The sequence below is a fragment of the Dermacentor silvarum genome, chromosome 8 (genome assembly GCF_013339745.2).
Source record: "Dermacentor silvarum isolate Dsil-2018 chromosome 8, BIME_Dsil_1.4, whole genome shotgun sequence".
In the NCBI taxonomy this organism is placed as follows: Eukaryota; Metazoa; Arthropoda; class Arachnida; order Ixodida; family Ixodidae; genus Dermacentor; species Dermacentor silvarum.
This window is the reverse complement of record NC_051161.1, coordinates 121,527,120-121,649,015: the sequence shown is the minus strand read 5'-3', so window position 1 is coordinate 121,649,015 and position 121,896 is coordinate 121,527,120. Positions and strand designations below refer to the sequence as shown.

At 47.9% G+C, this 121,896-nt stretch overlaps 1 protein-coding gene and 1 non-coding gene across 2 annotated transcripts; both read right to left on the bottom strand.

The window, feature by feature from the left end:
* Nucleotides 1-1,510: 1,510 nt before the first annotated feature.
* On the bottom strand, nucleotides 1,511-80,926 carry LOC119461651 (microtubule-associated protein futsch). The gene is made up of 3 exons (XM_049671844.1): nucleotides 80,739-80,926; nucleotides 27,223-30,100; nucleotides 1,511-4,136 (listed from the first exon to the last, which is right to left on the bottom strand). The coding sequence occupies exons 2-3, from the start codon at nucleotides 29,716-29,718 to the stop codon at nucleotides 4,098-4,100; spliced, it is 2,535 nt and encodes an 844-aa protein (XP_049527801.1). The 5' UTR covers nucleotides 29,719-30,100; nucleotides 80,739-80,926; the 3' UTR covers nucleotides 1,511-4,097.
* Nucleotides 4,956-5,117, bottom strand: LOC119462954 (U1 spliceosomal RNA). The gene has a single exon (XR_005194311.2). It is a non-coding gene; the product is annotated as a U1 spliceosomal RNA (small nuclear RNA).
* Nucleotides 80,927-121,896: the final 40,970 nt, after the last annotated feature.

Sequence of the window (121,896 nt, the reverse complement as noted above, 5' to 3'; positions counted from 1 at the left end):
TCGATCGTTCCCGCGATATAATCAAAGTAAATTCTCATCCGTTACTACGGCATTGGAGGCAGATTTTACGTATCTGCTAGAAATAAAACTGACGACCACAGCAGCTGTAAGTGCTAATTTTATCTCGTGAAAATGGAAAGCGTTGTCGTCAGGGGTTGAAATGTATTGCAATGTGGTCTTTCTACGACGGGAGTCGAACGCACACACCGCTTTGGACTTCTAAACTCACCGGTTACTCGAAACGTACTAGAAGCCATGGTGTCACGGTCTCGTCTCTTCAGGCCTAGACCAAATCTCGCTTTCCTTAGACACTCGTATCTTGCTTGTACGCGCATATGTTTAGGGAGCCTTCCGTTTTTCAATCATGTTTCTATTTCCTCTTTCCTCTGTGTAGCACAGCAAGAACCGGACGCCCTTCTAGTGCCTGTCCGAACACAAGCCGTACACGGATAAGGTAGCATAAAGCTGCGTTTTGTGTTCACGAAGACTGACGCTTGTACGCAAAAAACAACGTAAAAAAGCAGGCCTTTGACGAATGTTAACAGATGTATAGCCTGCAGTAAGGCATGACACCGGGTTAATTGGCGTTCCATCTTGTTAAACAGCATGAAACGAGGGAAAGGTGCTTGTGATCAACCCACCCTTTTTGCTGACCTTTCTCTCGTCTCGCGCTGTTCAACAAGATGTATAGCCGCTGCGACCCAATCCCTCAAATAACACGGCATCTCTCAGATCTATACACACGATGACGATCGACTCGGAGCACGCGCACACAGCAACGTCAATGTAGACGTGGCATAGGTCAGAGGGTCATTGTTTGACGCAATGCCCACGCAAGGTCTCAAACGTGACGCGGATGGTAACGAGCAAAAGCATACAGCTGCCACGGAAGGCGGTAAAAAGCGGCCGAGCAACACATGTACTACGTGATAACTACACAAAGCTGGCTCGTTTCAAATCCTGAAGGTAAATCATGCTTCATAAAGCTCATTGCTTAGAACACGTGACTAGCTTGCTTTCGTAACACTCATTTTACCCCATACAGACGGGCTAGTGGAGAAATTATTTACCAGCAGTTCTTTCTTTCTTCCTTTCTTCTCGTAGGGCGGTCACAACAGCGCTTCAGTCCAGCCTCATAGACTGAATAGGCATGTCTTGGCAGACGTCGGCAGAAGACACTTGTAGCGATTGTGTTGTGCCGACGTCGCACTACACTGCGTCTATGGAAAATAGTTCCATTGCGCTTCAGATGATTCTTGCTGACATTGTCGTTTTAATAGTAATTGATTTACTCGTCAATATCATCAATTTTACTTGGAACGTATCAAGCGGTCAAACCACTTCTTGCATGCCAAGCTGTCGCGCTGAACACAGAAAGGCCGCTAGCACTTTTAACACTATTTTCCACATCAGCAGCTTTTCACCGTCGTGTGATTGTACTGAGCACATGACATCGCCGTTCCTGTAATGTATTTCTTTTTATTATTGGAATGTACAAGGCCCTTTTGCAAAAAAAAAAAAAAAAAATGTTGCTAGTGTTGAATGCAACGAAGTGCAGATTCCGTCGCAATGCCACAGGTGCTCTGAAATGACCCTGTTTCATTACGTGAGTACAAGCACAACCCACCAGAGAACGGCTATGCTGAGATACTTCAGAACTGCGAAAGTTTGAAGGGTCAATTATGCATACTTCTCCAAGCTTGCATGTCGATATGTTTCGCATATGAGCGCAGGAAAATACTGGTCACTTTATAGATTGATGTGTCATACCGTTGATCGGGCGAAAGAACTGCTATTAAAAATGTAGCCTATTGTAAAAATGTGTTCCGCGTATGACTGGTGTACTTCTGTGTGACTATATATACTATATATATAGCGATGCTTTTTGAAAAAAAATATTGTTGGAAGTTCAGCGCCCTTTTTTCTATTTGTCCCCTGTGCTGTTCTTCCACAGTTAATGAAAACTACAAGCAATGTTTCACCAAAGAGCCAAATCTTACACCATTCTATTGGAAAAATAATGGCTTCAAGGCGCGTCCTTGTGAATTGCACGTTGTAAGCGAAAGAGGATCTCCCATGCAGGAGCTGCTTACGACGATTACCTGTCTGATGTGGCTGAACATTCTACGTAAATTTGACACCGCATAAAGCCTTCGCCATTTATCTGGCCCAATAGGATGATGCACGATTAGCTGAGCCAGTGATTATCGCTTGAGACAGTTAGTCCAAATCTCCATAGCACTGTCCACAAGTCGCCATCGAAACAGACAATTTGGAGGCATACATCTATTGGAATCACATCTAAATGTTGGTTCAATTTTAAGTATCGTACAAATACAAGGCGTTCTTGAATATATAAGCCATGTGCTACACGTTATTCTAGCTTTATTTTTATTTATTGTTTCCTATACAGGCGACGTTCCTGCGTCGCTGCGCGAATTCCCTCCAAAACATGATACGCCGCGTAAATACTGGTGTATTGACAGTGTAGTTTTCCACCAATCACATTTAATGATCGCCTTGATCTGTCGTATGTAATATACAAGTACTAACCCTATCGCTCACGTACAACCAGTGAGCGCTTGAAAACGGCGCACCCAAGAGAATAAGGCGTCGTTTACGCTACAATAAATGGGGTCACATATCTGCATCATGGCCTTCAGCAACGTTGGTCTTGCCCTCGCACTGCTGCCATTCAGGTAAATAGCCGTAGAGACCTGTAAATATGACCCTTTTTTATAGAAAATACGCCACTTCGCCAACCTCAATAAGTTCGGCAGCCATGGTTTGTTAGTCAGGGCCACTTCGTGAATAACACGACGGCTCATTCGGTTCACACCGAGTAACCAATTCACCGAATACGCAAGTTAGTCCCAGCGTGAGATTGTGTACCTACCGTCGTAAGTCGCAAAAAAAAAATAATTCAGTGGTCATTTAGCGGTAAATGCGAGAGAAATGCGTTAGCATTGCGTCGCACCTTTTTGAGGTCCCGGATCCATGAATGAAACCGCGTTCACCACATTACAAAGTGTTGTTCAGGAGCTTACTCGACACACGTCCTACCTCTTGGAGGCGCGAAATGCAACTGACAGTGGTCCGGAGCAGACTAACATCAGTTGCAGTATATATATAAACCTCTACCACATGACGGGCTTCCCACACTTCAACCACATACATTTGTCCCCACTTTGACACCCGTAATGCTAACGCAATAAAAGAAAAGTGTTAGGCGGACGGACGTCAGGCTTAAACTGGAGGCAACACTGGTATCTGAACAAGCGCAACAAGCGCATCGACATCGCGTCTTAGCGCAAACTTGGCCCATATCAAACGCGCTTTCTACGTAAAAAAATGGGTGCTAACCTGGGCTCGATCTTGCAACGGTTCGGAAAGCGAACCGTTGGTTTGTCCACGAGTGATTGGTCAGAGTCACGCTCTCGCCAGCAGTCGCCCCTCGACCCTGCCAAATTCTACCAGACTGTCATCTTGTCCACTCTGATTGGTTAACAGGGGAGCTACGCCGTCTTTGATGGGCTGAAAACAACGTGGCGGAACCTGACAGTGTCCAGAATAGGACCACAGGCTCCTTCCGGAGCTGCGGTCTCGCTTGACTTTGCCTACACAACAATTGTACCACGTAGAAAAGGACGCACTTCTTTCCCATATACTCGCCCCGCATTCTGTCCGGAGCAGATATAATGCATTAGCAACAGGGGTTGCCAGTATTTGAGTAGCTCAGCGCAAGGATGAGCCATGACCCAAACCGGTATAGTGTAGCACTGTCAACAGTATCTGTCGTCGGCAGTTCCTCGCCTGCAAAACGTAGTCCACTGCATCACGTGACCGAGGCTCCTGGAGCTTGCGGACGACACTTATTCCCGGCCGTGTGCGGCTGCGCGCAATGCACGATTCTCGCGAATATGTACACAAGTTTCAGCATGGGCAACACAGCGGAGCGTTCCGTATCGCGTGAGGCGAGGGATGAGCACGAGTTTCTTTTTTTTCTTCTTCCGGATACGATGAGGTGCTGGAAGCCTTCATCGAGGTGAGCTCTGCAAGCGTATTGGCCACCGCTAGGAGAGTAGCCACTTGCTGCGTCAGCCGTCATCTTGCGAAGACAGCTCCGTGTCGCTCGCCTGCGCAGACAAAAAGTAAAAACTCTCATGTCACAGGCAATAAAAAGTTTTCACACACGCACAGGCAATCATAACAGAACCTTTCGACTGCTTAAGTAGCATAGCCAGAACACGCTGCCGAATGTGAACGCCCTGTCACGGTCTTCTAAGCGTGCGGCAACTGCGTAGAGCGTATTCTAGCGACGTATTTTCGGCGTGCTGGTCACTCGGCAAATAGGCGCCTTCATTTTACACCCCCCGGATACCAGGCCACTGTTGTGGCCATTATTCACTAAAGTTAGTACGGATGATGCCCTTTGTTCGGTCATACCTTAAAATGCATCATAGCCTAGATTACAGGACGTTAGTCGTGCTGTTTAAAACTGGACGCGCGAACGCCGATCAACGCCACGCCGATGTTTCGTCGGCTGCGGCATATGTCATCCGCATTAAGCTCATAGCACAATTACAACTGTTTCGCACGCACTAAGGTAGGTAAGGGCTCTTAGCACGCATATAAGCAGGGCGATGACCACAGTGGCATTGCTTTAAAATGTCAAACTACATGACAGGCAGAATTCTTCATCTCAAGCTTACAAAATGTTCAGTGAAGGATGAAGGCTGTACCAGTGATATTTAGTCCCCCCAAGCCGTGCATGAGCTGACTCCGTATCCATTCTGTCACTCTAAGATATCACTGGAGTTGTGCTTCACGGATTACACGGCGCTGCACCCATTTGCTCTTCAATGAATTTGGCTTCTTCGTGGTGTTTTAGAGTTGCAACACCATTTCTATTGCGATCAACAAGGCTTCTCTGATTTCTTTAGGTTCGAATATGGAAAAAGCTGGCGCTCATGCCTAGTTCCACTACCAAAAATTTTATGCACCATTTAACCCACTTAGAAGTAGTGACGCGCATCTGCCAACCAAAGTGCAATGAAGGCTGCCGCGAGGGGGCCGCGACCATCGTGACCAATACAAACCCAGCACCAGGTAAGTATACATGCGGTAGCGGTGGGAAGCCAGGCCATTAGAAGACAAACCGAAAGCGCAAGTGTAAGCCCTTGTTCTGACTCAATCAAGGAGCTACACCGCAAGTGGATGCCCTCCGAGTTAAATGAACCTCAGAAAGTCCCTGCGTTCACAGAAATGTAAATTTAAATCGAAGCGGTATTGTGTAAACACAATCGAAACTATGTGTAAACACGAGTCCCAATCTACGCTGTTTGTACACTTTCCGTTTATGAAACCAACCCTACGGAATGGCTACGTTGTTGGAAATCGCACTGTATCTTCGTTCGTGATTTCTAACCAACCACGGAGGTTATATAAAACTTCCTTGTACTGAATCTTCCTTGTGTCTAACCCGTTCTAAGCCGAGAAGTTAGATTTGACTAGTCAGCCTCGAAACTGTACCAGCGTAAATTCCGTGGTAGACCCTTTGTCAGAAAAATTCACCTCCATGGCAGCCCGACAAAATTGCATGGAAAGGTGACTCCAAGGTGGAAGCAGGCCTGAGCCGCAGAGCGACAATGGGCAGTTTTCATTAGCCAATATAAAATTAGATTTTAAAGGCAGATTTCTGGCAGGGTCTGTTTCTTCACCGTCACTACAACGTGAAAATCCGAAACAGACAACGATGACAGAGAAAGCCTGGGGCTAAATTAACTGCTATTGTTATTGAAATGCGGAATTTGCTATAAATTGGGGTGAAACTTGCGATAATCTTTGCATTCTTAATATTATAAAGGAGATTTATTGCGATTAGTAACGACAGCCGGATGCAGGATGCACCGAGCACAGTCCCATAGCTCAGTCTCTGCTGCGCGCTCGATGCTGCCGATGCTGCTGACTCTGCGCCGACGTTCGTTATCTTCCTTACAATGGCCCCACGGAAATAAAGAAGCCATCCTGGCGACTTAGTTTTCTGGAAGGACGGTAGAATGATGATATGGCTTGAGACGCTGAACGTGAACGACTTCGCGGTTACGACGTCGCATGTCAGACGGTGGCGTCAGCGGCTCAACCAGGTAATTAGCAGGTGATCTCTCGAGAACGCGGTATGGCCCGTCGTACTTCGGAAGGAGTTTTGAAGTGAGCCCAGGCGCGCAGTGTAGCACTAACAACCAGACGAGGGAACCCGGGAGAAAAGTGGGAGTCGAGTTCTGGGTGTCGTGAACGGCTTTTTGGCGTTTCTGGTCGTCCAAGGTGAAACGGCGGGCCAGCTGGCGACATTCTTCGGCGTGTCTGGCGGCTTCCGAGATCGGCAGGCATTCGGAGGGGTCCGGCCGGTAGGGCAGAATGGTGTCGATTGTGTGCGAAGTATGACGGCCGTAAAGAAGGTAAAAGGGTAAGAATCCGGTAGTGGCCTGAGTCGCGGTGTTGTAGGCGTAGGTGGCATTGTAGCAACCGTAGCACAAGTGACCGGTGTAGCCACGGCATCCTGCTGGTGGACAGCCGGCAGCGCTTCCGCGACCTCTTCATGGATCACGTTACGGAGAGGAGACGGCACAGTGCTGGCAGACTCCTGAGTGGTGGACACCAGAGATAGCTGTTGTGCGACTTCTTCGTGGACGAAGGCCTTGATTTGGGTTATCAGGGAGGCTTGTTCGGGGCCGGTGGTCATGCTGCAGAGTGACACCGCATTTGGTGTGGAATGTCGCCTTGTTAGAGCTCGCTGCTTACGTAATTCATCATAGCTCTGGCACAAGCTGATAACGTCACCAACAGTGCGCGGGTCCTTGGCCAGAAGCATCTGGAACGCGCCATCATCAATTCCCTTCATGACGTGCTTGATCTTTTCCGCTTCCATCATGGCAGCGTTCACGCGCCTGCACAAATCGAGAACGTCTTCTATATAGCTGGTGAACGTCTCACCCGTATCTTGTGCGCGTGTACGCAAACGCTGCTCGGCTCGGAGTTTCCTGACGGTGGGTCGGTCAAATACTTCTGTAATCGACGTCTTGAACGCCGACCACGTTCGGATATCCCTCTCATGATTTCTGAACCAGAGACTGGCCACGCCCGCGAGATAGAATGATACGTAAGCCAGCTTATCCGAGTCATTCCATTTGTTGTGAACGCTCACCCATTCGTAGGATGATAGCCACTCTTCAACGCCGTTGTCGTCGGTTCCGCTGAAGATGGGAGGCTCCCGCTGGCGAACGGTGCCAGCGCAAGGGACGGGTGACGATGGAAGAGTCTGCTGGTCGGCGTCCGGCATGGCAGAGGCCAGCGTCCGAGAACGGAGTTCCAGGATGGTAGAGTTGAACGTTACCCAGCACGACTCCACCACTTATAAAGGAGATCTACTGAGATTAGCAGCGACAGCCGGTTGTAGAATACACCGAGCACAGTTCCCTAGCTCAAGCCTCTGCTGCGCGCTTGATGCTGCCGATGCTGCTGACTCTGCGCCGACGTTCGTTGTCTTCCTTACAATATATATACACAAATAAATAAATGTTGAAGAAACGAGAACTTGAAGCCGACGGGAGCCGAACCCACAGCTTCTACAGGGTGCATATGCGGTGCTCCGTCATTTGATAGAGGAAGCACAATTCCCGCAAACACTCGACACGCTTAAAGGCGTCCACGCTGTAACACATTTCATTACTCGTCTGGCTGCTCGGAATACGGCGATTCAGCGCAGCCGCGTCCCAAAACCGGTCCCATTCACTTACCATGTCGCCTCGCATGCTTTCACGGTACGGATATTTTCCTTCCTGTATCTCCTTCAGATTCACATTTCGGCTCACAGGAACGTAACAAAATAATGCCCATAGCCAAGTGATTAAGGTTTCCACCGCGAGACCACCGAGGAAAAGAGCGACTTCCTCAATCATTTTTTTTCCTGGGCCGCTGCCGCGTGCTCTCCTGCTCAAGAGTCACACCCACGCCTGTAATAATAAGCGTTCCTCCATTACAGAGACACTTCAGCTCGACTCCAGAAAGGGAAGTGTCGCGCCTCCTGTCGGTGGGCGACGAATACAAGTACAAAGCCAGAGACACCACCAACGCTACTGGCAGTGCCACCACCGAAGCGTTTGTCGTCTACGTGGACGTGAAAGGAAAAACTGTCATCCAACTCAGTGTAGCACATAGCTATACAAGAAACCAATACGGGCTTCACAGAGAGACCGAGCGAGCGTAAAATTGCTTGCTGAAGTAAACTACGCAGTTGAAGAAAAATTCGTCCTGGCCCGGGGAACGAACCCGGGACCAAGCCCTTTCCGGGGCCGTCGCTCTACCACTGAGCTAACCAGGAATTTTACATATCGCAGAGCAAGGCCGAATTAATCGAAAACTCGAATCACTAGGACACTGAACATGGCAGATCAGTTCTGCGGAAGGCCGCAAGGTGAAGGAAAGTTCATGAAAGGGAAACGTTGTCATCCGCAATACTGCAGCACAAAGCTGCTATAGTCGGGTGGATGACAATATCCTCCTATCACGGATCTTCTTGCACATTGCGCGCTGCCGTACAACTGGTTTGTCATGAAGAAAGACGTCAGTTAAGCAACATTTCCCAGTCTTTAAAGACGCGGCAGCAACATACAAGCTCAATGGTGGCAACAAAACGTGTTTTGAATAAACCGATCGACTGAAGTAAATATTCATAATAATCATTAACGATTCCTGGGCTGAAATGTTGTCAACCCTGCGTTGTCAACTCGACTCATTGCTACACAACCAGAAACGAAGTCGTATTCGAAATTCGTGGACGTGGCAATTTGGTGCCACACACACACAAAAAAAGAGAGAAAATAATCAATATTATTTGTGAAGCATGTCATTAATGTTACTTCTCTATCATGAGAAAAACCATGCTGAAGTTTATTGGAGGAAATCAAGAAGCTTTAATACACATAAAAGAAGAAGAAGAAGAAGAAAAAACGGAACCAGGCAGAAAGCCAACAGTGATATATACATTGTCACGGGATGTGCATGAAATCCATCTCTTCTTTCAACAATGATACCGATGTCTGGCTTACACACTTGTCCCCTTTACAACGTATGTATTAGGCCTCGGCTATCTCCCTGGTGATCGTGGCATGATCTCTTTCAAACTGTGGTTGGCATCTGCACGTGGTGCAATGCTGAACCAGATAGGAACAAGGCGGGCATCTTAAGGAATAGCTGTGTTCCCGCAACCACACGTTGAGACAACGGCTCCTCTGCTGTGTGCTAAATCTTCTTGATTTCCTCCAATAAACTGCAGTTGAAAGTTGTAGCGCTTGGTTCGTGTCTTCCTTCTTCGTTCTTGTGTTTCGTGAAGTTAGCGCTACTTATGACCATGCTTGGACATTACCATCATTATCCCATACTTGGGCACTTTTCAAATTCCTTGTATTAGTGCATGCACGGCAGAACGCGATAGAGGAACTGGAAGTGCAAAATGGTTCTTTTTGTTGTTGAAAAGTAAGAACCCCTCGCTTTGTGCAGTTTGTACAACTGTTGTCGTCAACTGGGTGCGAACTTGCGCGAGTTTAGTCTGTATTTATTGTTTTGCCTCTGTTATGTTCGTAGCATGCTTTTTCGAATTTATTATGACGTCGTCAATGCTGATCACACAGCATGTGCTACCGTGTAGGTAGACAGCTATGCATGCAAAGGCTTTTAAAATACGTCTGTGCACTTGAGGAGCTTGAACCTTCCGGCACTCGGAACAGTGTGTTGCAAATGTTATTCACGGGGGCATGGTTTATGCGTAATGCACGGAATACTTGGGGCCATCACGAATGAACGGGACATATGCTGTATATATATGTGCGTCTACAGCGCTGGTGTGTGTCTCCCTTCTTGTCTTGTCGTGTTTTTTTTTTTTTGCGCTGTTTCTCTAGCGCGTGTCTTTTGAAATAAGTGCTTGTTGTTAGCCTACGTTCATGTTGAAACGTCTTGTCCTATTGTTCTTTGGCGCATTCCTCCGAGTGTTCAGTTAAATATGTGCCAAGAAACTGAGTTTACAAACCTACCGCATTCAATGTTTGCTTGTCGTAGCCGGAACGCAAGGATTACTTGGGTCATAAGAACTTGCAAAGAAAGCCGCACATTCAGCGTCGTCAACTTCACCGGGTTCTACAAGGCGAGGTCGTTGACACGAATAAGATGTGAATTGGGAGGCTAACATCTGCAATGAAAAAAAAATGTAATATTGACTAAATTTGACAATCGTGCTTCAAGCACACGTCGTGCTGAACTCGAGGCCATATAGACCTAGCATTACCTCGCCTACGAGATACCTCCCACTGAGGAATCGCGAAGATCCACATAACCACCTCCATCGATAGCTGCGAGTCCTCTTGCGGTTGAGAAAAAAACATCCCGTGAGGGCACGCTGTGCTAGCTCGGACCTTTTGGTTAAATGTTTTGAGGTGTAAGTGGAATAGTTTCCGCGTGACATGTCGTAGTTTATGAAATGAGGCTGCTTATGCTCTTGCGAGCGAGCACACAGAATATCGCTGCAAGCTTACATCCTTAGACCCTTTTACGGCGGAAGAAGGACTGAGACCTTTTACGCCTAACACTTTTGAGCTGAAAGCCGTACTTCCACATGACGACTGGCGCAGGCTACAACCTTGCAGGATATTTTAACTTGCACCTTTACCGAAAGGCTTACCTATATAAGAGTATAATGTTTTCAAAGGCCAGCACTGGAGTCGCAACAACTCATGATGTTCTTGCAAAGTGGAGTTCTTACATATCAAACGGAGTACGGCCACATAACGTACAAAAAGGTGATGGCGACAAAACTAAAAAAAAAAACAACAACAACACAGCAACTGTTTTGCAGAACATGCACTGCTAATGTCAGCCGACCATGCAACATCTCCTACGGGACTGCACTGGCCTGCACGATAAAACGACCCAGCACTTCAACTAACGCATGAAGTCTGTCAAAGTCTGTACCACACCCAGGAACGATGCACGTTAAAAAAACACGCTCATCTCCTCGGGGGAGCTTGCGCGTTCAATTGCACTGGAGCGCCGGATGGGAAGTGTGTGTGTGTGTGGTTCCTACTCCTTGCCCTCCAACCCCCCCCCTGCCAAAGTGAGGCCGTGGTGTCATCACCTTATCTAATAAATGGAATCAACCAATCAATCAAACATGACGCTTTCGGGACCACTCCCGAGTGGTTAAGTGACGGATGGTGGCGAAGTGCAGCTTTACAAAAGATCACGACAGTAGGGTAAGAGGGTTTACCTTGGGCTAGGAAGCCTGTATTTCAGATATGGTTGACACAAGGGGATGATCAAAAAGGGATGCGTGGGCTTGGGTTGGGCGCCAGCCGTGGAGGCATACAAAGGGGCGGTTGCTCTTATAGAGTGAGTGACGTTGTTTGCCGTGCTCTGTACGCTCCATGGCTCCATTAGCAGCCTGTATTGAGGGTTGGTCCAGCAATAGATATCTACCAATTCTTGTTTCCTCCCGCCTTTTTTGCACATAGAACGAAACTAGATGTTTCTTTTTTAAATATTATTTCCTACGCTATCGCATCCCTGCGGGCGTGGCACTTCACCAGCGCACTGACGTACAGGCTCTCCGTGCAAAACTCATCGAGAGTTTCTTTAAGAGGACATCGTTTTCGCTTTGGCAGCGCGCTGGAAGTGAGACCGCCTGGAAACTAGGTCATCCTCCAGCCTACCGAGTGCGCAGTACGGGCTGATACTTCATAGCAGGGTCGACGGATGAAAGTCGTGGCACGGAAGGTAAAAATGCGGCTGGCGAACGTTTTATCCGCCATGCGTTTAAAATAGGCGGAAAGCTGGCAACCTTTGCCTGCCGCTTACTTCTTCGTAGCTGCTCGGCCACATTGGAATCATTCAAGGCAACAAGCCGTGACTGGAGTTCTACTGCAGCGTTTGAGAAAAATGAGCGCTTCTTCCATCCGTGAAATTTCTCTTGAACTCCAAAGTGAACCTTGAAATGAAACAGGGCCAGCCATTTAATCGACTTTTGCTATCTGCCTTTTAGTATTTCTTTTCTTCCCGATATACCTGTAGCTAGCGGAAGTTTTAAAAAGAAGTTACACTTTTTAGCCCAGATATAACTTCTCCGTGGGGATCACACGGGCCTAAATCTCTCTGCGTGTCCGTTTCCTTCCCCGTAATCTTTCTCAGGTGGTGAAAGTCTTTTGTTCCCAAGAATACGGGCTGGGGCGGCCCTTACACTTTCCATCACCTGGGCCTGGGGGCCAACAGCTGAAAACATAGTGCATTGTCGTAAGTATGATGCTCCAACTTCTACAGCGGACATTCACCGCCTGTTGTGGCTCTGCCCAGGAACGAGTGCTACTTGTAAGAGGATCCTGATAGCTGCGAAGCTACGAACGGATTAGACAGACCATTTACAGGCGTTGGCTCATGGACGACAACTTTGTCAAGTCACTACTGCAATTTCTGCACCATGAGGGCCTCCGCGCTTTCATGTATTATTGGTAATAAAAGCATTATTATTATTTACGCAAACTACTATGCCGCAGAGCCAGGTGCAAGGTAAAAAAAACTAAAAAAAGAACGACAACCGATGGTCTTTAGGATGGATAGTTGGGCGTGTTGGTTAAGCATGATCTGAAGTGAAGGCGCGAAAACGACGACGGACGAAGAGAGAGCACACACACACAGGCGCCCTGTGTGTGTGTGCTCTCTCTTCATCCGTCGTCGTTTTCGCGCCTTCACTTCAGATCAACCGATGGTCTATCGGAGTAACAGAATCAGTGCTAAGAAGCGTGAAACACAGTCGAGGAAGGCGGAAATTAAGCGGTGTGATAATACTAGGAAGTTTATAGGCATAGAATGGAGTCTTCTGATGCAAGACAGAGACAATTTGAGATCGATCGGACGAGCCCCCTTCCTGTAGCGGGAAAAAAACAGGCTGGAGATGACTACAGCTTTTTTTCGTAAGCGGATATTCGGTTGATTCGAAGGCACTCTCACGATGCCTGACAGTCAAGCACGATTGCCGTGTCATTGTACGTTCTTCCTATCGCTTCCATCGAGGAACTCGCCTTCGCAACATCGCTCTGTCAGTTTAATGAGTTCCTTGTTGAGAATTTATAGTAACGTGCCACTTTATTGCGACCTTGATTTGGGAACGAAGCTATGTACACTTAAAGCAACCATTTCTCGATAAAGCTTTTCTCACCAATCACATCTACCATAAAGAACAGGCACGACTTTCGGAGAGTAACAGTGAATTCAAGTGTAATTTATTCCTCCTAAATGACCCGCTCTCAATGACGTTGAAAGAAGCGGATAATGGAAGCGAACTGCTTACCTAGAAAGCGCCTTTGAAAAGTTACGCGAAAAAAGTTGCAGTTTCGCCAAAAAGACTAAGCATTGATTGCGATAGCAAATTAACACACAGCTATACAAATTAAGGATACTTGTTTCATCGACTGTAAAAACTTGCAAACATTTTCTTACTAACTAAATTAACAAGCATGGTGTCAGCGCGGACAGGTTAACATGAAAGCACATTCGATGAGCGCAGACACTCGCTGTCACAACGCTGGCGGGAGGGAGCGTGGCAGCAGCAGCGAACGAAGTGGCCTTCGTGCTGTCTATCGCTTTAACGCAAGCTGAGCGGTGAGAACGCAGCACGCACAAAAGGTATGAGCCGTCGAAGAGCCTAGACTCTGCCCTCAACGCAGATCGCTTTCAAGATATGGCGCGCGCGGCTGCGGAATACGCAGTTGCTGCGGGAGTACAACGCCGTCCCCCCTTCCCATCACCCAGGAACCTAGTGCGCGGCGGAAGACTGAGCGCTTCCTTCCCACTTTCCTCCCTTGCGCGCGCGAGATTGAGCCGCTATCGTCTGCTCCCCTCGCGCGCATTCACTCGCACATACAGCATACGGCGCGCAGCGACGGTGTTATCGCCCGTGGACTTTATACGGAACATCACGGCGACGGCGACGCCGACGACAAAAATGCGCCTGGAGTGTCCGCATAGCTGCTGTCGCAATAATACGACCAATAACCGCTGTCGCAATAATAAAGCCACACGGGTCTTGAGAGAGTAATGACAAGATCCGGCCATACACTCTAACAAGGTATGTTTTCTAAAGGAGCGGGTCCTAACATTCTGTATTTAAGTGACGCTCTTATATCGTTCTTCTTTCTTTCTTCTTCTTTCTGGGGTTTTACGTGCCAAAACCAGTTCTGATTGTGAGGCACGCCGTAGTGGAGGGCTCCGGATTAATTTTGACCACCTGGGGTTCTTTAACGTGCACTACAACGCAAGCACACGGGCGTTTTTGCATTTCGCCTCCATCGAAATGCGGCCGCCGCGGCCGGGATTCGATCCCGCGGTCTCGTGCTCAGCAGCGCAACGCCTTAGCTGACTGAGCCACCGCGGCGGGTGACGCTCTTTATCGTAAATAGCGGCAAGAGGTGAGGAGGCCTCGATATATTTATTATTTTGGTAGCTCTTGAAGGCAGCATCAATTTTATGAAAATTTCCCGGGGTGATATCGAATTAACTTCAGCTGAGGTGGTCATATTACGCTGCAATGAGATCGCTGGTACTGTAGTTAGACATTTTTGATTGCTGTATATTTCACCCAGTCTGATGTAAGCTTTAGGGCTGTCATTACTGTATGTATCATGCCAGCAATATTTAGGGCAAAGAGTGCCGTTAGCCTAAAAATACAAAAAGTTCACACGGAAACTCCTCTGGGAGTTGTCTAAGTTAGCGTAAGTATTGTGCCACTTGCTTATCTCCAGGCAGCCCTGTGTCATTATCAACGTTATGAAACTTTATCCGACCAGATATAAGCGACATCGCCGCGGCGACTCAAGCTTTTGCGGACGGCGGCGCAAGGTGAATTGATGAGGCAAGCAAACTACTGCAGGTGACGACGCCAGATGCACTGATGACGTTCCGATCATCATAAGCCATTATTGCTCTTTAGCGCCTTGTCCATCCGTGTCGAACCATTATGAACCGTGATCAACCGTAAGCCGGTGGCGGCTGCGTATGATGCGACCGCGCGAGTCCTATCGGTTCTGCGATGAGGACCCCGTGGATCCGCGCGGTTCTGCGATGGGGACAGAGTGCGCCGAGTGCTGATAGCTTTGTGTGCGCTGAGTTCTCGCCGCTTAGTTCGTGTTGAAGCGAGAGGCACCAGGAGGATTGATTCGCTCGCTGCTGCGGGCCTGATTTTGAAAGCAATCGTCCTACGTGGCGGACGGATAGACGGGATTTCTCGTTGGGTAGGCATAGAAATGCTTACGATTTGTAACGTGTAGGCATAAATGTAACCATGCTTAATGTGTATACCTCGATGTGACGATCAGGCGTGACTGATGTCACAAGAGGGAAACAAATAAAGAAACGGATAAATGAAAGGCAGGAAGTTAACCAAACTGAGCTTGGTTATAGCTACCCTGAACTGGGGTAAATGGAAATGGGAGGGAAAGATTAAGAGAAGGAATGGTCGACGTCATGAAAATTCTTAGCCCTGCGTCCCAGATAGTCCTACGGCCCGGTTGCCTTCAGGAACTGCATCAACATTTTTGTGGCCTTCCGCAGCTGTGACGTGCGAGGCCACGGTCCCGAGATCTCGACCAACGAGAAAGGTCTTCCGTGTTGCTGACTTAGATCGCCGAGAAAGGTAAGACTCCGCACTCTGTGCGAAACGGAATGCGCATGGGTGCATGGTGGACACGCGCGACAGTTAGTGAGCGTTGACCTTGGGTGTAATCACAACATTCTTCCTCTGAGGGCACCTGGCTCGCATACACAAGATGAAGCAACTTTGTATACACCCAAGAACGAGTAGCAGTCATCAGAAGACAGCGGATGCCACTCTATCGAGTGCACAGCCTTCTACCCGCCACTCTGTAAACCTATTTGCCCCCTTAAGACTCCCTAAGGCTGCAAATCGGTCTATAACAAACACTCTTGCACCCGTAATGGTGTAAGGGTGGGAGGTATAGACATAAAACACCCTTAGGGGTGTAAAAAGGTTTACAGTGCATGTTGTACGTACATACATATAGGGTAAACATAGCCAAACAAAACCGAATACTCCTCTACTTATTTTCGTCTTAATTACAATAATAAAAAGAAAAACTTTGCCACTAGTAAGAACGTACACGCCCGTCCCCTATGCTGAGCGAAGTTTATTCAGCAAGTGGGGTTGGGTCGGTAGCTCAGGTCACCATAATCTTCAGCGTGAGAGAGACAGTGGCGAGATGCGAGGGTTGAACACAGGGCTCGATTTCTCACTACTCTTCCACCTGGTTGAGTGGTGCAGCCGAAGCAGGACAAAGGGGCACAGAAAAAAAAAAATGTCGCAGTTTCGTCCGAAAGGCGAAGCATCAATTGCGATAGCAAATTAGCAGAGAGTTATTCGTAGTAGGGATAGTAGTTTTATCGGCTGCATAAACTTGGACACTGAATTGACAAGCGTGGTGTCATCGCGCACAAGCAAACATGAATAGATCACACTGAATGACCGCAGACAACGACTGTCAAAACGCTGGCAGCAAGCGCAGCCGCCGCAGCGGGCGAAGAATCGTGCGGTCTATCGCTTCAACGGAAACTGAGCGGCGAATGCACAGCGCATACAAAGGTCAGAGCCGTGTGGCGATAAGAGACGGTGCGGGCGACCGCCACCATAGCCAGTGCAAGCGTATTTGTTTGCAGAGTAGAAGCTGCCCCCCCCTCCCTCCCTCCCGCGCTGCCTTCTCGCTTTTTCGCTTTCGCGTGGGAGATTGCGTTGCCAGTTCCCTTTGCGCACGGTTGCAAGATACGCATTTGGTGCCGTAGCACAGCGTCACCCCGCCTCCCTCCCCCCATACCCCCACGGCCTTTCGAACGACGGTCACGTTTGCTTTCCGCCGTGCGTTCGCTCTCCGTGATAGCGCGCGTCCCCCGCCCGCTTTCACTCGCGCATACGGCGCGCGGCGACGATTTTATCGCCCTTGGAATCTATACTGAACCTCGCGGCGATGGCGACGACAACGGCGACAACGACGGCGACGCCGATGGCAGAAATCCGGTTGAAGTGTCCATATAATTGCTATCGCAATAAAACGAGGGCGAGCGCTTTCTGCCAACTGAAGTTTTATTGTCTCATACGAAGATTTTATGGAAAAACAGAAGTAAAACATTTCAGAGCACTCTCACTACTGTGAAGATGGAAGCCAGCGAAGCTGGGACTATGGTGGGTCTGCTGTAGTGAATATTGCCCCCACGATGAGGATGGGCGTATCGTCATTGGGCATCACCCAACTGAACATGCCTATCATGAACGTTCCGGTTACACTCGCGTTGAAACATGGCCATCGCGCCGGGGAAGTTGGCACTAGCTTTGCCGAGGCGTGCACCACCGTTGCCGGGTTCCTGGAGGGCAAGACGGCGCTGACGTTTGGCCTTAACATCGCGCTCCCTAAACTCGGGGACCGCGACTCCTCGCTGACGTTTTGTCTGGGCTTCGGAAGCCCTCACGCTAGAATCGTCACGTCGACGACGAGCCCTTTCCCGAGCGCGATCGCATCGGCGTTGCTCAAACGTGTTAGGACATGTCGTCAGTTGCTCATGAATGACTCATACCCCCTTAAGCAATGGCTCATACCCCCCTAAATGCGGCCTACCCACTACGACGACAGAAGAGAAGTGAAATTCTACGCTGGAATAATTAGCGACAACGCAGCCAGCTGTGGAAGCAGACGACGACGACGAACGCGGGAGTAGTGGCACGAGCGCGTGCCGAGCACGCGCTGGTGCTCGGCATGGCATCCAACGGCACGAGCGCAAACCGATGGGCACCAACGAGCCAGCTGCGGAAGAAGACGATGACACTCGAGTTAATGCTGATGATGATAGTTTTTTTCTACAGGCGGACACGATCCTGGCGGAACTAGCCCTTAACAGCTTCGCTGTAAAAGACGACAGAAAACAGAGATACCATCATCGCCGACTGTTCGCGCCGACATTGCATGAAAATGTCACCTCCCTTTGTGATAAGGCCAGGGATGGCTTGCTTATGCATGGTCACCGTTCGCGTACCATGCTAGTTGATTCGACAATGATGCACGTGCGGTCGTCCAAGTGCATAAAAATTACTTTTGTTTGCTCGAACGCCAGGGTGCATCTGCATGCGCTGCAATGCAGGGCTACAAAACCTCCCATTCCTTTGTATAAGACAATATGAATATTTGTATCAGACAACACATTAAAGAAAAAAAATTGAGTTACCAGTTAGTGCTCGCGTCCTCGTTTTTTCCATGTCCCTTTGCCTTGCTTTGCGCTGCACCACTCAACTATATAGAAAACCAACTAGCTCAAACCATCACCTCTCTTCTACCCATCTTCATCAATTGCACTGAAAATCAAGCATATTCTACGATCACAAGCTCTTCTCAGTCGTCCCTAGTGGCTGCTTTCACCATAGGCGAAAAGATACATTGAGCTTGAGAAAGAATTTTTGTCTCCTATTCTGGGCCTTTGAATTTTACTGTAGCGGAAGCGATTAAAGCAATTAAAGGGAGGGATGAAGTGGTGTTAGTGTTTTTTAAAATTCATAAAAATATTTCTGCCTTTTTTTTCTGCAACCCCGAACATGCTATTAGAACATTCAATCTTTCATTGGTAGGATCGCGTCACTCGACTAGCTCTTACTTCCTATTACCTAGAAGTGCGTCAGTTTCACTATAGCCAGGGTGTAAAAAGCAACGTATGTTATAAAACCCGATTGACGATAATGCCGCATACAGTATAAGCACAGCCCAAAAAACAGGCTCAACTTCAGTTGACAGCTACGTCATGAGAAGCATTCACGGGGTGGCAGACATTTTTTTTTTTCATGTATCATATAATCGTTCTGCAGCGAAAGGCTTTTGCGACCCGTTGCGAACTGGTGAGGAGTACACGGCATGCCGGCGTTTCTTGTGATGTTCAGTCAACCGAGTTGGCGTCAAAGACATTCACTGAAGAGCCGCACATACCCAGCGGCGCATACTCTGTGCGCATACCCAGTGGCTTCAGGGGCCCATATTACCAAGTGCCCTTCGGCATCGGCCTTCATTTGTAGACAGCACTATCTTCCGGCTGCATATTCCCGAGAGCGACGAATGGTGCGTTGCGCTGACAGCAGTTCATCCCTCGGAGGAACTGCAACACGCGCCGCTTTCAAGCGACAATACGGGCCAGTCGTCGGTTTGAGCAGAGTGAGCCGCAAATGTGCCCGCCCTCTCTTTCCCGCTCTTTCCCAACCACCAGTAACACACACCTGTTTGCTGAGAGAGCTTCGAGGCGAGGGGGACTGCGCGTGAAGCGGCGGAACTTGCGTAAACTGGATTCACAGCCTAGTTGTGCCTCACTGGAAGTTGGTGTCAAAGAGGTTCATTGAAAAGCGGCACAGACCCAGTGGCACATTCGCTCGGGAACGGCACACATTACCCAGTGACCCAACTTGGCGTCAACGAGGTTCATCGAAGATAATGTTTGTCGTTGTTGATGTGATACCCAGGTGACCCAAGCTGACGTCAAAAATGTTGATTGAGGATAGGCACATACCAAGTGGCAGATAGGAAGCAACCCCAGGGCATATCTCAGGCTGCACTATCTCCGGGATCGGCTCCCGAAAACGGCCAGGTAGTCGCCAGATATTCGTTATAGAAAATTGGGCTGAACTTGCCAAGAATGCTCCGCATTGAAATAAAGATGAACTGTGACGTAGAACCGGTTATGACGAACCGGACATGCTTTTCCAGCATTTACGCTTTCTGTAAAGTTGACAAATCCAATCGCGGCAGATGGACGCTTACTCTCGTTACGGAAGCAGGCAACCCCAGCTACACGAGACGAAGATAGCACACCGGGAAGCAAAACAGCGGCACGAGCTTACGCGGTCCCTCGTATTGCTCAAGAGCTGCTGTGGGCCTTGCCTCATAAGCGCACCGCTGCGTGGCGTTTGTGTGTGCAAAGCGTGGAGCAGTAAAGAGTCGCACGCAAAAAAAAAAAAAAAAAAAAAAAAAGCGGGTCGCGTGCGACCTCTTTCAGCGAAAGCGTAAAGAGGGGGCGGGCGCCGTAACAACTCTCCCTCCTCTGGCACCGCTGGAGGCTTAAATGCAGCGCCCATAACGCGGAACAAAACAGCGGCACAACGTGGGAGCAGTACGCGACGATCGAACCGAAGCCGCTCCTTGCGAAGTGATAATATCGCCCAGACTGAATAGGAGAGGATAAGCGCAAACAGTGGAAGTGCAGAGGGACTCGCTGTTACGGAACAAGCCGGGTTAATGCGGAGAAGCATGCACGCATCCGATAGTATAGACGCGAGATTGCCCGGAAACGATTATGCCATGCGAAGTGTTCTTCCCCGAGGCAGGCATACGGCGTCGACGTAAAGAGCGCGCCCCGTTCCTTTGGGTGCTGTGGCGCCAGGCGACTTGGCGAAGCATGCAGCGAACAGTGATGGAGGGGCTTCTGAACCAGCTACTGCGGGCGAATGCCCTTGGAACTTGCGTAACTAGGAAAGCAAGACAGCGATAGACAAATCGGTAAGGCCGAGTCGACTTGATGGATGCGTAGCTCACGGCGGCGCGCTGGCTTCGAAAATTAGCGCGAGTGAGTGGAGTTTGAAGAGCGTCCGCTTGAGCGTTACATATTTCAATGGAAGAGTAGTCATTAGGCAGTTGCTCTTTCAATACACTTTGAAGCATTTGAATGACAAAGATCAATACTTCTAGGGACTTTGTCAATAGCATTAGAGAAAAGCAGCATTGCAAAAGAGACTCAACACGCTCGCTACACGAGGAAAGACACTCTATACAACACGTAAGCAAGAGAATGTATCAATCAGCCACGACAACGTCGAGCCAGATGTACCCATAAAGGCATGAGACACGTGACAGATTATTGAATGCCGACGTAACGGCCAATCCTGCAGGGAGAGTTCCGGACCGATCGACGAAGGCGGCAGATCAGTATACTCATAAGCAAAAATATAACATTCATTTTGCCGATTCATAAGTAGTCGTTGAGGGACTCGAAGTATTATGCGCAACATGCCTATCACCCAGGGTAAACACCCTGCAGGGACCCCTGCACAATGCCATGTTCATGCTGGGGACTTAGGTGGATGTCTGTCCACCCCGGAATCGGCAGAAATGAGAGAAAACATCGAGAGAACACCCCACTAAGATCTCGAACCAGCAGAGAGAGACAGAGAGGAAGCGAAGAGAGGAAAGGCAGGGAGGTCAACCAGACGAACGTCCGGTTTGCTACCCTACACATGGGGTGTGTAGGAAGAGAGCGGTGTGGATCAGAGAACAAACGGGGGTAGACGATATTCTAGTTGACATTAAGCGGAAGAAATGGAGCTGGGCAGGCCATGTAATGCGTAGGATGGATAACCGGTGGACCATTAGGGTTACAGAATGGATACCAAGAGAAGGGAAACGCAGTCGAGGGCGGCAGAAAGTCAGGTGGGATGATGAAGTTAGGAAATTCGCAGGCGCAAGTTGAAATACGCTAGCACAAGACAGGAGTAATTGGAGATCGCAGGGAGAGGCCTTCGTCCTGCAGTGGACATAAATATAGGCTGATGATGATGATGATGATGATGACATGGGGTAAAGGAAAGGGGGAATAAAAAGAGGAAAAGAGGAGGAGAGTGAGCATTGTGTGTGCAGCGAAGCACCATAACACCAAAGTCAAGTCCCATAGCTGGTGATGTGCGTTGTAGACATCTGACATGAACCAAGGGCCAGTGGTCGTTGCGAGAATAGGAGGCTGCGGGTGAGCCATGGGGCTTACTCGAGACTTGCAAGCACTGGATTGAGGGCATCCAGTACTTGCACTGCACTTCGCGCTGACGGAGTATGCAGCTTGCTTAAGAGTATACGTAGGGTATTTACAAGGAACCGAAGCATCACAACCACTTGCTGGTCTTCTTCGGGCAATTTATCGGGAGTCGGCATTGTGGCTTCTACTGCGGTGCATTGTATTCTTTGATGTGACTGTGGTGCCGGCTGTGGCATCGGTTGTGACTCCGGCTGTGGCCTCGGATGTGGCTTGAACTGTGGCGTCAGCTGTGGCATCGGCTGTGGCCATGGCTGTGGCTTCGGCTGTGGCTATGGATTCGGCTGTGGCTTCAGCTGGGGTATTTGCTGTGGCTTCGGTTGTGGCTTCTGCTGTGGCGGCGGCTGCAGCTTTGGTAGCGCGGGCCAGGCTTCAGTATTGGTGTTCTCCGGCACGACCTTGTCAGAGTTAGACTCGACTCCGCCAGGCCTAGGGGGCAGAGGAGGAGTTATCGGTTGTGCCGCGCTCTTCATAGAGGAATATTCGTTCTTTGAAGTCCGACGGCGTCAGGAGCGTCGCTTTCTAATGGCCGCATCAGCTTCCCCACGAGACGAACGGTCTCTTGCCATCTGCTTCAAGACCGCCCTTTCTTTCCTCAATTTAGGGCAGTCCTTTGAGGTAGCATCATGGGAGCCAATGCAATTGGGGCATTTGAGCACCGTGGCTACACAGGAGTCTGCAGCGTGGGGCTGTGCGCAGCGCGAGCAAACTCTCGTGTTCTCGCACACAGCGCTCACGTGTCCCAGCCTCAGGCAGTTGCGGCATCGGAGTGGTTTTTGGATAAATGGACGCAAGGTGTATCTAAAGTGGCTTACCTTGACGTGTGAGGGAAGAGATTCGCCCGTGAAAACCACCTTCACACAGCGGGACGTGCCGAGTCGAGACACATGAGTGATCGCGCAGCCATCAACGGCTGGCTTAATTAAAATCGGCAAGTCGGCGCTGGAGATGGAGACGTCCACGTCGCTGATGACACCAGTAGCGGTATCACTGTCCAGAGGAATGCACGAGCGGACCTTCACGCCACCAAGTTCCGTAAGTTTGCTCAAAGTGATCCGTGCCGTCTCATGTACGATGTCAATAGCTAAGACATCTTTTCGTGAGTTGACTCTGACATCCGTGACTTGATTTGGCACCACCGCTTCGAGAAGCACCGAGACAGACTGTCTGTTGAGTCACCTCAGGTTGTCGGTAGCAAGTTCTGGTATAAATAGAATTGTACTGACCGCGCTATTCCGAGTCGGTCCTGCAGTCGACGTGCTTGAAGACAGGTAAGCCCTGGTGTTTCTTCGTTTCGCCTTGCGGCTCCTCACAAGCTGAAAGTCGTCATCGGAGAAGTCCTCACTGCTGAGCGAGTAGGCACTGGTATCGTCGCTGTCGGTGTCGCTCTGGAGGCCGGTCCGCTTCCTAGACGCAGCCACAGCAGCCTCTCCTCAAAACTAGGGGCGTGCGAATAATGCTTTTTTTTATACCGACTCGAATACGAATCGAATTGTGCCAAAAGCGAATCGAATCGAATATAGAATAGTTTTCTAATATTGAACAGTCGTTATCACAATTAACATAATACGATGATCGCATGCTAGTATTCTTGAAGTTAGAACGTTTCTGTCATTACATAGTTCGTTATAAAGCGGTGTTTATTGCAAACAAGTAGTTCATTCGCATGCACAGAACTCTTTGTGCGAATGATCGCTGTATAGCCTGTAAAGTATGGCGACCTAATCGACGTGGCCTGCTCCACTACGCAAGTTCTCATGTTTTATGTCTATACTATGGCCGCTGGGGTGTAAATGTACCGTACTTTTGGTCCAATTTTATGTTTAATAGGACACAGTTGACGTATTGAAATATTCGAAAAGTATTCAGAAAATATTCGCATTTACGAATAGTGACTATTGGATTCATTATTCGAATGTTTCTAATATTCGCACACCGCTACTAAATACGCACACCTATTAACAATGAAACATTCAGAAACTCCCTCGCTTTGCTGTCGTATCACCAATAACCAAAAACACAAATAATAATTTGTAAAGTCATACGTAAAGCAAATATTCCATCATGTTCTACACCCTTGCCATGCGGACAATAACGAGGTGGTACCATCACCTTAGTCAATGACTGGGATTTTGAATTACAAAGCCTACGCGATTGGGAGTGTAATATAAATGCTATTGCAAGAAACCTGCCGCTGAGTGATGCCTGAATTGTCAAAAAGAAAAGAGGACAGGTGTTAAGCATGTACAAAAAGAATGTCACAGTTTCTCCCGAAAGGCGAAGCATCAATTGCGATAGCAAATTAGTAGAGAGCTATTCGGAGCAGGGATAGTAGTTTTATCGGCTGCATAAACTTGGACACATTCGCTTACTAACTGAATTAACAAGCGTGGTGTCAGCGCGCACAAGCAAACATGAATAGATCACACTCGATGACCGCAGACAACCGCTGTATAAACGCTGGCAGCAAGCGCAGCCGCCGCAGCGAGCGAAGGTTCACGCGGTCTATCGCTTCAGCCATAGAGTTTCTCACTATAACACCTAGAGGGTAAACTGGCGGCACCGTCTACGCGAGCCAGCTGATACTTTTTACGTTTCATAGAATTGTTCATCTAATAGTATGTCCTAAGAATTAAACAAAACATGTTTTTGTGTAATAATAAAGCTAAAGCAGTTTTTTACGTCCTGTTTTAGCAGGAAATTAATCATTGTGACAGACGGAACGGTGCTAGCCAGGCGCGTCTTCAAGGCGTTCGGGCTCACCAAGAATGATGCCAATCCGAATCCACAATACACCGGCATTCCCTTGCATACCACGGCGCAGCAGAGCCACATTTCCCTCTAGGTTTTATAGTGTGAAACTCTATGGCTTCAGCGGAAGCAGAGCGGCGAATGCACTGCGTATACAAAAATCAGAGCCGTGTGGAGATCGCTTTCGAGATACTGTGCGCGTGACAGCCCGCACCGGCGCAAAGTACAAGCACAGTTGTTGGCAGAGTAGAAGCTGCCCTCCTCCCTTCCCTCCCGCGCTGCCTTCCCGCTTTCCTGCTTAAGCGTGGGAGATTGAGTGGCCAGTTCCCCTCGCGCCTGGTTGCAAGATACGCATTTTGTGCCGCAGCACAGCATCGCCCCCCCCCCTCCCTCTCTCACATACTCCCACGGCCTTTCGCGCGACGGAAGTCGCGTTTGCTCTCCGTGATAGCGCGCGTCCCCCGCGCGCTTTCACTTGCGCATACGGCACGCGGCGACGGTTTTATCGCCCTTGGACTTTAACGGAATCTCACGGCGACGGCGACGATGACGGCAGAAATCCGCTTGAAGTGTCCATATAAGTGCTATCGCAATAAAACCATATCTTCTTAAGGAGCCACTTAAGAAATAAGAGTACACACTGAACGCCTATTAACAAGAGGCGTACACTATACAGAGTTGATAAAGTTGCGAATTGCGAAGTGAGTTTGCTGCCTTTCCTCTTTCAGACTACCTGTTTCAGCTCAGATCTTTCTGAATGACGCACTACATAACTCGGGTTCCATGCATGTACGTATATCCCGAAGCCACGTTGTGCCATCGTTCTTTCCTCCTTGATTGGTATAATAAAAACGAGTTCAGCTTCAAAGGAAAAAGCTAATCCTTGTTTCCACATTACTCTTCGACTCCGACGGCGGGGAGAAAGACCCGACGGCTAATGAAATTGAGGGGGTCTTCATACACGTTACTGTTTGTACATATAAAGAGCAGCACGCCGACCCTGACATGCATAACTGAATGTTGTGCTCTCGGTTGCGTTTATGCGCTTTTTACTATTTTCCGGCTTAATTTATTCATCAGCACGTGTATCCGCCTTGGTTCTGTAGAGTGGCTTTGGCGTTGCGGTTCTAAGCTTGAGGGCGTGGGATCAAATCCAGCATTTCGATGGGGGCGAAATGCAAAAACGCCTGTGTACCGTGCATTGGGTGCACCTCAAGGAAACCCAGGTGGTCAAAATTAATCAGGAGTCCCACACTACGGCGTACCATGGTTTTGAGACGTAAAACCACGGAATATTTTTAGAAAAATATGAACGAGTACTTTATACGCCCATCAGTGACCCAGGAAGGGATCCAGTAGTCTAGTATTACCATGTCTTCTTTTTGTTAAAAATTAATGAGGAGAAATTGCGCAGTTGCGAAATAGATGCGCGACATAATAGTAAACACACACACACACACACACACACACACACACACACACACACACACACACACACACACACACACACACACACACACACACACACACACACACACACACACACACACACACACACACACACACACACACACACACACACACGTGCGCGCGCGCTAGAACAGATTAAGTCTGTGGTACGTGTTTGCGCTTGCTTACTATGCCAAGTATGTACCAATTAGGTTCTTAGCAAATAGCTTTAACTGCATAGGCGTTCGGTTGTTTTCGATAGGAGGAAATTTCCAGAGAAAATGCCGCTTCATAAGTGCTACGAAGCCGACCGACACGTTTGCTGCGAGACTGGCGAGCCTTCCGTGAAAACTGCTGGTCTGTATATTATTTAATTGGCCCCATTCGACGTGGAGCTTATTCTCAAGGCTGAATGTATAGTTCTATTGCCAAGGAGATAACTTCAACTCAAACGCTGGTTTATACGGTTCCATAGGTATTATTTCGAAGTGTTTTTTTTTCTCGTTCCTGCCCGTACTAGGTACGAAATAGGACTTTCAGTTGCAAGAGCTTCAGCTGTACCAGAGGAAAAGGTCGTTCTGACCCGACACTAGAATGCGCTGCAGCTGTTTTCCTGGTGTGGCAGCTTTATGTTTTCTGCACTTGTGTTCATCATGAAACTCCAGGGGCAACGGGCGTGTGGAATACACTTACGAAAGTCCATTAGCAACCGCACCCGCGTTTGTGTATCCTTCGACCGCCCCGTTGTTACTGATCGAATTATTGCGCTCCATTAACTGCGCAAAGCCTGTCGTATAAAGGCGTGGCCGAGGAAATTAGCCACAGGAGAACGAAAGAAATATAGCGTTCACAATATTAATCGTGCGCAGAAGTCGCCATAATTTTTCATGGCGTGCACAGGGAAGCAGTGAAAGTTTCCATGTGGAGTTTAGCACGTTCAAAACTGAAGCGCCGCCTTGCGACATGTATTATATGCTCTCTGAGGATTTGCTGCGACCGATTCCAATGATTGTACACACACTCACTATGCGCGACAAACTGCAGGAAAAAAACTGTCGGTAGAGCAGGAGGGGCGAACAGAAAGGCGCTCACCTTCGGGTACCGGCTGAACTTGATCTCCCGGCTGTTCTTGCTGGTGAGGATATTGAGAGCGTTGCCGTCCACGGTTCCGGGGCCGAGGCGCGGTACGTGGGTACGACAGTAGACGTCGGCGTCGCGTGTGTCCCGCTGGTTTGTGAAGAAGGTCTGCAGCGTCAGCTTGACGTTGCACTCGCGGCACTTGAAGCAGCCGCTGTGCAGGAGCACGCCCGGCTTGGGCGTCACCATCTCCTTGGGATAGACGCGGTCGCCACAACGGGTGCAGCCCAGCGGCCGCACGCCGTTGTCGGTGGCCTGCACCTGTTGCTGTTGCTGCTGCTGGTGATGAAGAGGGCTTCTGGGCTCCGGGTCAGCGCGGCCGTCCCTGCGTTGAAGCTGCTGCAGCGACTGCTGCTGTTGGCGGCCGTCCCTGTCGCTCCACTCGTCGTGGTCCTTGTTCCTTTCGAGGGCGTCCTCTTTGAACATGTGCGACTGCCTGTCAGCCCTGTTTGACACGCGCTGCTCCCTGTCGGTCTGCTGCCGGTTTTTGTAAGCCGTCGAGTCGAGGCGGCCGTTGGGGCGCCTCTCCATCGGACTGTAATCGCGAAGTCGAGCCTGCGATTCGTCTCGCCTGGTGCGCGCTTCCGCGTACTCTTGCAGCCTCGACCGGCGGTCGTTGAAGTCGTCCGCCTCCTGCCTGTACGGCGACAGCTCCCTACGGTGCGTGGGATCGACGCGGTCGACCTCTCGCGGCGGGCGGTGTGGCTCGGTCTCGAAAGTGGGCCTCGTTAGCGAAGGACCCCTCGGAGGTGGCCCGTGCTGTTCTCGGCGGTGACTAGTGCGGTCGGCTTCCCTCGACGGACGATGTGGTTCGGAGTCGCCGACCCCGCCCTGCCTCGTGACCGAGCGACCCAAGCGCGTTTCTGTGTCCTCACGGTGGTAGCCAGCTTTATCGGCCTCCCTAGATGGTCTTTGAGGCTCGGTTTCGTTCCGCGTTAACGAATGTCCTCTCGCAACGTCTCTGTCATCGCGACGGTAACTGGTCCGTTCGGCCTCTCTAGACGGAAGATGCGGCTCAACGTCCGAATTGGGCCTCGTCATGGAGTGTCTCGCTCGTTCGGCCTCTCTAGACGGAAGATGCGGCTCAACGTCCGAATTGGGTCTCGTCATCGAGTGTCTCACCCGTTCGGCCTCTCTAGACGGAAGATGCGGCTCAACGTCCGAATTGGGCCTCGTCATGGAGTGTCTCGCCCGTTCGGCCTCTCTAGACGGAAGATGCGGCTCAACGTCCGAATTGGGCCTCGTCATGGAGTGTCTCGTCCGTTCAGCCTCTCTAGACGGACGACGGGGTTCGACGTCGGACGTTGGCCTCGTCAAGGAGTGGCCTCTCCGAGGTTCGCCTTCTTCCCGTCGGTAGCTGGGTCTATCGGCCTCTCTAGACGAACGATGTGGCTCCATATCGACAGCAGGTTTTGTATGAGACTGTCCTCTGGACTGCTCAACCACTTCGCGTCTATAGATCACACGGTCAGCTTCTCTCGACGGGCGAATAGGCTCCGGTTCGTCGGCAGACCTGTTCAATGACTGCTCCGCGAGAGGCTCACCGTTGTCGATTTGGTAAGGAGGGTCACTCAAGGTGTATTGTTGCCTCGATGATCGCTGTCTGTGTACGGGATCATTCGGGCGACGCTGGGGCTCTCGGTGGTTAAAATTTTCGTCGTGCCCATCCTCGCCGTAAAAATCTTCTCTGAAGGACTGCTGACGGGGCCTTCTGTAGACGACCTCGTCTCTCTCGCGATCGGGACTGTTCCGCCTATGTCCCCTGGGAATTTTTGCAGGCGCTCGTGCGCTCTTTCGCAGGCTGGGGTCATCGTCGGCAGCGATCTTGGGTTCCCAGGACTCTCTTTCGGACGGTGAGTCCTGTCGTCTTTTGCCGTTGACCAGAAACTCATCGCCGGGACTACCCGCGTCACCATTGTTACGAAAGTCCTCCGTCGACAGCCTCTCGTCGGAGTCAAAGTTTTCGGACATGCGCGAGAAGGACTTCGGGCTTTGGGACTTCTCCCTAGGCGCGTCAGGAACATCCGCTTCTTTCTCAGATGACTGTGTCCGAACAAACAAGTTAGGCGTTTCCTTACGCGCGGGCCTCTTAAGAGACGAGGCTTCCATCAGAGATTCAGGCTTTGTCGAAGCGTCGTCTTCGGACAAATGTTCCTTAGCTTTCCTTTCCGGGGACTTGGACGATCTCTTGTCTTTTTTCTTGCCATCTTTCTTCCTGGTGATGAGCCCGATCAGTCCGGCCCTGGACTTGCCCTTGGACGAAGTCTTCTCTTCACTGCCGTCATCCGATCGTGCAGGTGGACTCGGCTGCGGCAGCTCCTCCTGCCTCACGGGTCCGTACATCTGCTGCTGCACCCGCAGAGCTTCCTGGAGCCGCGTCCAGCTGGAGCCGTAGTCCCTGAGACCCAGTCCGAACATGGCGACGTCACGCTGCTGGGGCACCGCCGACATCGTACACACTCGCGCAATCACACCGCACACCAGGCACAAAACACGTCCCGCTTCCCAAGCGGAGAATACTGCACTATATCGCGGACACAGCAAGTCGATACCTGGTTTGTCGAACAGAAGCCGGACGCGCTGGTCACTGGCGCGGCCGCACTGTCAACAACCGTGGCCGGGTTAACACCACCGCCGCGGCTTAGATTTCCCGCCGCGGCGTTGCCTGGCGGTGGACAGCCGCTCGCTGGCAGTGCGCGGAGCGTTCCCCCAGGGCCTCCAGCGGCGGCGTGTGTGTGCTCCAGATTCCTTATCGGCACTGGTGGCGGCGGTGGCGGCTGCGAGCCATCTTCTCTCACGGTCCCACCGTCGTCCGCCGGGTATGCGGCTGCTCCTGCGGCGAGAGCCAGAAAGGAAATGGAGACGGGGCAAAAGTGGCGCGCCGGGGGAAAATGTGCGACCAGCTGGAACGCGCGTTACATAACAATGAGTTCGGTCCCCGCGCCGCGCGCTGCATACCCCCAACCGTGGAAAAGCGCGCGCGCGCGCTGGCGCGGAAGTGACGACGCCGCTGCTGCTGCGGTCGACTAGAGGACGTGTTTGTTGGGGGTCGGAGTAGGCACCCGTCTTCGACGTCGCAGTCGAAAGGCTGTTTTCTTTCTTTCTTTTTTTTTTTTTGCTTTTGCAGCGCGTGTATTCGTATAGCGCTTTAGAGCAGGTGTGGAAGAGGGCGTGCGGGAAAGAGGTGCGCAAGGCCAGGAAAGAGCAACTCAACGGCCGTTTGCCGCACCCCGTGACCGCCTTTGCCCTGATCCTGCTAATGGTACGCTGTTTTCTCTTTCGCGAAATGAAAGTTATCCTTCGTAAACAACGCCGCCATGGGTGAGGGTTCCGCGCGACATTAGGAGTCCTCGCGCCGTGAATACAACACACGGCGAGTGTAAATTGCTTTATTGTTTCCTATCATACGTCGTGACCTGAATAACTATAAAAAAAAGACCCACAGGCGGCTTCAAATCAGATTTTTTTTATCCTGTTTCTATCCCGGGACTTGAGTCAATTTCAAGAGTAAGTCTGACGTCGTGGTTCAGTTCATAACAGGCTGCAACTTTTTTGACGCAAGCGATCTCACCTCAGCCCGGTCATGCTAGCTGCATAGCTGCATCTGTTACGGCCACCTGTCTTTCGTTTCCAGAGCGGTGTAGGTATATTGCGCGGCGCATGTTTATCTGGTTTCGTTTGAAAGAAGTGAGTCAAGCGTTCGCGCTGCGTCTCTCTCTGTATCTGCGCCATTCTCGCGTGCCGGTTTAAATTTACCAACTCGAACAAGATTTCTTTTTACAAGTGACACACACACACATACACAAGGAATTCCGAGCATCAAACTTTCTGAACCACTATAGGGAACTTTGTTCTTGTACGTCTCCGTTGTTTTTGGTCTGCCTACTTTTCCGCCACCAAACCTCCAATCTCCTTTTGTTACACTCTATTTCTGTTCACACTATTTCTGCAATGACTTGTTGACATTTTGAGCAACTAAACGATTAAAGTATTGCCTTCATTGTTTTTTTCGTAAAAAAGTTCCAGAGTAAAAACTTTTCATAATTTTTTGTCACAATTTAGAATAGCGTGGCAAGGAAGGAGTTTAAGCTTACTTACATTTGAAGTGCATCCTGCGCAGATGTTATGAACTGCTGCCACCAGTATTTAAGAATATAGAAGGTTAGTCCAATCATATTTCGTCAGTATTTCATCAGGGTCTACTTTTACCGCCTACATGGGGATCATCGATCTTTAATATACTATCTCGAAACGATTCGTCTCAGCCCCTGTTGAACATTGTTTTATGGGCCCATATCATCCGCATGTACTGCTGAACCTCTTCATAACGAGGTGCTACCAAGAAACCTGTGGTCGTGGCAACGTCTTTACCGAGCGCCAGCGTACGCAGAAAGGAATGTTGATTCTCGAGCCAAGTGCCGTTTTCCTTCGTCTGTTTAATAACAACACTGACGCTAAACATCGGTGCCAGCCACAGGAACGCAACACACAAGCCCAGCACCTTGATAGCTAAATTGTATCCGTACACACCTGGCAAATCAATCTGCGAACGATGACCTCGGCATTCTTCTCGCTTTCATCAACTGCGCCCAGGGACACTCCCCGCGTATTTAAGTCACGTGCAATCGTCGAGTGAAGAGAATTACGAGCAAGCCTTGCACCGACCTTCGCGAGTGGGGACAAACACCGCAGGACACGAACACAATAACTCTGCAGCCACAACACAGATTCCAGATGCCCAGCGTAACAACGTAACCTTGTAAACGTGAGCCGTGTTCATCCTAACGTAGGCATTATAATGGCATGGAATGATTACAATGGGTTGGCGTTTCTTATTTGACGAGGATGGTCAACCGACAGCGTGTCAGTGACGAAATTACGACTGTGCGAAGACGACGGCGTGACGACGACAGCATGACGAGAGTCGGATGACAAACTGCAACGACGGCGTGACGACTTGCGATGGCATCACGACATAGTGGCACAAACTGTTAGACAACTTAGGCCACTAGATCGGCGTAGTAGGCGTGACGACGCCACATGACAAGAGTCAAGACGACGAAGCAGGAATGAGGACGATGGAATGACTGAGACGGCATCACGACCATGATGACATGCCCAGACGGCCTATAGCTGTAAAACAACTTGTGCTGCTGTGTTGGCGTAAGAGGATAGATAGATCGATAGATAGGAAAGTGCCGGCCTGCGCGGCACACGCAGCACATGTCACAACGTAACCTGGAGGAGCGGTTCCATAGGAGCTCCATTTTCGGCACCACGCACTACAGGGTCTTCGCGGCGAAGTCTCTTCAGCGTCGTTTTCACGAGAACGATCTGAACTGTCCGCCCGGCGTCGACGGCGAGCTGCGGCTTGTGCTGCTCTCTGCACAGGGCTCTGCTGAGCCCTTTCTTGCCTGGTTACAGCCGCGCGCTGAGCTCTACGATTGGCTTCTTCAGTAGCGCTTCAAACTTTGCGAGGAGGCGCCATAACGTGTACCGAAGGGTAAACACAGGTATCCAGACTACGTGGCGTACATGTCACATCCCTTGACATGTAGCACGATACGTCGCTGTTGATGATGATGATAGTTTATTGGCATCCCCGTCGAAACGGGGTGGTGCTAATAGTCATTTAGCCTGTTTGAGTTAACCAGGTCCAGCTCAAGGAGGTTTTAAAAAATTGCCTTGAGCGGCGCATCGCGCGGCGACATTGCGTGTATTCGTGGGCTTCTTTCACGCTAGAAAAAAGCACTTTTATATAACACGTATTCAGCAACAGAAAGCTGTACCGGGAGTTTTTCATGTTGCTGTACAATCTCGTTGACACTTATCTAATTGTAATATCCGAGAAGTTCATTAATTAATTCAGACTAATTATGTAATTAGGCGGAATGCGAAAAAATAATGTCGGTATCTATTACCTTGGTTCTGTCCAGCTGCCTGGCATTTGCATATTTTTAAATCTTCGTGCATGATAGTTGGGACACCCTGTATATTTAACACTCCTGTAGTAGCCTGACCTGCAGTAACCGGCCATACTTTTTTTTTACAGTGAAGTTGTGTATGGCTAGGATTTGGTGGATCGCGTCCACTGACAAAGCGACACGTGGAACAATTTCGGCTCCATGTACGCTGGCGGTTTGGCTGCATGTGCGTGGTGGTTTCCCGCCAGTTGCGCCTTAGCGCAGGTGTCAAAATGAATGATAGACTGGCCAATTGTTATACCCCTGGCCACCGCCGATGCCTATTTCAGAAGTGTCGCGTTACTGGGCGGCGGCACGTCCCGCCAATCGCTGTGCCCCTTTGTCTCGTGACGTAGAGATCGCGCTAGCAGCTGATATCAGCAGTTGCGCTTTCGACTCGCTATGGGACGGACGCTCGTTTAACCACAGCTTCCAGGATCCTGACGTCAGGATCTCTGACGATGCTGTGCAGTGTGCCACGGCTGTGAACGCTGTGGCTCATACGCTATAGTCTATGACGATGGGGCGGACTTGGCGCAGAAGAAGCACTACTTCGCAATCGCGCCGGGCGAAAACAAGGACGCCGGTGTCCTTGCTCTTTCCCGAACATGCCGAAGACGCTCAATATAGTCAATAATCATAATATGTAAATTGACTATAGCAATGATCACTATAGCAGACCCACGATAGGCACAGATTCGATGGCTTCCATCTTCACAGTAGTGGAAGGGCTCTGAATTTTTTTCTCCGTCCCGACGTGGATGCGGCCCGCGGCTTCGTCGCCTCCCTGAGAGGGGGCAGCGGAGCTTCTCAGGGCCTTTATTAAGGTTCTTTTTCTGCCTGTCTGTTGCTCTGCTTTATGCTTTGTCATCTTGTTCTTTTTTTCCCTTCTTCCTCTCTTCCCTTTCTATGCTTCTGTCTCCTCCTCCTTTCTGAAGAGTATAGGCAAGCGTTGTGCCCCTTCCGGTATCAGTTGCCAGCCTGCCCCTCGCTTACCCTTTCCTCTCAAGTGTATATATTTTTTCAAAAAATAAAGATAATATCAAATTCACTTGGCACTGGTCGTATGTATAGTGAACTTGAAAACCCAGAAAACTGAGCTTTGCTTGTTTTGAATCTTTTTCGCACACCTAAAGAGAGATGGCTACCTCAAGGGGCTTTCCACAATACGTAATCGAGAAGTCGTGCGACAGCTTAATCGCTGCTCGCACATTTGGAAGGACAGCTGACAATGGTTCACAATTGAGAGAGGATCGAAATCTCTCGCGCACAGATGTCTGCGTATATTTATTTAGAGGCAGCGCACCTCGTTACTGGGCCACCGTCAGTCTGGTGAACTCACTTGGAGCATGGCCAAACGGCCAGCTTGCTTCAGTAGAGGGGGTCGATTAATGCCGTGATCAAGCTTTACGCAACCGAGCAGAGGCGCCCAGCGCATCCTCGTCTGTCCGGTAGGTAAGCGAGCACGTTTCTCCGGAATTTATATCCGTGTGAACGTCGCAACACGGTCCCGCATACTGAACATCTGTCTGGTCTCGGCGATCTGAGAGAACATTCATAATTCTTTTCTCTTTTTTCTTTTCTTTTGCCATGGCAAAGAAGAAAGCAACGAAAAGATTTTAGGAAAAGTACAGCTTAGTTGCTGCAAGAAAGGGGCAGAATTGGAACCGTGACTTTGACGATGCGTGGAATTCAGTGGCGCAAACAACAGAAGTGCGCAAAACAACAGCAAGACGTCAAGTTCGTTATATTTCACAGACTATATCGGTAAAATCTCTCGTGTGCAACTTTCCGCGTAGGCTTGATAGAACGTGGCGCGCGTATAAGAAGGTTTCTTCAGCTGGGGGACACGCACATAGTGCCAGGCATCACGAGGTCTTTCTGAGATGCCAAAATTGAAAACACTTATTCGTGACATGAGACTGGGGGATCTGACGAAGGCAGATCCCCCAGTGTTTTTTTTTTTTTTTTGTTTTTCAGTGGGAACAGTGTTTCGCTCATTTGTCGTTTCAGTGAAGGTTTCGCCTAGTCATGCTAAAGCAGATGCTTTATTATGCTGTTTACATCTCTTTGTCAGGTAACAAGATGCTGTATGATCAACGACATTAAGTGTATTGGTCATGACAAGAGGCCTCACGAACCAGCGCAAATACCAAGTATATGATTTACTATTAAGTCTCAGATGCGACTCCGTTACATCTACGATGACGTGAAGTCTTCATATTGACGTTTAATACATTTGATCTGATGTCTCACCGACACTTTCTTTATCGGGGTACAAGCGAGTGCTTGGCGAGCTAACGGAAGCGTCACTGTCGATCCTTGTTTTGCTCGTCTTTACGTTTTCGCATATCATGACAATTGCCAATTGGCGACCCTCGACCAGGCCCGGCGCGCCGCAATAGCCAGTGGGGCCCTGGAAGAGGGGCTACATCCACAGTGACCAAGCACGGTCTTAATTTAAATAAAGTTGTTTCTCTCTCTCTCTCTCTGAGATGATTTTGAGCTGATTCACCTAAGTGTGCTGGGGGATACTAAAAAAAAAATGTTTAATTTTGTTACAGCGAAATTCATCGAAGAAACATATGCATATGTATATATCACATTACGGTTCCGAATTTCTGGACCATAAATCCCTGTGCGGCACTGGGGCAGTTTACGTTAACATAAAAATCAGTTCAAATTATGGATGGGTTGTTTTTTTGCTTTCTTTTTTATAACGGAAAGAATTGTGCAAAGTGTATGTAGATATCTTGGCAGGATTCATTGAATGACGCTATATACGAGAAAAATACTTCAAACAGATAAAGATAACCTAGAACAACGTAGCTCAAAAAGACCCAAACATACGATGAGCCGTTGTACAAAAAAACTAAGTTAAGCTACGGATGCAGATTCGCAGAAATACTGGAATAGCATAGGTATAATAAATGCCACATTCAAAACTACGCATTCAGAAAATAAAGTTTGTTTACGCAGCGGTACCAGGTGACGCTTGACAGTGTGCTTCTTAGCGCAGAATATAATTTATTCTCGAATCATCTTATAAAGCCGACTGCCATTCTTTCGGTACTAGCTTACCGCGCACCGTTGGGGAGAGACAGACGAGAGCCGTGCGACGAACAGGTTGTTTCCCCGGCGGCTGCGGCTTCTTCTTCTTCTTCTTCTTCTTCTTCTCTCTTTTTTGTTTCTTTCTTGTCTTTCCTTGGGCGCCAAGTGGGCCAGCGGCCAGCCGCTTCCGCGTGGCCACAAGATATGCCGCCAACGGCTGCCCGCCGGGCGGACGAGCAAGTTTAGCAACGTCCACCACCGCCGCTGGATACGTGCCGCATTCCAGCCGACACGCGCACGCACGTTAGACAGCCGTTTTCTCTTTTCTCTATCTTTCCTCTCCCGTCGCTCTTCTGCTCACCCCGGGGGTCGCACGCTTTCTCTCGAAGGGGCCAGCAGCGTAACCCAATTGCCAAAGTGGGCGGCCTTGGCGGCGTGTATCGGCTCGATTCAAGGCGGCGAGCACACTTTTTGGCCGACGCCACCGTCGGAGTCGTTCCTTTTTTATCCTTAACTTTTTTTGTGAGAAGTGAGCGCGCCGCGTTTTTCACGCGAGCTGGAGTGCATCGAATTCGATCGATTCGTGGTTTAACGTTTCATCGAATGCCGGGGCCCCCAGCGCTGGTTAGAAGGTGCTGCGGCAGTTGGAGTGTGCGACTAAAATGTGCTGGCACCGTACGATATAGGAAGGCCACGAAGACAGCACGGCATTTTAGGCGATAACAGACGCGCACCTGTATACGTGAACGTCTGCCTGTAGCCCGATGCGTCCGACCAAGCTCTGTATATGGTCATGCATGTTGCGAGGAGAAAACGTGCGCCTATGTTGTTGTGCGCCGTTGCTATGTCAAGTCAGAAGCCACGTAGTGCGTCACGACGAGCGGTGGAATCGTTGACGCGAAATCGCAGCGTGTGCTACTCAAGACTGTCCCCTCCACTTTCTATAGGCTGTGTGTTACAACGCTGCCTTCGGCTCGTGAAGTTTCAACGGTGGTTGCCCGCGTAGGTTCTGGGATAGAGCGCTAAACGCGCTTGTGTAGAAATCATCCAGTTTGTCTTAGCACAGATCGTACCAGCAAAGCAGCCAACAGGATCTGCTTCATATTTTTGGCAAACTTTGAGCGGGATATACGAAAGAAACTCCGAGCAGCCTTCCCTGCTTAGAAAACGATCCGTACCGTCGTGCGACTGGTCGTACATGGAAAACGTGAAACCAGCTCCGCAACAAGTTGCCGTCAAACTTCTGACGAGTTCCGACAGTTCCAGGAGGCATCTTTCGCACTTCAGGAACTGTTCGATTCGTCGTATACGAGTGCTCGTATCGCATCGTCCTGCCGGTATCGTTCCGTTTTCGGGCTTCCCAAAAGTCAAATTGTCACTTGTTTAAATGAAAGTTGTCTAAAACAGAAAACCGCAGTCACTCAGCGTGCTGATTCCAGAAGAAGGATGACCAACACGTGAACACGGAGATGAAAAAGAAAAAGAGAGATTTCTTGTTTTGGAGAAAGTATAATTGGGCTGCTCTTGAGTTCCCATTGATTATCCTCGATTTGGTTGACACCGTACTGTGCAACATTTAACGCCTATAGATACTTTTCGTGGAACAGTTTCCTCAAGAGGAACGAGATGGCGCTTTCGGCGGCGCGCCGAACGTCGCCTCAGCGAAAGCGCACGAACTCGTAACCATCACCATATCTGCCCTTCTCGATCAGCTGTCGGAAATGCAACTGGGTGTTCGCTAACGCACTGTGCTCCATTCATGCTGCAAAATGTGGAACGGTAGAGGGAAAACGTGCGCAGAGGTTGGGGGCAAAAATAATGACTGTTATACTGTTGCGATGGAATAGAGGAATGGAATGAATATGTGTGACCGCGGACCGCTGCTGTATTAAGACTGCCTGTGTTGCCGGCCGCCCTTCGCGATGCTCGGCTTTCCTCGAGCATAAAAGCTCACTCATCCGTCAACGTTGTATCGCTATAACCTCCGAAGAGAGGACTTCAACTCCGGAACACAAACAAGAGTGAGTACGTTATCTACACACATCCACCCCAACACACAAACTCACGCCTACTATGTCTCTCACGTATCAAGAATAAGTGAATGGGCTCACGCTTAAATAAATGCGCTGAATCATGGGTGGCAGCGACTACACCGAATACGCACGAACGTTCTAAGCTGAACGATTTGTGACATTTCACAGAGTAAGTGAGTGACTAACGATAATACGTCCTTGCTACAATTTTTTACATAGTACAGATCATCTACGTTCCAAGCCTTGGGCGCAGCAACCACAAATCTATCGCAACTATAAGCACACCCGCGAGCGAATAGGCCGGAAACAAACAGTCAGATAGCGACCGCAGCGAGGAACTTTACTAGAGTCAGAAACATGACAAGCCGCTGATTCAAAGTGATTGTCAAATAAAGATCGAAGAGCAAAATACACTGATCCTGATTCAATTCATAAGCGGGACATTGGACAGCTTGGAATACATCTCTAGCCCTGCTTTTAGTACAAGCACCGTATACACTGCTCGCGCTGTTTTGACAAGGTGTACGTAGCGCCGAAAGAGCTTACATGTCCACTGAAGCTGCGACCAAAGCTTCGTGTCGTCCACCCATTTACCGTCTACGATATCCGCCGAAACAGAGGTTTGCTGAGACGCACCGGGCATCATGCACATCCATTGTAAACATGGAAGCTGCGCAGGGCAGGCAGCTGAGGCTTGCAATGGACGCGTCCTACGTGATCAAGCATGGCGGCGCCCGCGAGATCACCGAGAAAAGGGTGAGTGGTTCCAAGCCAATTTCGTGGCAACATCCTACTGGTAAGGACTATAGTCCGTTCAACCTCAAACTAAGCTAAAGAAAGCGGTACTGCTATGGGGGACAAGCGCTGGTCCCTCGGTGCATGTTTGCGTTCCTGTCTTTATTTAATAGTTTGACCCGCCGCCACGTAGGCTCAGTGGCTACGGCGCAGCGCTGGTGAGCACGAGGTTGTGGGTTCGATCTCCGCTGGGACTGCCGCATTCCGATGCAGTTGGAATGCAAAACACGCCCGTGTATCGCGCATTGGGCGCACGTTAAGGAAAATTAATTCCACTAAGTCCCCCACTACGGCTTGCCTCGTAATCAGATAGTGGTTTTAGCACATAAACCCCTTTGAGAGCGATGGAAAAACTAAAGTCATGGAAAAACGACACACTCTAAATACAAATAAACACTGTATACACTTATTTACAACAAATAACACTCCGTAACGCCAAATCAACACTATACAGGGTGTTTCAGCGAGCACTTTCAAAATTTTTTTAAGGTTTGCTGTGGCAGATAGCACAATTCTGGTTAATGAGCTGGTCTGCTTGAAGAGGCGGACATTACTTGCACAAGAAATTCAAATGCATAATCGCCTAATCAACAAAAATTCACTAATTAAGTTTTTAACTAATTACCTGATGACCCATATTTCAATTTACAAATTTTAGCCATAGAGTTCGCAAGGCGGATCCACTTGGACCGAATTCTCAGGATGACACCAGTTTCGAGATATTAATTCCCGAATTTGCGGAGAAATGCATTGGCGTTCCAGTTACTTTTGTGCTTCAATGCATAAAGCGAAGTTTAGTTAAGCAAGTAACTGGAACACCAATGCATTCCTGCGCAAAGTTCGGGAATTAATATCTCGAAACTGGTAGATAGATAGATAGATAAACTTTAATTCAAATAAAGTTTTGTCTTGCCCCAATGGGGCATCGCTAATGGTCGGGGCCCCTAGTCCAGGGCTCCGCTGGCTCTTGCCATCTTCTCGAAACTGGTGTCATCCCGAGAATTCGGTCCAAGTGGATCCGCTTAGCGAACTCCGTGGCTACAATTTGTAAATTGCAACATGGGCCATCAGGTAATTAGTTGAAAATTGAATTAGTAAATTTTGTTAATTAGTCGATTATGCATTTCAATTTCTTGTGCAAGTAATGTCCGCCTCATCGAGTAGACCAGCTCATGAACTAAAATTGTACTATCTGCCACAGGCAACATTTAAGAATTTTTGAAAGTGTTCGCCGAAACACCCGGCATATATTTACAGTACGTACAGCACGGTAGCGGAGGACTGCAGGAATTCGCGTAAAGGACGTTTACGTATTTAAATTTTAGTTCAATAATTTATTCGCCACGTTGTCAGTCAGGCTATTTGTATTGCTTCACTCGCGTGATCGATTACCTGCGCTGTCTTTGCAGTAGCTTCGATGACAGCGAATGGCGTTGCTGCTCTTGATCGACGCACTGGCGTCCTTGCCCCCACGTTAATGGACCGTCTTGTTTCGCCCGCCACGGGGCAGCTACGCGGACAGCCTCTTATCGTATACGCGACAGTCGAGCTGTCCACGACCTTGTGTGCTTGTTTTTCTTTCGTGGGGTTTGCCAGCCGATGACAGTTTCTTTTTTCTCTTTTTTTGAGTTTAAGCAGGACGACTTTCTGAGGGCAACGAAATCATTAAAATGCCGTGCTTTCCGGGTACTTTCTTCAGGCCCGTCGCATGCGATAGCTTGTTTTGCCTGTTGCTCTTATGCCTCCTATATCATCACCAACACTGCCAGAGTCTTTTGATAATTTTTTTTCGCTGTCGAACCGTAGCCCGTGAGAACTGCATTCACAAGATTTATAAAGTTGTACGTTTACACATAATTGGCGCCCCCATTAAATTGAATTTCCCTTGTTATCGCACTCTTAATCCTGTGGCATTTTTGTGTCTACGCCTTAAAAACGAGACGCTGCTAGTGAGAGCGAACGAGATATAACGGTGAAAGCAGAAGGGAATCCCGTGTTTTCTCTGATATATTTTTCAACTGCAGCGCGAAATAAATACAAGAGACAAGAACGAAGTGAACACACAGAGCGCTGTTAAGTTCGTTCTTCTCCGCGTCGTCTTTCTTTCACGCTGTAGCTAAGAATTAATCCACACCAACTCGCCCGTTTTTCGGTTTTTATGCCAGTAATTTCTTCTGATAGCTTTGTTTGCACACGCATTCGATAATGCGTTTAGGTCCTTTACGTTTACACCGCAGTGCCGTGTGCCATTGATGGCGCACAGGCAGGTAGGCAGGCAAATACGGAACAAACCGTGAACAGTTAATCGGGACAACTTGTTCCCTCGGAACCAAGATGCAGCTCAGCGGCGGCGACAGAGACAAGTGTGGTTGGCGGTCGTCGAATCGAACGACGGCCGCTTTAATGCCGTGCGTCGTCTAGTTTCCAAGAATGCGCTTCGCTAGTGACGAGGGACATTCCGAAACGTGCCGCAGTATTACGATGTGTAGAGACTTAATTCACTGACATTATTCGCTTAAACAAGGGTCTCACGTTTATTATTCATCACACGACGAATCTGGTTGCACAAATAAGTATGGCGTTTCACTCTCGCGCGTAGCCTTTTGATGCTTGAAAACCCAGACTCGGCTCTCCGTGGAACATGCCCAGGCTCGTCTGATTGCGTCACGCTGCATCACGTTCCCCACGTTCCACTATTTCGTCACTTGAACGAAACTGGCGCGCGCTGCAATGAAAAGAGCACCTCGCTCGCAAACGCAAGAAATCGTGACTTCGGATACTGCTCGAATAAAACAGATGTAAGGCGGTAGCATTCTACCGATCGTCACAGGCCTTCATCAGGTGGAATATGTCATCGAGTTTCACACCCGCGGGTGCCGCGCCAAATGAAGAAAGCAGGAGACAGTAGCAAAAATTTTTAAAAAATACGGGGGTGTTACGTGCCAGAACCACGATATGATATTGAGGCACGCTGTGGTGGGGGCGTCCGGAATAATTTTGACCGAATTGGCGGGGGGGGGGGGGGGTACTTTCTTAACAAGACGTCGTTTTATGCATTGAAGCACAGAAGTAACAGCAATGCCAATGTAGTTCTCCGCAAAGTTCGGGAATTACTATATCGAAGCTGGTGTCCTCCTGAGAATTCATTCCAAGTGGATCCGCCATGCAAACTCTACGGTTACAATTTGTGACTTGCAATATGGGCCATAAGGTATAATTAGTTAAAAACTTAATTAGTGATTTTTTTATTAATTAGTCTATTATGCATTTAAATGCTTTGTGCAAGTAATGTCAGCCTATTCCAGTAGACCAGCTCATGAACTAGAATTGTGCTATCTGCCATAGGCCACTTTTAAAAAATTTGAAAGTTTGCCGAAACACACTGTATATATCGCCCATATATCCTGCCAATTCGCTAAATGCCGAGTCACTCTTTCCTTCATACCATGCACTCTGAGGCAAATGGGTGACTCTTAGTTTTCGATGGTGGAGTCGAACCTCGGTCCTCCAGCACGACCGCGCGATGCCACGACAGACCAATAGGCCACGTAGACGAGTGGCGCTTGAGTCGCGCCGATTAACACGATGAGTACATGTGTGTGTGCGTGCGCGCGCCGGTTTCTATCAGACCAAGGTGCAGGACTGCAACGAGCGAATGATGATTAAATTTACCACTACCTTTCAGGGTGCGTCACGTTGCATCGCAACAAGTGGCTTAATTACGAAAGTGTGCATGCGCTAACCCTTTGAGAAGCTGTGTGAGAGAAAGACTTGCATGTAGGGTCCCTAGACGTTGACACTGCGTCGCCTTCGAGATGGGCCCGCCTTTCCTAGTTCTTTCCTCGTGCCAGATAGTGCTTTGACACGCTATGTGTCATTGTACCGCTTTCAGGATCGGTCCAAGTCGTAACGAAAGAGGTTGTCACTTTTCTTCGCCGGAGTACAAACAGTCCCTCGTCATGACATCGCCGTCGCCGTTCTACATTCGTCGTTTTGCTGCTGTTGTCACACACACACGTTCACCTCGCAGACACGACAGCTCGTCTTACATAAACACCTTGGTCCACCTAGTAACGCCTTGGAGAACCCCGAACAGTGATGGATGGAGGTGCCTGCAAAATGCTTCGCGTATCACCAATGCCCACATCGTGTGAGGTCTGCATTCACTTTCTTTTTTTTTTTTGAAATTTTTGTTCAGCCTCATGTCAGATGTCATAGAGCCATCTTCTGCAAGGACCACGTTTATGATCCTACGAATAAAACATTACAGGAGCGCGTGTTTGAGATTGAGATTGAGCGTGTGTCGCTTGAGATTTAGATGATTCCAGCTGCGCCTCCCTGGATGTCGCTATGACGCCGTGTCGGCTGTTGTGAGCACTTGCCCCCGCGTCAACACGCGCGCTTGATGCTTGCGTCCCTTCATACGCATGCCTGTTTTAGACGGCGCTTGAGCTTGTGTGCTCCATATGAAAAGGGGTCGTCCGGCTCTACCCTGCTGCAGCAGTAGCAATGATTTGGCAACTCTACGACGATGTAAGTTGACATAAATAAAGCCTTTCAACAATTTTGGAACTCCATAATAGCATATGTAGGCACAGAAGTCATAGACGGAAGGTGGAACGCCCTATTCTTTATCTGTATGACCCGTGCGCAACCATTATCGCAAGAAATAATTCAGCAGTATATAACCAAGGATAATCTTTAACCGGAGGCGGTTCGCAAAAAAAAAAACAAACAAAAAAAAAAACAATGGAAATGGCTATGGTCTTGGAAAGCAGCATACGGAAAAAAACTTAGCAATACTGCCATCATATGCGAATATCAACTTTTTCGAATATGGATCGAATATCGAATATTCAAGCACAGACCCGTATACGTATTTACAGAAGGAACACTTATTTCAGTATAATTATGTGTAATTCCTGAACTGACTATTGCGAAAAGACAGCTACATATTAGTGACACAGGATCAGCTTTACATAAGATCCCTAATTGTGAAAAAGAAAAATACTGCGCAAATAGCATCGCAACAACGTCAGAGCCTGTTTGCAAACAAGCTTTTCAAGAAGGAATGGCTGCCATATAGCTAGATTTTGAAAATAAACCTTAATAAGTGATTGCAGAAAAAAAAAAGGTGCTGAAGGATTTATGTGCCGTAGATGGGTCGGTTGCAAGGAAAACATTCCAGGTTGAAGGGTAAAAGATACATTTACTACAGGACTAGACTGATAAAAGCACTAAACGACACACAATGAGAAAAAGTTTTAAATTATTATGTAGAATAACGACATGAAACCAAAAACAAAGGTTTGAATTACTCATTTTGTTTCTGCATTCAGTGGCATTGCACTGTTTGTTTGCAGTGGCATTGCACTGTTGCACGCATCTGAAAAATTTGAGTTCCACCTCCGCCCCCGTAAATATTTCTGGAAACACCTTGAGAAAGCGCGGTCGTAAAATGAATAGGGTGAGCACACGTTGGAAGTAATTGCACGAAAAAACACGCAAAGCACTTCAGTTTGTCTTTGCGTGTTAGCGCCCGTTCCCTGCGTGCGATATTCCTCCAGACCACCATGAACTGCAGACACGGTCAGTTTGTCGCAATGGCGCCAGCAAGCCTCTCTTATTTCGCATATCGTCTGTTCACGGGGAAGGCAATACAGGGTTAAGTGTAGGCCTTGAATGCCCAACTTATAGTCGCAAAATATTGCCACTTAAGCATACAATTATCTGAATGAACACTCTAGACAAAGTGATGCTATTAGCATTGCTTAAAGAGGCACTAAAGAGAAAAACTCAGCTGAGAACTCAAATTATAACTCAGCTTTGGCATCCGACTGCAGTCTCTCTCTCTCTCTCCCCTTTCTTTAATAAACCTTGTTATCCCGGTAAAAGTGACTTTGGTATTTAGTTGTACGACAAAAGAGGATGGCTACCTTGTGATACTGACTTATCTGTTTTGTTACAAATTTGGCGCAGTCGACAGGTTAGGATCCTGTGTAGTGCATTTCATCCTTGTTTATTGCAACTTCTTCCTCTTCTCCTCTCTTCTCCTAACCTTTCCTCTTCTTCTTCTACCTTACATTAGTAATACGGCTAAACCTATTTGTCGCTTTAGTTTCCTTCTAAGAAGCCCCGTGTAACCAGGCAGGACCATAATTTCAGGGGTTTCCTTATCACTGCGCAGAAGTACATCAATCTTCACCTCTTAAGGTGCATATGCTGGGCAGTATGACGATATTTAATGTGTTCGTCGCTGCTACTCCCATTTCAAAGAAACTTTTTTTTCTTCTAGCTGCAGGGTACGAGCAAACAACCTCCGGCTCTGTTCATAAAATAGCGGTACTGAACGCAAGGCGAGCAGTGCTTTCCATATTCGGTCTCGGTCCCGAGCGCCAAAAGTAGAATCAGGCTGATGGTTTTTTCGTGTTTCTCCGAGATTCGCTCCGCTACTCCCCACGCGTGTCAGACGCGTCACACGACGGGGCTATCTTTCTATTTTCTTTATTTTTCCTTTATCGCTGTCTGGACGTCGCCCCAACACGTGTCTACATAGTTCAACCACTTTGCTCTCATTTTGATGCCCTCACGCACCCGTCTGCTTTTCCTCGACCCGAATTACCTCGACATACCCTTGAAGTGGCTCTTCGTGCAAATGCCACGACTGAGTCTGCTGAAAGGAAAAGTTAAATGAGGCGAGGCAAGAGTGGTGGACTATACTCTCCCTGAACTCTCTCTCTCTCTTCATTTTGTGAGGCTGAAAGAAAGATCGCCTGGTCGGCGGAGAACGTAGCATCGAAATTCCGTTTGCTGAAATTGCACTGCCTAATATTCACTGCGCGAATGAAGTCATTGTGACATCGAAATTTCGTGGAGTTCCTGCGCATTCGCTTAATTTTTCCGCCTGAGATGCCTCAGAATAAGGTTGCCAAGCTGATCTACGGCCTGCTTTGATGCCATCAGAAGCCTTGCGAGAAATTTGGCGTCGAGTCAAGCAACCTTTTAATGCGAATAGCATTCTTTTCCTACTTCAACCGTATTTATTCTATCTATCTATCTATCTATCTATCTATCTATCTATCTATCTATCTATCTATCTATCTATCTATCTATCTATCTATCTATCTATCTATCTATCTATCTATCTATCTATCTATCTATCTATCTATCTATCTATCTATCTATCTATCTATCTATCTATCTATCTATCTATCTATCTATCTATCTATCTATCTATCTATCTATCTATCTATCTATCTATCTATCTATCTATCTATCTATCTATCTATCTATCTATCTATCTATCTATCTATCTTACGCAAATCCAGTAGCCGAAGTTTTCAACCTGCTTGGGCCACTAGGTATGTGCTCCTGGTCATCGCCTTCATTCCAGCTTTGTCATCCGACACTTATCATGTCGTCGTCGTCACACTGTCAACGTCATACGTGCAATCCTCATGCATTCGATAGCAAATTAGTGAACAGCTATACGGAGTAAGGATAGTAGTTTTATCAGCCGCGTACGCATGGGCGTACTAACTAAGTACGCATGGGCATACTAACTAAATTAACAAGCATGGTGTCACGCGCGCACAAGCAAACATGAACACATCTCACTCGATGACCGCGGAAACTCGCTGTCAAACGCTGGAGTGACGAAGCGCGGGAGCAGCAGCGAGCGAATTGACCTTCGTGCTGCCACTCGCATCAACGCGAACTAAGCCTGGAAAACACAGCGAAGGGTGGACCCTATCCACGTCGCAGATAGCTTCCACGTCGCAGATAGCCGCCCGCAGTAGAATGCGCCTCCTCCTCCCACCCTTCCCCCGGAGCCTTGCGGCCAGGACGGGTGCGGGCGGCCGCTCAGGACGCCCAGAGTAGACGCGGTACCACCCTGGCCGTGGAGTTGTGCTGCTGAGCTCAAGGTTGTAGGTTCAATGCAGGCCGCGGCGGTCACATTTCAATGGGGGCGGTAAGAACGCGGCAAGAACGCTCGTATTCTCAGATTTAGATACACGTTAAGGAACCACGGGAGGTTAAAATTAATCCGGAGTCCTCTACTCTTTATAATGAGATCATAGTTCTATCACGTAAAACCCCAGAATTGATTTCTTTTCCGAGACACACACGAAAGTTCACTGGTAACTGCGTGTATCACAGCAGCAACGTTGATAAGGTATGACAGCATCGGCGAGACAGAAACTATACAAAAATATCCTGAACGCAACAAAATCTTAAGCACACCGAGATTACATTTCTTTTAGCTGGGGGATCGGGTGAAGAGTTTGGAAGCGTGGGCTTTGTGCTACTCAATTTCATTTTTATGTGGGCTAAGGGGACAAGAGTGATGAAAATTACTTTAAAAGTATGCTAACGGACACGAGAAAAAAATATGCACGTCCAACCCACATGTTGGAATCTGAGAAGCGAAGCTTCGTACAGTGGTTGAATAAATGGCATGAAACTAATTATATTCTCCACAGCGTCTTGCACCATAGCGATTACCTGCCTTGCAGGGAAGTCGGTAAAACGCGCAAAGCCCCACCACGTGACCCACGCGACCACGCATCATACTGTCTCCAGCATTGGTTCCCTTTGCCATGACGCTGAATCCAGGGTCGGCGCGCCGACTTGAGCGGGCCGATCCTGAGATAGAGCAACAGCAAACTGACCTTTACTCGGCGAAAGACCGACCAAACAGATGCGCCAAACCCTGAAACCCAAGGGAAGTAGGAATTCAAAAAGTTTCGCTTTATTAATGGAATTGCGCTCTTGATGCCGTATATTTGTTGCAATGAGGATACTTAGGCATAATTTGTTTCGTCAATTAGTAACTCCGCAGAAAACTGAAAGTAGCAATAGATTGTAGGGACTGTTCTGCGTACGAGCTATTCGACAAGCACCGTAGCAACTCCCAGCCGCCATGGTCAGGAAAGTCCTGGAGGGTTCGGAAAGAAATCATCGCTTTAGAAAGTAGATGAAGTAATGTCACACATTTAAGCTCGAGGCTGAAACAAAAATATTCAGACGCATGTACGTGGTCATTACTTTGAAGCTATAGGTCGCACGAAATTACGCTGTTCCGAGGAAGTGTAAGCATGTGCGAGGAAGTGTACACGATAAGACGCAGAGCAGCAACCATTATCGAAGCAATTTTGAATGTATGCAAAGACAATTGCTGGTTAAAACAATTGACATGGTTGGTTTCGTTGGGTGACCTTTATCGTTGTGATCTTTCCTCGTTCTGATCAGAATATTATGATCTGTATCGTTGAAAATCTTCATAGAATGCTTTCAGCAAATGCAAACGAGTTCTTCGCGGATTTCACCGTATTTCGAGTGTCCGTCTAGCGGAATCCTTGAAAGACAGAATGTTGAAACACTGTCCACAATACCCCCGGAGAGGTAGGCTTGGAAAATCTCCAGTGCTATGAGAAGGATTGCGCTCCGAGGGCTCTTGTTCGTTTTGTAAGGATGCGTCCTCACCACAGTAAGGGAGCACCCAACTGCCATGTATAGGGGGCTTCGCCGCCACCAAAACCACCTGTTCGATGCTTTTATCTATACACATTATACAGAGACTTTCTACAAGCAAACTAACAACGTTTATAAGGCGGGAAAGTGGCCTACAAGAAGCCACATGCACTTAACTTCATTTATGTGTATAAGGTTTTCCGATGGGTGGCCCCCGAACAACCGAGTGCGGGATCCAGGCATTCATATCCAGGTCACAAAGCTGCGCGCAATCCAAAATCCGGCAGTACGGAAGAAGGATGCAGTCGTCTGGTTTATTATTAGGCGTCTGGATAGAGTCGTCTGGTTAGTCGCTCGACAGAAGCGACTTATTTCTGTCGAACGACGTTCGGCGCTGCATAGCCTTTCAATGGCGTTCTTCAGCAGCCAGCCGGCTACAACGCTTCCCTGAAGAGGCAGACGAACTGATTAGAGTTGTCTATCGGCATGTAAGAACAAAATGAGTGATAAAACGTGTCTTTATGAACAGCTAAACATCCAAAGAGAAAACAAACAGAAAAGAAGAATAAGGAAACATTGTGTAGATCCCACTCACTGTGGCAATCGATCTTATTGCGAAGCATTTTGCAGGTAGGCTGGCTATGCAGCACCGTTTCTGTTTCCGCAATACGTTATCATGTGGACCAACGTTCTTATGCAAGGTGAACAGTTGTGCGTGTGATGGGAGTGTGCGCGTGACGACAGCAGGAAAACGACGTCGATGGCCACGGCGGCAGTGACAACGACCATATTTAGGCAACGGCATGATTTCTACGAAGAGCTGGTTAGTTTTGGGACGACAGAAGTATTCGTGCGATCATGGCCTCGTGGTTAGAGCACCGGTTTCTTGCGCTGGAAGCCAGAGGTTTAATTCAACCGTCGGCCACGCCTTTCTATTAATTGACAAGGTTCGAAACGAGGCGAGACAGGAACGTATACCCCCCTATCACAAATTGCTTGAAATGTGGCAAAGGATGTTTCACATTAATCTGTTTTCGCATATTCTTCATTGTCTGTAGGGGGCAAATGAATTCATAAAAATAATAACTCGATCCTTATGAAACCAAGCCTCGAGTTTAGACAGGCTTGCTGTTTGACGGACGTGCACCGTGCTTTACGGGCTTCATCGGGTGCGACACCCGAAGACACGTAGGACAGCATGACCTGGTGTTCCTGCTGCTTCTGGTTGGCCAGCACTCAGCATTTCCACAAAACGTGCGTCATACGTGGCGTGGTTCGGACACATAACCTGCTCAGACGCCATGCACACTTGCATTGCACGCTGCCTCGTCGCTGCCTTGACAATCCTTCTCATAATTTCGTAGGAGTCGATTACAAGGCACATTCACCCCATAAATGATGTGAGATGCATGCGGAACCATATGACAGTGGTTTAATCATATTAAGGGAGCAAAATTTAGAGGAATTTGGCATTAATTTTACGTATTCCGTTTCGTCGTTGCGACGAGGAAAAACAACCATGAAAATATATGCGTTTAGAATTCTGTGGAATGACAAAATTTCAGGATGTAGCGCCAACATAGCAACTCACCACGCACGCTTGCATTTTTATTTCTGTATTTACGTAAAAGAAAGCAATTTTACCATATAAACCACCATGAGATGCTTGGTTTTGTCTATGTACACGGGGATGCTGCTTCTGGCATTTAACAGTGACATATAATTAATAAAAAAACATTTTGGTAAGGGCTAGTTGGTTCATCTTTAGAACTATTTTCAAACAGCGCGATTGAAAGGAGCTTGTTTTCTGTGGTTTGTTTCTCTGTGTCCTTTTTTCAGTAGCGCTGTTTGAGCGTAGTTGTTTGGACGTTCGCTACATACCAGTCAGTAATAAGAGCTGACTTGAAAAGTAATTGTCCTTCATCTATCTTCAGGTCTTAGGAGAGTATAGGACACTTCAGCCGTTCTGACGGCGTTACCACTACTGTGCTGTCTATCTATATCCACCTGCCCTCTCTCTTTTCATCCCTAAATCCCCTTCCTGCAGTGCAGGGTAGCAAACTGGACGTGCGTCTGGTTAACCTCCTTGCCCTTTCCCTCTTCTGCTTCTCTCTCTCCCTGGCGGTGTTAGCCGTGTGTACATCTATGCATCTCTGTATCAGCTGCAGGTACATATCTGCACTTGCTGCCATCGATAGATCGCAGCTGATGCTGTTGCTGCCCCAGTTCTTAATCTTGTGAGTTGGACGGAGCCTCGTCATTTGAAGCCTGGAGGTATAGCGGGCTTGACAGGACGCCGTTTCTTTGAATGTCGGCGCCCTCCTTTCAATTCCTTTAGTTCCAGCCGGTAGATAAATTTAGTCGGTAATTGGCAGCGTAGCTGTAAAACGTTCTCGATCCACTGTCATGGCCAAGCTGTCTGTGGCACTCCAACTGCTGAGCGATTCTAGCGTGAAGATGGAATGCAAGGGCCGCGGTTTGCCGAAATGGCTAAGCGAAAGAAACGAACCCTATTTGTAGCAGTTAATCTGCAGATCCTTTCAAGGGTGGTTGTAATAACTGGCGCGGACTGTTGTGTAACAGAAATCAATCAATCAGTGAAAAGGTAGTTTGTTTACCGAAGCCTCGCCATTATTGAAGCTCCGCTGAAGATTGCTGCGTCCTAATAAAATAGCTCTTTAAACGTTAAGGCGTACGTGCTATCTTGCCGGAAAGTGATCATGGTGGACGGTACGCCAATCATCTGTGACATCAAATGAGTGGGTTAGTGCTGACCTGATGTACGGACGTGGACGAAGGTTTGAGTGTTCGGTCTACTGATACGTAAAAGCAGCTAATAAGTACCCCGCCGACTTTCGTGCCAGCTTTTCAAGGGCAAAGTTCGTTGGCCCGCATATATATCGTCGAATACTAAACTCACGCAAGCGGCACACGGCGTCACGAGCGCTTTCGGGCATCTCGCAACCCTATAGTGATCTTACCTTCTCTCCAGCTATGTTCAATACGCGTCGTGAATGACGAACGACATTAACGATCCGTGGCTGCGGAATCGGCGGCGAAGTCGTCAGGGCTCGACCCACGCTGTAGGTTAACGGGCCACTGGGACAGCCGATCGCAGAAGCAAGCGAGAACATCGTGTCGGACGCAATTCTTGGCTGTTCGACGCAGTCGGCAAACGGAATAGCTGACCTGACGAGCGAAAAAACGTTTGACCCTAATGCGACCGACAGAACGCGGCCCCCCAAATGCCGGTACGGGTTCGCGTTCTCATCAATGACGTCAGCGCTGTAGCGAACTCGACGCGTGATATATACCGGATTCAACACATAGCTCCTTAGCTCTGCCGAAGGCTGCACCTCGCTGTCACATCTGCCAGCCGTTCTGTTACTGATCGCGAGGTCAGGGCTTCGACCCCCGCCCACGAACGACCGCATTCTGCAGGGTGTATAGAGTGTGCACACGCTCGTGAGCAATTGATATGAAAAAAGACTCTAGGCCGACTTGAGTGACCTTCCAGGGCCAAACCCAAACTGCGGGGAAGCAGAGTCACCACACAGACACACACACACACACACACACACAAAAAGGACACTACGCTCGACGTGGATCCTTGTTATAACAACGTCCGGAGTGTTTTCCCGACGAAAACCCTCGTACGAAGTTTCTGTGCAACTTTTTTCGCAGCGCTCGAGAACTCTCATTGCGCAACCGCTTACATTTAACGCTCTAAACGTAATACTTTTGCTCGCAGAAACGTACTTTCAACATTTCGGTATCAGAGCAGGGAGTGTCCGGCATATGCGTGGAAAGTATAAAGCAGAAACGATTAGCTGTTTGCTTAGGACGGCAATTCTACATTTTATTACATTGCTCGAATGAAAGTTCAACGTTTTTCGACGACAATGTGGAAAATTTGGACTCCGCTCTCCTTCCCTCCAAATATGCAAAAACTTCAAACATTTCTCAGTGTATTCTTGCGAACGCGCGCGTTATTTTTCCAAACATCATCCTAATGCGCTTAGTAATTGAAAAAAAACGACAAACGTTGTAGTCCTCCGAGAAGCGTTCAGAGCTGGAATTACCACAAATTTCACAATTTACTGTAGCATCTCCAACGTACCTAGAGAAATAAAAAAAAAAAATGCTGCAAGTTTCTACAAAAACACACTTCACTCCTACGAAGCTTGATCTCGACATACCCTGTAATTCTGTAACGAAGCATCGATTATCTCGAGAAATTTACACAATCCACGTTCTTTTCCTCAACTTCGCTAATCGACAAACCGAACAGCACAGACAACGGGACAAGTGAACGAACAGAGCAGATTCGCTGCCTGTCACTCTGCTGACAGGCAGCGGCTGTCCGGCTGTCCGCGCAGTTCATGATGTTGAACAAAAACAAAACAGTCCAGTTTAGAAGCGTTTACTAATTATTGAAGGCACTACTAACTTTTTCTTTGCACTCCTAACTTTATATTCACTGCATGCTATGTGTGCCCAGCATCCCCTCAAAATTTCATTGTGTTACCTCCGATGAATTTCTTAATTAATTTTTGTCGACGTGCTTGGGAACCTAATTTTGTCGGCGAGTTTGGAATATGTTAGGATAGTTCTAGTGCAATTTTGGTGGCCAGAATAAACTTTACGCTTCATTCCGATTTCAGCAGGAGAGTGCTTTCCACATCTACAATTGTTAAATAGTTATACTATCAATAATTAAATAGACATGCCATAAGTTATAAATAAATAGATATACTATTGTTACTTCATAGTTCATATTATCGTGCATAGATTTCCTATTAAGCAATGAAATCAGAGTGTCCTGATATACTTATGGTAGTTAAATGCGCGTGCCTGGTAATTATGTGAAGCGAAGCAGCTAGCTGATAACTTCTATAAGTTAGCTTGCCAGAAAGACATTCATGACAGTGCGGAGTGGTGGCGCCAGAGACAACAGAACTCTAAATGTTGTGAGATTCAGTATTGCGCCAGGTTAGCTCGCTATTCTTGTGAGTTTATTAATTTTGTGCGTACAGTATAAACGGCGCCCATTTAACGCTGGAAAATAGGCAACACACTTAACATATTTCCTGGCACATCTTGTTGCAGTCTTGATTTTTAAGGCGAAAGCAATTTTATTGCGATAGCAATTATATGGACACTCCAAAGCAGATTTTTGCCGTCGGCGTCGCCGTCGCCGTTGCCGTCGCCGTTGCCGTCGCCGTCGCCGTCGCCGTGAGGTTCCGTATGACGTCAATGGAGATGAAATCGTCGCCGCGCGCCGCCGAACGCTGTATGTGCGAGTGAAAAGGCGCGAGGGACGCGCGCTTTCACGGGGAGTGAACGCACGGCGGAGAACAAACGCGCGTTCTGTGCCGTGCTCCCTTAAGGGGTGCAGAAGTAGGCGTCTCTTTCCTCCTTTACAATCACCATATATGTAGAGCAAACGCGCCTTCTTCTGACGCACGAAAGGCCGTGGGGGGGGAGGGGGGGCAGGGAAGGGAGGCGACGTTTAGCTGCGGCACCAAGTGCCTATTTATATCAGAGGCTCCGGCAACAGTCACCAACGCCGCACGCATTTTGTGCGAACGCGAGCAGAACGCCGATGGCGTCGACAACAGTGCTGTGTGTTGCCGGTGCTGCTGCATGTCCAAGTTTGTACAGCGGATAAAACTACTATCCTTACTCCGTATAGCTCTCTACTAAGTTGCTATCGCAATTGATGCTTCGCCTTTCGGGTGAAACTGCGACAACTTTTTTAGCAATGGCTCATACCCAAAAAACGCGTCGTCCGGTCCAATGGTACAAAAACTATGGCTCATACCCGTGTCATCCCCTATAATGGTACAAATACTATCATTATAAGCAATGGCTCATACGCCCCCCCCCCCCCCCCCCCCCCTAAGCAAGCAAAAATGCAAGGCTCCTCCCTCTTGTAATGCAGAGGCTACAAGCCCTCAGCAAAGGGAAGCGTACAGTGCATACATTCGTAAGAATCACGCATACAACGTTACACGTCATCAGGAGGAGGAATGGCTCATACCCTCGTAAGCAAGCAAGCATGCAATGGCTGAATGTGAATGAAGAAACGAACGATAAAAGAAAGCAAGACGGAAATATCAAAGAACAAAACAACAAAGAAAGAACTTAATAAAGAAAGAAAGAAAGACGAAAGAAAGAGAGAACGAAATAACCTTTAGGTAGTGCATTAGGTGCTCGCATGTGTCGTTGAGGAGGTCGACCTACAGCGCCATTCGCTTACTTCCCAAAGCGGTTCGTTATGTCTTGCCAGAAGTCTGACCCCTCCATTCGTATAACGTAATGCATTAACACATGTGCAACAGGCTTTCGCCTTCACGTATTACAGCAGTGTAACAGGCTGCCGAAGTTCCATTCTGCACGAAGGTACCTGAGAGTTTAATGCATTCCTTCTATGCCATATGTTAAGAGCCGTAAGAGATCCTCAGGCGATATAATGTAATCATTAAAACTCAAAAATTTTAAATATAATACTTTGCAGGTCATATAGTAAACGAGAACACACTCTGCACAAAAATGATAAGCTCGGAACCTGGAAGTTCCTAGTAGAAAATTTAAATGTCAACGAACTTAAGGGGCAAAGGCCGGAGGATCATGAACCCAAACGTAGATTAGCCTGTCTGCTTCAAAACACTGGCTAACCCGCACTGTAGTGTGTTTGGACGTAACCATTGCGTACGTAAAATGTACGATAAGTGGACTGCAGAAATTGTCGATACGGTGAGCTTCCGATTGTCTCAAAACGATCAGTAACCAAACGGCGGGTTTGCATTGGAAGACGAAGTACTTGGCGGAAAGGGGTGGTGTGTTTAACCCTTTAATTGACAGGATAACAAAGACCTAACCTAGAATGTATTTATTGCTTTATTTCTTATTTATATTATTCAAATACATAGAAAATTTATTATGAAAGGGTTTCTCTGAAAACTAAGTGACATACAGCAGGTCAAAAATATTGTTGACCAGCTGGTTAAAGGCAAATGTATGGTCCAAAACTTGTGTTTGGTGCTTGCTTTGACGAGGTCAGTCTGTGTTCTTGAGATGCACCTCTATGGGGAAAAAAATATAAGAGCTTTTTCTTAAACAAAGGCAGAAAAGTCGCATTGGCGAGAATGTGACCACCACCTGTGATAAGAAGAGAACGACCAAGCCTTCGGGTTTTGTCATCAAAACAGTCTGCTGCTGCTCGCGGTCGACGTCTTTGTGAATACCACTGTTGAGAAGGCACATAAATTAAGGTAAATTGAAAGGCACAGACTAATATTTGGTTTTGTCTAGTGTTTGCAGATGTTTTTGTAAAGTCAAGAATAGTGTTCAGCTGCCAGTTAAAGGGTTAAGCTTCATTCAAATCATCGCATTTTGCGGAACCGTACATTCAATTACTAAAAAATCACTGGCCTGTCATAACTACTTCAGAAATACGCATTTAGGCACTTGCTAGAAAGGCTCAGTTTGCAACAAGAAGATAAAAGGGGGCGCAAACACGCAGACTGGCCCTCGATATGTAACGTCAATTGATTCGTGAACTCATGAGGATTTCACGTTGAAGAAAACAAAAGTGAGGCGGGTGCTAAGATCGACGCTGACTTTTTAAAATGCGGCTATTGGCTACTGCTTCACGCAGTTAATAAGATTCACATGACTCTAACGTCTGCTGCATCAACAGCGGGTGAATGTGGGCAAGCCTCAGCCCGCAGCCAACGTGTTCACAGGCTTTTTCAGTCTGACGAAGACAGTCTTGTGGGACGCCAGGACAGCGGTGACGGTGGCTGACGACGAGGCAACCGTTGCCTTGTCATCAGAGGGCCGAGATAACGTTTCGACACGAAGACTCGTCTTTCTCACTGGCGACAAGAAGACGTTGTTCTTGTCGCCCTGACGAAGACAATTAAGGCTTCACGTCGAAACGTTGGCTACAGGCTGATGCAGCCATTCTTCGCCCACTCACTGTCAGTTCCAGTCTTCATCGTTCTGTGAACCCTTTGTCCTGCTTGAATGGCTAATACTTACTGGACTGCTTTGGTAAAGTCAGTTGCCGAAGAGAGTGCTTTCTTGTCACTATAGTAGCCTTTCCTCGTCGAGAAAGTGGCTGATCCGGTAACGCCACTACATTCTGAGATTAAGAGTTGAGCAAGGCAGCAGGTTACCTTGAAAATAGCTCGCGAAGGACGAAATACGTATACACAATGCGAACATATACCGTATAAACGTCCGTTACCCTCTTGTACAGTCTTCACTTATGTGAGACACAGATGGATTTACAGCAACTTATACTTATGGGGAACGGAAGGCATGTGATTAGCGGGAGTGACGCCAGCTTTCAGATCACACTGAACTAGCTGGCTTCGCGGCCCACTGACAACGAACCCTGAAGAAGTTCGCCTGGCGGCATGCCTAGCATGCTACTTCAGATGAATATGATGAAAAACGAAATGACGTGCCCAGTTCACGACAAAGATTCGCAGCACACACAAAACGCAGCACTCAACCCTCGACTACAGTGTCCCATCGCGCACACATTATGGGGTATCAAAGGAAAAGTACGCCAACCGCAGCAGTTCCAGACACACAAGCCTTGTCCATCAGTTGATCTGTGACCACAAGACCAAGTAGAAGGGCAAAGTAAACGTTTTTGATGAACGGACGCGTAGTTCAGCCTAAATTCGTGAAACAGCGCCACATTTCGCCATGTCCAAAAGGAAGCCGATTAACCCGCAGACAACCGGAGGGGGTATACGGAAAGCAAGATTCTGCAGCACTGCGGCCCCGCTGCTCGCTCGTTGAGAAACACCGCGGGAGTCCTTTCTTTCCCGGTTCGTTCTGTCAAGTAGCACGACTGGCTCGTTTGTTTTTGTATGTATAGCGCTGCCTCCCAGCAGAACTCGGTACATAATTTTAGCCCATTTTTTTTTCTATTCAGGGCTTTGACCACTGCGATTGCAAAGCTCACTTGTTGGTTACTTCTATCGAGCTAAAAAAGAGCAAAGCCGAGCTCCGTTGAAATGTGAAAGCTGCGTGTAACGATTTCATTATTCGTTATACGTCCAGATGCTGCCCCTACGTAGCTTAAATATTTCCGGCAGTGTTCGTTGCCGTCGGGCCAACAATGGGCTCTAGTTTTGTTTTTAATACGTCGCTTTCTGAGATTCGTGCCCTTTATAACCCCTTCACCAATTGTAGGGCGACCAACCAGCCGTACCGTAGTTAACCAGCCCCATTTCACTCATCTTCTTTTACTATCTCTCTATCTCTTAGCCAGCGCTTGACTGCGTCGACAAAACGCTTCCTCCTGTAGGCACCGCAAGCGTGTGTGTACTTCCGGAGAAAAGGGAATCTATCTCTCTCTCTCACTTAGTGTTAAGTCTGGGGGTCTCACGCGAAAAAAGTAAAAAAAAAAAAAAAAAGGCACCGCGTTCGTTCTGCGGCTTCGGTCGCCCGGCAACATTCCTCGGGGGCCACCGAGTAACCGGACCAATCCACGCCTCCGAAGTAGGTCGTCCGTCGGCCTTCCCCGGAGAGGTGAACGCCGTGTACGTGCGGCGCAGCTTTGGAAAGTGTTTGCCCTCGCACACATACGAACACAAAGCCCGAGCAAGATCTCTCTCTCTTTTTTTTTACTTTTCTTTTGGCCTTTTTAATGACAGGAGCTCTCTCCGAACCAAACACGAGCGGTTGAATGGCGTAGCAAAGGCGCTATAGTGACGGGTTACCCGAAAGGGCATTCTCGGTCACGCGTTGCCGGACCCTCCGAACGCGGCGATTCTTTATGGTTCGCTCGTTGCGCCGATGCTGAGCTGACGAAGTTTCCGGGGCTCCGGGCAGTTTGTGGGGCTGTTTAAGAGCTCTTCAAACACTCGGGTGACGGCGAGTGGAGGTGAAAGTGTTTCCGCGTTTTGAGGTGGCCTTTTGAAAGTGACGAGAAAGAGAAACGCTGTGGGCGACGAAAGCGGCACCTTCAGCGACACGGACAGAAATAACGGGCACTCATGACACACAGTGAGGAGGGGGGGGGGGGGGGGGGGGGGCTCCGTGTCGAATGTTGAGGTGCGGACCGCATAGACAAAAAAGTATACGGCGCATTCACCCGTAATCTGTGTAGGGACGCTGAAACGAACGATGGATGTGGCACGGTCGAAGCCGCGTCGAATCGATTGCCTTTAGAAAGTATACGCGGGCGGTGATGATGTTTCGATAGGCGCACATATCTGGCTCATGCAGATTGCCTTGCCATTTTCAGCGTGATATGCATGCCTCTCTGCCTTATTCAAGGGACGCTCTCGGCTTGTCGATTGTCATTATCTTGTCTGTAGTGAGTGGACATGTATAATGGGCTCTGTTGAATCACTATAGACAACATGGATGTTTGGAAACGAAATATGCGCTATAACGCCCAATGGGCCTTTTCCCCTCATTTTTTTTTTGTGAAATCCAAAGTTTGACGGCAACCAGTCAGACCGGGGAAGTACATCTTGAAAAAACGCAGATTGATGCACCATTGGTACCACCCTTATAACTGCACTGACAAAAACCTTAAATTCATCGATATTGTATTTATCGGTCACATCAGTCTTTGTTGAGAGGGAGCAATACTGGTATAGAGGCAGCAACGTTGCAGCTGACAACGAACGATCAGTCTCGAAAACTGCCGTTGGAAGCGTTTGCTGTCGATCGCGCTTGAAATCGAGGGATAGGGCAGTTCATGCATTGTGCACACGCCAGTCAATAGGGCGAACAATGCAACATGTCGTAAAATCACTGACACGTGAAGTTCTGTGGATGACAGAAGAAATATAAAATGGATGACCTGGTTTCGCACTATGCGAAGAAAGTAGCAAACACTGCCACAGTTAAACGAAGCTGAATTACGCGGGACGATTAGAATCTAAAACTGAAACCTATTCGTCATGACAGGTCCCAGCACCTGCCGGGATCAACGATGAGAGCAAAGAGTTCGTCACCATAATCATCACCATCATTATCGTCATCCTCATCGTCATCGTCAAAATCGTCGTCGTCTTCCTTGCCGTCCTCCTCCTTATCACCATAATCTTATGTTATCTCTAACGCAGAACGAAAGCCTCTCCCAGTGATCTATCTACAGTTCCCGCGCTTCCTTATCCTTAGTCAAGTTTTGCTACTGCAACAGACAGCTGCTAATCTTCTCTATGCGCTACGGAACCTCGGCAAGTCGACTTTTTCCTCTTAACCTCAGTTATCGAAGCAGTTTGCCGCTCCTTAAATAACGATCGACAGAGCGGTCCACTCCGCGACCGACCGATCCTTCGCGAATCAGCCCACGCCCCGGGCACGCATCTCTCGGTTACGTAGCGCGCCGCAGGCGTCGTCGCGGAAGTAGCCATCTGCGTGCACCACCTCCTCTCCCTCTTTCGATGCTGCATGGGGCCCTGCTGCTCCGGAGCCCGCTGGAGATCGCACGCTACACTGCGCAGAACAAAACGACGCATCCGCTTGCGCGAACGCGCTGCTGCGCGGGCCGATTTTTTCCGGGTGCCCCGCGGGCGTCGCACTCGATGTCTGATGCGATCCTTTCGAGTGCATAGGTCCGGAAAAGACAAGAAAGCAGCGTTAAATTACGTATCACCCCATCAATTACAAAAGTACATTTCTGTTGGAAAGATAGAACAAAGGAGAGAGAAGAAAGAAAGAAAGAAAGAAGAAGAAAGAAAGAAAGAAAGAAAGAAGAAAGAAAGAAAGAAAGAGCCTCTTTTTAAAGGCAAGACTGTTCAACTCGGCGGAACTTGGGGTAACGCTAGTAAGTAACGCTAAATCAATTTGGGCGAACAAAATATTCTCTCAAAGATATATTTTGATTGCCCTGGGCAAAAAAAAAAAAAAAAGGTTCATTACATACTAGTGGATAAAATGAAGCTGGAACGTCTTCTTCGATTTCATGTCGAAACCTCACCGCCAATTCGTCTGCGTTTAATTTCACGGATTGCTCCCGGTCCCGTCGTGGGAGAAGCCCACTTCGTAGGGGTCGACGATCCCCTACAACTCGCAGGACCTTTCAAAAAAGTTGATTTCATTCATTCATTCAAACCGGCTTTTCGCATATTTTGCGCTGGGAAAGTAATAGAGACTATGTTCACTGTGGTTCCATTACGAATTGCGTAAAAGTGCATTCGAAGAAGTATAATGGATGCTCTGTTAAAAATATGTTACTAATCGGAAGTTCAGTGGCATAAAATATTGCTAGATTATGCGTTGCTGATGAAAAAATTATCTTAAACAAAGTTCACTAATATGCGCATTGAAGACGAATATACTCAGAAACATGTATACACAAATGGCATTCGCGGAAATCCGTAAAATAGAAGTGTCATGAAAAGATAATTCTGGGGTTGTCCGTGCCAAAACCACGATTTGATTATAAGGCACGCAGTAGTGGGGACTCCGCGTTGAGTTTGATCCGCTGAGGTTCTTTAACGTGCATCCGATGCGCAGTACACGGGCGTTTTTACGATAATATCAGACCCATCAAAATGCGGCCGCCGTGGCCGGGATTCGAACTCGCGCCCTCGGGCTTAGTAGCGCGACTCCATAGCTAATACGCCAACACGGCGGGTAAAGTAAAGAAAATAGTGATCCACACGAAAATAGCATGCGCATGGTACAGGGGAACCCATAGTCCCGTACGTCCTGGGCCATTGGAAGACGCAACCTTTGGAGTGAAAGTTAAAATAAAAATAGCGCACTATTTTTTTCCAATAACGCCTGGAATACAGTGCGCGCATCCACATAAAACCAACTAAAATATTCTTGACTTTATTGATTGGAGCACCATGTCCTACAACTAACACGTCGTGACTGTCACGCGTGCAAAAAAAATAATAATAAAGAAAGAAAGACTGCGTAGTTGGTATCACGTGTCAGAGATCATTTGAAGGGTTCTTGATCAGACTCCATCGGAAACATCGATTACAAACTAGAAATTTGTAAAGCGTCGCCGATGGAGCATTTTATCCCAAGAACGTTTAGAACACGTTTATTAGTAGACGAGTTTAGTAAATGAAGGGTTGCGAGGGCACGTTGACAAGTTTCCAGGTGAATCGGGACGATTTTTGTTAAATATTTGAAACTTTACCTTTTTTTTATCCTACGAGAATTTATTGTTAGTGTTTCTTTTTAGACTCGACCAACCGTCTAACTCATGCGATTCCACATTTAGTGGGTATGAGCCCTCATTCTTAAAGGCAAACCAACCAATCAACCAGCACAGTGTGTCCTCAGCCGAGACCCTCTCCTATTGCCTCGACTAGCGCAAGCAATCAACATTCCACTGTCGGTGAGGGCAACAGTGGCTTCCCTGTCATTCAGGAAAATGTACGGCCAGGAATGTGTGACTCTGGCCGAAAGAGAAGGCAGTGGCGCTCCGCTTACGCTGCTTCAACAACAACAACAACATTACTAATAACAACAACACGAAGAACAACAACAACAACATCCTTGAGGAAGGCGCCGGAATCGGATCCTTCTTGCCCACTGCCTGTACTCTGTCCCAGTTACCTTCATACAGGGCACCGGCACCTGCCACCATACTCTTTTCTCTCGCCTTTCTCTCTTCGTTGGCATTGACGAAGAGCTACTCAAAAAAAAAAAAAAAACGGTGCCGCTAATGTTTCAGTCGAAGGTAAACACGGTTTCCGTATCCGCGTTTTATCGGAGCTGCGCATCATGGTTCGTACACCAAGACGTGGCCTCGAACGAAAGGACGTTGGCATCGACAGGAGGAAATCGAACAGCGAGGTGCGCCTGCTTATTTTCCTTTTTTTTTCTTCTCCATGCTTGAGAAAACGCGGCTGTTATTTGGTGAGGCCGACCAAGGTGCCGACGCATACGCTTAATTACGGTTTCCAAAACTGCGTCACATTTAAACACGCGTCATTATCGAAAATACCAATACAAAAAAAAAGACATGTGGGAGAAGGTAGTTCCTTTAAATGGCTACGGTGCCTCGCGTATATTAAAAAGCACAAACATCCGTCCTGCAATGGATGGTTGCCCTCAAATCACGCGGAACGGCTCCTTGTATTCAGCGTGCTTACTTAAAGCGGAGAGAAATCAAGCCAGAGGAAACTGTGGCTTGCCGCTCGTGTTTGATATCGCGTGAAACTGTTGGAGTGATGCTGTATACAGTGAGTGATTCGCGAAGGACAGAATAGCGGTCTAGCGAGGCCAATGGTCACTAATCGGCTAACTTTATGTGGACTAAATTTTAGGTGGCACGTTTTATTCTGCATATAATACACCATGCAAGGGTGTACAAAAGGACATTAAGCATGTCCGTAGAAATAAATTAGCACAGTGGTGTGAGTGTGCAATCGATGCAACAATGCCACACATGCACCTCGTGTTTACCAAACTTAAGTAATCACGAGGCCAGGCGGTTCATTTTACTTTTTTTTTTTTTTTGAAGCAGTGCATTCTTTCTGCGCATGTTGTCTGCTAACGCTGCTACTTGGCTAACTGAAATAAGTTTCGCGCCATTTCGATTTCAATAATAACTTGGATATGCCTGTTGTGTAAATTTTTTCTTGCTTTGTGGTGTGCGGGTGCGTTGAGGAGGGTTAAAGGAAGATCCAACAAATCAGGAGATCCTACCTGCGGTTTCCACAGAAAAGAGCTCATGGACCTTTCAAGAGGACGTGCAAGAGGACGTGCTTCATTCAGTGTTAGCCGAATTTAAGTGAATGTTAAATGTTAACTGAATGGTAACTGAAGGTAAGTTGTCTTTGCCCCGTTCCATATACATGAAAACTTCGCTTACATATGGTGTTATCAATAACAGCAACATACAGTTCGCCTCTCAATATGGACTCAACAGTTCATCCATCTTTCAGCAATATTCACCCGTTCTGAGGTCTCCGTTCCGTTCTAAAATTGAAAAAAAAAAACGAAAAAAAGCATCAGTTTTACTGCTATATTTTGTTTAAATCCTAACTTCATTTGTTTCATTTCTCAACTTCTATGCCCAAAATGACTTTCAAACGCAGCACCATGTGCACCGATATCCATTGGTCCTGTAGTTTTGACATTCCTCCACTGCAGGTAAAGGCCCCGGCCGATCAGATATTATCTGATCTACTCGGTGTCTCTGACTGTCTCAGTGGATAACACATTGCCATGAAAGTTTATACTATCTGTGTGTCCCATTCGAAAACGAGAAATAAGCCCCCGTTAGGAGAACTGTTCGACATGCTTTCTGCAGCTAAAGCTTACGAAAACACCGAGAACGACGAAACACGTCGTGCTGCAGTTCCAAGGTGGATTTCCTTTCTTTTTTGTGATAATTTGAATATATGAACGTAGAAGCACGCATTGCTGTATGCGATCACAGTGAAGGAAGTGTTTCACCGACAAAAAATTTCAGACCCGCCAAAATCAAAACTTTCAGATGCCAAAATCAGCAAATTATAGTCTAACTGAAATTTTTTTTTACGAGAGTTTCAGTTTCAGTTAACTTCAGAACATATGGCCACGTTTTTCTCCGTTTCATTTTGAGATACTTTCAAAGCTCTTGGCCATCGTTAAATGTTTACACCACTTGCTGACAAATCACCGCTGTAGCGACGGAAGGTGCGTGATTCAGGTATAGCATTGTAAGAACAAGTGGGTCTCCTCGAACTTTCGCTCGCAGCGAGTTGCACGCTGTGGGCTTGCGCGCGCCCTAAATTTCTAGAAGTCCCGTCGACTATAGTGAAGCGCATTTTCTTTACCGCGACGCACCAGACGAGCAGCAGCATCACCAGCAGCTGCTTTCGTCAGGTGATTCTGGATCGGCGTTCACACTAACGCGACAAGCGTCGTATCGCATCGCGTTTCTAGCGCATCGCGTTCATCTAAACAGCGGCGACGCGCTATATAATGGCGAATCGCACTGTTGCGACAAGAGAGGTTATATAGTTTCGGACGGAGTTATAAGTCGTACCTCGCGCGGTGCGTGTAAACGCTGGCGGGTCGCATTGAGGGAGGGAGAGGCGGCGGCCACCTCGTGCTCTCGCCTCGACTCGCCGGCGGAATGTGAATTTCAGCCGAACCGCGGTTCCGGCTTGTTTTGGACGACGGCACAGATTACTCCGATGCGCCAAAGAGTGCGACACACGTACAACACCGTCGCATTCACGGCGACGCTCCACTGCGATCTGCTAGGCCGGCCGGCGTGCCCCCCCCCCCCCCCCCCCCTGGTTACCCCCTCGAACCTCCCTTCAGTACTCAGCTCCACAGCCTCTCCCTGTCGACGTCATGAGTAGGCAGCCTTGAGTAGGCCTTGTCGGCGGCTAACACGGGTTACTCCCCCTCCCACCAACCTGGTGTTGCGATCTCCTCCGCTCCGAAGTGTCCGCCGCTTCCTGGTTTGCCTTTTCTAGGCCGCACTCTCCGCGCGATTTCCGACGGCAGTGGCCGAAGTCTGTGTGCGTGCGCGCGCGCGCGCGCATTACGGCGCCTCTTTCCGCTACTGCCGTTTGAGACTTGCGTGTGTTCGTATCCGGCCGGCTCCAGTGGAGACCTGCATTCTTTTCTTTGTTAATTTTTATATTTGCCTACCGTGGCGTCGCTCATGTTATGAGAGAGTGAGAGAGAAAGAAAGAAAGTGAGGGAATGTAGTAAGGGAGGGACAACAACGTCGCCCCCAAATAGCACCCGCGCAACACGCGGAAAACGCCAAGCAGCTTTCGCCCGATACCGTCGCCCTGAGCTAAAAGAGAAAAAAAAAATTGAAAAAGAATGATGTCTTCTTGTTATTGTAAGTCGTCTTTCCTTCGTGGACGTCGCCTCGGGCGCCTGCGCCGTCCCAGTGCGCGCCGCGCGTGCCCGTTTAATGGCGGATACAACCGGGAACAACCGACCTCCCTTTGCCTCTGTGACGAGGTGGCATTTTTAGCCGCCATGAAGCAGCGCTGTTGCTTCTTAAGATGCCGCGGGCACCTGACGCTGCCCCTTCGAGGCATTACCGTCTGTGAACGGCAGGAATAAAAGAAAAAAAAGGAGAAGAACGTGCTGGAAGCGAAGGAAGAAATGGAAGAAATAAAAAGACGTTGTGCACAAATACCGCGCACAGAAAAGCATAATACGAAGCACTGGACTACGATCAAGGAGAAATGAAAAAGACAAAAACATAAAAGAAATACGAGAAGGCAGATCGAGGCTCGCCAATGAAACGCGCTGCCAGCTTACGCTCGCACTTTATGCGGCAGGTGACGAGATCCTGCTGGCATGCGCCGCTGTTTGCGCCGAGATAATTCCCCCTCCGCACGTGGAGGCTGCACGCTTCGCATCCCAAGTGCGTTCGATGTGGCCTCCGCTTGCGACTGCAGAGGCTCGAAATCACGCTGTCAACCTCCAAACTATGATGACAATGCGACTACAATATTCAAAGCCAGAAATGGACGACTCCGGAGAGCGTTGCATTACGATTGTGTTGGCGAGTTTGCGGAATCTCAACGAATGGCCAAAATGGCCTTCGGTCGCCCCTTTTTTTTTGTCGTTTGCGTTTTTATTGAAATCTTTAGAAACTAAACGTCGAAGGGTTAACGAACAAATATTGACACACCTTGTAACTATGGGGTGCCTGATCGATGGGGGCGAAATGCGAAAACACCCGCGTACTTAGATTTAGGTGCACGTTAAGGAATCCCAGGTGGTCTAAATTTTCCGGAGTCCCCCACTACGGCGTGCCTCATAATCAGATCGTGGTTATGGCACGTAAAACCCCATAATTAAATTTTTTATGGGGTGCCTGAATGGCATGGAAAAGGAGCGCCCTACCGTCATCAGTTTGTACGACCATACCCCGTTTGAACCGAGCGCCGTAACAAGGCGTACGCTGTATACTTTATCAGAGGAACCTTCAGAATTATGCGTGCATTCACATTTAAGTGTTTTACTGTCATATTAAAGAATAGTGCCTGTTGTATCGTATATAAGTAACTGTGAGTAACGGTGGCACTAGGGTTGTGCCATAACACGTTTAGAAAGCTTACCTATGAATAGTTGCGGTAAAATTTACATGGATCCATGCTGAACTTATACCCGGCCAAAGCTATCCAAACATCAAAACGACCGCGGGCGTTGACGGTACGTAGGCTAACAGCACGCGTATTACCTGAGAATGTGAAAATACACAGGTTAACACGGTACCCTCAAGAACGAGGCACGAAAAACGAATTGGGCCTTGTGCCTTCGACACATGTATCGAAGTGCAGTTCTTCCGAGAGAGCGACGCGCGCACCATGCACAATACCTTGCATCTACACCATTACGTCACTCACTGGGTGATAACCGCCCGCTGTGTGTTCCCGTATACTACAGAACTATCATGAACTTCCAGGTTGTCTCTATAAACGCGACCGTCTCCTACGTGATCACTATTGATTTCTTGCCCTGTCACATTTGCCCTGAGGTGTGCTCCACTCGAATGACAAGTGATGCAGTCCCAGCTGATGTAATGTCGAACGAATTCCGCTTTTCGGTGCCGTACTTTACGCAGACGCCACAGTGGAGCGCCGCTTGCTGTTTCAACAATACTTTTAAAGTGAGCGAGCCTGACAATAGGTTCCATCTAAAAAAAGTAATAATAATTCTGTGATTTTACGTGCCAAAACCACGCTCTCGCATGAGGCACGCGGTAGGGCGGATTAATTTTGACGCGACCTAGAGCTAAGCAGCGCTACACCGCAACCAACAAGCTATATACGGCGATGGGTATAGATTCCTTCTGCGGGGTTAATGACATGTCAGCACGGCAAACGTGATGACGTCAGTGAACGCAACCTGTAAAACAGCAGGAGGATAGTGAATGAACTTCACGTAATTCTGCTTCCTAAGCTCATCATGATATACAAAATATTCTAACTATAGTATTTCGCGTTCAATTCGCACTATTAGTAAGTTAAGACAACTACTGCCTCTCTGTTTAAAAAGACAACTTCACTACTCCATAATACATTGACGCATGCAGTACTGTTCGCTTGTATGGTGTACTACAACAAGAACCAATATCGATAGTGTCTATATGTTACAAAAGCCAATCTTGCGCATTACCACAAATGTACGTTACCGCATTCCTTCCGCACCCTTCTTTACAAAGAACAAAGTGTTAACCGTAGAAAATCTTGCCAATAAGGAAATAAAAAGTGGCAATGTTCTGACTCTGCCCTGACCTTCGCTGCCCAGCGAATCAGGTCAACCTGGGCCACAATGCCACCCGATAGCGAGTGCCATCCTTAATACCCGCTGCCTACCAAGCTGGTCAGGCTAAGCAGACGACCATGACTCTGGTGATGGTACCAACGGTTAAGCGAGGTTATATATTCACTAATCGTACTTTGTACTGGATCGTGGTCCTAGCCAAGTCCGTGTAGCGGCATTTTACCACGGCCCTCAGCATCCCGAATGGGGCAATAAAGTTTGATCTACAGTAATCTTGCATCGCTGTCTAAGGAAGAAAAAAGGTGGAAAATATCCTTGGCAGATGTGTGCCAACCCGAGCAACTGATGCGTCAAAAACAGCTGAGCTGTATGAGCGATTTCTCACAGCCTTGGTCTGATGTACTGAGGGGTCTATTTTTCTGGCAGTTCTCAGTGACAGCTCTCATATAGGCTGTTATTGTTATTGTTATTATTATTATTATTATTATTATTATTATTATTATTATTATTATTATTATTATTATTATTATTATTATTATTATTATTATCGTTGTTGTTGTTCTCTGAACTTCCGGATCACACCCACTTTAGGCAAAAACTCGGGTGGTAAACGCTAAATGAATGTAGAAATAAAGTTTCAAATTGACAGATGCAAGAAAATGAATGACGTCGTCTGAATTAAAATGCACAAAAAATAATGATGATAAAGGAAGCATGTTTAACTGGGCAATCGCTTGCAATCGATAAAAAATTCCGGCAGAGACCATCTCACGATAAACGTGGACGTTAATGCGATTCACATTGAAGGAATGTAGCCACAAACCGTATTGGCCACCGCAGAGACGCGTCATGGACGACGCGTGTACGCAGCCGGGTTCCTCTACGCGCTACGCCACCTAGCGGAAACGCCGCAAAGTCCGCGCGTGGCGCATGTGTATATAAACGGAGGGATCATTTCTAACTTGTTCTTTTTTTTCGGAATTTTTAAAAATCGCCTGTAGCACATAGCATAATTATTGCCCTTGAGCTGGATTATACGAAGAAACGGACATTACTAGCAAAAGAAACAGCAAAATAGCAAGAGAACACATATTGCACAAATGAAAAAAAATCACTAATTACCTTCCTGAATAATTGCTTTACTGGATATATTGGAATTTACGAATTGTAGCCGGTGAGTTTACGAGACGTATCCACTCGAATCTGCTGGGTGACACAAGTTTCGAGATATTTCCCAAAGTGTCGGACGAAATACACGGGCGTTCCAGTTACTTTTGTGTTTGAATGCGTAAAAGAGTGTCTTGTTAAAAAAAATTAAGTGGAACAACACCGCATTTTTACGGCGACTTTGATGGCGCGCATCTCCAAGACTGGTGTTATCCCGGGAATTCAGTCCAAGTGTATACGCCTTACAAACTCACCGGCTACAGTTCGTAAATTGCAGTACGTGCCGCAAAGTAATTAATTAGGAAGTTAATTAGTGAATTTTGTTCATTAGTTGAATACTTGTTTCGATTTCTCCTGCAAGTAATGTCCGCCTCTCTGAATAATCCAGCTCAAGGACTAGAATTACGTTATCTGCAGCAGACGATTTTAAAAAATTCCGTTAGAACTTAAAAGATAATCACCCCATATTTTCAGACAAGATTGTCTGAATATATGTTGTCATGGGTTTGATTCCGCTCAGAGCCGGAGACATTTCAAGTGGCTTTTCGTCAGTGAAAAGTGGCCCATAATGTCTTCTAAAAATGTTCTACTTCGTGAATCAACGCGCCTTCATTTATCAACCGTGAGCGCGTTTGCTTATATTCCCGACTTTCAAGGCCCACACGAAGCAGAGGTGGGCACAGCACGAATCCCCGTGTGGTTCGTATCCCGCCTATAGCGCAATCGTGTGTTGTTGCTCAATTCCAGACGTACTGCAGAAGGTCTGAAAGATAACGATCTCAGGTGGTGGCCACTGTGCCGGCAGCACGCCAGAGAAACCCAGCGGACCTTGATACGTCTTCCGGTTCGGAACGTGGCTTGGATGAACTTGGCAGACAAAGAGGCGAAGGGAGCTTAGAAGGCAGTGAACTCTTGCCAAACTTGAAACCAAAGTGAAAGCCCACGAATGGCAGAATGAACCAGGGGGGTTGTTGAATGACATAAGCTTATGAATGCAAGCAACGCAAGATGCGAACACTAAAGAGAAGAAGCGCCTTGGCTCCCTAAAAGATGTAAAACGTTTGCGAAGTCGTGCATCAAAGTCATGTATTCGGAGTCCTTGCCGGCGTCCTTGCTGGCGTTTCCGGCTTTGCATCGGAAGCGCAACAAGTGAGCTGTTGGCACGGACGACGCCATATAATTTTCAATTGTTAATTCATTATGATAAATTGTTACGATGACTGATTATGAACAGTTCGGAGCTAGGACTGTAGATAGATGAAGCAAGAGAGAGAGAGAGAGAGAGAAATGAAGAGGGGAAGATAGGGAGGTTAACCAAGGACGTGCTCGGTTGGCTACCCTTCACTAGGGGAAGGGAAGAGGGAAGAACAGATAAGGACAGAAAAGAAAAATAATAGAGTCAGTCATTCGCAGAGACAGTCAAAGAAGAATCGCCGCCGTCACAAGCGTTCTTAGAATCCAGTATTCTTCACGAACTGCAGAAAGGCTTCTGTGGCCTTTTGCATGCAAGAAAAGCATAGGCCATGGCCCAAGGATGTTTTCTTTCGAGAACGTTTTGTTACCTAACAGGTTGATTTTAGCTTGGAGAATACGTCGTTTAGTGTCAAAGCATGGACAGTGACAAAGAAGGTGCTCAGATTAGGGAGTAGGTATGAGCCCGAGACCGCGTGCTTTGCAACCGTGGTAGAATGAAAGTGATTAAAAGGGTTGAAGAAGGTAATGGGGTGACGAGTACGGTGACAGGGAGCGTTGACGCGGACGTGGCGGTGTCCCTGAGCAGTGAGCCACATTTCAAGTCTCAGGCCCAGCGTCGTGTTCTGCAAGTTAGCAGCCCGTGCCTTATAATACTTCTGATATGATCGGTGACTCCAGTGTCTGTCTAATCGGCCTCGCCGAAGACAAAAACGGAGCGCGGTCGCGATTCTGGAAATTGTCAAATTCCGCCGCATTGTCACATTCGACATCTTGTCATCACTGAGTGGCTCAGAGGGCTTCTACTGGCAATCTGGTTTAGCTCAGCATGCCTCCGTCACAGAATTCGACAATATGACGGACAATGACTATGTCCAGAACAGCACCCCGGGTATACGACTGCTGGTGAACCAGAATGACCGTGCCTGAACAAGCGCATTTTTGAATGATGAATTATGACTGTAGCGGGAGAAAAAGCAAGAATATATAGGTATGTGAGCGAGAGTTGTTGCAGAGCTCGTTGAATTAAGTCACTGCATCTGTTTCATCCGGCGACAAAATATTACGGACCATGAAATCTGAGAAAAACCTGAATATCTCCGCAGCCTCACAACTTTGCCTGGTATTTGCATTTCGGGCCTCGACTAGATAATGCTAGCAACATTGTCGTATGCAGTTTTATGGCTACTGCTTCAGGCTGCTCGGGAACTGAACGTTTTCTGAAATCCCGTGGTCCGTAAACTTTTGTCGCCGGGTGTACTTGAAAAGGGAACCTGTCAGTAAGACAAAGTAAAAAGATTAAGAAAAAAAAAAAACACGCTCGACTTTTCACATATTCACGCAGTGACCACGCTGCACTGGTACCACGCTGCGCTACTCCAGCTTGAACGCGCACTTCGAATGATTGAAACCAGCTCGAGGGCCGACCCGGTGGCCTCGCGGAAGTGCACAGGCGCGAGAAAGCGCCAGCGTCGTCGCGGTGGTCAGCACGCGTTAGCGCCGCGCGGCAAATGGTCTCGCGTGACGCCGCAAATCGAAATCGCGTGCGCGGTCATCGCTGATAGCTTGACTTCGTCTCGCGGACAGTTTATCGCTAGCGTGAACCATCGCACGCGCTTTCGATTTGCAGCGTCACGCGAGACCAGTGAGCCGCCACGAATCCACGGAGGCCACCGGCGGCGAAGGCTACCCGTCACTTAGTCGGGGCAATCAGTCTTAATCCAGTGACCTAGTGCGTTCTCAGTGTATGAGAGCGCATGCTGTTATACACCGTGAGAGCGGCCGGTCACATACGCGTAGCCTAGAGGAATATCTTCCCGCTTTATCTAAGAATGGAACGACATTCGAAACTGACGGGTTTAATATCTTTAGAAGTGCATAGGCCGCAATATACCGGGTATTTCGTGTAAGTTGAAGCAGACCTTTTAATTGGTGGCAACGGGAATCAAGTAATTGACCCCTAATTAATCCACAATCTTCAATTTAGGCCAAGCTCCCAATTTCATGCACACTTAATCGAGGTGCAACATTTCATTTTTGCAGAACACTGAGGCAAGATGCGCATAAAGCTTTCGACAGCGCTTCGAGTTGCACAAACAGCTTCGTTGTAAAACGCAAACAGAACATCAATAGCAGGGAGTTTTTAGGTTTTTCGCACCCAAAGTAAAGGGAGGCAAATCACCGGTCGCATAAAAAAAAAAAAAAAAAAAAAAAACGGAACAGAAATACGCAAAAACGCAAGCAGGCCGTGGCGTACGTTTACGGTACGCGAGGACGTCTGGGTGCGTTATTTCTAAAACATCCTACAGTCAAGAATGCGTTGGATGGCCATCCCTGTTCAAGAATAGCTACGTGCCTGACGGCGTCTAAATCGTGAAACACCTAAGATAACACAGATTTCAGCACCAGGTTTTTCAACATGGATACAGCAATCAGAGCAGCGAGAGGCAAAAGCGGAGCTAAAGAAATTGGCAGACTCAAGTGTACCTGATGTCTACGTAATGCGAAGCATTAGTGATTTGCAGAGAACGGTTGTACGAATAATGTAACTGTTGTGTAGAGAATGGTTATGTACGAGATTATATGCTGTAGTGCTTGTATTTACTATAGCTGAGACAGTATGTTTCCGTTGGCAAGATATACAACATTGAAAGCAAAGTAAACCAGAGGCCACAGCCCCAACTCGCCCCTGTGACCCATAATTTTAGACTGCACCATCACCGGGACTTGCCCACCAAAACGGCGAGATACCCCACCCCTCCCGCAAAAAAGTGACTGCACTCGGATAAAAATGCTTCGCATTAAACGTCATCGTAATAGTGAGCACGACTTGGCTAAGGTTCGCGTTAGCGCAACTAGCTCTGTAAGTAAGGTTGTAACATAATCGGTGGGCCGTACAGCTTCGCAAGATATGAAAATATTAAAACAACAACAACCCTCGCGGTGGTTTACAACTGCATAAGTAAAAACAGGTTAGCAGGCCTGTAACGCACGGGGCACGCTGAGGAAACACCTCCGAGCAATTTCGGGCAGCGGAAAACCGCGTTGCAGTGAACAGAATGAAAAACACCTGCACTTCCCGCATGTGCGCGTGTGATACGCGGTCGGTGCACCCTTGGAGAAAGAAAGTGGCTTTTGCTTCTCACGTCACTCGCTTAAGCCGCGGTGAAAGGCTTCTTCTTCTCATGATGCAGTTAGTTGCTGCGATTATTGCCATGCAGCTGAGTTCTTGGGTGGTCAACGACGGGGCTACTCTGAAGAGCCCGTGATGAACAGAGAGAGAAGGCGAAGCAAGAAGTCGCTAACCTAAGTGAAGAATCGAGGTGAACTTACCTGGTCAAGGCTCAAATCTTTCTTTTTTCTTTTTGTCCCATGCAGAGTACGGCACAAAAGAAACTTGCACTTAAAATGGGAGTGCGTTAGGACTAGCGAACAGTTCGATTGTCTTCCCTCGTTTGTATCTTTAGTAAAATCTTATCGCTAATCATATATATATATATATATATATATATATCTGAAAGAAATACAGGGAGGCTAACCAGAGGATATCACCGGTTGGCTACTGTGTAGAGGGGCAAGAAGAAAGGGGCGCGAGAGATGAGAGAAGAGAGAACAATTATCTGTGTGGGCGCTTGACGTAGTCTGTCATGGCGTCACATAGTAATCGGCGATAATTGTAGCGGAATCCTACATAGAAAATGAACTGGCCTTCCTGAAAAGCAAGCTTTGTTTGCATAAAAATTATCGTTTTTTATTTATTTTTAGCCATTCATCTATTATAATCCAGTCACTCCAACTTGCATCGTCGACAAAACGTGACCCGCGGCCTGATGAAACTCCCCGGTGGGTAAAAACTGTCTTGCGATCGCAACAAGGAACATTTGTTTGAAAAGTGCATGCACAACAGATCGTCTCGCGTCTTGACATGATTTAGGATATTAAGCTGCCAGTCTGAACTGCGCGTCACTGCCACTTGCTAACAAAATCCTATAAGCATGATACGAATGCATAAGTGAACGATCGGGAACAATTTCAGAATTTGAGTTTTGCAAATGATCTCGCTACATCTGAGTTATTCCTTGCTTGCGGGAGCTACAGAACATTTATGCACAATATTTCATATGAAAGAGGAGACTAGTAACCGGCGCCCTCAACGCTTCCATCCTTAAACATATCTTATAAAAAGAGAAGGAATTCTTCGCAACAAAGTGCTGTCGTTAACTCAAAAATGTTTCTTTGCAAACCTCGCAACCACGAAGATCAGCCGCTGGGGCGTGGATTTGGACGCCCTGTTACTCTGGAACGTACCGTGATACATGTATATAAATAACGGACAGACTCCACCATTCATTTCAGATTCCATGACCTACGACTGCGTTTTTTTCCCTCGTGAGAAGAATGCGACAATACGGCCACATGAATTAGCGAGTCAGTCGCGAGGACGACCGCCAAGTAGGAAGCGTTACCTTGGCTTTGACGGCAGACGCTATTCAACCAAAGGCGGAGAGGTGGGCAGGCATATTTATAGGCAGCGCAAAGGTTACGCAAACATTCGAGTGACGAAAAATTTGTATATAGCTCCGCACGAAGCACCAACGGCCATGAGCGACTCTACAAAAGCGCTGCACGTCTAAAAAAATAAAAAAGGCCTCGCGCGCAAGCACGCGGCGAGATGCCAGGAAGGTAAACGTGAACGTGAGGTCATCGCCACACGAATTCTCCAACGGAATAAAGTATCCTTCATAGGACGCGCCCTATAAAGTACCTCGGTGTTAAGTGTTTTTCTTCACAAGGACTTGTAAAGCCTTAGTTAAAGTTATTTGGGTTTTCAATGTCTAAGTTGTGAAACTACAGGTTACTGTGAGGGAAACAAGTCTTTTACGACCCCCCATTCCCCTGTTCCTGCACGGCCTGATCCGGTGACTTCACTGTTTAAAGAGTAAAAATAGTTATAGTTACCGGTGGACCGCACCTATAGCAAGAGTTTCCCAACGAACCTCGACTGAGAAATTATGTGATACCGTAGCCTCAAGACGCTTTATAACGAAAAATTTGCCTCTAGGTTGCCTAAGAATAGTCAGTGTCTACATTAAGGAGTGATTAAGCGCTTCACGTTACTTTCCCGACGGCACCCTGAATTTTCGAGAGATTTATTATATTTCTTTTCCAAACATTCGCCTTGTCGGTTGCCGATCCCAGCGATATCCGGGTTCAGCTTCATATAATGCGAATGACAAAGGTCCAAAGGAGTGGAAAATGAAATTGATCGTTAGGAGATAGGGCTTCAGTTTCGCATTACCAAAGACATATACAGTTATTTAGGCTTCGAATTCCCCTAGTTTAAGCGACACTAAAGCAAGAGCGTTCCTTGAGCTTTACTAGTAGATTATCCGTTTACAATACGATAAAAATCCGCCCAGATCACGAGGAAAGCCTTGATAAGCTGGAAATTAAAAAGGAACGCAGTTTAAATGATAGGTGGGTGGCAGCGCCGACGCTACTTCCAAGTTCCCACACAAGCTGGCCGTGGTGTCATGGGTTTTCGTAGGGTCTGCTCAGGCCTAATCAATTTTCCATCGGTAAACATGTACTACATTGTTTTCTAATGGAGCCAAAGACTGGACTCGGCAAGTTTCGAGAACGTTTACTCAGCCAGACGCGTCAAATACGAAATGTTGCATCAAGATGCTTGACGTCATGCTGACGTATCCGCGCTGTTAAAAAAAATTGAGCGTTGACGTTCCTTTTCTCTTCATGTAATTAACCTACTACTGCGAAGTTATCGAAAACACAACTCCTAAATAGAGAGAGAGAGAAAAAAAAACAGAGTGGGAAAGGCAGGGAGGTTAACCCGAAAAGATTTTGGTTTGCTACCCTGAACTGGGGAAAGGGTAAGGGTTAATGAAAGGCGGAAATAATAGGGCAGAGAAAAAGCAGTCACGGAATAAAAAGTATTAAAAACATACAGGAGGTTATACAGTCGTCACACAACAAGTCAATAGAGGTACTCTTGAAGTTTTTGCGTTCGAGTGGACTATCTGACAGACTATAGTTCTCACGGACGTTTCCAACAACTCTGAAATAACCCTTTATCAGTCTAAGCTAACTCCCTTTAATAAGCCATTGGCCGCGGTTGCACTGACTGTCAGTGGGGCGGCAGTTGAGGCTCGTGTTCGCGGAGGAGACGGGTGGAGTGTGTGCCACGGAATTCTATTTCGCCACCACTCCCACAGGATGACCCTACACACGCCTCTTAGGAAACCGCGAGCGACCCGGGCGAGGCGGCCAAACCTGATTCTTACGGAGGAGCAAGCCCGCCTTGCGGGGCTAATGTGACAGCAACGAAGAATGCTCGCCGAACGCAAACCGAGCGACGCCGCAATCGGAGCAGCGGGAGGAAATGAGGTGGAACCGGAGCGAGAAAAAGCAAACAACAGCAACATAAATCATACGAGGAAGGTTGAACACACGTCGAAATTAAATGTAAAACAAATATATGCTGATGTATTACGTGGCAAAAACACGATATTATTATAAGGCACGACGTTGTCAGGCACTCCGGATTAGTTTTCTCTGCCTGGGTTTCTTTAACGTGCACGGGGGTCTTTGCATTCCGGCCCCATCGAAATGCGCAGCCACCGCGGCCGGGATTATAATCCCGCGGGGCCTCGGGCTTACAAGCGCAATGCCAAAGCCGCTACGACATCACGGTGGGTAAACGAATGTCGAAATTGATATAGCTGAGGTATTGAGAACGAAACAAATTTCCCAGGCCTTTAGATCGAGAAATTACTGGAAAACGGCAGGAATGCGAAGAAAAATAACTGCTACAACCAACCAGCGATCAGGTTACGAGTTCTCAAAACCACGAATATTGAATTACAGTCGAACTCGGATATATCCAACCCACATATAACGAATTATCGTGTATAACGAACAGCAGTAAAATCCCCTTGAAATTTTTCGTATAACGTTTTCATTTTAAATCTCCAATTACCTATGTGTTGAACTTCTTTGTAGTAGCCTTCAGATTCGATATAGCCGGGTTCAACTGTATACAAGATTGATTCCACTGGGGTCAGCTGGTCAGCTGGGTCAGCTGTTTCGGGCACATGAGTTTACAAATAAGCCAGCGGTATGTCCTCACGGGCGCACTTTATTGCGTGGAACCACGCTATGGTGCTTAATCGTTCCTAACAGCCGTCCTAAGCATCTTGTATACCAACGAGTCTTTAATGAATGGCTGGGCGCCTCTGCTTTTATAATCCTCGACATCCCTATTGAATGGCAACTGTTCTTTCGAGCAGCTCTTACAATCTACCTTGTGAATACGAGCCCCAAATCAACGAGGAACGATTTGGCCCTTCCACATAAGAAGGCATCGAACAATGCACACGTTTGTTTGTTTCCTGGGGCACTTACGGTTAAATGGCGCGCCTGTCTTTGAAGCCCGTTTAACTACGCTATACATTCGCAGCTTGCTTTGGTTTAGATTTTCATTACCCCTCGTATTGTTTTGTTTCCTGGTTCATATATCAGAAACCGTATGTGAGCAGACGTAGCTGAAATGAAATGCACAGCACGCGTTCTTTGATGCAAATAACCAATCAAGTAACGAATCGTCATAGCAGAACGTACTAGCGAAAGTAACCGGACAGTGACAAACATTTCTTACAAAGGAATACTCTTGAGAATTGATCGGTCGTTTCGGGGTTTTAGAAAATGTTGCTAAACAATACAGTAAAGGCAACACGTCTAGTATCCGTGTCGATTCCAATCCGCAATACGCTTCGTTGTATAAGCGGTTTTACGCTGCCCGGTTGTTTTCGCTGAAGAAATGTGTTCCCTTGTAATATCGGCCAGCGATACTGATGAAACGGTCAATGATAATAATTTTTGTGAACACGGGCAAGAGAGGCGCATTATGTAAGAATTATTATTTTTCGATACCATTCATTTTTTTATAATTATTATCACCCGTCGCAGCAAGGGCTGATACTGGCGATAGCGCAGACCTGGCACCATGCCAGCCTATGGCAAATGACAAAGAAAGAATGTAAAACGAAAAGAATCGTTACATAATAATTGGTCAATCGGAGTTCGTGCGCACTGATAATACGCGAACGGCCCTTCCTGTCACGTGGCTTCTATCACGACCTATCTGTATACTATACGCTTCGGACTTTCCTCACGTTGCGTGACTCGCGGTGCTTCCGCGTTGACGTATACACGCACGAGCGTACAGCAATAAATTTAGCCGCACTCAGTGACGCGTCGTTCTTTCTTTGTTCGTCTCTCGCGCCATTTCGCGCCGCAATAATAATGGATCACCAACCAGCGCTATCCTCTCCACCCATAGCGTAGCTGGTTTTCCTCGAGCCGAACAGCCATGCACCGTCGAACCGGCGTCGCTTAAAAAAAAAAAAAAAAAAAAAAAAAAGTCCGCCTTAGCGACAAGCGGCTGGAAGCGTTCTCGCGGTGTATGTATACGTCGGTTCCCGCACAGGCAGCGCCGGATGGACGAGCAGTGCTCGCGGCTTTTTAGAATCCCGCCGCTTAGCGATAAAGGCATTTCACCTGCGACCCCGGCGCGGTATGAACGAAGCGGCTCTGAATACCGGTTACTTCGAAGCCGTAAGTCGTCGAGGCCGACGAGATCGCAGGTATAGTACCTCCGCGTGCTCGCGCTGTTTTTTTCGCGTAACCGCGTAACTCGCGTCGTCGAGTCGACCGACGCTAAAGCGAGACTCTTGCGTGGCGCGAGAGGCATAATCCCGCCGATAAGCTGCTCCCTGCCAGGCTGGGCCTTACATCCTCCAGCTCGCACGCACGCACGCACGCACGCACGCACACGCTTGACCGTAAACGAACCGGCGAAAGTGGAGCGGGTGAATTTCTCTCAGCGGTCGCGGCGACGCGGATAAGTGATTAATGACGTGACACGCCTTTGCTTGCTGCGTCGTCCACTGCATGTAACGCGTTACTTGCGCCCGCATTTTCGCCCTGCGCGTAATCGAATCGCGAGTGTTTTACCGTTATACATGAGCCAGCAACTGCGGTATTGATAGATACACGGCCCACTGCTCGGACACTGGAGATTAGTTGCGATCGGCGCCGGACCGCTACACGAAGTGTACCGAGGTGCGACCGCGGAGTGAGTGTTTTTCGATCTCCCTTTTTCACGTATAAGGTCGGAGGCGCGGCGGCCGGCACAGCGCGCGTCCTTGCGCTCAGCCTTCAAGAGCCTGTCACGCGTGCACGTAACGCGGCCTGCTAAACTGACAGGTTACAAGACGTCGGTCGCGCTATTACCTGTAGGCAAAGCTATTATGAATTGGTAACTAGTTAAGGGCACGGGCGCGTGTTACTGTGAAAATAGCATGCGCGCTTATGGACCGCGGCTGGAAAGCGCAGCGTTTTTTTCTTCTTTTTGTCAGGATTACTTGCCAAATATAGACGGCACACCGACGCTGTTTTGTGAGATAAAGTTGTTCTAGGTGGCGCAAAAATGGTGTCCGGTTTCTGGTACTTCGTCGTTGCGCGCTTGCGCTTTAGTTGTAACAGTATACAGCGCCAACGAACCCAAAATCGTCCATTTATGTGGTAAATCACAGATAGCTCTCAAGTGCTCTCTCCTAGAACCTACGAATGTATATTGTTAACGTAGTACTGTGCTGCTCCGTACTACAGGCAAAAATAAAAAGAAGTGTTTATTCAACAAGCGATGATAAAGTAAAACAAGGGTGATTGTCTCGTACATTTTACATGTGTAACACAAGCCCAATGTGTTTCGGTCCGCCCTATCCATACTCTACTAACCTTTAATAAGGGTATTATTATAACTAATAATGGGCTTCCGAGCAGTTCGGGTCTAGGAGCATGACATGTGCATTTCAGCACCAACCAAGTGCACCATACTACGAATGTAGGGCCAGTTGGTGCGATTGAGTGACGTAAAAGAAGCGTTAACCATCTTGCGGGTCCAAGCGTATAAGCGCAGTCCAGGCGGTTACTGTCAACACTTGCTATTCCCGGGAACACAAATATACGAACGTCGACTCGCGATACTTGCTGCGGACATCCGCAATTAAAGCATACCAAATCGGCGTGTCTTCCTAACCCAGCGGTCGCTGAGGACCGTCCTGGGACACCGTGCTTCTGGTATATGTTAGGCCAGCGCGGTATGTTCTCCCGCCATCCACGCTGCGCAATTGACGATGACAGGCACTTGTTAGTTTCTCACCAAAGTGCATCCTTCTTAATCGCTTGATCGATCAGTCACTCACTCGGCTTTTGAAATGCGACATGCGTCCTTTCTCTTACAACGTTTTTTTTTTTTTTTCAATATATTCAAGATGTTGTAGACGTCCGACGGGCACGTGTGAGTCCCTTGCAGCCTATGCTGCTTATTTTCTCAACCAGGGTGAGGCCAGACGAGCTGCCTTAACTCCGCTGCTGTTCCTACACCTCCCTCGTCACATCATGCACATGCAGCGACGAACTCAAACTGTCACATTAGAGCTGGTCGCATGAGAGCAAATGTTCCTTAAAGCACCGGCGTGCCCCAACGGATGCAGATGACACTCACCAGAGGCTTTTGACAACGTCGGTGTATGATGGAGGGGGGCCGAAACAAAAATAAAATCCCGGCGGCTTGCAGCGCTCGGCGACGTCCGCCACTCGTGGACACAAACACGCGCACCACACCACCGGTCCTCCCCGTAGTATGCTCGACAAACCGTGACGCTCGTCTTCGCAAGCGCAGCTGTCGGGCCGCTCGGCTCACCACTTCGCGAAGCTCACTGGCGGTGGACGCGAAGCGCCTTTCGCCACTCGCTCTGGGCAAGAGCTGGTGCGAGGCGAGGGGATTGCGGAGAGGGTTGCGGCCGGTTGGCCAGCTGGCCGAGATAACGGCGCCGCGGCGGTGGTGCTTGAGAGGAGAACACCAAAACGGCGCTTACGTCGAGGAGAAAGTGCGCACGAGAAACGCACGAAACCCGTTGGGCTGTCCTCCATAGGTGGACAGCTCCTCGCGCGCAACAGACTCTCTCGTGAAACGGCGAGAATGACTGTCGGAATGTTGCCGCCGCCGCGTTCCAGAGGCGAGTGAAAACACGCTGTGCCGACGAGGCCTCGCTGCTGCTTTTGCGGTTGACGGGAAGGATGTCGGCGGGGTGGGAAATCTGGCGGGGGAGTCGGTCGACCTTTGCTCTCCGCCCTTTCAATTGCTCTTTCGTAACTTCCCGGGCATTGTTTTTCGGCGTATCCTCGATCGTTTATATACATGTTTCCCGGCCTACGCTGTGAGCAACTGGTTCACGCTGCGGCGCAGTAGACCAGACAGTCTTTCGGGAAAGTCGTAGAGATCAGTAGCATGTACAGTAGGTCTAGTCGAGAATACCCCACCCTCGCCGTCGTGGTGCACGCAGCTGATTGGGAGCGCCGGAAACGCAGCGAAACATTCACGCGTCAAGACGGCTCCCAAGGTTGCGTCGAGGTAGTTTTCTCGTTACATCCCACAAATTACCTCTCGCGCGTGGTGGCGGGGTCGGCAGCTTTTCAAGTCCCTTCATTGGCTTGTTGGCAGCAGGCGCGGCGGTTTCTCTACGCAAATTCGACGGTGACAGTTTCTGACACGTGGTTGTCTGACGCATGGACGTAAAACCAACAGACCATGCCGGCTGACGTCGCTGACTCCCGCGGCTACGATGTCAGCGGGAATAACGTAAACATGTGAAGTGAATGCGAGTAAAAGATTTTCGACTCATTTACTTGACCTAAATGATGCGCAGGTGAACAGCCAGGCTAACAACTCCAGCATATCATAAAACTTGTATCTCTCATTCTAACCATATACCTGAGTGGTGCATGTACTCACAAAGAGCTGCGGGGATGATGATGATTATTATTATGTTTATGGAGAGAGAGAGAGAGAGAAAAGTCATAAGGGAAAGGCCGGGAGGTTAACCAGGCTGAACCCGGTAGGCTACCCTGCACTGGGGAAGGGGGGAAAGGGACTGAAAGAGGAGAAGGAAGAGAAAAGTTCACACCCTGCACATTTATACGCAGTCAAGCGTTCATCGCTGAGTTTCGTCACAGGCGGTCATACAGGCTTGTGCACCTCAAAAAACGCATAAGCGCCTTTGTAGCCCTGCGCATAGCAGACGCACGAGGCCACGGGCCCAAGATGTTCACCTCCATAAAAGGCCTGTTGTCTGAGTGCTCCAAAGCTGTCCGGAGGGCAATCCTCTCATCTTCGTATCTGGGGCGGTCACATAAGAGATGTCTGGTGGTTTCCTCAACACCACATATGCTGCAGTTGGCACTGTCCGCCATTACAATTAGCAATGAATAGGAAATTGTAAAAGAAACTCCTATTCTCAGGCGGCACAGTAATGTTTCTTCTTCTGGTTTAAAACCCGTAAACGTTGTAATTACATCTCTGGGTCCATGGCATATAGGCGCCGATTGGTAAACTCTGGTGTATTCCATTTTCTTAAAGTTATAATATGGGCAAGACTGCTGAGGTGCCGCGCTGCATCCGTTCTTGACAATGGTATTGAGATTCTTTCACATCCATCATGTGCCTCAGGGGCAGCTTTGTTCGCATATTCATTGCCAGTGATGTTGCAGTGCCCAGGTAGCCACTGAAATACAATGTCGTGGCTTGATGGTAGCGTAATCGTATCTCTGCAACGAATTGTTCATATGGGCTGCGGCGCAGACCTGATAAGAGCTACTGTAGGGCTGACTTTGAGTAACAGAATGTAGCCCATTGATTTGGGGATTGTTCGTGCACATAAAGCACTGCGCAACGGAGGGCGGTAAGTTCAGACCCTGTCGATGTTGTGACGTGGCTGATCTTGAACTCATTACAGAATGATGCCGACGGAATAACTACCGCACCAGTAGAGCTGGTCAGAGTCGAAGAGCCATCTGTATAAATGTGAGTTCTCTCAGAGTAGGAATCATGCAGCAGATGTAGAGCATCTTGATTCAGGGCACAAGTACGCAATCGGACTTCTTTGTAACTACTGGGATGGAGATCCGCGCATGTGGCTGCCGGAGACACCACAAAGGGCAAGGTGGTCTTGCTGCAGGCGTGAAGTATGATGGAAGAGAAGATCGATAGCAGTTTACAATGCCCGAAAGAGTTGCATCTGGTCTACTTTCCGAGAGAGAAGCAAGGCGTTGAGACTGTAGCGGGAAAAGTGTGCAAGATGATTTCGAAGGGTATCTGTGGCGTCATACGTTCTGAAGGGATGTTCCCTGGCGATGACAATTGTTGCGGCTGTTAAAGCACATCGCGGTAGGCCAAGACAAGTTTTAAGTGCTTGAGCTTGCATGCTCTCAAGCACTCTGAGGTTTCTCCTCCGGGCGCTTGACAACACCGGAGTGCTGTAACGCAAGAAACCCATGAAGAGCGCTTTGTATATTTACAACATAGAACGCACCGACGGTCCCCATGCTCTTCCGGCGATGGCTTTAAAAAGGTGACTGATCGAGAGCTGAGTCTCTTCCTTAGGTAGGATACATGGGGGCTCCAGGACAGGTCGCAGTCGACAGTGATCCCTAAAAATCTATGTTCTTTTTTGTACAAGATAGGCTGGCCATTAATAGACAGAGGGTATTCAGCCATCGATTTTCCCGTGAATGCGACTAATGCGCATTTTTCTGTTGAAACGTCGAGGCCTTGTCTCTGAAGATAAGTAGACGTCATCGTTGCAGCCTTTTGTAACCTTGGCGAACTTGCGGGCGAGTTAATCCGGAAGCCCAGATGCAGATGTCGTCTGCGTAAATTGATAGACTGACAGACTGCGGCAGGGATTCCGCCAGCCCAATCAGAGCCTGTTGAACAAAACTGGGCTTAAAACGGCACCTTGTGGAACCCCATGGCTGCTGTAGTGGTCGGTAGTTTGACCCTCCTCGGTGAATACAAAGAAGCTCCTTTGGGTCAGGTAGTTCCGAATAAAGCACTTCACGGGCCGATTTTTTCAGCGCGGGCCCGGCCCGGGCCCGTTTTTACGTTGGGCTGTCCGCCCGAGCCCGACCAAAACATTTATGGCGAGACCCGGGCCCGCCCCGGGCCTGGAAGTAATCTACGTTACCCGCCCAGCCCGGCCCGCCACCCCTTTACCTTAGGCCCGAGACCAGCCCGAGCCCGGCTTGAAACCGGCCCGAACCCGGCCCGAGACCGAAAAAAGACATGTTTTTCAGAGTTGAGTGGCGCGAGGTTAACTCGCTTCACGTTGCATACACACCACCAGAAAGTCCGAGCCCGGCCCGGGCCCGGGCCCGGGTCAAAAAGCACATGCCGTGCCCGAGCCCGACCCGAGCCCGTGAAAAAAACTTCCTTACCCGGCCCGGCCCGAGGGGCGGGCCGGGCCCGCGATTTCGGGTAAGCCCGAGCCCGTGTAGTGCTCTAGTTCCGAATACACCAAAAAGTGTGGCCTCGGATTTCAGCAGCCACGAGCGCGTCAAGAATTGCTTCATGGGAGCAATTCTTTACTCACGTCAATTCTCCCTCACCTCTAAAAATAGCGCTACAGCCTCCTTAGCCTGCTTGATTTAATCAAGCTTTTCAACATCTATCTCAATATAGCCTTATGTCATCTAATATCGATATTAAGTTTCGTGTTTACAACCTTTATCCCTATAATGTACCATTGCCTACGCTTGCAATGAATTTAGTTCTATTAAATTCTTCCCTGATTTTTTGCCACCAGTAATAAATAATCTAATAATAAATAATAAATAATCTAAATAATAAATAATCTAAATCTAAATAATAATCTAAATCTAAATAAATCTAAATAAATAATAAATAATCTAATAATCTAAATAATGATAATCTAAATGTCTCTTACTTATCTCGATCTTTACGCTACTTATATCGCGGTTACATGCTGCAATGCGCCGCCTCGTGGACGCCTCGCGCATACGACTCGCCGTCCTTATCTATGTCGTTGCATGCGTGCCGCTGGCGTGTGTACATAATGAGTAGGAGTCCTGCGTGGTTCCAACGGTTGTTTTAGCTGTGTAGCCGGCTGTGCGGCCGCTCCTGATATGTAAGTAAAGCGTATTAAGTTGTTCGTGTGTCTGGCAAGCCAAGCTGTGGCCACAATGCAAAAGCGAAACTTCATTCCACCGACGCTTGCAGTAATGGCGTTATCGTCAAATCACCTATGTACCCCAACCTCACATCGCACTTCTTATACCCTTCCGGCGGAGGACGAACAGTCCTGAGTGTAACTACCATTAAAAAAACATGATAATGACTTTTCCAAACAATCTCGAGACGTTGTAGAGCCAGCTAATTTGAGATATGCGACTAGCCAAGTAAGATTCAGTAATTCATAGTTTATGGCAAAGCCGGTACTAAGAGCATCTTATGCCATGTTGTGAGTTGCCCATGTGCAAATCAGAAACTGTCTGAGACGCTTGAAATGTTCCTTTAAGCATAAAATGCTTTTATCTCTCGCTGTCGGCGACATTCAAGAGACCTTCAACCAAAAGCCAGAACCGTTATCCGGTCACTCAAACGAGAACATCCAGTCATTGTTGCTGACAAGAAAATTTACTCGCCCGTAGGCACGCGTACAACTGTGGTATGAACGTAAAGTTCAATATAACGTATCGCACATGCAATACATCGTACTTGATAAAAAAAAAAAAAAAACAGATGAGCAAACAAAATAGTAAGTGGTGTCTGCTGGACACTATACGAGATCATCGGGGCAACCAGTCAAAAGTTAAGAAAAATGCGGTCTCTGGCCCTCAACTCTTTGTACAGGACCCGCATCACATACGCTAGTTACTGCCCAAACAAGTTACAAAAAATATTGGTTCTTATTTCTTCCTAATGTTTGTTCACAATATCACTGAAGCTGTAACTTCTAGTACACTGAAGCTTTGTCATTTCCGATAGCGTGTTAAAGAGGCAGATACAGGGCACCATACACTTGATTCCCATCTTTTGGCGCTGAGACAGGGTTGTCTGTGCTCTTTTCAACGCCAGCGGTCCGTGAGTTGGCCGCACATTTGCAGCCGCCCACTTCGACGCGACAAGAAGAAAAAGTAGCGACAGCCGCTGAGCGCGCTGCATTGTTGGAAGAAGAAAAACGGTTGAAGGCGGCGGCAGCACAGGCATCAAAAGACGCCATATGGTAGCCCATTTCATGCTTATACATATACTTTCGATTACGGGAGAACCAGCAATATTTTACTCATGGTAAACATCGCTAAATCGTTTTGCTAATTTGTATAAGAAATCTGAGGACACTGTCCACAACAGCAAATGACTTGTCATCAAGCCATGAAATCAGAGCAGATGACAGTGCACGCACAAAATGTTTTAGCCTCTTCTCTGCTAGTTCGTGACATGAATTTCGAAGACGTGAATCGCACTCAGTGCAACAGTGCTACAAAGAGGAGTATCTTCGCTGGAGGAACATCCGTGACCCGGGTGACAGTAAAAAAAGAATATCATATATGTTACAGGCGAAGTTCTAGGTGTTCCACTGCTGGGAAATAGTGCCAATATTTAAGCCAATAATCATAAAATTAAATACAGAACACTGCATGATTAGCGAAAGCATCAGACATAATGAAAGGACTTATTTCATGAGGTTCTCTTTTACGATATTGATAGATGGAGGCAGAAAAGGGAGGCGAGCCAAAAATATGAAAACTAAATAGCTCTCTCTTTGCGTATACCATCGTAAAGCAACACGGTGGCTGTGAAGGACACTGCAGTGGAGAGCTTTTGAATTTTAATGACCTCCTGGGGATGTTTAACGTGCACCTAGGCATGGTTTTTAGTAATTCCAAGTAGATGATTCTAAAGCAGCCTAGTGCATCCAAAGCACGATGCGCCACGGACCCGACGAACATCTGTCCTCGGAAATTCGACAGATCTATAATCGCAGTCATGACAAGGGACACAACACAATCTTTCAATGGCTTCCATGACATTGAGACATCAGCAGGAATTACCACACCGACGAAGCCGCCCGATCTGCACGTGAAAGTGGTCAATGTGTCTTTGTTCAGCTTTGCGAACATACGCTGTGGCTGGGCTGCGATTGATGTCCCGTGTAAGCCCCTGTAGGGACTCGAACGTTTTGACCATGTGTCGTTTGTGTTCGTTGTCTCCGCACATACATGCGCATCTACCGCCTAGGTTACCACAACGCGAACAGACCATGCTGTACCGTCTGTGGCTAGGCGTCGTATTTACAAACTCTTATGGCTTCCTTATTGGAATGGCCAATAGCCCCACGTGCGACACATGCAGCTCTGATGAGACGCTTTCACACATTATCTGTGTCTGCCCGCGCTTTGGTGCCAAGAGCCAAGTGATGTACACAGTGCTGGACTAATTGGACAATCGTCCGCTATCAGAAGTAAAACCTCTAGGCCAGTGTTCCCAAAGAACATCCTCGTAGAAGGCCTTATTCGCCATACTGATCCCTGTGGTCTATATACGAGGCTTTACGATAGACTTTAAGAACGCCTCCTCCTACCGCTTTATAGTGTACGCGGTTTGCTTGTGCTCGTCTCTCTTTCTCTCTTTCTCCCTGCCACTCTTTCTGTTTTTGTTCCCCTACTCCTTCCCCCCGTGCAGGGTAGCCAACCGGAACTACCTCTGGTTAACCTCCCTGCCGTTCTATAAATCCTATCCCCTCCTCTCTCTCTTTCTATGCATGTGAACCTCTAAGTGAAGCCGCCGTGGTCTCGAATTCAAACTTGCAACCCTCTGTTCAGAAACAGAACGTCCTAGCCACTTGGCCACCGTGGCGGTTAAGCAGTGTTTAGTTCTCTTGTACGAGGGGCCATAGCTTCATCGAATTCAAATGTTAATGCTCCATGAATATTTCATAAGCGATTGGCATATATTTTGAAATTTTCTTTCTTTCATATATTTCAGAATTCACGAGCCACTGGTAGTCAGATTGGTCAAAGTGTGATAAATGAACTGGATGCTCAAATAGTGCTATGCACTCTCTTCAGCCTTACTGCGACGTTGGGCACAAATGCATTGTTCCTGCGAAGGAATTTCGTTTTGTGTTTCGTCGTCTGTAGGAAATTAATTTATCCAAAGCTTAGGGTTACAAATATGTCTGAAAAGTGCTGAAAGCGGCAGCTTATATATTCTTGTGGTTATGAAAGCTTAATATTTAACGATACCTGTGTTTTCATTTCACTTTGTCAATTTAGGCAAACTTATCGAGAATGTTCCCGTCTTCTCTGCCGCTGTCTGTGTGCTTCTTGCACTTCTGTGAACATTCTCGAGAGAATTCGGAACAGTGGTGTCAACTCAACTGATTAAAACCAGGCAGTACATATTGCGAGTGCGAACGCCAATGCCAGATGACAGAGTTCATTACTAAGCTAGGCTATCAATTGCCTCGAAAGACCTCTCCTTGCACTTCAGTAAGCCACCGTGTTCAACACAAATACACTCACGTTCAATTACAAATATAACACAAATCAAAACACGTTGTTAATGATGCGAGCATTATTAATTTGATGCGCTATCCCACATAGGATGACCCTATTGTTGGGATAGCGCATCAAATTCTTAATGCTCGCATCATTAACAACGTGTTGTGATCCGTGTGGCATACGAAAACTAGGCACAGAAAGAAAAGCTGTTGAAAAGGCTGGATGATTTACTCATTTGTGTCGATGATGACCTTACAATGTGTCGGAGGGACTCCGAATAGCTGACGCTCGGAATGGTTGCGACGATACCTCGGCTGCAGGGCGCAACTACAATATGTTGACGGCTAGTGATATTCTAGCCTCAGCGTGGTTAACGCTCGGGCGTGTTAGTATGTAATCTGCGGACACCGTTATGTTACCTAGGTCACGTGTCCGTCCACTCGCCTCGTGTCCTTGTGCCGTCTCCATTCGGAAGCTGAGGCGATATCGCTGTCCCCCATTTCATCATTACTGGACTATTTTTCGGCCTCTTGTTTCTCTAGCCACTCAAGCATATACATCTTCCACGCGCAGCTTTTCAAACGTGCTCTTTCTTCATGAAGGAGGAACTCCCCACGGATTCTTCATTGCCACCGCGTGACCTTCCACACATTCGCCGATCGCAAAACACGGCGCAATGCGTTTTCAGTGCTTTACAAGGAAGCTGTCAGTGCGAGTAGTGGCACTCGACAAGGTTACATCCGTGCTCTCCTGGTGTCCCGGGCCAACTGAATTATGCAGCAAGTTTTAATTCGAAAGGAACGGGAGGCATATTGGTGACGCTTTGGTAAATATTGACGTGTTAAGTCTGCGCGAAATGCAAATTGCTAACGCTTGATTCCTGCCTGTTTAGAGGCGTCATGTCAAACGCGTAGAATGTTTTACCGCTGTTCTGCGTTTGACAGAGAAAGTTTTCAAGTGCGAAGATCAATTAGTGCTTTTTTGAATGATTACTAAGCAGTCCTTTCTTTCTCTTTCAACGAGCTTTACAAAGGGCGTGCTTTGCCCAATATCCTAGCAGAACTAAAGGCGACAATTTTAATGGTAAGGTGGAGCATGCCATTGGTAATGTAGGATTAACATCTAAATTGTGCGGTGAAATTAGACCTCTTTTCATAATGTTACCCACAGAAGCGTTTTAGAAGTCAGCTCGCAAGGTAATGTTAAAAAAAAAAGAAAACTTAGGACTATTTGTTTTCTGCAACAGAGTAGGTTACCGCTGAAGCTGCGGCCACCGAGTGCCGTTATGAACAGTGAAAGTAGTCGCGAAAATGTTTTCGAGAACGTTATCTTGAAATTTGTGTTAGCGCGTGGTAGCCGATCTGCATAGTTTGAGCCGCTAGCCCACTGCCTGCGTTCCTTGCTCGTTTGGCAGGTTCTACTGATTGTCAGCCATACGCTTGCTCTAGTGGTACCACATAGATCACTTCGTTAAATTCTTTGCCGTCCATGCAGCCAGTACTCCCGACGAAGGCATTCAATCGTGTCACACACATCAGTGAAACATGAGGTGAAGTTTAGCCAGGAGAACCTCACGCATCTAGGAGGCGTTAACGAGTCACGAAATATTTTTAAAACTAATTTGACGCGTCCGAGCGTCGATTCAGGAGCGAGGTGAGCACATATGCTGGCGTATGCAGGCTGAGGCAACGAAAATCCAAGGCAGTGGCAAGTGGCTGGCTCAAACTGGCTCAAACGTGGTTTCCGTTGCATCCGTTCAACATAAGTGTGCAGGAGACTTCAATAAAAACCGCTTCTGCGGTGGAAAGGTCCGTGCAAGCTCTGATAAATTGCAAATAACTACACCGTAAGCGGCATAGGTGTGTTCCTCGCTGTCCAAGCAATGTCAAATGCCCCGCGGTACCTTTAAAGGAGTGAGCAAAGCTACCTTTCATCTGTGCTTGCTAAGAGCTTGCTTCATTTGGTTGCAGAGCCAAAGGCAAATTAAATGCCGGGCGTACGCTATTCACTAATGACCGGTTTGAAGGATTGCTTCAAAGATAATGACCTAGCTGGAGAGAAACGAAGACAAAACGAAAACAAAGCGACGTTAAGATATGGACCACGTATTTATTACTATTTGTCCGAGGAAGATGCTGACAGTGTTGACAGCTTTCGTAGCCGTACAAAAAGGAACAACGAAAACAACAGTGATTAGCATTCATCCATTCATCCCCGCTGGCGTTACAAATCGAGCGGAACCGACGCAATCACGACCCAAATCGTCCTCGTCAGAGAGATTCAGGAAGTGGCGGCTGCCCCCCTCATCGAGAAGTACACAGCGTTAAGCTCCCGCACAGATCTCCAGCTGTCACGGGGAGCGCAGAACTGCCTGCGCAACCGGACCGCCCGGGGCGCAGTGCCCTCGATTAGCAAGGCTTCAAAACAGGGGCCCTCTATGCCTCGCCGGGCATGCCTCACTACTTCCATGCCACTTGAGCATGGCTTCTCCGACGAGCGCCTACTAAAGGCATCTATTATAGCTTGCGACGCATCGTGTACGCCCTCGAAAGCTTCATTTTTAGTACCATCCTTTTATTTGTGCGTTTGTCGGTGCCTTGGAAACGTCGACATAACCCTAGGGCCTGTGGAATTTCGAAAGTCTGGTCCGGAGAAGGGACGCTCGAGTCTACAGTTGATAGTTTGCTCTACTTCGCGTACACGCCCTCCAAAGTGCCATTTCTATGTCCCTGTCATACTATCTTTTTCTTTTTTTCAGTCTGCTTTCACATAACTACGCCCGGAGAAGGTTTGCGACTGCAGAAAGAAAGAAGGAAAAAAAAAAAAGAGAAGAAAGGGGTTGCTCCTGGAGTGCATAACACTCGGCTGGGTCATTTGGTGAATCATGCATAGGTGAAACAGCGCGGGCGCGGAGAGACGATGAAAAAGACGCGCGCTAGCTTTCTTGCGTCGCGCGCGTCCTTTTTGCCGCTCTCCTTTATCCACGAGACGACGACGACGGCGACTACGTCGTATGAGACGAGGGTAGCCGAGCCCCACACAGAAGAAAACGACGAGCACGGATGGGTGGGCGTTGATGCGCGGCGGCAGCTCGCACGACGGCCTCGCCCAGTCGCGTGGCCGCCCAAGCGCTCTCTGCTGGTCCGCGTGCTCAGCGGCGTCTCGCAGCGGGGTGGCGTCGCTTAGCGGGTCTTCGCGGCGGTCGGCGCGACGCGAGCGCGAGCGCGCCCTAATGCAGCAGCCACGCAATGGGGTCGCGAGGGGTCAGTGTCGCCTCGGCCGCCTTTACGGATCGCTCAGCAGCACCGCCCGGAAGGCTGCCTCCCGGCGCCGACGTTCGTTGCCACTTTCCTCCTCGACGATTCGCACTCACTTGTGTCGTCCGCGGTGGCAGCTAGTGGCAACAAGCGCAGGACGACGGCAGTCGCGTCACTTTTGCTGCGCGCGCGTTCGTGCGAGCGCACAGCGAGAGAGTGAGCCAAGTGTGTATGAGGTTGGCTGCGCAGTAGCGCACGCCTTGGCGTGTGCGGTGAAACCCGAGAGAAAGGTCACCTGCTGCACGCGGAAACCGCGCGACCGTGCGAGTATCACGTTTGCTGAGCCGTGGCGGCTGCAATATAGGAGCGGCTGCGCACCATAGCACGCTGTGTAATGAACTGAGAATTGCGCGATTAAGCTGGTTGGCTGGAATGACTGCTGGTGCCCAGTCGACCCGAAGTTTCCGAGTGGTCGTACACTGATCTACTGGTACCCTGGAAGTCGCCCGGAAAATTGGTCCGCTGTACTTGACCACGTGCTCGCTTCCCTCGGCTCACTCGCTGCCACCGCGCGGGCGTACCTCGCGAAAGCGAAGACGGCAGAAGGCATGGCACGGCTGGTCTGGAGTTTTCCATCCTCTTCGTGGAACGACCAGTCTGGGGCCCGTGTCCGGTGCACCAGACGCCAGACGCGTGCTCCAGACCAGCCGTGGTCGTGGTTCCTTGCAACGAGAGAATCTCCAGTATATGACTGCAGGCTTCTGAATGTGCAGTGTAAAGCCGGCATAAATGTCCCGCGTTACACTCGTGAAGTATGAAATTGTGGAAGAGACATGAACGCCTTAAGTTAAGTCTTCTTTAGACAAAGAACACACCCACACGCAGGAATTATGCGCAGCTGTCGCAATGAACTAAGGGTCGTTATTTGGCATTGTGATTGAAAGCTCGATGGCTCCATGACATGCTAAATGTGCGGCTGCATGGTACAGCCATACCTAATGTGAACAAGCTTTCCGGTTCAGGAAGCAGGATGGGATGGGAGCTGGGAGTAGGAAGAAGAGGAAAAAGAACACACGTTTAAATGTAAATTTATGTGCGGAAAGTTATTTGTAGTTTTATAAAGTGCCACGTTCTGGGTTTTATTTGTTTTTGATATACGATGTTTCCCGGACAGATTCAGTGCTATAAGAGTCGTGTTCGCGATTCGGAGAACATATTGAAACAGCTAGCTGTGTTCCTATAGGCGCGTACAAGTTTCTTCTCTCCTACGCCGTCTTTCATGCGTGTGCCCGAAGAATAAGAAATGCTACATGATTTTTTTAGTATCTTTCTTGTGCGCATGACATTTTTCTTGTCGCCTACTATGATGGCTCACTAGGTATTTGGTCCTGCTACTGAAGAAGGGGTGGCGAGTTCTATTGCGGCGGAGTACGAGGGTACTCTAGGTTTAGGTGCACGTCCAAAATTAATTCGGAGCCCTCCACTCAAGCGTGCCTCATCGCCCTAGTGAAGCCGATGCCAGGAATAAATTAATAATCAAATCTTTGATTTCATATTACAACGCTCCTTTTTGTGAGCTAGTTTAATCTCAGGCTTGAATTCATAATGTTTTAGTGTTAGTTATTTCTTGCGCTCCGGACAACTGTTTATTTTTGACAGAGATGCGAATGGGCGTTGTTTGTTTACGAGCAAGACAATTTCCTCTGTCACACGCATTCGGTGTAGGCCATGTATAGGCCTACACCGAATGCGTCCTCAAACTTTGATGCTTGTGGCCCGAACACAGCTTTAGTGTGCAGTGCTGACTCAAAATAAGCAGCTGTGTCAGATTTGTTTCGACAGGGTGGGACTACTGCGCTTCCGCTTCACCTCACAACTTTGATGCTGGAGTAGGCAGCTCAACACCGTTGCTTACTTTACCTTTGGTGTTAACATATTTTCCAGAAAGCTACAAACCAACTATGGGAATGCATCCGACAGCCTTCAGAGAACTTAGCACTAAGACTTCGCTTTTGTTTTTGTTTTCTTTTTTTTTTTCAGATCGCGTTGCTCCAAACCAACCTGCGCGGCGCGAAAGCTGTAGAACACGCCGCTTCGTTTCAATAGCGGCGCGCATCCTGCGTGACTCACTTTAATAATGCTCAGTATTTGATGCGAGAGCATATCTATTTTGATCGTTGGAGCAACTTTGACGAGCAGCGAAGGCTAGAGCTAGAAAATGAAAGCACGCGGCACAGGAAGTATTAAACCGAGTATGTTACACGATCAGCCCTAGAAAGGAATAATCCAGGTTTAGCCGCCTCCGTCTCTCCTCCATCGTCTTCTACAGCTACGCTTTTAAGAGGAGTTCCACGACGGTTTTCGTGCAGCTGCGATGAATGCCGGCGCGATGGACGGTATCAAATGTCCATCAAAGCACTGCCAGCGACGCAGCCTGCGTCGGCTTCGCGAAGCAGCTTTATGACCAGGACGTCGGCGAGAACGAGTGATGAAACATCCTTAACAGCAAGCAACGCAGAGCCAGGCACCGGCGCCGGCGTCGGTAGAGCCAGTGCAGTATACAGGAACACCCGTTGGATATCACGCAGACTATACAAGCTCTGAGCTCGGATGCAAGGAATCACTTGAAACGGCTCGGGTATAGGGATTGAATCGCACCAAATACAGTGGAGCGTTTGTAAAGTCTTGGGTAGATTTCGGGCTGTGGCCAAAGAGACGCCTATAGGACTTTCGAATAGCGTGAGAACTCCGTTATACAGCTTCGCTGTCGTTGATGTATCAGTTGCTCAAAGTGGCATCCGTTACAAAGGATTTTTAGGATGTATCTCTCGTGGCCCTAAAGCTTTTCTTCAGCTGGTGCAGTAGGCTACGGGCCCTTCTTCAGGCTGACCTCTCCGCCTTACTCGGTATAAGGCTAATCTCTCTGCCTCTCTTGTTACGGTTACTGGCATCGTTCGTATCAACATAAGCTAAGGTTGCGTCACAATTCAAGTATATGCGGAGGTTATGTTTAGAAGCGTACTTAGAAATACCATCTTCACAAGCAGAAGAGTAGAGGTGCTGAGGTAATAAATGCGCATAACGAGTGGACCCAGTGGCAAGCCTAGTCAGGCCCCGAAGCTCTTCTCGTAAAGTTAGGGAGCCTGTCATTGTTGAACGAGTTTCCAAGGAATTTTCGAATTGCGAGTGAGAAGTATTATTCCAAGAAGCAGGAGAAGAACCATATCCAGGCAAAACATCGCATATTGTGAGCTGATCGAGTGCAGGCACTGGTAGAAGTCTAGAAAGAGTGTCACCAAATGACAAATCTTGTGAATAAATAAGAAATTGACAGTGAATATCGGGAGATAGTTGAGCGCTATACACAGACATACCTTGTTAAATTTTTGACAGTCTTCATGTACACTTCGGTAGACTTGACGTCTTTGAATGATGTCTTTGAGCCGTCAGCGTCAGCTATGCGCTTAGAAATACTTATCTTCGTATGGGGGTTCCCTCTCACTAATCGGTGCCATTTTGGTGCATGCCCAAGAAGAGATTTCAGAGGCATTATTCAGGAACAAACGCTTACTCGACGGCTGCTTCAGTGGCAGTTTTGTAGGAGGTAGACGTGCGCACAAAACAGTGCATCTCGTAGGCAATACCTGATACGCGTATTGTGCCACTTTAATCAATTATCACTTGAAAGGGTCTGAAAGCGAGCTCGTTGGTATGCACTCATGGTGGAAAAAAAAAACAGCGCTAACAACACGGACAGAAGGAAGGTGCTATGTCCTTCCTTCTGTCCGTGTTTCTAGGGCTGTTTGTTTGCCATATTGGATCTATTATAACGCGCGCGCCATGCGATTGGACCAATTTGCGGAAAAATTCAGGGGTAATTTAGTAGTAAATGCAAATCGCCCCTCTTGGAGGATCCGGTGCATGAGTTAAACCGCGTTCCCCACATTGCGAAGTGTTGTTCAGGAGCCCACTCGACAGACGTCCCGCCTCTTCGAGAAGCCAAGTGCAACCGACGGCGCTACAGCGCCGGCTCCCTTGCCCTCTCTCGAGCGCCCATTCGCAGCGGCGCTGCTCTGTCCCTATCCTTCCCAGCTCCGACTGGCCTCTAGACCATCCATGCTCTTCCAAGCTCTCTCATCTCCGAGCAGCCGCCCGAGTCAGAGACGAAGCACCGCACGAGACAAAAGATGATGTTGAGTCGTATGTACAAATGACGACGACGATATGCACAAATAGCGCTCACACAAGATGATGAGTCGTATGTACAGATCACGACGACGATATGCCCGAAATGCGCTCACACTAACTCCCCCCCCCCCCCCCCCCCTTCAGGAAAGCGGTCAGCAAGACCGCAAGCTAGAAAGGGTAGGTACGGCGAATGTAGGGTTTCAGGCGAGATACGTGAACGATTTCCGTAGTGCGGCGGCGGCGGCGGCCAGTAGCTGAGCTGACAGGAATGACGCGGTAGTTAACGGCCGAAGTTCTTTGAAAAACGGTGTAGGGGCCAAGATATCTGTGGAGGAACTTTTCACAGAGGCCCGGTGCGTGAACAGGTGTCCACAAAAGAACTTCGTCGCCTGGGCGGTACGAAGCAACGCGACGCATCGATCGCATCATAGCGAATTTTCCTTTTGTCCTGAATGGTAGCGGTGTTGGCGCGGGCAATTTCACGGCAGCGGGCGATGCGAGTAGGAAATTCTTCAGGAAGAGACACGGATGGAGCAGCAGGTGCTGAAAGGAGTGTAGTGTCCAAGACGAAAGACGGCGCACGACCGCACACAAGGAAGAAAGGACTGTAATTGGTTCTGCGTTGGACGGCAGTATTGTAAGCAAACGTCACGAAAGGTAGGATGGTGTCCCAGTTGGTGTGATCGGGTCGAACATACATTGACATCATGTCGGACAAAGTTCGATGAAAACGCTCTGTAAGACCAGTTGTTTGCGGATGGTACGCTGATGTGGTCTTATGGGTGGTGTCAGGGGCCTGGAGGACTTCACGAAGGACATGCGATAGGAACGTCTTGCCACGGTCACTCAGGAGGACACGAGGTTCGCCGTGGCGCAAAACGATACCGTGCACAAAAAACTCGGCGACTTCTGAGGCAGTACCAGAACGAAGAGCAGCTGTCTCAGCGTACCGCGTTAGATGATCCACTGCGGTAACGATCCAGTGGTGACCAGCGGGCGTGAGTGGGAGGGGTCCGTACAAGTCTACGCCCACAATTTCGAAGGGGGTGGACGGGCATGGTAGAGGTTGCAGAGGACCGGTTGGAAGGAATGTCGAGCGTTTTCTGTGTTGGCATGACGCGCAGGAGCCAACGTATTTGGCGACAGAGGTGAAAAGACCCGGCCAGAAACAACGCGTTTTGATGCGGTCATAGGTCTTCTGAAAGCCCAAGTGGCCAGCCGTCGCGTCGTCGTGAAATGCTTCTAATACTTGGAGCCGAAGTGAGCGAGGTATGACTGGTACCCATCGGGTACCGGAAGGACGGTAGATTGATCGAAATAACGCTCCACCTTGAAGCTTAAAACGTGAAAGTTGTCGTCTTAAGCGACTGTTGGGGGGTCGTGCCAAGCCAGTAAGTCGGTCGATCAGCGTACGGCAGTATGGGTCAGTACGTTGTAGTGAGACGAGGTCAGTAGACGGAAGAAAGTCAACTGAGGCAACAGCCTGTCCCGGGCTACTGGACGTGTGCTGAGACGTGTGGCTAGATGGTGACGTGCAGACCGAAGGTGAAGCACGGGCGTTTGGAGACAGCGGGCAGCGTGACAAAGCGTCGGCATCTTGATGTTGTTTGCCGGACCTATACGTGACAGTAAAGTCATATTCCTGCAAGCGCAGTACCCAACGGCCGAGGCGTCCAGACAAGTTTTTCAGGGACGACAACCAACAGAGAGCATGATGGTCGGTCAGAACTGTGAAATGGCGGCCGTAGAGATAGGGTCGAAATTTTTGTATTGACCACACGATGGCGTGGCATTCCTGTTCTGTAATTGTGTAGTTGTGCTCAGCAGGAGAAAGAGCACGACTTGCACAAGCCACGACTTGCTCTTCAGACTTCTGATTCCGCTGCAGCAGGACAGCGCCAGTTCCATGCCCACTAGCATGAGTGTGTAGAATAGTAGAGGTGGTCGCATCGATATGACGGAGCACGGGCCCTGACGTGAGAAGTCATTTGAGGGTCTGGAAGGCGGCTTCACAGTCGTCCGACCACAAAAAGGACGCGCTCGAAGTCAGAAGTTTGTGTAGAGGAGCGGCGATGGTGGCGAAGTCACGGACAAAGCGGCGGAAGTAGGACGCCAGTCCTAGAAAGCTGCGGAGTTCTTTAAGTGCAGTTGGTGGCGGAAATTGCAGCACTGCAGCGATTTTATCGGGATCAGGCTGGATGCCATGCTTACTGACGACGTGGCCCAATACTTTAATGCCTCGGCTTGCAAAGCGGCACGTTTTAGTATTGAATTGGAGACCAGCGTTTCCTAGACACGCGAGAACTTGGTCTAGACGTTGTGGGTGCTGAGAGAAACTCGACGAAAAGATGACAATGTCGTCCAAGTAACAAAGGCAGGTCTTCCATTTTAAGCCACGGAGTACTCTATTTATCATATGTTCAAACATAGCTGGTGCATTGCACAGTCCAAAAGGCATCACTTAAACTCGAAAAGGCCATCAGATGTAGCAAACGCAGTCTTTTCTTTATTTGGCTCATGCATTGGAATCTGCCAATATCCGGAGCGCAAGTCGAGGCTCGAGAAATACTCGGCACCTTGTAAGGTATCCAAAGCATCGTCAATACGAGGCATTGGATAAACATCCTTATGGGTAATTTTGTTTAGCGCCCTATAATAGATTCAAAACTGCACAGAACCATACTTTTTTTTAAACAAGCACAACAGGAGAAGATCAAGGGCTTGCTAAAAGCCTTATAATGTTGCGTGTCAGAATGTAGTTCAGTTGTTCGACGAGTAGTTACCGTGGTCTGACTCACGGTAACTACTATATATATATATATATATATATATATATATATATATATATATATATTATGAGACGTCAGCCGATGCGATGCCTTTATTTCCGAGCAGTCGCCTGAGTCAGAGACGAAGCACCGCACGATACAAAAGATGATGAGTCGTGTGTACCAATGACGATGACGATATGCCCAAAATGCGCTCACAATATATATATATATATATATATATATATATATATATATATATATAGACCGTATGCTAAGTGCCCCATCCCCTCTCTGCCACGTGACCGGCTTTCGACACTTCACACACACACTTTTTCCACTTTGACAGTACGAAGGCTAACGCATTAAAACCTTACCAAGTATCCTTACCAACGTTGCTGTTTCAAGCCTCCTTGTTCTGCCTTTCTCATATGTAGGGTTACGTCGGAACCTCTAGAGTACACGTTTGTTTAGCCATGATGCAAGCGATAATGGGTTGGAGCGCTCAACAGGCCCGAACTAGCAAATTGCTAAGGGCCCAGATGCTTTTGTCACCCGTTTTTGTATGCATCTCTCGCAAAATAAATTGAATTGAATTGAACATGCCCGCATCACTGCGCATGCGCACCGGAGTACCACTGCTAAAAATGAATGGCGATTAGGATGCTTCGGCTAAAATCTCGGTGCTCCCAAGTGTCTGAATGTTCCTCATGGAAGCCCGCGAATGCCGAACATTACCGCGGCGATCAACTGCGACGCAAAGACGGTGCTAAATACGAGAACGTTGTAGTGAAGGCCGGTGTCTCTGTATTAGTTTGTTGGTTGCTAGCGCGGGCGAAGAACGATGAGGAGGAGGTGTAGAACGATGAGACAGTGAGCGACGAGTTCCATACAAAGAATCCTTTTTTTATTCTCTCACGAGACACGGGGAGGCGCGTGCGCCAACAGACTTGCCTTTCAGGTGCTTGACGTGGTGTTCAAGTGTGGCGCTATAAACTAGCCATTTAAACGCGGGCCATTTATAGCAGCGCGCGGATGGCATTCACTACATCACTCCCTCCCCAGTGAGCTGCCGAACGTTACAGGTCCAGTACAACGGAAGGAGTGGTTCGCGTCCCACTACGCGTGCGCTGCACTGCTGTTCGGGAGGAAGTCGCAGTTGTTTCTTTCGTTGCTCTAACAAGAGTCGCGACAGCCGCGGGACCTTCAGAGTTCTCCATGTGAGCTGGTTTCACGCGGTCAGTAGAGACTACTTCACGTCGACCGCGAATGTCCACAGTGAATTGCTTGTTTGCACGATTGAGGACTTTGAAAGGGCCGTCATACGGTGGTTGAAGAGGTCGCTGCACTGCGTCATGCCGCACAAACACATGGGAGCAGGACCACAACTCTGAGTGTACGGGACCTGTAACGTTCGGCAGCTCACTGGGGAGGGAGTGATGTAGTGAATGCCATCCGCGCGCCGTTATAAATGGACCGCGTTTAAATGGCTAGTTTAAATGGTCATTTATAGCGGCGCGCGGATGGCGTTCACTACAAGCGAAGGAGTGTGAATGAGCCGCGTTCTATCGTCTCCAGGGTTGCCACTGAAACTCAAGCGTATCTTTATCATTACCGCTTAATATGTGGCCCTACTATTGTTGCTTGAAGCACTCTACGTTAATTAACAGTAACGTCTTGCAGTCTTGTTAAACCACGAGCACAGAGTTTAAGGTTGGCCTGCCAGCGCCACTTTCCTTGAATTGCCCCGGGAATTTACCATGGAGCGTCGCTCGCTCGCTGTCGTCGTGCGACGCGGTTTCCCAGAGCACGAAAATGACAGTCACGGCACCTTGTACACAAAAACAACAAATTAAGAGTCCTCGCTGAAACGCACGACTCGGCGTGCGCAGTGAAACGCAGAAGAAAGGTCATGTGGCGCACGCGAATGCTATGAAACCTCACCGACACTTCTGCCAAGTATGTCGAAATCGGGGCTTTGGCGGTGGCGGGCAACACGCGAGTCGCAGATGTCGTTGCTAACGACGTGCTGGCATGGGCTAAAGCTCTTGCGAACACACCTCGGCTAGCGGTTTACTAGCGTAAGTACACATCGTGCTTCATCCTAGCCTCAAATGAATCTGAAACACGAACCTTCCGAGAGTAAATAAAAGCTCGCGTGTGAACGAAACACTTGCAGTGCACGCTCTGTATTATTTGCACGGTTCAGGATGTAGTTCATAAAGGTCATTCATGAGAACTCTCATCAAACCAGTGCACGAAGGTCAGCAATCTTAACTTGGGTGCTTGGCTATACTTGAGCTTTAACCTTTCACTCGCTCGCTCAGGACGCGTAACCACTGCCCAGCACCTACTTGCACCCCGCTCTGATTCAACACCACCGCACGCCGAAGACCACATAATGGCGCTTTGAACTACACGATGTCCCATATACGCCCCTCTTTGTCGCGCCAAGTTCCCCACTCGAACAGCTACCCTGCCGACGCATTTTGACGCACTCGCATGCCTCGCGCCGCGTACAAGCCAACTTCACGGAAGCCCTACCACGCTTCAGAATTCGTACTTCACAGTCTCACGTTGTCATCGCGCATGATTCCCCACGAAAAATCCAGAGTACATGACGCGAACGGGACAAATAGGAGAACGCACAAGAAGATGAGAATTCTGGCCCGTTCGTCTCAAGCGCCGACATATTTTAATAATGCAGCACCTGCTGCAGCCCTGCTCCAGCTAATTCCACACTTAGCCCCTCGGCAACGCGCAATGCTCCATATCAAGGCACGATCACGAAAGTACTTGCATTTACTTGAGCATTTACTTGACCCTTTCTGATTTATTGTTCTTGGAGAGCGTCAGCTACGCCTTCATAATCGTATTAATTTGTATCACTTGCTAGATGCGTTCGCACACAATGCCACTTTCCAACAATGCGTCGCATTGCCAATCTGGCGAGCGCCGTGAGAATGTGAAGCACCTAGCGCCTAGGTGCCATGGACCTTTCTTACAGAGCAGCCATATATTGTGCCTCTTTTTTTAGCGAATTAACCCGTATAATGGTACATCAAGGTCATGAGGTCATAGCAGCGCGAGCTAAAACATATACAAAAAAAAGAACTGGCCCAATCTTTCACCTTACAAAGTTACATCAGGGTCGCCACGCCATCGTATTGATGAGCGACGGAAAGGACATTCTCAATGCAGGCCACCGTCAGAGGAGTCAATCGTGGCTTATCGCCTATCTTAGTAGTGTCGCCTGCTTTAGAAATGCAGAAAGACGTTGACAAGGGCAAGAATTAGTGAGAAAGCCTAGTGTGCCGTTATATGCACCTTGACAAATAGAAACGTGAAAGTTGATCTCCTTTGAATACTTGTATTGAAGAGCGTATAATTGTAGGGGCTCTAGAATTTCGCGGCTCCGTACTGTTCATTGCGAAATGTTTTGCTGTGGCGAAATAGAGGGCTGGCCGATGACATGCTTCGCTTCGGTGTTGAGGCAGAAACAGTAAGAGTCTGCCACAGTCCATTACTTATTCTCCAGACTATTTCAAGACGCAGAGTCTAATACGAGGTCCTGGTCGATCTGGTAGACTACTGCTTTTTTATCAGATGTCTCCTACAAACTCTCCAATGTCGTTACAAGTTCCTTGGGTAGGTGCCTCTTATTCTCGCTTCGTTAGTAATATTACTACATCGAGCTTCTTATTATGCTGGACTCGTTCTTTCATCTTTATGGCGACTCGATAGGAAATGCTCCGACGTAGATGTGTCATCAACTTTGTGCTCGCAAGTGTGCCACCTTTACTCTTACGAACTGCGCAGATAACAGCTACTTATTCTTTAGGTTTATACTTAGAACACCAGTTATGAGCTCAGAACTTGTCTGAACGTGTCCGTCCGCTTATGCACGCAGCCGTCCCCACGCCTCAGGTGCCGCGCATAGCCTCCGGGCGTCAGAGGATCGGAAAGAAAGCTATCAATCAATACTTTTATTATGATGACCTAGAGCCCAGTGCCAGCGCACCTCCACTGCAAGACGAGGGCATGTCCCAGCGATCTCCTTTTACCCCTGTCCTGCGGCAGCTGACACTACCTCACGTCTGCAAATTTCCTAATTTCGTCCCTTCACCTAGTTGTATGGCGTGGCTGACGGTGCTTCCCTTCTCTTCGCACCCATTCACCGGTTACACTACAGGGATTGCGTTTCATTTATTTTTATGGATTAGAAGTTTTGAGCACGAATCGAATACTACACGCTAACCATTCGTATTCGTATTCGAAAACGATCGATTCGGCATTTTCGATTATCTGAACTAACCAAGTGTTTCGGAAGAACCGAATGTTAAACTCTGGTTAGTGTGCTCCGTCTGCTAAACAAAGTATTGCAAATGGTGACATCTAGCCAACGACAAGAGTTTCCGAAAGAATGAAAGAACAAAACGGGTAAGGAAGTTGAAGTATACATGACAACCTGTGATTTTTGCTTCTAATCTGTGTAGTCTGTAGTCTGTTTTTCGCAGCCGAGCCATGGAGCAGTTGTATCTTTTACGCTACAACCTGTGTTGTTTTTCATACAACGGGCCCTTTTACGCGTATCTACGCCACACAAGTACTTCAGGAGCTTCCAATCATTTTTCGGTTACCATTTATTCGGCGTTTTTGGGAAGCTAGTAATACAACAGGCATTCTCTATTGGAAAACTTGTTTGCAAACGGGCTCTAAAGTTTCTGAGAGGCAACGCGTACAGTTTTTTAATGACATTGTTTTCTCTCTCTCTCTCTCTCTCTCTCTCTCGCTTTGCTCTAGTCTGCACAGAAGCGGCACCTAATTGTACCGAACGAAATCTTCCTGCTGTAAGTATATATGCGTCTACGCTTAACTATTAGATATTCGAATCAATATTCAATACTTACTATTCATATGCGATTCGTATTCGAAAATTTGATATTCACCCATTTCTATTTATTTTTGAAATAAACGCTTCTCTCATTCACTCCAGAACACCGGTTATCTGCCCTACGCATTCATCCTTTCATGAGCTAGGAAATTCACTGAACGTGTCTTCTGGTAGACTTAATGACCCGAGAAATTTGCCGCTCTGGAATCTGATAGGTTTCAAAGGGCGGGAGGGTGGCCGCTCACGTAGACGGCATGTTTATTGCGAGTCTTAATAATGAGTTAAAAGATGATGAATAATTGGTGTCAGGAGTATTAATTTGTCACTATTTCATTGTCAGTGTAGGAAAGTCTACTTTGCAAGGTTTCATTCGTGTTGAGGCGCCACTTGCAGCGTTGCCCAGTTGTCCTAAGTTGACGCTTGGTATTTGGTACGCTGGTTATTGCTGTCAAGGCGCGGACGCAAAGTTATAATTTGGTAAGTGCGACATAATGCCTATCAATTGAGCTCAAGCCTCAGCCTAGCGCGGCCCACAAGCGCGGTATTCCTTCCGGTAATGCATGCGAACATACCACTTTGTGCAAGAAGAATGTGCTGCTAATGGCGTATCTACGAGTACTTCAGCACTCGTACGGTCGTGGCACTTTTGCCGTTCTCTAGTCATGGTCAAAATCTGAAGGTGTACTGTTTCCTTGGTGCCCAAGACACGCAGCATCGGTACAGTCGACTGTCCGCACACAATGAACGTTGACTATATTAAGGGCCAAAACGTCACTATGCATAAACCTCTGCTTTGTGTGGTCAGAGTACAGGTTTGTAAAAAAAAAGATGAACTGGTGAAAGAATGACGATAATGACAAAGTGTTCATATGAGTTACACGATTATTACACTGGCAATACTGTTTTTTTCTGGTGGAGAGGTGATCCGCCGATTGCATACACTGACCCTCACTTTACTAGGTGGTGATGTACACGCACTTCTATCTGTCGATAGGATTGCTACTTTCGTTGATTGCATTTGGACTATGTTTCGTGGATTGGCAAATAACCTTCAGACGCGTGCTTTGCTAGCTGCCGGGGACATTGTACAAATTGGTATGTTCATAATATGGTAACCATATCGCGCCTTCGCATAGTTACTTCCGTGCCACTGGTTATATGAAGTGCACTCTCTTTTGCGTCGTTCCAGAAAAAAAAAAGCTTGGGCGTACGCCTGCTATATTCATATGTTAGCACTTATAGATAAGGGCATGTACGGCCATGTTGAGAACAACCTGAGCTGAAGCAGCTTGTGAGAATGAGCTAAGCGTTTACACGAAGTAAAGGTATGTAAAAAAGGATCATAACGTCTTCTTTCGTGACGTTATATTAAGCAAAAAGTAAATGTCATTAACGGTAGCGGGCCGGTGGAATAGTACGAGTCTGAAATCAGCATGAAGGGTCTCGGCTCTCGACAACGGGAATGCGTTTGCCTACTGAATAAGCTATCTTTGTGCATTGCACAATTCTACAGGTATATTCTAGAGATTCAAAACTGTTGCCTATTAACGCAGGTTTATAATTACTTTTATAATTAGCTTCTTACGTCTGCTAATCTTCCTTGTCTATTTTTTTTGTAATATATGTGCGAACACATAAAAAATATAAGCAAACCTACATTAATGGCAATGATATTGTCACGGTTCCACGAGTACGACGAAGAAGACGATCACATGCTAGACGCAAGAGATGGTGTAGTGGGGCTAACCTAACGTCCCGTCATACTGGTTGTACCGGCCATATTTTCTGCAAAGTAAACACGGTCCCATTTAATCTTACATCTTTGCCCGTTTCACTTTTGGTAGAGGTGCGAACTCCAACCAAATACTGAAAATTTTCCATATGGTAGGCATGTTGAAGTGAAAATTTTGCTTGCCGGTTACATGGAGAACTGTTTGTAAGATTCGTTTGCTCCAACAAACCATAGGTTACACTGTAAAAATAACTCATGGGATTTTGAGAACTTTGCCGAAAGTTCTAAGATATTAATATAGGGCCTTATTTGAAATTCCTGCTTCGTATCTTGAATTGTACGACGTTCCCTTCATGCAAATTTCGGCAATGGAGGAACCTTTCTCCATGGAAGAAATGGAGAGTGCTCTAGCCATTTGCAGGCTTTCCTCTTCGCCCGGACCCGACTATATAACGTATGTTGCTCTCCGTCACCTTGACAATGAAACACGAGAGATCCTGCTGCATCATCTCAATGTTTCGTGGAGTGACGGTGTTGTTACCTCCGAGTGGAAGCGTAGCCGTCTTGTACCAATCTTAAAGCAAGGAAAGTCTCCCCTTGAACTGAAATCATATCGGCCTATTGCTCTCTACAGCTGTGCTGGCAAGTTGATAGAAAAGATGATCCCCACGCGCCTCGAGTGGTTTCTTGAATATAACAATGTTTATCCAGACGCGATGAGAGATTTTCGACGTGGTCGTTCGTCGGTCGACAACATCATTGATCTTGTGTCTTCGATTCAACAACAGAAATCATCCAAACGCCTCTCTGTAGCGCTATTTTTAGAGGTGAGGGGCGCTTCTGATAATGTCTCCCATGAAGCAATTCTTGACGCGCTCGTCGCTGCTGAAATCGGAGGCCGTACTTTTAGATAGATTCGGAGCTACCTGACCCAAAGGAGCTTCCTTGTATTCACCAAAGATGGTCAAACTACCGACCACTACACCAGCCGTGCGGTTCCACAAGGTGGCGTTTTAATCCTAGTTTTATTCAACCTGGCTCTTATTGGGCTTCCGGAATCCCTGCCACAGTCTGTCAGTCCATCAATTTATGCAGACGACATCTGCATCTGGGCTTCCGGAGTAACTCGCCCGCAAATTCGCGCAAGGTTACAAAAGGCTGCAATGATGACGTCTACTTGTCTTCAGCGACAAGGCCTCGGCGTTAACAGAAAATGAGCATTAGTCATCTTCACGCGAAAATCGATGGCTGAATACCTTGTGTCTATTAATGGCCAGGCGATCTTGTACAAAAAAAAACATGAATTTTTAGGGATCACTGTCGACCGCGACCACTCCTGGAGCCCCATGTATTCTACCTAAGCAAGAGACTCCTCTCGATCAGTCGCTTTTTCAAAGCCATCACCGGAAAAGCATGGGGACCGTCGGCGCGTTCTGTGCTGCGACTAAACAAAGTGCTCTTCATGGATTTCGTGCGTTACAGCACTCCGGTGTTGTCAAGCACCCGGAGGACAAACCTCAGAGTGCTTGAGAGCATACAAGCTCAAGCACTTAGAACTTGTCTTGGCCTACCGCGATGCGCTTCAACAGCTGCAACAATTGCCATCGCCAGGGAACATCCCATCAGAACGTATCTCGCCACAGACACCCTTCGAAATCATCTTCGACACCTTTCGCGACTACAGTCTCAACGCCTTGCTTCTCTATCGGAAAGTAGACCAGATACAACTTTTTCGGGCAGTGTAACCTCCTATCGATCTTCTCTTCCATCAGACTTAACGCCTGCAGCAAGACCACCTTGTCCTTTGTCGTGTCTTCGGCAGCCACAAGTGCCGCTCTCCATTCCAGGAGTTAAAAAGAAGTCGGACTTGCTTGCTATAATTCTGCAAGAAGTTCAAGATAAGCCACATCACAACATTGACAGGGTCTCAACTTGCTGCCCTCGGTAGCGCAGTGCTTTATGTGCACGAACAATCACCAAATCAATGGGCTATATTCTGTGACTCAAAGGCAGCCCTACAGTCACTCTTATGAGCTCTGCGCCGCAGCCCACACGAACAATTGGTAGCAGAGATACGGTTACGCTGCCATCAAGCGGTGGTCAGAGGCCACGACATTATATTTCAGTGGCTACCTGGGCACTGCAACATCACTGACAATAAATATGCCGACAAAGCTGCCCGTGAGGCACATGACGAATGTGAAAGAATCTCAATACCACTGTCAAGAACGAATGCAGCGCGGCACCTCAGCAGTCTTGCCCACATTATAACTCTAAGAAAATGGAATACACCAGAGTTTACCAACCGGCGCCTGTACGTCTTGGACCCACACATGCAATTACAACGTTTACCGCGTTTTAAACGAAAAGAAAAGCATTACTGTGCCACCTGCGAATAGGAGTTTCTTTTGCACAATCATATTAATTCCTAACTGGAATGGCGGACAGTGCCAACTGCAGCACATATGGTGTTGAGAAAACCGCCAGAGTGACCAGACATCTCTTATGTGACTTCCCCAGATACGAAGATGAGAGGATTGCCCTTATGATGGCTTTGGGGAACTTAGACGACAGGCCTTTTACGGAGGAGAACATCTTGGGCCCGTGATCTCGTGCGTCTGCTATGTGCAGGGCTACAAAGGCGCTGCTACGTTTTTTGAGGTGCAGCGGCCTGTATGACCACCTGTGACGAAACTTAGCGATGAACGGTTGACTGCATAAACGTCCAGGGTATGAGCTTCTCTCTTCCTTCTTTTCTTTCAAGCCATTTCCCTCTTCCCTAGTGCAGGGTAGCCTACCGGTCTCAGCCTGGTTAACCTCCCTGCCTTTCCCTTATGACTTTTCTCTCTCTCTCTCTGCTTCGGAAATACATTTTTCGTAGGCATCTTGTATCGATAGATGCAATTTCAAGGTATCTTGCGCCGGGACAGGGGTCTTATACAAGTTCTATAATGACTTACCCGCAGTACAATTGTGCAGTGCCGTGAAGCATGCACAAAGTATTGCGGGGAAGACAAGTGAGAACATGCGCAAGGTCTAAGAGTTAACTACGTTTTAATAATTAGGTTTTAGACGTTTTTAAACGTGTGCGAAAAACTCCACGCGGGTGGTGGCGTGGAGCAGAGGTAGAACACCCGGCTTAAAGTCTGAAGGTTGTAAGTTCAAATCCTCCTCCAGTCCACTACATCTGCAGGCATGGAGTGGCGCCTGACACCAGCAAAACAAAATATCGCCGAGAGCTAGTGGGGCTATACTAGTCCAGGTGCAACCAAATTAGGAAGGCCCACTAAGCTTCATCAAATTCACTCCCTCACCAGAACAGGAATTGGCCTCCCTCATGACTCTAAAATTATCCCATGGCCCTCAGTCCCCAGCGGCGGCGGAGCACCTGACCAAGGCGGCGGTCAGACCTGCGACACGGCAGAGGGTGCTAAGAATCTCTGGGTCCGGACAGGCCGCCACTGGAAACTGAACCTGGCAACGTTCAACACGCGCACTCTATCGAGTGAGGCTAGCTTAGCAGGGCTACTTGAAGAATTATCAGGTATTGCCTGGGATATTATTGGCCTTAGTGAGGTTACAAGAACTGGTGAGGCTTATACAGTGTTGACTAACGGCCACGTCCTCTGTTACAGAGGTCTTCCTAGATAAGACAGAATTCGGAGTAGGATTTCTAGTTCATAAGGACATAGCGGGCAACATTGATGACTTCTACAGCATTAATGAGAGGGTGCTCGCAAACACATATGCAGCTTTAGAACAGGAAGATGAAGACAACATAGAGGTAATGAATGAAACCATAACTAGGCTGATCTCAGAAGCAGCAATTGAAGCGAGAGGTAAGCACCAAGGCAACCAGTAGGTAAGCTCTCCCAAGAAACAAAGGACCTAATAAAGAAACGGCAAAACATGAAAGTGTCAAACTCGAGAGATCAGATAGAATTCGCTGAACTGTCGAAACTGATCAACAAGGAGAAAGTAACGGATATTCGAAATTATAACGTGGAAAAGATTGAGGAAGCAGTAAAATATGGACGCAGCATGAAATCAGTGAGGAGAAAACTAGGCATAGGACAAGGCAAAATGTATGCACTGAAAGATAAGCAGGGTAATACCATCAGAAACTTCGATGACATAGTAAAAGCAGCGGAATAATTCTATACTGACCTGTACAGTTCCCAGAGCAGCCAAGCTAATTTCATTCGAAGTAGTGATGAATAGGATACAGGGACTCCTTCTATAACTAGCGATGAGGTTCAAAGGGCCTTGAAAGACATGACGAGGGGAAAATCTGCTCGGAAAATTTGGAAATTAGAGTCGATTGAATCAAAGATGGAGGAGATATGCTTGAAAAGCTTGCGGCCCTTTATACGCAATGCTTCACGACTTCAAGTGTACCAGAAAGCTGGAAGAACGCCAACATTATACTCATCCATAAGAAGGGAGACGTTAAAGAATTGAAGAATTTAGACCCATTAGCTTGCTTTCAGTATTGCATAAAATGTTCACCAAGATAATTTCCAATAGAATCAGGGCAACATTTGACTTCAGCCAACCAAGAGAAGAGGCTGGCTTCAGGAAGGGATATTCTACGATGGATGAAATCCATGTCATCAATAAGGTAATAGAGAAATCTGCGGAGTACAATCGACCTCTCTATAGGGCTTTCATAGATTATGAAAAATCATTTGATTCAGTAGAGATACGAGCAGTCATAGAGGCATTGCGTAATAAAGGAGCACAGGAGGCATACGTGAATATCTTGGCAAATATCTACGAGGATTGCACAGCAACATTGGTTCTCCACAATAAACGTAGAAAGATACCTAGCAAGAAAGGGGCCAGGCAAGGAGACACAATCTCTCCAATGCTATTCACTGCATGCTTAGAACAAGTATTCAAACTCTTGGACTGGGAAGGCTTAGGAGTGAGGATCAATGGCTAATATCTCAGCAACCTTCGGTTTGCAGATGACATTGTCCTATACAGCAACAATGGGGACGAATTACAGCAAATGACGGAGCCTGGATTTGGAAGAGAGAATCGCGCGCCAGAGAAAGTACGAAGGAGCATGCTGAGCTGCGGCAAAGCATGGGGGCCCAGAGGAAAGTCTAGGTGGCGTTAAGCGGAACGGGGAAGGGGAAAAGAGGCTGAAGCGTCGCGAAGGGGGTGGATAGGCGGAGGCGAGCTGGGTTGACCTCTTCTGGCAGTTGCTACGGGTGCTGTGTGCGGAATGGACGTACCGGGTTCGCCTCGTGATAGCATCGTCCCCGCGCGCCGTATGCTCTAGTGCAAGTGAAAACGTGCGACGGTGAGGTGACGATGGCTCAAATCTCGAGTGCGCAAGGGAAAATAAAGCGGAGGAAGAGTGACGGGGGGAGGGGGAGGAAGGGCGTTTTACTCCGGCGGCGTCTGCATATGGCGCGGCCGCGCCATACGGCCATACGCTTGTGCGTAAGCTGCGTTCGCGAAGTGAAATGTCATTCTAACTTTTTTATTTGTTTTTCCGCGCCTGTCAAGGCCTTGGCTCATCTTTCTGGTAATGCGGTGTATTCTTTGCCTCATTCAAGGCACTTTGCTGTAGGCGATAGGTTCCTGTCTCTCTGCGTTTTGGGTTTCTTTAATAAAAAAAAATACGTGACCAAGGATGGGATCGAACCTCTGTAAAGCATCCGAGTAAAGCATCCCGATACTCTAACTAGTAATAAGCCACGATCTCACGCATGCTTCTCTCATACGGAAGCCGACTAGCTCTTTGAGACGTTTGGCGCGAGCTTCGCGTGACAGCTCCGGCGTTGACACCCTGTGTGGTCCATTTCGTAACGCATTCTGGAATCTGATACGATGCTGGATAGCCAGTTAGCAGCAAACTGCTTTGCATAACATTTATTCCCACAGTGCGTGGGATGTGCATGATTTTCGGCACTCCTCGTTCTTGGGCTTCATTTAGATGTATTCGTAAATTTAAGTTGCGTCGTCGGAGACGACGTTTTGCAAGAATTCATTGTCTGAAGTTGTTCAATCAATCAAACCTGTTTATCGCCATAACGTTTGCTCAGGAGTCAGCAGCTCTAGCGCCACTCTGGCGGAAACCATTTTAATTTCGAGATTTTCAGTTAAAGTCCTGTGGACAGACGACTTTCCCAAATCAAGTGCTTCTGATATCGATCTAACAGCCATTAGGTTGTAACTGAACATAAGAGAACACCCACGATCAATGTTTTCATCTTCTCACTAGGTGGAGGGGCGTTCTGTCCTTGGAGTCTTCACGGCCTGCCCAAAAACGCTGGAGCCACTTGAACACAGTTAGTTTCTTTAAATCATGCTTTCTAAAGGCTTTTTGCAACATATGATACACTTCTGCGCCATTCTTGCAGACCTTCACGAGGAATTTTTTACGGATCCGCCTATTCGACGATTTCCATTTCGACAGACTCAAACAAAGTTTTACAAAAAGTGCATGCACAAATTCAGCCTTCTCATACAGCAGTCCAGCACCTACTACAGGTTAACCGGGCAATTTCAAGCGCAGAGAGCAACTCTGCTGCTCCCTCTCCCATTTTTAGATTCACTGCTGGGACTTTTGGCACAGACCTCTGTATTGATGAGATGGCGTATCTGCAGAAACTATTCTACGCAAAGCGGTCCTTCAGTACAAGCAATTGGTTGCAATTGAAGCCAAGGACTCACGTCTTATGAATGCACATTGTGTCAAGCAAACCCCGCCCTTCCGACTAGTTTCCTTAGTGATAGTTTACGAAGTAACTTTCGGAATTTGTGGCAGCTTTACCAATTAAAAAATCGTACGAAAGCATTCGGTGAAAATAGTCTGTTATTTAAATACAGATAACGGGGGCCTATCATATTTTTCTAGAAGCTTGGATTTGTAGTTAATGTTATGTGCTTTCACACTTACGAAAGAGATATTGCAAATTGCTTGCCTAATGGTTTGTTTGTTAGTGTGATTTCCTGCCTTTTCTTCTCTTGTTCACACTGTCACTGCTACTATCAACCGGTTTCTTCCACTTGTTTGAGCATTGGATTATGCCAGTTTACGCTGACTCATTGCAGGAACATTTAAGACAGACCTCGTACACCGGTCCCCATCAGGTAGAAATAAACTATCTTTTGCTCAAATAAGTTTGCGAGTGAGGCAGCAAAACGTTGTTTTCTAAAATGTTTAATTATTCTTTATTCAAAACCGTTGTGAACTCGTATTAACCGGTTGAAATCAATTCGAACCAATATATGTTTGTTCCGGCACTGAAGCGAACCGAAAAATATGGAGAAGCCAGAATCCGAAAACAAACCATGCCCGAAAGCTTTTCAGTTTGACACGCTGATGTCAACACCACCCGGCAAGCTCCGACCTCGCCAGGCCGGACCCATGGACCTTCCTTGATCCAACCTTGACCCCTCCTCTGCCCCTTGTGTGCCCTGGATGTTCTGTGCAGCCCACTGATTTAATCTCAGGTGCTCTCCTCAGGCATCCGCTTTGCCGGTATCATATTTATTTCCGCAAGCTAAATAATCTCACCGCAATATAGACCTGCACTGCGGTGACGCATACTAAAGCACATTCATCATTACGGAACGCATGTTCCCTTGTATGCGCCGCGACAATGGTTTCCTCACACAGCAAATGTGCATTGTGGCGAAGCTTTTGGTTCGCATCAGGGTTCTAAGTTTTGCACGCGATATCGAGAAATTCGTGATATTATATGAAATGCAAACGATGATTGATGTGTCGGATACAGTTTTCGTAGTTCAATATTTTATCCGTATCAGAAATACATATTTCGCGGGTATCTTGCATGCGTATTTAGAACAACTTCTAGATGATGCGTGCCTGCAGCCGTGGTATTAGCTTCTTCGCATCCCAATCCGGAATTGCGGCAAAGCTTGATGTCCGGAGCAGAAGTGTTTGGTCGTATTACTTCACAGTACTAACATAGTGTTACGATGGGGTGCGTTTATTGAAATATGAGTTGATGAAAAGGGGAGAAGGGTTGCCGCGCCGACACCAAGCCGCTCCAAAGAAGCGCACTTGGCCCTCCTCTTCTCCCGTCCTTGCTTTCACTTTAGCGTAACGCTATTAAGTGTACTCGGAGTCAAGGGGATGACAGTGCTTCAGGCGGGCGACATGAACAAGCTGTGTCTTGATAGAACTGTAGCCATTAGACACGAGACGAGCCATCGAATAGGTCGCATCACTTGCGCTGGTGTGTGTCCCCCTTCTTGTCTTCTTGTCGTGTTTTTTCGCGCTGTTTTCCCTTTCGAGTAACAAAAACAAATCTTCCATTTGAGGCCGCACAGTACCGTGTCTATAAACCTTTATAATGTCGCAGGCACGTTGTACAAACCAAACGGCATGACGTTGAATTCAAACAAGCCGTCTGGGGTTAAAAAAAAAAAACGGTTTTTCTTTGTCGGCTCAATGCATGGGTATTAGCCAGTAGCCCGATCGGAGGTCCACAGATGAAAAGTGGTATGCGGAATGAAGACAGCCGATACCGTCATCGATACGGGGAAGTAGCTATACATCCTTTTTCGTCACAGAATTGAGACGCCGGTAGTCGACGCAAAACCTCCAGGACCCATCTTTATTTTTCACGAGGATGACCGGCGCATCCCAAGGGCTAGAGGAATCTTGGAAGACACCCTTGGCTAATATGTCGTCGACCTGTTGAGCGATGATCTTGCACTCCGGCGCGGACACGCGGTAAGGCTTCTGGAATGCGCGGACCCCGTGTCCATCCTCTGGCGAGCCCACGTAGTTAGAACGCGAACTTTGTAAGCGTTCTTGGCGAAATCACACAATGAGGCATGCTTGATAATGATGCTGACCAGGGCTTGACACCTCTGAACAAAGTGACTTGTTGATCATTTTTAGAAAAAGCAACGAGTGTTCCGGGACACCGGGGCCAGCCCCGTGCGCTGGGGCTTCGTGCGACGTGTCATAAGTTAAAGCGTCTATGCTGGGCCTAATATCTACTTCAAAAGAAGCAAGTCGCATACCGCTGCGTAGCTCAACATATTGGTGGGATAAATTTGGCACCCACAGTTTAGTTGTTCCGCAGGTCATAGAGAGAGCGCATCAAGGTACGAGCACACTTTTCTTCTTAACGGTTGAAGCCACAGGCTCAAGAATAGCATCAAATGTCAAATGTGTCGGTGTCAACACCGCAAGCAGCAACTCGAACTCTGGATAAGGAATGTGCCGGTAAGACGGCATCTTCAATGACGGCGAGTGTGCGTGAACAGATAGCAGATTGGTCGACAAGAAGAGAGAGGAAAAGCTCGCCGGTAGCGCAGTCAACAGTGGCACGCACTAGCTGTTGTAGGAAATCGAGGCCAAGAATTACGTTGGGAGTGGGTTTAGCACGCCCTGCAAATTTGGCTTGATGCACATTATCTGAGAAATAAACGTTCGCGGTGCACACTCCAATAGGTCGGAGCAACTCTCCACTCACAGCACGAAATGTATTAGCGTTATTCCAGCGAAACATCACTTTACGGCCTAGTCGGGTTTTGAAATCCAGGCTGATAACCGAGACACTCGCTCCTGTGTCCACTAAGACCAACGTAGCAGCACTGTCCACTAAAACACGAATTTTGTTATGACACATGGTGAGTGGCAGAAGCATAGGCGCGTGCAGCTGAAGATGATTGGCGACCTCACCTCCACCTCACCTCCGACGTCGTCGCGGTGGTGGAGACCTGCGCTGGCATGAAGGCGGCGGCCGCAAGCTCCGCACGGACGCTGGTTAGTTGCTACGGTAATTTGCTTGGTGGTTCGTCCTGCTATCGGAGACAGAAAGCCAGCGTGTCCTGTCGTCGTGCCGATTGCTACGCCGATTAAAGTTACGCGGTCGCTCATAGGACGGTAGTGACGCGCGACGGCGACGAGGACATAATCGGGCGACGTGGTCGCGAATACCGCATTGGAAGCAGATAGGGCGCTCAGGGAACGCACTGAAACTGTCAGTAGAAGAATAACTGGCATGGCCGTCCCACTCTTGGGAAACTGGAGGTGGTCTGCGTGAGTAAACGTCGTGGAACTGATAACTATCATGTGCGTTCATAGTGGGGTTTGGCACTCTTGAAACAGGCGCGAAGTTGTAGGCGTCTACGGAGGTGGCGGTGATGGACGTCTCACCGAAGTCGCAGGGAGAAAAAGGCTCTGGAAGCCGAGCAGTCGAGAGGGAAGCCACCTCACGTCGGTCAAGCTCTTCGCGCACCACTTGCCGAATCACTGACGCGAGGTTCGATGGAGCTGGGACCACGCCAACTTCGGTGTGATACGCCGAGCTTTCAAGGCTTCAAATGTGCGGCAGTGCTGAACGACGTCTCTTACGGAATCCAGAGTGTATTTTACGATGATGAACAGGTACACGCCCTCGGCGATCCCTTTTGGAAGATGACCAACCTTGTCCTCTTCTGTCATCTGAGGATCCAAAGCCTTGCACAACTTGAGCACTTCCTCGACGTACGTCGTGCAGCTAGGTTTCTCCGGGAACACGGGCTCGCTGCATTAGCATTTGCTCTGCAAGCTTCTTTTAGGTTGACGAATTTCCAAAACACTTCTTGATTTTATCTATGAACTTCTCCCACGTTGTCATGCTTTATTTGTGGTTTTCAAGCCACACAGACGTGGTTCCCTTGAGGACGAAGGCAACGTTGTTAAGCTGGGCTGTGGCATTCCAGCCAATGAACCAACTTGCTCGTTGGTAAAAGCTGAGCCACCCGTCCACGTGTTCCCCGACTTCTCCAACGAATGTTCTTGGCTCGATGTAGGGCTGCCATGAGACGCTGGAAGAAGGTGGTGATTTGTCGCCGTAGGAAGTCATCTCTGCTGGCAGACCGGCAATTCGACGACTTCTTCGAGGACAGCGATAGACCGAAGTCAAATCCAGGCAGATGCTGTGGCTGCTGGTGCGAGGCGAACGATGGTAGTCTTACGTTGAAATTCATATCTCCTAGAGTGAGTGATGGGCATCAACATTTACGTTGAGAATTCGTGAATCAGATGACGTTGATAGCACTCTATTTAGTTTCTAATCGCTCAACTAGCTTGTAGAGAAAAATACACATCGTCTCAAATGAATCCGTGTTTCTGCGTCTTTCCAGCAAGAAATAGTTATATTTCGTCTTACTGTTGCTACCGAACGTAGCAACATAAGTCATTTCACGTCTAACCTAGACTTATTCTTGATACAACATTACTTTTGATCCTTACAAGCAGCAAACACGATTTACAGCCCCGCTAAGCATTTTAAATGATTCTACAGTGAATTCAAGATGACATCGACAATCAAGTGTCAATCAAGGTGTCAGATCCCAAATTTTTGAATCGGCACTTTTATCTTGTAGATCCATATAATCAGACTGGTTGCATTCCACACATTTTTCTAATTACTCGATTGATTACATAGATGTAATCAATTGTCGAATGCCCCTTCCTGAAGCCGACCTGTTCTCTGGGTTAACTGAGGTCAGGTACTACCCTGATCATATTGCAAATTATCTTGGTGAATAATTTCTACAACGTTGAAACCAAACAAATGAGCCTATAATTCTTAAATGTTTTAACGTCCCCCGTCTTAAGGATTAGTAAAATGTTGGCCTCCCAAATCTTTGGTACACTTGATGTGTTGAGGTAATGTGTATCAAACGTCGCGAGCTCTTCAAATATATTATCTCTTCCATTTTTTATTAAATTTACTTTCAGTTCATCTTCTCCTGCCGCTTTTACCCGGGACATGCCTCGAAGCCCTTCTAATCCCATCGCTGGTTACACATTGAACCTGTATATCCTGTTCGTCTCTACTTCCAATCAAAGCTGAGTGACTGCTCTGGGCACTGTACGCAGCTCCTCTGCTGCGTCGCAGGTCTGAACGTCACCTTGGCCAGTTGCTCCACAGCTGTTAAGGATTGAGGGTTAGGGGTTTAATTGCAAGAGTCATGAGGGAGGCAGTTGTCAAATACTGAAATAGGGACGTCAATTCCTGTGCTGGAGAGGGAGTGTCGTGTCGAAGCTCAACGGGCCTTCCTAATTTAGTTACACCTGTACTAGTGTAGCTCCACTGGCTCTCAGCGATTCTACTTAATTTTAGACGCCATTTGAAACTTTAATGGCCGGAACGAGGTTTTGAACTCTGATTTGAACTCCAATGGGTAGCTAAGGAGTACAAGAAGCATACCTGAATATCTTATCACATATTTAAAAGACTCAACAGCTAGCTTATTTGTGTACAAGAAAAGTGTAAACATGCCAATCAGAAAGGGGTCAGGCAAGGAAACACACAAAACAGTATTCAGGGAAGACACGGGGAATGCGGGAGAAGGAAGTTCAAGACGATGAGTAACACGAGAACAAAGTGAGAGCAGGAGCCAACGTTTCGACAAGTGGACTTGTCTTCTTCAAGACAAGTTCATTTGTCGAAACGTTCGCTCCTGCTCTCACCTTGTTCTGGTGTTACTCAATGCAGTATTCAGGATTAGGATTAAGAGCGAGAATGAACGGCGGATATCTCAGCAACCTATTGTTTGCATATGACATTGTCCTGTTCAGCAACGCTAGCGATGACGTGAAACAAATGATCGCGGGCCTCAGCAGACAAAGCGTACCACTAAGGTTGAGGAGTGAGTGAGTGAGTGAGTGAGTGAGTGAGTGAGTGAGTGAGTGAGTGAAACAACTTTAATCGGTCCACAATAGACGCGAGTAAGCTCAACGTCACCTGGCTACGCTCACTCGGGGACCATCAGGTCAAAGGTTGAGGAGTAATATGCAGAAAGTAAAGGTAATGTTCAATAGCCTGGAAAGAGAACGAGAATTCGTGATTGGTAGTCAACCTCTAGAATCTGTGGAAGAGTACGCTTATCTTGGCCAATTACGCACAGGAGACACTGATCATAAGAAAACTTACCGAAGGCTGAAGATGGGTTAAAGCGCATGCGGTAGACATTAACAAATCATGACCGACAGCTTGTACCGTCATATGGCTCAGTAAAACTTTCTGCTGGGCGAGTTGGTTCATACTTGCAAAGGAAATGGTTATGCGCAAAAACAAAGAAAACACGGACACAGAAGTAGACGGGGACGAGCGCAAACTTTCAACTGACTTTATTTTTTCCTGCGTTGTCAATATATACTCTGAACGACGTAGGCACAACAACGGTGATCACATGACACACTTACAACGTGCCGCGCAAGAACATCATCTCAGTTTCTTTTAAAGAAATTGAAGTATCACTTATGCAGCCATCTCCTTTTGACGAAATATGAAAGGCTTCCAACAGTTCACGGGCAGTAGTATCACGGCTTTTGCCCAAAATTTTGATGCCTCGGAAATTTGGTACAGAGATGCAATGCCGGACGTGCGCAGGCAAATCCGCATTCTCATTATTTTTAATCGACAGCTCATGTTCCCTTGCACGAACATTGACACACCGCCCAGTTTGCCCTACGTACGTCTTTCCACATGATAACGGAATTTCGTACACAACGCCAACTGCGCATTTTACGTAGGGCGGCTCGTGCTTTTTGCCGCATCCTCCAGGATTCTTCTTGTTAGTCGCACAAATCCTCGGGCAGAGCCCAGCGAGCTTACGCGGGGCTGAAAAAACAATTGGCACAGCGTGCCTACTCGCAACCTTCTTCAAATTATGAGAGGTGCGATGTATGTAGGGCAACACTTCAGGACGGCTCCAGCACTGCAGCCCAGTTTCTGCACCAGGGCGGGCTGCTTTCGACTCTCGCAGAAGAACCTCTGCAACTGCCGTAACTATCGTGCAAGGGTAACCGGCATCCAACACACGCCGAACCTGGACATTAAAACTATCCTGCATAGCATGTGGGCACGATTTCCTGAGCGCGGAACCCAGACAAAGTTTCACAATTCCCCGCTTGACGAGCTTAGACTGCGCGGAATCATATGGCAATAATGCCTTTTGCGCTCGGGGATTATAAGACCAACAAACATGATCATTTAAAAACCGAAGCTGTAGATCTAAAAACTGCAGCGAATCATTAGAAGGGATTTCATGTGTGAAGGCAAGTCCCTTCCCATACTGCCGAAAGGCGTCAAGAATAGCATCAACAGACTTGTCTAAGGTAAAAACAGGTGGTTTCTTTAAAAGTAATAAAAAGTCGTCAACATACCTAAAAACTTTGATAAACTTTGTTGATGCTATTCTTGACGCCTTTCGGCAGTATGGGAAGGGACTGGCCTTCACACATGAAATCCCTTCTAATGATTCGCTGCAGTTTTTAGATCTACAGCTTCGGTTTTTAAATGATCATGTTTGTTGGTCTTATAATCCCCGAGCGCAAAAGGCATTATTGCCATATGATTCCGCGCAGTCTAAGCTCGTCAAGCGGGGAATTGTGAAACTTTGTCTGGGTTCCGCGCTCAGGAAATCGTGCCCACATGCTATGCAGGATAGTTTTAATGTCCAGGTTCGGCGTGTGTTGGATGCCGGTTACCCTTGCACGATAGTTACGGCAGTTGCAGAGGTTCTTCTGCGAGAGTCGAAAGCAGCCCGCCCTGGTGCAGAAACTGGGCTGCAGTGCTGGAGCCGTCCTGAAGTGTTGCCCTACATACATCGCACCTCTCATAATTTGAAGAAGGTTGCGAGTAGGCACGCTGTGCCAATTGTTTTTTCAGCCCCGCGTAAGCTCGCTGGGCTCTGCCCGAGGATTTGTGCGACTAACAAGAAGAATCCTGGAGGATGCGGCAAAAAGCACGAGCCGCCCTACGTAAAATGCGCGGTTGGCGTTGTGTACGAAATTCCGCTATCATGTGGAAAGACGTACGTAGGGCAAACTGGGCGGTGTGTCAATGTTCGTGCAAGGGAACATGAGCTGTCGATTAAAAATAATGAGAATGCGCATTTGCCTGCGCACGTCCGGCATTGCATCTGTGTACCAAATTTCCGAGGCATCAAAATTTTGGGCAAAAAGCCGTGATACTACTGCCCGTGAACTGTTGGAAGCCTTTCATATTTCGTCAAAAGGAGATGGCTGCATAAGTGATACTTCAATTTCTTTAAAAGAAACTGAGATGATGTTCTTGCGCGGCACGTTGTAAGTGTGTCATGTAATCACCGTTGTTGTGCCTGCGTCGTTCAGAGTATATATTGACAACGCAGGAAAAAATAAAGTCAGTTGAAAGTTTGCGCTCGTCCCCGTCTACTTCTGTGTCCGTGTTTTTTTTTTGTTTTTGCGCATAACCATTTCCTTTGCTTGTACCGTCATCCTTGAAGGATGTAATGTGATGTAGAAACTTGAGAGTAAAAGACTGCGCAACAAACCATGAAACAAAATCTGTTAGGCCTAACGTTATAGCGGACAGCAAGACGCCGTTGTGCATTAGAAAGCAAATGCGGGTAGTTGATATTCCAGTTGACAGTAAGGGGCAAAAAGATAACTTTTCAGAAAAAACATGAGCCATTCTACTCCGTGAAGGTGCATGACCAGGGAAGCTGGGGGCACATTCTGAAACGTTTCATTTCGGCGATAGTTCGCCTAGGCGACAATTTCGCCTTCAGGCGCGCACTGATTGGCTGGTTGGGAAAAAGAGAATGACCTCGGGCTCAACCAGCCAATCAGCTCATTCAATTTTGCTCAACCAGTCAATATTCGCGCGCGTGAAGGCGAACTTGTCGCCCAGGCGAACTATCGCCGAAGTGGAATGTTTCAGAATGCGTCCCCTGTTTAGCACACGACGCAGAGCGCACGACTTGTGTCCTTTTGTATGGTCTTGCGGCTGGCTTCTCGGGAACGATATTCATCGGTATTTGCCGCACGCCGCAGCCGATTACATTCTCACATCTGTTCTCGGCGTCGATCTTTCTCGGCACGCTGCTCGTCAGGAGTGCGCACTATTGACGATTTTCGCGGCGATCCCGTGGGCGCTGCCATGTTTGATCACGTGGTGACGCGTCCCTTGCTTGCCTCAGCCGCCTCCGTTGCCTCCGTGTTTACAATGGATGTGTATGACGCCGGTGCGGCTTAGAAAACCTCTGTTTCGGGAGATATCGTAGACGGCGACTAGGTGGACGACACGAAGCTTTGGCCACAGCTTCAGAGAACATGCAAAAGCGCTTTCGGAGCTGACTGAGATATGTCCAAACAGCCCGAGTAGCGTATATGGTGCTTGCTCTAAAATCGGGGCTAAATATGTATCTGGAGCTATCCAAACTTTCCGCTCATGAATTGAATCAGGATTAGCTTGTCTTGCTCTTCGTTCTTTATTTGGCAAATATTTTGAAGCAGCGGCTTGTTATGTTTATGACTCAGCAAAGTTCCTCGGTGCGGTCACTATACCTGATTATTTTCTGCCTAATCGTTCGCGGGTGTACTCAGTTCCTGTAATTTGTTCTGGCTGCGCACAAGGCTTGAAATGTAGCTGTTTTGTACATTGTGATACCTTGTAGCGAAGACGTTTTATCGCTAG

Excerpts from the sequence above, each read along its gene's own strand:
- LOC119461651 (XM_049671844.1), bottom strand. The coding sequence starts at position 29,718 with ATGTCGGCGGTGCCCCAGCAGCGTGACGTCGCCATGTTCGGACTGGGT. Across the intron at positions 4,137-27,222 it reads AGTTCAGCCGGTACCCGAAG|GCGAGCGACACGGAGCTGTC; the intron begins GTGAGCGCCTTT and ends TTGTCTGCGCAG.